General features: G+C 43.4%; 6 protein-coding genes and 1 long non-coding RNA gene across 11 annotated transcripts in view; 2 read left to right on the top strand and 5 right to left on the bottom strand.

Moving 5' to 3' along the window:
• The window catches only part of LOC115102816 (zinc finger protein 782-like), a 7502-nt gene extending 5911 nt beyond the window's left edge, over positions 1 to 1591 (bottom strand). Inside the window, exon 1 of the mRNA XM_029623130.2 lies at positions 1150 to 1591. Within this exon, the coding sequence (XP_029478990.1) occupies positions 1150 to 1363 (214 nt within the window). The 5' untranslated portion in view covers positions 1364 to 1591. The remainder of the gene's footprint in view (positions 1 to 1149) is intronic.
• A 33365-nt stretch (positions 1592 to 34956) lies between these two features.
• LOC115102803 (zinc finger protein 24-like) lies at positions 34957 to 37929 on the top strand. The gene is made up of 2 exons (XM_029623110.2): positions 34957 to 35710; positions 36569 to 37929. The coding sequence occupies exons 1-2, from the start codon at positions 35434 to 35436 to the stop codon at positions 37591 to 37593; spliced, it is 1302 nt and encodes a 433-aa protein (XP_029478970.1). The 5' UTR covers positions 34957 to 35433; the 3' UTR covers positions 37594 to 37929.
• Positions 37930 to 44149: 6220 nt separating this feature from the next.
• On the top strand, positions 44150 to 47207 carry LOC115102804 (zinc finger protein 473 homolog). The gene is made up of 2 exons (XM_029623111.2): positions 44150 to 44429; positions 45517 to 47207. Exons 1-2 carry the CDS (start codon positions 44150 to 44152, stop codon positions 46455 to 46457), a joined length of 1221 nt encoding a protein of 406 aa, XP_029478971.1. The 3' UTR covers positions 46458 to 47207.
• Positions 47208 to 47333: 126 nt separating this feature from the next.
• Positions 47334 to 59243, bottom strand: LOC115102801 (nectin-4-like). Of its 4 annotated transcripts, none has more exons than XM_029623105.2 (11): positions 58949 to 59243; positions 58128 to 58325; positions 57833 to 58000; positions 57344 to 57622; positions 57137 to 57254; positions 49551 to 49702; positions 49133 to 49298; positions 48964 to 49039; positions 48777 to 48839; positions 48478 to 48690; positions 47334 to 48395 (listed from the first exon to the last, which is right to left on the bottom strand). In XM_029623105.2, the coding sequence occupies exons 1-11, from the start codon at positions 59010 to 59012 to the stop codon at positions 48045 to 48047; spliced, it is 1848 nt and encodes a 615-aa protein (XP_029478965.2). In that variant the 5' UTR covers positions 59013 to 59243; the 3' UTR covers positions 47334 to 48044. The 4 variants fall into 4 exon arrangements, with proteins under 4 accessions (XP_029478965.2, XP_029478967.2, XP_029478966.2 ...); XM_029623107.2 differs by having other exon boundaries at positions 47334 to 48344; XM_029623106.2 differs by having other exon boundaries at positions 58128 to 58322.
• A 93-nt stretch (positions 59244 to 59336) lies between these two features.
• LOC115102802 (vang-like protein 2) lies at positions 59337 to 73321 on the bottom strand. Of its 2 annotated transcripts, none has more exons than XM_029623109.2 (8): positions 73233 to 73321; positions 64091 to 64497; positions 63713 to 63836; positions 62846 to 63453; positions 62616 to 62749; positions 62318 to 62453; positions 61789 to 62035; positions 59337 to 61305 (listed from the first exon to the last, which is right to left on the bottom strand). In XM_029623109.2, exons 2-8 carry the CDS (start codon positions 64159 to 64161, stop codon positions 61045 to 61047), a joined length of 1581 nt encoding a protein of 526 aa, XP_029478969.1. In that variant the 5' UTR covers positions 64162 to 64497; positions 73233 to 73321; the 3' UTR covers positions 59337 to 61044. The 2 variants fall into 2 exon arrangements, with proteins under 2 accessions (XP_029478969.1, XP_064861677.1); XM_065005605.1 differs by having other exon boundaries at positions 64091 to 64428; positions 73233 to 73317.
• Positions 73322 to 78621: 5300 nt separating this feature from the next.
• Positions 78622 to 80942, bottom strand: LOC115101734 (uncharacterized). The gene is made up of 4 exons (XR_003859348.2): positions 80638 to 80942; positions 79648 to 79751; positions 79444 to 79537; positions 78622 to 79306 (listed from the first exon to the last, which is right to left on the bottom strand). It is a non-coding gene; the product is annotated as an uncharacterized LOC115101734 (long non-coding RNA).
• Positions 80943 to 98002: 17060 nt separating this feature from the next.
• Positions 98003 to 114583, bottom strand: ncstn (nicastrin). The gene is made up of 17 exons (XM_029623103.2): positions 114454 to 114583; positions 113683 to 113784; positions 110340 to 110463; positions 110092 to 110210; positions 108347 to 108492; positions 108052 to 108196; positions 102158 to 102270; positions 101370 to 101522; positions 101119 to 101223; positions 100921 to 100998; positions 100630 to 100799; positions 100408 to 100510; positions 100194 to 100292; positions 99922 to 100009; positions 99599 to 99753; positions 99192 to 99404; positions 98003 to 98994 (listed from the first exon to the last, which is right to left on the bottom strand). The coding sequence occupies exons 1-17, from the start codon at positions 114509 to 114511 to the stop codon at positions 98872 to 98874; spliced, it is 2094 nt and encodes a 697-aa protein (XP_029478963.1). The 5' UTR covers positions 114512 to 114583; the 3' UTR covers positions 98003 to 98871.
• Between the last annotated feature and the right edge of the window lie 24663 nt (positions 114584 to 139246).

Raw genomic sequence — 139246 nt, 5'->3', positions numbered from 1 at the left:
TAGGTTGAAAGCCGGGTATAGAATAATGATTTGTATAAACCCTGGATTACTGACAAAGGGCGCTGTATTGAAGCCCCCATCAGTCATTTTGGCAACTTGGCACAGCCATCTTGGCATTCCTCCTCATTTGTAAAAAATATATATATTTTGGAAGCTATAGAAATGCATTTATTAATGTCTACATTCGTTTTTGGCACATTTATTCTATTACAGATACCTTCATGCACACTTTTAAAATATATTGTGAGCTAAACATACAAATAAAATAAAAAATTGAAATAAAATCCTTAACGTTTTTGGGGGGAGAGTACTAATGTTACTGCCCCACCACAGGAAAAAAAGACATTCCATTCATTCCTATGGAGGACTGCTCCTACTAGGGAGTTCCAATATAACCGACCGGTGGCTTCAAAGCCTCTCAATGTCCAATAAATAACATCAGCAATCCAGGGTTTATATAAATCATCATCACTGGAAACTAGTGATGACCGGACTGTCACTAGTTAACACAGTCACAAAGTCATATTTATGGCTAAACCCCGGCCATTTCTACAATTTATTATGTTACGGTCAGTTAACCCTAGCCACACTGCTATCATTATGCCTAATCTTAAATTATGACCAGAATGCTACATTTTGAAGCCAATTTTGACTTTGTGGATGTGTTATCTATGGAAACCTGGGGAATGTCAATATTACGGCCGGTGGCTTCAAAGCCTTTCATTGGCCACTACATAGCATCCGCAATTCAGGATTTAAACACATCTGAGAATATTCAGAAATATATATTAAATCCACGTTTTGTATCGAGTGAGAAATACCTTTTGCATGTGTGTTTTGGTCGCACTGAGACAGTGCAAAACAGAGAACTACACACATGCAAAATGAATTTCTCACTCGATACAAAACTTGCATTTAATATTTTTCTGAATATTCTGTTTTTTGGAGAACCACCTGCAACTGGATACGGACATTTATATGATACCATTTTCTCCCCGAATCGAGAACAGAGAAACTATCGCCAAAAACAGGTTAGTTGAAAAAATTGCCTACTATGATTTACACTAGCTAATGTGTAACGGATGTAACTTAACGTTATAGAATCATTCACATATCACCGTAGTAAAAGTATATACAAAAATCTACTACCTTTTCTCCTGACTCGTCCTCGCGTCTTCTTCAGCTCGCCCTCCATCATTTGACACTTCCTTTTCAGTCCATCAATATCTCGCTGGCTTTGGGTCACTTCCAAACGTATAACTGCACAGCTATCATCAACTCGTTTGTTTATTTCTGCTACAGCTGCTTTAGCCAATATCTCCATAATAGATACTAACTGCGACTGAAAATTGCAGCTGGCCATCTTGTCCAATCCAAATTACAGATTTGTATTCTCTGCGTGAAGTATATAGTCGAGTATTTCAATGCTAATGTTCAATAAAGAATCCGTAGATGTTAATAAACTGCAACAATTTTGTGGGAGATGCGTGCGCAAATGCACACGTGACGTAAGTAAATATTACCGTAAATAAGAGTGCAACAGCCCTTCAAAATTAGTACATTCAGGGTAATCATATATATTGAATAAATAATTCAGGTCGTAAAACGTATTCTCTATTTAGTGAAAATATATGGCTACGCGTAGGGGAGAGTGCAGAGCAATGCAGGTTGGTGTGGTTATTAACGCATAAAAAGCCTACATTTAGGGCTCCCGAGTGGCGCAGCGGTCTAAGGCACTGCATCTCACTGCAAAAAAAAAATCTAATTTGCCTTCCCTAGTATGCCATGGGCCCAAATACTGACCTGCCGCAATCATGTGGTGACATTGAGCTAGAAATTGAGGAGTCTAGTGGGGGCAAAGGTGGCTGAATAACTGCAGTGACTGTGGAGGGAGTCAGCTGCACTGCAGTAAAATGACACTCACATACTCATCCACATTTTGATACATCTTGTGAATCATCTGTAAACAAGTTGTTATATGAATGATTTATTAACTGCACTCTTATTATGTGTCCTGTTGGTGGTGTGTGGTGATTCCAAGGTGAATATGTGGTTCATGGGTTAACTATTGATTACATTTGTGTTTAATGAGGGTTTTAGTTGTTGATCTTCAACTAGTCTGACCTGAGGCGGAGGCCAGATAAGAATAGTTTTTTGCCAGTGCCAGGATGGGGCCTTGTTGCACCCTAAAATGTCCCAGCAGCACCATGCTTGCCTCTCCCTCCTGTTTCCTCCACACCCTTAGCCGTTGATCCCTGCCCCGAGATACCAGTAGCTTGGGCTCCTCTGCAGCCAGCCAAATCAGGTGGAGGATGGACACCCGCAGATCCTCGCTAGCCCACGTCCTCTAACCTGCACAATAGGGTTGGGGTGGTTTCATTAGTTCTTAATCACTGATGTTGTGTTCAGTGATGTATTTAATTAATTTAGTTCATTGGCTTACAGAGTTCTTGGCAAACTTGTAAAACCATATACCTGATTTAAGACTCAAGGGTTTCAACCCATCACCATGGTAACCCACTGCTGCATAACCCCCAGTGACAGCCACACAGAGAAGTGGGCTCCGAGGTTGACATCTTCTTTCCCTTCTGAACAACGGACTCCTGTCAAAGCAAACAACTACAATAACAAAGTGATTTTTGAACATCCAAGTGACAGAAATGGACATTGACGAACTTCTGAAAGATGAGTGTAACGGCATATCTTGGGATCTCCAAACACATTCACAGAGCGGCTCAGACCACTTGACCATAATTGGACCTGTGGAGGAGGGAGAAGTAAAAAGTGTACATTTCAAAATATATGTGTGTGTGTGTGTGTGTGTGTGTGTGTAAAGCATCTCTCACCGTGTGGTCCGAGCCAGCACTCAGGAGTTTGGTCCCTTCCAGCAGGAAAGTGAGTACCTCTGTAGATCTGCTGTAAGCCTGGTAGCGGCCCATGCAGATAGAGGCTGGAACTGACCACAGCCTCACCTCTCCAGACAGCCAGGAGGAGTGAGAGAAGGACAGATTGAGTACTGACCTCTGATAACCAGAAAGAGTCTGGGAGGGAGGAAGGAAGGAGGAATTAGAATTAGGAAAGGAAGGTTGCGTTAAAAAGACGAGGGCAAAAGAAGTTAACAGTGTGACACACATCTCTGCTTCCAATATGTACTTCATTCGACTCACCGCAACTTCACCCTTCAGCCAGTACTCCACAGATGCACAGCTCCATCCCAACACCCCACAAGGTCACCTTCGGGGTCAAAGGTCACACAGTTCAGAGGTCTAGGGCTCGACAGGGCTGTGACCAGACTGGCCTTGGAAGATGCATCCAGAGATGCCGTCACAGCTGATCACCTGTGACCTCACTTCCTGTTAATGGCCAAGCGATTGTGCAATTTGAAACTCACATATAGTCCTTTCCTAGTTTGTCAGGTCAGTGACATATTGTTTTTATTGACAGAGGGCAGAAATATACCTGTCTAGTCTTTTTGGATGAGGTGGAGGGTCCCCTGTCCAGTCCCAACTGCCATATCCCCACCCCCTGGACTCAGAGGGGAAGATGGAAATCAGCTCACTGTGATTAGAGGCCACCATAATCTCTAATATCGTCACAACTAGGGTAATAAGCAATATAACAACCTCTGAGGTAGCTAAGACATATCACAGGTCAATATGGCCTGTAATAACATTGCTGTAAAAATCACTTACACAAACAGCATAAGATAAGCTACTGTACCTGTTCTCCGGTTGAGTATCTTGTTCATATTTTAGCCACCTCATCACATGCACCCCTTTTCCTCCAATTCCCATCATGCCTTGTGCCCGGGCATAAGCGGGAGTGTGGTGGGGCTTGTTGAGAGCTTGCTGCAGAAACAGGGCTGGTCATGAGGGGAGCACGGTGCTGCAGGAACCTCACACAACCCTTCAGACCACTCTGGGCATCCTCTTTACAGGAAAAGGAGAGGAAGACTTAACTCAGGGTTTTCTGTCTGAGGAATATCTAGAGAAACTTTGCTATACAGATAGAAACAGGTAGAAAATTATAAATTCTATTACCTGAAGAGTCCGATGAGCCAATACCTTCAGACTCAAACCTCTTGCCTGCAGAGGAGAGAATGATAAAAGAGGAGATGAAAAGTTGTTAGAGAAAACCGATCATAGTTGCCTGGACAGGCTGGTTGAGGCTGTTCACCATTTCTCCATATGTCCAGAGAGGTGACTTACTAAACAAGCTGTAGGTTTCCAGGAGATGGAGCAGGAGGCCATGGCGCACCTTGGCAAACAGGAAATGTTATCTGGAGAGCAGGGAACATAGTGCGTCCCACTGGCCTTTCATCTGACCAAAGACAGACAACCAAGAGTTAAAAGTCGTGTTTCCCTGCTCAGACATTGACATAGTATCTATGTCTCTGTGTTTTGTAATATATACATGTGTAAGTGGTGAGTTTGTGTATGTGTGTGTGATCTTTATCCTAGTACCTACCTACCATCAGAAGATGAGCTTTGGTCCAGTCAGCCTGTCCTGGGAGGAGGAGCTCTTTTTTAAAGGCCAGCCTGACTTTAGGATTGGTCAGAGCCAGGAGGTCATTTGGGCCGTGACAGAGGGATGGATCAATCCGGCTGCAGAAGAACAAGAAAGAGATGGACTGTGTTTATGTTCAATTTCCTACCATTCTCCATTCAACAGGGTATAATCACTAATTTCCTCCCTTAATGACACAAACAGGGCAGCAAACTTACCAAATAAGTTGCAGAAAAACTCCTGTAAACAACAAGCTAATACTTTTCAATTCAATGAGTAGCAAGATAAAGTATTATTCCCACATGTGCCTGTGCTATATCTGGCTACATAAAAAACAGGTGCGCTCACAGTCTGTTTATTTCCTCTATGGACACCGTAGGACTTATTAATGATCATATGATCACATGCGCTTCCCGGGAGAGGATATGGGGGTCTTTATGTTGTTTCTGTCAGTAAGCATGTTGAGAAGGGCCTATAAGTAAGCATTTCACCATTTGTCTACACCTGTTGTTTACAAAACATGTGGCAAATCAAATGTGATTTGATTTGAAATAACAAAATTTGATTCAATCACATAAAGGACAAAACACTCACCATACAGAAAAGGATTAGACTATACATATGCATCATTCAGTTTACCTAAGTTACTGGGTAAACAATATGAAAAGGATTAGACTATACATATGCATCATTCAGTTTACCTAAGTTACTGGGTAAACAATATGAAAAGGATTAGACTATACATATGCATCATTCAGTTTACCTAAGTTACTGGGTAAACAATATGAAAAGGATTAGACTATACATATGCATCATTCAGTTTACCTAAGTTACTGGGTAAACAATATGAAAAGGATTAGACTATACATATGCATCATTCAGTTTACCTAAGTTACTGGGTAAACAATATGAAAAGGATTAGACTACATGAACATAAATTACTGGGTAAACAATATGCCAAGCAATATGCCAAACGGTCAAATGCATTTGGTATTGAACCGACGATTGGTGTCTGGGGTACTTGCTCAGATTAAGCCTCTCAAATGGCCAGTTTAGAAATCCCCTCCAATAACCCATGTGTAGCCTACAATATGTATTACATTTTATTCACACTTAGACAGTCAACAAAGTTGAATTTGTTTGGTGACAAAAATATAACAGACAAGACTAATTGTGGGCTATAACATGGGGAAACAACATTACAGTACCATCTAGATAAGCTAAATTGTCGCAAGTAGGATATTATATATTTATTTGCATTCGAAATTTGGATCACATGTATGCAATTGGATTGTAAGGATAAAGATGTATTTACAGTGCCTTCAGAAAGTATTCATACCCCATGAATTGATCCACATTTCATTGTGTTACAGCCTAAATTCAAAATGGATTAACTAGATTTTGTAAACCCATCTACACACAATAACAAACAATGACAAAGTGAACATGTTTAGAAATGTTTGCAAATTTTTTTTTTTTTAAATTTAAAAAAATGAAAAACAGAAAATGCTTTGGTTCTGACTTCAAGTGTAGTTGGTTAGGCAAAGCGAGAGGGATAACCAAGGGGAAACTGCTCCCACAGTTTTGCTTCGGTACTGCAGTTTATTATACGCCCGGGCCAGAAAGATAATTTCCATAGATGGCCACGTAGAGAAGTTTGTATGATTTTGTATGGAGATCAATGAGTGTCGAATTTGGTTAACTAAAAATGTAATGGGTTATTTGCTACAGGGCCTTAAAAAAGTATCCACACACCTTGACTTCTTCCACATTTTGTTGTGATACAGCCTGATTTTTAAAATATATATTTTTGTCAATAGCCTATACACAATAACCCACAACGTCAAAGTAGAATTATATTTTTCGATTTTTAAAAATGTATTAATTAAAAATGTAAAGCTGAAATGTCTTGAGTCAATAAGTATTCAACCCCTTTGTTATGGTAAGCCTAAATAAGTTCAGGAGTAAAACATTTGCTTAACAAGTCATATAAGTTACATGGACTCACTCTTGTGTGCAACAATAGTGTTTAATAACATGATTTTTTGAATGACAACCTCATCTCTGTACCCTACACATACAATTATCTGTAAGGTCCCTCAGTCTAGGAGTGAATTTCAAACACAGATTCAACCACAAAGACCAGGGAGGTTTTCCCATGCCTCACAAAGAAAGTCACCTATTGGTAGATGGGTAAAACATAAAAAAGCAGACATTGAATATCCCTTTGAATATGGTGAAGTTATTAATTACACGTTGGATGGTGCATCAATACACCCAGTCACTATAAAGATTCATGTGTCCTTCCTAACTTAATTGCCGGAGAGGAAGGAAACTGCTCAGGATTTCACCATGAGGCCAGTGACAGAGTTTAATGGCTGTGATCAACAACATTGTAGTTACTCCACAATACGAACCTAATTGGCAGAGTGAAAGGAAGAAAGCTTGTATAGAATAGCAATTCACTTTTTGTCTTGAATACAAAGTTTTATGGTTGGGGCAAGTCCAATACAACACATTACTGAGTACCACTCTCCATATTTTCAAGCATAGGGGTGGCTGCATCATGTTATGGGTGTGCATGTTATAGTTAAGGACTGGGGAGTTTTTCAGGATAAAAAAAGAAGCGGAATGGAGCTAAGCACAGGCAAAATCCTAAAGGAAAACCTAGTTTAGTTCAGTCTGCTTTCCACCAGACATTGGGAGATGATTTCACCTTTCAGCATGACAATAACCAAAAACACAAGGCCAAATCTACACTGGAGTTGCTTACCAAGAAGACAGGGAATGTTCCTGAGCGGCCAAGTTACAGTTTTGACTTAAATCTGCTTGAAAATCTATGGCAAGACCTGAAAATGGTTGTCTAGCAATGATCAACAACCAAATTGACAAAGCTTGAATTTGAAGAAAAAAGTGAAAGCTCTTAGAGACCTACCCGGAAAGACTCACAGTTGTAATCACTGCCAAAGGTGATTCTAACATGTATTGACTTAGGGGGTTGAATACTTATCTAATCAAGATATACAGTATTAGTGTTTTATTTTTCATATTTCTTTAACAAATGTTAGAATTTTTCTTCAACTTTGACATTACAGTATTTTGTGTAGACCGTTAACTTTGGGAAAGGTGGGGTGCTAGTGTCCCATCTCGAAATTCAAAATACAAACATCGTAATATTAAACATTCATGAAAATACAAGTGTCATACATCATTTAAAACCTTAACTTCTTGATAATCCAGCTGCTTTGTCAGATTTAAAAAATGCTTTACAGCGAAAGCATACCATGCAATTATCTGAGGACAGCGCCCAGCATACAAAAGCATTAAAAACATTTTCCAAACCAGCAGAGTCAAAAAGTCAAAAACAGTGATAAAATAAATCACTTACCTTTTAAGATCTTCCTCTGTTTGCAATCCCAAGGGTCCCAGCTACACAACAAATGGTCATTTTGTTCGATGAAGTCCTTCTTTATATCCCCCAAAAAGTCTGTTTAGTTGGCACGCTTGATTCAGTAATCCACCTGATCCACTCGTTCTAAATGCATACAAAGGAATCCCAAAAGTTACCAATAAACTTTATCCAAACAAGTCACACAACGTTTCTAATCAATCCTCAGGTACCCTAATATGTAAATAAACGATCAAATTTAAGACAGAGAATAGTGTGTTCAATACAGGAGATAAATAATGAAATGCGCGCCCTCATCCCAGTGTTGCCATCTCCTCAGTAAGGAAAGTAGCTATTGGCTGTCCTAAAAGTCACTAGAAGTCGCTAAATGAAGTCATCACCTAATTTGCATAATTGGCCATGTGCATGTAATTGTGATGGACGCTGTAGGAGAGAGGAATAACGTCGTGGGAGAGACAAAAAGTGAGTAAAAAACACCCTAAATATGTTTAGAACTACAAATGAACTTTCTTCTGTCGATTCTTGTTTTTTTTTATGTCACAATTCCAACCCTCCTCCTTTATCCGGGCTTGGGACCAGCAAAAGTGACCCAAAAGAGACACTCTGGCGGAGTTACTTTAAAATATATATATATATATATATATATTTTTTTTTTTTTTGTCTAGTTTTCTTCATTTGGTTTGCTTTTTAACCTTATGGTCCACTTAGGAGCCTATAGCAAGTCACAGTAAAACAACATTTTTAACCATAACATTTTTTACATTTTTTGTATACAATCTACATTAACAATCTAAATGGACCAAAAATAGACAATAGAAAAAAAATGTCAATGGCAATGTGAGAAAATTATGGTAATTATTCTGGCCCTAATTCAGGTTAATTGTTTTTTTCCAGACCCCCCTCCACACACACACAGGCTGTGCTGGCTGACAGAAAGAGTGGGTCATCGTCATTTTGGTCAAGGCTCTCTATGGCAGGTTCAGCAACTGAGGGAGCTGACTTAAATGAGTAAGCAGCTGATGTGCCAAATAGCTGCAAAACATTATGAGGCAGCTGGTTCTCATAGCAAGCCTCATCAGACAGCTTCAGTCCATATCGAATATACAGGATGGAGTTAAGGGTCTTCAGCATTCAAGTGTGGCAAGGACAATACGGACACAGCAGCCATGGCAAGTTCTTGAAACGGGTTGATATCAGCTGCATCCCTGAACTTCCAAATCTCACTCCAGAAGCCCAGTGTGTTTTTGTCTCATTCCATTTACTAAGATGGATGGCCATTGCTGGACAATCTTGTCAATCTCTGCAGAGGAGTAGCCAAGGAGATTGACTATTTTTTCTATTTCTCCAGGGCTCTTATTGTGCTTTAGAGTTTCCTCCACATTGAAAACTGACATGTACTGCAATGCTTCGATGTTGTCCGGCAGTGTCACCCTCAACTCATTAGTGAGGGAGATGGTGAAGGCGACACACCGCTTTCAGACATTGTTTTCATCCGCAGGCGCAAGGTGGAGCTCAGCTGCCTTTGACTCAAAAAGGTAACCAAGGTACGGTTTGGGACTGATGTATCCATCTATTGGCCCTTTGAGTACATCAACATTTGCCAGTGGATTCAGCACCCAGCTGCTCACAGACTTGATCAGGCTAACTAAGCTGTCAAGTAGCTTAAGAGGATCTACTTGCTCTCCCTCAAAAGCATTGATGGCCAAATGTACCTCACCCAGCGCTGACTTCACAAAAGTCAGATACAATATGTTTTGAGGATCACTGTACATGGCGTATAAAACCTCAGCCATGTAGCAGTGTTCACTGGACTTGGTGACTGCGAAATGCAGCCTAAGCTCCTCTCACTGTTCCAAAATGCATGAAACCACGGGTTCAATGGAGAACCAACGTGTGGCACACACCTTGGTTATCTGTAAAGGTTTCTCCCCACAGTTGATGTTCTCAAACATGGCCATGTAGGCATCCCTGCGCTTTGGAGACACTGAAAACCAGTTATAAATCTCTTGTACCAAGTACTCCACACTACGGGGGATGGTGTAATTGGAAGCATGACTTACAGCAAGCTGCAGAGAGTGGCACACACAGCGAATAAGAACCAGATATTTGAGGCCATACTCCTCATTCAGCACTTTATGGACCCCATTGTTAATCCCCGTCATAACAAAGGCATTGTCAGTCCCTATCCCCAGGAGTTTTTCTTTTTTAAGACAACACTTCTCGAGGAAAGCCACAACAGCACGGGCTATAGATTTGGCATCTCCTCCCTCTAACTCAACAAGCCCCAGAAATGTTGATACAATTGTCTGCTTGGTGTCAGTAAAGTACCTTATCACAACCCCCAGGTACTTAGAAACACTTATATCCGTGGACTCATCGAAGAGGAGGCTGAAACGCTGGTCACCCACATCCGTGGACTCATCGAGAAGGAGGCTGAAACGCTGGTCACCCACATCCGTGGACTCATCGAGGAGGAGGCTGAAACGCTGGTCACCCACATCCGTAGACTCATCGAGGAGGAGGCTGAAACGCTGGTCACCCACATCTGTGGACTCATCGAGGAGGAGGCTGAAACGCTGGTCACCCACATCTGTGGACTCATCGAGGAGGATGCTGAAACGCTGGTCACCCACATCCGTGGACTCATCGAGAAGGAGGCTGAAACGCTGGTCACCCACGTCTGCGACAAACTTTTTCAGAAAGTATGGTGCTAGAACACCATTCATTATTTCTGTGCACTTTATCCTGTGCATTTTGAAGTGGGTAGCAGCAGTGGAGTCTGAGAAAGCAGCTCTACATGCTTCTCCAATGTGATCACATGCCAGCATGGAACAGTGTTCAGCGATAGCTAATGCCATGGTGCCTCAGCCTTTTTTGCAGAGTAATTTTTTTTAACCATAAATGGCAGCTTGTTTTGGGTGGAACTGTTATAAGGCTTTGCCTTTTAAGTATGTTTTTGAGTTGTCATGTATTTTTTTACATTTTACATCACTAAGTTTGGCGTAGAAATCAGCCTTACAATACAGGCAGTATGCCCATGTATCATCTCCAATAAACGGCTTCAACCAGCCTTTGAATTCAGGGTTTGATTCCCACTCCTTTCTGTATTTTTGAGTGTACAGTTTAGACTGAGACATGATGAGCTAGCCAGCTAGATGTTTAGCTTATACATTTACATTTAAGTCATTTAGCAGACGCTCTTATCCAGAGTGACTTACAAATTGGTGCGTTCACCTTAAGACATCCAGTGGAACAGCCACTTTACAATAGTGCATCTAAATCTTTTAAGGGGGGGTGAAAAGGATTACTTTATCCTATCCTAGGTATTCCTGAAAGAGGTGGGGTTTCAGGTGTCTCCGGAAGGTGGTGATTGACTCCACTGTCCTGGCGTCGTGAGGGAGTTTGTTCCACCATTGGGGGGCCAGAGCAGCGAACAGTTTTGACTGGGCTGCACGGGAACTGTACTTCCTCAGTGGTAGGGAGGCGAGCAGGCCAGAGGTGGATGAACGCAGTGCCCTTGTTTGGGTGTAGGGCCTGATCAGAGCCTGGAGGTACTGAGGTGCCGTTCCCCTCACAGCTCCGTAGGCAAGCACCATGGTCTTGTAGCGGATGCGAGCTTCAACTGGAAGCCAGTGGAGAGAGCGGAGGAGCGGGGTGACGTGAGAGAACTTGGGAAGGTTGAACACCAGACGGGCTGCGGCGTTCTGGATGAGTTGTAGGGTTTAATGGCACAGGCAGGGAGCCCAGCCAACAGCGAGTTGCAGTAATCCAGACGGGAGATGACAAGTGCCTGGCTTAGGACCTGCGCCGCTTCCTGTGTGAGGCAGGGTCGTACTCTGCGGATGTTGTAGAGCATGAACCTACAGGAACGGGCCACCGCCTTGATGTTAGTTGAGAACGACAGGGTGTTGTCCAGGATCACGCCAAGGTTCTTAGCGCTCTGGGAGGAGGACACAATGGAGTTGTCAACCGTGATGGCGAGATCATGGAACGGGCAGTCCTTCCCCGGGAGGAAGAGCAGCTCCGTCTTGCCGAGGTTCAGCTTGAGGTGGTGATCCGTCATCCACGCTGATATGTCTGCCAGACATGCAGAGATGCGATTCGCCACCTGGTCATCAGAAGGGGAAAGGAGAAGATTAATTGTGTGTCGTCTGCATAGCAATGATAGGAGAGACCATGTGAGGTTATGACAGAGCCAAGTGACTTGGTGTATAGCGAGAATAGGAGAGGGCCTAGAACAGAGCCCTGGGGGACGCCAGTGGTGAGAGCGCGTGGTGAGGAGACAGATTCTCGCCACGCCACCTGGTAGGAGCGACCTGTCAGGTAGGACGCAATCCAAGCGTGGGCCGCGCCGGAGATGCCCAACTCGGAGAGGGTGGAGAGGAGGATCTGATGGTTCACAGTATCGAAGGCAGCCGATAGGTCTAGAAGGATGAGAGCAGAGGAGAGAGAGTTAGCTTTAGCAGTGCGGAGCACCTCCGTGATACAGAGAAGAGCAGTCTCAGTTGAATGACTAGTCTTGAAACCTGACTGATTTGGATCAAGAAGGTTATTCTGAGAGAGATAGCGGGAGAGCTGGCCAAGGACGGCACGTTCAAGAGTTTTGGAGAGAAAAGAAAGAAGGGATACTGGTCTGTAGTTGTTGACATCGGAGGGATCGAGTGTAGGTTTTTCAGAAGGGGTGCAACTCTCGCTCTCTTGAAGACGGAAGGGACGTAGCCAGCGGTCAGGGATGAGTTGATGAGCGAGGTGAGGTAAGGAGAAGGTCTCCAGAAATGGTCTGGAGAAGAGAGGAGGGGATAGGGTCAAGCGGGCAGGTTGTTGGGCGGCCGGCCGTCACAAGACGCGAGATTTCATCTGGAGAGAGAGGGGAGAAAGAGGTCAGAGCACAGGGTAGGGCAGTGTGAGCAGAACCAGCGGTGTCGTTTGACTTAGCAAACGAGGATCGGATGTCGTCGACCTTCTTTTCAAAATGGTTGACGAAGTCATCTGCAGAGAGGGAGGAGGGGGAGGGGAGGAGGATTCAGGAGGGAGGAGAAGGTGGCAAAGAGCTTCCTATGGTTAGAGGCAGATGCTTGGAATTTAGAGTGGTAGAAAGTGGCTTTAGCAGCAGAGAGAGAAGAGGAAAATGTAGAGAGGAGGGAGTGAAAGGATGCCAGGTCCGCAGGGAGGCGAGTTTTCCTCCATTTCCGCTCGGCTGCCCGGAGCCCTGTTCTGTGAGCTCGCAATGAGTCGTCAAGCCACGGAGCGGGAGGGGAGGACCGAGCCGGCCTGGAGGATAGGGGACATAGAGAGTCAAAGGATGCAGAAAGGGAGGAGAGGAGGGTTGAGGAGGCAGAATCAGGAGATAGGTTGGAGAAGGTTTGAGCAGAGGGAAGAGATGATAGGATGGAAGAGGAGAGAGTAGCGGGGGAGAGAGAGCGAAGGTTGGGACGGCGCGATACCATCCGAGTAGGGGCAGTGTGGGAAGTGTTGGATGAGAGCGAGAGGGAAAAGGATACAAGGTAGTGGTCGGAGACTTGGAGGGGAGTTGCAGTGAGGTTAGTGGAAGAACAGCATCTAGTAAAGATGAGGTCGAGCGTATTGCCTGCCTTGTGAGTAGGGGGGAAGGTGAGAGGGTGAGGTCAAAAGAGGAGAGGAGTGGAAAGAAGGAGGCAGAGAGGAATGAGTCAAAGGTAGACGTGGGGAGGTTAAAGTCGCCCAGAACTGTGAGAGGTGAGCCGTCCTCAGGAAAGGAGCTTATCAAGGCATCAAGCTCATTGATGAACTCTCCGAGGGAACCTGGAGGGCGATAAATGATAAGGATGTTAAGCTTGAAAGGGCTGGTAACTGTGACAGCATGGAATTCAAAGGAGGCGATAGACAGATGGGTAAGGGAGAAAGAGAGAATGACCACTTGGGAGAGATGAGGATCCCGGTGCCACCACCCCGCTGACCAGAAGCTCTCGGGGTGTGCGAGAGCACGTGGGCGGACGAAGAGAGAGCAGTAGGAGTAGCAGTGTTATCTGTGGTGATCCATGTTTCCGTCAGTGCCAAGAAGTCGAGGGACTGGAGGGAGGCATAGGCTGAGATGAACTCTGCCTTGTTGGCCGCAGATCGGCAGTTCCAGAGGCTACCGGAGACCTGGAACTCCACGTGGGTCGTGCGCGCTGGGACCACCAGATTAGGGTGGCCGCGGCCACGCGGTGTGGAGCGTTTGTATGGTCTGTGCAGAGAGGAGAGAACAGGGATAGACAGACACATAGTTGACAGGCTACAGAAGAGGCTACGCTAATGCAAAGGAGATTGGAATAACAAGTGGACTACACGTCTCGAATGTTCAGAAAGTTAAGCTTACGTAGCAAGAATCTTATTGACTAAAATGATTAAAATGATACAGTACTGCTGAAGTAGGCTAGCTGGCAGTGGCTGCGTTGTTGACTTTGTAGGCTAGCTGGCAGTGGCTGCGTTGTTGGCACTACACTAGTCAAGTCGTTCCGTTGAGTGTGATAGTTTCAACAGTGCTGCTATTCGGGGGCTAGCTGGCTAGCTAGCAGTGTTGATTACGTTACGTTGCGTTAAAAGAACGACAATAGCTGGCTAGCTAACCTAGAAAATAGCTCTAGACTACACGATTATCTTTGATACAAAGACGGCTATGTAGCTAGCTATGTAGCTAGCTACGATCAAACAAATCAAACCGTTGTACTGTAATGAAATGAAATGAAAATGTGATACTACCTGTGGAGCGAATGCGACCGGGTTGTTGAGTGAGGAAGTTCTATTCGGTAGACGTTGGCTAGCTGTTGGCTAGCTAGCAGTGTCTCCTACGTTAAGGACGACAAATAGCTGGCTAGCTAACCTCGGTAAATTAAGATAATCACTCTAAGACTACACACTCTAAACTACACAATTATCTTGGATACGAAGACAGCAAAGACAACTATGTAGCTAGCTAACAATACCCTAATCAAGTCGTTCAGTTGAGTGTAATAGTTTTTACAGTGCTGCTATTCGGAAGACGGTGGACGTTTGCTAGCTGGCTAGCTGGCTAGCTGCTGGGCAGATAGCAGTGTAGACTACGTTAGGACGACGAAATACGATAATTACGCAATTATCTTTGATACAAAGACGGCTATGTAGCTAGCTAAGAAGAAATTGCTAAGATTAGACAAATCAAACCGTTGTACTATAATGAATTGTAATGAAATGTAATGAAAAGTTATACTACCTGCAGACCGAAGAGCTCGGATGCGACCTCTCGCTCCAACCCGGAAGCATGTCACAGAGACGCACACACACAGTGTACAAGGCGAGTAAGTGACTGAGGCTGTGTGAGTCAAATGCAGTTATTTATTTAAGACAAAGAACATTTTACATGTACTTTTGTTGGTGTTTCATACTGGAGAGGGAATGCAAAACAACGACGCTGGACAGAGTGGAATCAGGTGTATCAAAAAGGCTGTTTATTGGTCAAAGATATTTTGTCCTGCCGTTTATCGTGCACTGACCTAAGGAATGTGACTCCTGTGAGGAGTCAGAATAGTTAGGCTGCTCAGCCAGAGTTTACAGCAGAATGTATACACAGAATAATGTAGGTGGAGTCTCGTCGTTTTGGTCTTCTGACTGGTCCTGAAGAGTTGGAGGCGGGCCTTGCTCTAGCCAGAGCGGGCCCCCTTGGTGCACAGCAAAGTCCATTGCTCTTGGCACCCGACCAGTAGGGGGGGGTAGAGTGTGTGTGTACAGTGCTTCATGAAATGTGTGTGTGTGTCAAGGAAACGTGGATATTGGTAATGTCTGCTTTAGGCTCAGGTGTTTCCTGTCTTTGCAGGAGTGCATGCAGGGTTCAATGCCAGCGAGATAGCTTGGCACTTCTAAGCTTGTTAGTGTTGCAGGATGGTCTTTGTAGTTTTACAGGGGAGTAATATTTGCGTGATGGCAGCTGTGTGTCCTTCGGATAATCATGTTATTGCACAGAGGCTCTAGACTTGGCTGAAGACACTGGGCCCAGAGTTATCTGAGGGCATCCGGTTTAACCAGAGCTTTGGTCTGCTAGTAACACTTTATATTAGATTATTTATATAACAAATCCCCCTCTTCACATCTTATTAGACGTGAACAATAGTATTAAAATATGAAGCAACCAAACAATTTGGTAGGAACCAAATTTTGAGTCCCCCTCTAGTATGCAGCGAAGCTAGGCAAATAAGCAAGGACATACATAAAGTGATGCTTCTAACCTTGTCTGGTGTGCGTGGTGGGTCTGTAGGTGTAGTGCTATGTTTGGTGCGTGTGAGATTGAAGGGAGTGGTGCTAGGAATGTATCAGGGATAGGGGTTTGATGCCCCATTACCTGAGTCAGGAATATCTTCATTTGGAATCAAATTTAGGCTGTTCAAATCAGCTCTGACCTCTGTCAGTGTTCTGGAAGGAGTTGGGACTGGGGTGCAATGTGTAAGGTGGTGCCAAGGTGCGCCTGATTTACCTTTGACCTGGACTGAGTGTGAAGTAACCTCCTTCACTTCGTACGGTCCAGTCCACCTGGGTTCCAGCCACTTTCTCTTGTGAACTTTTAACCCTCACCCAGTCACCCAACCTTTACCTTCAGTGGTTGCGTGTCCCCCGGCAGACTCCCCCTCCTGGACCTTGTGAACCTGGGTAGAGAGTGCTGCAGAGAGAACCGTCAGTTTTTTCACATAATTAGACATTACAATTTGTTGTACATCAAGGGCGGGCATATGACCTCCCTCCCTTGGTGGACCAGGCATGACTCTACCAGTCATTATCTCATGAGGAGAGAGATGGGTGCCTGCTCCTGGTGAGGCTCTCCTGGCCATCAACACCAGAGGCAGGACTTCAACCCATGTCAACTTCGTACCTGCACATACTTTAGCTATCTTAGCTTTCAGTTTTTGGTTTAACGTTCCACCAGATTTTGGGACCGGGAGTAGTACACAGAACCAAATCTGTGTGTTATGCCAAATCTTTCTTCCACCTGTCTCAGGTGTTTGTTAAATGTGAGCCATTTGTCAAATTTGATTTGTCTTGGGATGCCATACCTGGGTATTAGTTTGGTTTGTAACCACTTAACAACTGATCTAGCATCCTCCTTCGCTGTTGGTATTGCTTCTACCCATTTGGAGAACCTATCTATCATAACTAGGAGATAGTGTTTGCCTTTAGATACATTGTCGGGGCCCATGTCGGTGTAATCTATACTAATATCCTGAAAACATGCATTAGGTAATGGGTATGAGCCCATTGGTGTTTGATATGGTTTCTTTAGGTTGTGGCTGCAACATATATTGCATTCGTTACAAAATAAATCATTGTCATAAAATAAGTCAGTCATATTTTTTATGTAAGGTTGCCACCAGATGTGCGAGACCTTTTGGAGGGTCTTTAGTTTGCCTTCGTGTGTGTGGCTATGTGCTTCACGTAAAAGTTCTGGGTCCATCAGTGTGGACTGCTCCATGGGCATAGGCTGAGTCTGTATAGATATTCACAGTCTTTCCTTTTCCTCTGATGAGGGCCTGCGTCAATCCGATGATTTCAGCTAATTGGGCAGGTGCTGGTTGAGGGATGATGGCTGATTGAAGGGTGTCATCACGAGGTGAGCTGTTTTTTTTTTCAATAGCTTTTGCTACTGCAGCAACGTATCTGGAGCATGTTGTCTGTCCTACCTCAATATGGTCAAGTTTGGAAGAGTAGTACATCAAGACCCTTCTCTCCCCCTCTTGTTTCTGGAATAGGACGGATGAGGTGAATCCTTCCTTTTCAGAAACATCCAAATGGAACTTGTTCTTGTAGTCAGGTGCAGTCAGAGCTGCTGCCGCTGATAGATCTGTTTTCAGGAGTGCTATGGCTGTTAATGCTTCAGCCGTCCAGGCCAGGGGTGCATGGAGGTTCCTTGATCGTAGGATGACCGGTGCTGCCACCCCCTCTGGGCCACACACAATGGTACAACACCTGATAGGTGGGGTCAGGTGCATCATGTCTTCGTCCCAGTCTTCAGTGTAGGGGCAGTCTTCAGTTTCTGTTGCATTGAGTGTGCAATGGATCTCAGCTTGGGGAGTCTTGTATGGGTGCAGAGTGTAGATTTGAGCTGTCCGTTGGTTGAACTTAAACTGGATGTGAGGGGTGGTAGGCCCTGTGGTTAGGCATTTTAGCCAGTATACTTCTTGGGTGTCAGACAGCGTGGGCGTCGGCTGGAGTGGCATCATCATAATTCTTGCTGGGCGATCAGGTGTTGAAAAGGGAGGGTTGGTGGATACTTCCACTCCACTTTCAGTAGTATTTGAGGGATCTTGATAGTAGAATAGGTGCATCCTGTGTCTACCAGGAACTGATGGGGGACACCCTCAACTTCACACATCATAATTGGTTCAGTGTGCTGTTGAAAATGTTGTCTCCCTTCTCCTGCCGTGGGTGGTGGGCATCTACATGGCCAGGGCATGGTGTTCCCTGCCATACTTTGGAACTGTGGTTGGTTGTAATCTTGCTGTTGCTGCTGCATGTGATTAGGAGAGGGTCCTCCTCTTCCTCTCCCTCTTCCTGGTGCTCCTCCACGTCCTCTTTCTCTCCATTGTTGTTGCTGCGGGGAGAGTGGTTTCATGCAATCTCTGGCAAAATGACCGGGAATTCCGCAGTTAAAACACTGGTAGTTTCCCCTTCTGGGTTGTCCAGTGTAGGGACCTCGTTGAGCCCATTGTGGCTGTTGTTGTTGCATGATATACTGCTGTGGGGGAGGGTATTGGGGTGTTTGGGCCCCCCTAGTGGCAGTGAGTGAGGCTGCCTGCTGTTGGATCATCTGAGAGACAGTCTGTGCTATTATCTGAGTGATATCTGGCTGTTCCCCTTGGTCTTGAGTTTCTTCTGCAATCATTTGTTTTTTAGGTTTCTCACCTTTCTGTGCCTCTTTTAGTTGAAGCTTCAAGAGTTGAATTTGGAGGGACTGGACCTGGCTCTCAGCTCCCCCTCTTTCCTTGTTGTGTTGGGATACATGGTGGTGCACATGCGTATTGAATTGGGTCAGAGGAAGTGCAATCAACCCCACTGTTCCTCTGAGTTTGGTTTTAACATCTCCAGGACACCCGTTGACCACCATTTCCTTCCACATGCTGAGTGTGGTATCAGTGTGATCGAATGGTTCTTCGTGGACCGATCTCCATGTGGTCTTAGCCCTGTCCAGGTATGCTGCAGGTTGCTCACCTGGGTTGATTGTAAAGGAGGATAAGGTGGCATGATTTCTTTCTGTAGGGTATGCTCTCCGTAGAACTTCCCATAATCTAGTACGGAAGTTGTCTATGGGGAGTGTTGGGGCCCGCCATTCAACGCCAGCTGCTGTCATGAGGGCCTCCATGGTTCCGTGATCAGTGGCTCTTGCTAGTAGTGCTTTCATGTCCCCTAGGCAGAGTTGCAGGCCTGATGTAAGAGTCTGCAGTTGGAGTAGCCATGCGGAGGCCCCTCCATGTAGGCTGGGCATCTGTTCCATCATTGTGGTCAGGTCAGTCATTTTCCAGGGTTGGTACTCTACGTAGCGTGGATCAGCTGCTGTCAATAGAGGATACATGCTGGCTCCACCCCGTTCCAGGTCCCAGTCTTCTCTGGTGGTCACTCCTTGAGATCTTAGTCCAGCCACCCTGGCAGACTTCCGGGTTGCGGTCGCCCCCTGGGTGTTGGTTACGTCAGTCACCTTTCCCTTCATCATGCCTTCGATGTGGTACTCACCCATCCCTCTGCATTTATTATTCCTCAGGCCCTTGGCTTGGGCTATTGATTCACTTAATTCTCTCCTTAAGTGTTGTAATACACAGTCTATTTCTAAACTGGTGGGTGTCTTTCTGTTTCTTTCCTCATCATCTTCCGTTGCCTGGCTCACGTGGCTGATATAGGACCCTTCTTCAACTTGGAGGCTACGCGGGGAACACTTTAGATGGAAATAGTTGGGGTTTAACCGTTGTGCCTCCAGGGGGAAACGCCCATCTGCAGCTCTATTTCCTGGGCTTGTGAGGGAGCCCACAGCACCTCCGAGATCTATCAGGAGGGGCGCGGCGGAGTTACCAGGGAAAGCTCCTTCCTTGCATTGGTGCTCTCGCTTCTGGGGGGTGTGACCTGTATGTGGAGTGCTGGTGGTGGGGAGTGGCTCACACTCTATCTGTCCTCCTGTTATTCCGAAGCTCATAGCCCCATTCAGCTGGCCCGCCTGTACGCTTAGCACTGGGGCCTGTATTGCGGGCTGGGTCCCGGTGAGGAAAGGGTTACCTTTGAACGGGTTGTGAGAATGCCCACGTTGGTTATGCCCCATTGAGTATGGTGGAGGTTGGGCCACCTCTAATGGTATTTCTGGGTATAGTGAGGGAGGAGCAGACGCCGTGCTGGCGTTGGCCACTTGGGGTACTGTGGGTAAACTCTCGAGTGGAGTTTTTTTCTCTGCTAAGGCCACACACAACATGTCCAGTTTGTTTTTTGGCAGCACTCTTCTACTTTCTTCTATTGCCCACGTCCCTATTTTTAACTCCGCTTCGGCTCGCTCTCTCTCTTTAGTGCCTTGGTTCTTGAACAAATGAGTCTTGTTCCCCTCTGTCTCACTTGCTTTTGCTCCCTTTACGGCTTCTTCCAGCCCTCTTTGCATAGATTGGAGTTCCTCTTCTACTGGAGGTCCCCCTCTAAGGTAACCCGTCTGTATCCATTTCAGTCTTACCCCCTCCCACACTGTTTTCATTTTTTTATACTGGTCTTTCCCTCCCGCTCCATTAGTCATGCGCTGTTCTAAGTATTCATTGAACTTAAGTTTGGGTGTATTTGAGCCAGACATGTTATCACAAAATAATTACGTGAACTGCTAAGGTAATTATTAACGCGGTTAGGCAAGATATAACTGAGGCAGTGATTATCTGAAAAAGATCTTATATGGCTTCCTAATTCCTGTTCTAGCTCATCTGGTAATGTCTGAAATGTGTCCTTGAGGTTTCAATCATTCCTGTACTATGTCCTGTGTAATATGTGTTTATTTCTATCTTTGTATACTTAGCCTGTATTGTGGTGTTAGCTCAGACTCCTCGCATGCGCCCCGCCCCCACCCTCCCACACAAAAGATTTATCAGTGTGTGGTGACAGCTACGTGTGTTTCTCCGGTAGTAATTTGAAAATGTTCAGCGATTTAGTTAAGTATTTTCTAGAAATGATTCGGCGATTTCCTTTTGGAACAATATATCAGTGAATATATGCGGTTCTATAACAATCGTCAGAGTAATTCTAGCTCGTTAGGAAATAGAAAAATCGAAGAATTAAAATAAAAAAAATTGCGAATCATTTAAATACTTTCTGTAAATAATTCAGTAACTTCCTTTATGAACTTATATCAGTAAATTTGAGCGATTCTATAGCAATTGTCAGAATAATTATATCTCTTTAGGAAATATGGATAGAATAGAAAAACCCCAAAATCAGTGTGTAGCTTTTAGCATCTGTCAAACAAAGTCTGTACTAAGCTCGGCGGCTTATTTAAATACTTTCTAGAAACAATTAGTAAATTCCAGCGATTCTATAGCAATTGTCAGAATAATTTTAAACTTTAGGCAATATCAACAGGAATGAAAAAAGCGAAAATCAGTGTTTTAGCCCGGCGGCTGTCAATCAAAGTTGCACGGCCATTCGACTACTAAGGTAGCTTTGTCTATCAGCACGTGTGCATAATAGCCCAGTTACGTATCCCAACCTAGCGGTTTACTCCGCGACAAACGTTTCTCTCAATTTAATTTCCCCGGTCTCAAAATCATGGAACGTCAACTCTGGTTAATATGTTTTCTCAATACTACTGTCATTCATACGAAATTCACATAGAATTTCCAACATTCATAATCGTGTCCTTTACATGTTAAAACACAGCCACTGCTTTCCTTCACCTCTATACACAACCCAATATATATATAATTAGGACAGTTTTCTATGCAGATTTCAGAACAAACAGCGTCCCGAAAGAATTTAACACATTGGTCAATCACAATTCACACATTCCTATTAAAATAACTCAGTATAGGCCAATTAATAAAAATAAAAAAATATAAAAAAATAAAAAATTGTTTTGTCTTTATACAAAACAAGATATCCTTAATCAATGCCTTAGGTTCTTATGTAAAAAATAATTTGGCAACGATTCATACTCACGCTCAGTACTTTCTGATCAAAATTTGGTTTAGACTATAATACAATATGCAGATTTCGATTTAACAGGCTCTTGCTCACCTTTCAAGTAGAGCGCTCCGATCAGATTTCCTGAGGCAAGACGAATGGCTGATTGTCTCTTGGACAGGTCACACTTCCGTCTGATTTTGAGCCGTCATCAGTTTCGTCCTCTCACACCAATTATCATAGATCGAATCCAGGAATAACCATCCTCATGCTACCATTTTGTTGGTGTTTCATACTGGAGAGGGAATGCAAAACAACGACGCTGGACAGAGTGGAATCAGGTGTATCAGAAAGGCTGTTTATTGGTCAAAGATATCTTGTCCTGCCGTTTATCGTGCACGGACCTAAGGAATGTGACTCCTGTAAGGAGTCAGAATAGTTAGGCTGCTCAGCCAGAGTTTACAGCAGAATGTATACACAGAATAATGTAGGTGGAGTCTCATCGTTTTGGTCTTCTGACTGGTCCTGAGGAGTTGGAGGCGGGCCTTGCTCTAGCCAGAGCGGGCCCCCTTGGTGCACAGCAAAGTCCATTGCTCTTGGCACCCGACCAGTAGGGGGGGGTAGAGTGTGTGTGTACAGTGCTTCATGAAATGTGTGTGTGTGTCAAGGAAACGTGGATATTGGTAATGTCTGCTTTAGGCTCAGGTGTTTCCTGTCTTTGCAGGAGTGCATGCAGGGTTCAATGCCAGCGAGATAGCTTGGCACTTCTAAGCTCGTTAGTGTTGCAGGATGCTCTTTGTAGTTTTACAGGGGAGTAATATTTGCGTGATGGCAGCTGTGTGTCCTTCGGATAATCATGTTATTGCACACAGGCTCTAGACTTGGCTGAAGACACTGGGCCCAGAGTTATCTGAGGGCATCCGGTTTAACCAGAGCTTTGGTCTGCTAGTAACGCTTTATATTAGATTATTTATATAACACATCCCACCCTGAATGTAAGCAAGGGCGGGATCAGCCAGTGGCAGCTTCCCGCATGCGCAATTCATTTTGCAGTCTGGACATGGAGGTGTGAACATCTCCTGCTCTGACTGTAGCTGGGAGGGACTGCTGCTCGAGGACTGGGCCACCTGTGAGTGCTTTGGGACGGGGGTGGGGCCCACGGCAGCACCCGCTGCTCATTGAGAAGAGTAAGAACAGTCTCCAAAAGTCTCCAATAACAGCAGAAAAAGTCGCTAGTCGATTTTTTGGAAAATGTGTCGCTAGAGGGGTCTGAATACTCGCTAAATATAGCAACAAAGTCGCTAAGTTGGCAACACTGCCTCATTCACTCGCTCCACAAGACTACAGTCAAAATGAGAACCACCTTGAAAAACGACAAATTCTATATCATTTTTCAAAAAACAAGCCTGAAACCCTTTCTAAAGACTGGTGACATCTAGTGGAAGCCATAGGAACTGCAATCTGGGAGAATTTCCTTTGAATTTCCCATAGACAATCAGTTCAATGGGTGGTCAACTCAACAACAAAAAAAATCCGGATGGATTCTCCTCGGGTTTTCGCCTGACATATCAGTTCTGTTATACTCACAGACATTATTTTAACAGTTTTAGAAACTTCAGGGTGTTTTCTTTCCAATACTACCAATTATATGCATATCCTAGCTTCTGGGTCTTCCAAACTTCCTAATACTGCCCCCTATCCCTAAGAATTTAACACAAAATTACAATTAAATACATTTTTATCCCACTTCGTAACACAAAAAAATTTGGAAAAAGTCAAAGGGTGTGAATACTTTGTGAAGGCACTGTACATGTGGCTTATTTGATCGAATAGAAGTTTCGTAATAATTAGTTTGCAACAAGTGTACTGCTATAATTAGGGTACGTGATGTTTATTTCCATCGGTGAGAGAGAAATTACTTGTAGGGTGTCCACCCAGATCTTCCCAGAATAGGTGAAAACATGCTTTGGTGATGAAATTTCACTTCCTTATAAAATACATTTTACCAAGACAAATATGATTATTCATGTAATGAATCAACATTATATCCAAAAACTTGGATTTCATAAGCCATGAGCTCTGTTGACATAGCGGTGCAGGTTTCTCGTAACAACTTGAGGATTTTACATTTTGTGGTCATTATATTCAAAGTTGTTTCTGTGGTTCGCAAAAAGCACAATTAGCAGTGCTCCGTTGACATTTCACAGAGATACGCTCCCCTGAATGAGACGTTAGCTCCCCTAAATGCAACAGAAGTCAAATTTAGGGGGGGGTCTCTAAATAATGCTAATTTAACCGTTCTCCTATTTTTTTTAAAAATGCAGTGGTAAATATGTTTTACAGTAAATATTCAAATCAAATCTTCAAATGAAACGAAGTAGGCTCGTGCTGAATTTCAGCCTAAACTGAGCTCCTTTACTCATAGATTTTCCTTCCCTTGTACTTCCATATTTTCGTCATTTGTTTGTGTCATGGCTGATTTCCTCCTCTTCGTCTGAAGAGGAGGTGTAGCAGGGTTCGGACCAAAATGCAGCGTGGTAAGTGTCCATAGTTGTTTTTAATGAATAAACCAAAACACTACAAAACAATAAACGAACCGTGAATAACCGACACAGTACCGTGTGGTGAAACAGACACTGACACAATCACCCACAAAGTACACACAGAATATGGCTGCCTAAATATGGTTCCCAATCAGAGACAACGATAGACAGCTGCCTCTAATTGAGAACCAATCTAGGCAACCATAGACATACAATATACCTAGAAAGCCAACAGCCCCGTAAACATACAAAACCCCTAGACAAGACTAAAAACACATACATCACCCATGTCACACCCTGACCTAACCAAAATAACAAGGAAAACAAAAAATACTAAGGTCAGGGTGTGACAGTTTGCCATGTGTCCTTGATAAAAAATAGCTTATGCCTTTATTCCAATGCATTAGATGTATCTGTTGATTTATCATGGTTTGCTTTTGCCAGTCAGATTTTAGAGTGCCCATTGCTTTGTTTTTCAGGTGCGAGTGGGTACTGCTGTTCTCCGTGCCATCCGTTGCCAGAAGTAGTAGACCATTTATTTATTCTATTAATATTTGCTTTCTTTACCGGATCACCCAATGATTGTCAGCAATATCACTAGACAACTGGCCTACAGCCAGACACCAATGCGCATCCAATCCATCCAAGCACATAGAAAAGTTAAATTTCTAAGACAGCTGTTGGGATGGTGTAAATAAACCTGGGCTGATTACACGCTGCAATGGATATTCCAACCCTGAGCTCCAGCCTGCTCTGCTCCTTCAGATCAAAAACATGTTTGTGTGCTGCTTAACAAATGGCTGTGCTGTGTAAGGCTACGATGGCAGTTCAGGAGGAGAGTCAAAGGTTTCTTCCTAAAATAATTTTAGATTAGGCCTAGTCCAAAACAAATGTGCTATCTTGCGCATTGGCTAGCCTATAGCCTATGTTCTGTTTGACAACTTTAATAGCTATAATTGATTTAATTGTTTAAAAACAATGTTTGTTGCCCATGATGTATTTATCAGTTATCAAAATCAGATCAAATTGTATTTGTGACATGCACTGAATTACAACAGGTCTAGGTAGACCTTACAGTGAAACGCTTACAAGCTCTTAACCAACAATGCAGTTTTAATAAAAAATAAGTTAAATAGAAAATAACAGTAACAAATAATTAAAGAGCAGCAGTAGCGAGGCTAAATACAGGGGGTACCGGTACAGAGTCAATGTGCGGGGGTTAGTTGAGTTCATTGACGTAATATGTACATGTAGGTAGAGTTAAAGTGACTATGCATAGTTAATAAACAGAGAGTAGCAGCAGTGTAAGGGGGTGGGAGGGGCGACGACAATGCAAATAGTCTGGGTAGCCATTTGATTAGCTGTTCAGGAGTGTTATGGCTTGGGGGTAGAAGCTGTTAAGAAGCCTTTTGGACCTAGACTTGGCACTCTGGTACCGTGCGGTAGCAGACAGAACAGTCTATGACTAGGGTGGCTGGAGTCTTTGATGATTTTTAGGGCCTTCCTCTGACACTGCCTGGTATAGAGGTCCTGGATGGCAGGAAGCTTGGCCCCAGTGATGTACTGGGCCGTACACACTACCCTCTGTGGTGACTTGCGGTCGGAGGCCGAGCAGTTGCCATACCAGGCAGTGATGCAACCAGTCAGGATGCTCTCGATGGTGCAGCTGTAGAACCTTTTGAGGATCTGAGGACCCATGCCAAATCTTTTCAGTCTCCTGAGGGGGACTAGGCTTTGTTGGAGTTGTGCCTGGCAATGCAGTCATGAGTGAACAGGGATTACAGGAGGGAACTGAGCATGCACCCCTGTTGCCCTTGTGTTGAGGATCAGTGTGGCGGATGTGTTGTTACCTACCCTTACCACCTGGGGCGGCCCATCAGGAAATCCAGGATCCAGTTGCAGAGGGAGGTGTTTAGTCCCAAGGTCCTTAGCTTAGTAATGAGCTTTGAGGGCACTATGGTGTTGAATGCTGAGCTGTGCTCTCTCCTCTGCTCTCATCCTTCTAGACCTATCGGCTGCCTTCGATACTGTGAACCATCAGATCCTCCTCTCCACCCTCTCCGAGTTGGGCATCTCCGGCGCGGCCCACGCTTGAATTGCGTCCTACCTGACAGGTCGCTCCTACCAGGTGGCGTGGCGAGAATCCGTCTCCTCACCACGTGCTCTCACCACTGGTGTCCCCCAGGGCTCTGTTCTAGGCCCTCTCCTATTCTCGCTATACACCAAGTCACTTGGCTCTGTCATAACCTCACATGGTCTCTCCTATCATTGCTATGCAGACGACACACAATTAATCTTCTCCTTTCCCCCTTCTGATGACCAGGTGGCGAATCGCATCTCTGCATGTCTGGCAGACATATCAGCGTGGATGACGGATCACCACCTCAAGCTGAACCTCGGCAAGACGGAGCTGCTCTTCCTCCCGGGAAGGACTGCCCATTCCATGATCTCGCCATCACGGTTGACAACTCCACTGTGTCCTCCTCCCAGAGCGCTAAGAACCTTGGCGTGATCCTGGACAACACCCTGTCGTTCTCAACTAACATCAAGGCGGTGGCCCGTTCCTGTAGGTTCATGCTCTACAACATCCGCAGAGTACGACCCTGCCTCACACAGGAAGCGGCGCAGGTCCTAATCCAGGCACTTGTCATCTCCCGTCTGGATTACTGCAACTCGCTGTTGGCTGGGCTCCCTGCCTGTGCCATTAAACCCCTACAACTCATCCAGAACGCCGCAGCCCGTCTGGTGTTCAACCTTCCCAAGTTCTCTCACGTCACCCCGCTCCTCCGCTCTCTCCACTGGCTTCCAGTTGAAGCTCGCATCCGCTACAAGACCATGGTGCTTGCCTACGGAGCTGTGAGGGGAACGGCACCTCAGTACCTCCAGGCTCTGATCAGGCCCTACACCCAAACAAGGGCACTGCGTTCATCCACCTCTGGCCTGCTCGCCTCCCTACCACTGAGGAAGTACAGTTCCCGCTCAGCCCAGTCAAAACTGTTCGCTGCTCTGGCCCCCCAATGGTGGAACAAACTCCCTCACGACGCCAGGACAGCGGAGTCAATCACCACCTTCCGGAGACACCTGAAACCACACCTCTTTAAGGAATACCTAGGATAGGATAAAGTAATCCTTCTCACCCCCCTTAAAAGATTTAGATGCACTATTGTAAAGTGGCTGCTCCACTGGATGTCATAAGGTGAATGCACCAATTTGTAAGTCACTCTGGATAAGAGCGTCTGCTAAATGACTTAAATGTAAATGTAAATGTCTGTAGTCAATGAATAGCATTCTCACATAGGTGTTCCTTTTGTCCAGGTGGGAAAGGGCAGTCTGGAGTGCAATAGAGATTGCATCATCTGTGGATCTGTTGGGGTGGTATGCAAACTGATATTTAGAAGCTCTTTTCGGTCATAAGTGACAGTGGCAGAAACATTATGTACAAAATAAGTTACAAATAACGCAAAAAAACACACACAACAGCACAATTGGTTAGGGGACCGTAAAACAGCAATCATCTCCTCCGGCGCCATTATTCCAGTTATTGCTCATGATGTAGGCCTATTTATCAGAGTTATTGACCTCACAATAAGCCAGATTCGAGTTAGATTCGAGTTACATTCTGGTGCTGAAACTTTAAGCAGCAGCCACGCACAATCAATCGGAAATGTACAGCTCATGGTGCTGAAAGTAGGTATCATTCATTTCAACCGTCTCAATTTCAATTAGATGTTACTAACAACAAGAGGGTTTTGTGTTGGAGTCCATTTCTTCCTATTTAATAAATAAGAGGTAGGCCTACCTGTTTGACAAATGAATTTAGGCTACAGGCTGCTATATGCATAGATATGTCAGTCACTTCCTCCACCCACCTGTCACGTTCTGACCATAGTTATTTTGTGTTTTCCTTGTTTTAGTGTTGGTCAGGACGTGAGCTGGGTGGGCATTCTATGTTGTGTGCCTGGTTTGTCTATTTCTATGTTTGGCCTGATATGGTTCTCAATCAGAGGCAGGTGTTAGTCATTGTCTCTGATTGGGAACCATATTAGGTAGCCTGTTTTGTGTTGGGTTTTGTGGGTGGTTGTTTCCTGTCTTTGTGTTTTATTCACCAGTTAGGACTGTCTCGGTTTTCACGTTTATTGTTTTGTATCCTGTTCATGTTTGAGTTACCTTATTAAATTTAACATGAACTCTAATCACGCTGCGTTTTGGTCCGCCTCTCCTTCCCAGGAAGAAAGCCGTTACACCACCACTCTTTATATGAGGTTAAATCCAGTCAATAGTCCTGCACCCAAAAAGACACAGAAAGAATTGCCTTTGCGCGAACTACAGGTCAACATAATCGATGCTGTCTCTGCAAAGATAAACGAAAGAGCCGATCGTCTGGAGAAAACTATACGCGAAAACACATAAAAAAATTGTTGACCTCGAGACCTCTCTGAATCATGCATACAAGAGTATCGAGCACAGAAGAAGACCATTGCAGACATGCAAGAGCGCTTATCGGAAGCAGAGCGATACCGGAGAAGATGGGTGCTACGGCTTTATGGTGTCCGGAAGGACCAGGATGAGAATGTGAAGTGCTTAGTAAGAGACATCTGTAACCGTGTGGCACCGGACTTCCCCGATGGTTATATGGATATGGCTGTGGATGTCGCTCATCGTATTGGGAAGAAGCACGATGCCTTCGTCAGCCGCTCGCTCATCATCCAGTTTGCTTTTCGCACAGCGAGAGATGCAGTTTGGAAGAAAGCAAAGGAAGGCGCCTTTCTGAAAGAGATACAATTTTGATTCGGTGAAGACTTGACTGCAGCAGATAAGGCAGCAAAGGAAAAATTGTGGCCTCTTGTACAACAGGCCCGAAATCAAGGAAAGGGTGGATACTTGCAGGGGAATCAGAGCCTTTTTCACCACGGAAAAGAAATTAGACCGGGGTGATTTATTCTGTCGGTAGGTTTACAAGGTAGCTCCTTCCTCACTGCAAACTGAGAATTCTAGTTTTGAATTAAGGTGTAACTGTTTACAAGTTAAGACTTCTGTTAATACATACAGTGTGGCAAAAAAGTATTTAGTCAGCCAGCAATTGTGCAAGTTCTCCCACTTAAAAAGATGAGAGAGGACTGTAATTTTCATCATAGGTACACTTCAACAAAATGAGAAAAAAAAATCCAGAAAATCACATTGTAGGATTTTTAATGAATTAATTTGCAAATTATGGTGGAAAATAAGTATTTGGGTCACCTACAAACAAGCAAGATTTCTGGCTCTCACAGACCTGTAACTTCTTCTTTAAGAGGCTCATCTGTCCTCCACTCGTTACCTGTATTAATGGCACCTGTTTGAACTTGTTATTAGTATAAAAGACACCTGTCCACAACCTCAGTCACACTCCAAACTCCACTATGGCCAAGACCAAAGAGCTGTCAAAGGACACCAGAAACAAAATTGTAGACCTGCACCAGGCTGGGAAGACTGAATCTGCAATAGGTAAGCAGCTTGGTTTGAAGAAATCAACTGTGGGAGCAATTATTAGGAAAGGGAAGACATTCAAGACCACTGATAATCTCCCTCGATCTGGGGCTCACGCAAGATCTCACCCCGTGGGGTCAAAATGATCACAAGAACGGTGAGCAAAAATCCCAGAACCACACGGGGGGACCTAGTGAATGACCTGCAGAGAGCAGAGAAGTTTGCTAGAGAGCATTTGGATGATAAGGAAGAAGATTGGGAGAAGGCCATATGGTCAGATGAAACCAAAATATAACTTTTTGGTAAAAACTCAACTCGTCGTGTTTGGAGGACAAAGAATGCTGAGTTGCATCCAAAGAACACCATACCTACTGTGAAGCATGGGGGTGGAAACATCATGCTTTGGGGCTGTTTTTCTGCAAAGGGACCAGGACGACTGATCCGTGTAAAGGAAAGAATGAATGGGGCCATGTATCGTGAGATTTTGAGTGAAAACCTCCTTCCATCAGCATGACAATGATCCCAAACACACCGCCCGGGCAACGAAGGAGTGGCTTCGTAAGAAGCATTTCAAGGTCCTGGAGTGGGCTAGCCAGTCTCCAGATCTCAACCCCATAGAAAATCTTTGGAGGGAGTTGAAAGTCTGTGTTGCCCAGCAACAGCCCCAAAACATCACTGCTCTAGAGGAGATCTGCATGGAGGAATGGGCCAAAATACCAGCAACAGTGTGTGAAAACCTTGTGAAGACTTACAGAAAACATTTGACCTCTGTCATTGCCAACAAAGGGTATATAAAAAAGTATTGAGATAAACTTTTGTTATTGACCAAATACTTATTTTCCACCATCATTTGCAAATAAATTCATTTAAAAAAGTGGGAGAACTTGCACACTTGGTGGCTGACTAAATACTCTTTTGCCCCACTGTATGAAGCAACTTTTTATAGAGAGGGTAGAGTTGAGTTTGCATATGATTTTTCTTTCTATTCTGTAGATAAGGACTTGAAGTTTATGTCAATCAATGCCAGGGGGATACAAAACCTGTTGAAGAGAAAAGCTTCTTTTTTTTTGTAAGGACTGCAATGCAGATCTTGTATTCATTCAAAAAACACATTCATGCAAAGAGGACTATAATTATTGGAAAAATCAGTGGGGCAATATAATTTTTGGGGCCCAAGGGACTAATCATTCAGCTGGGGTTGCAATTTTAGCACACAATTTCAAAGGGACATTTTTGTTTACTCAAATGGACACCAATGGACATTGGCTAGTAGCGGTCATCAACCACATGGACAGATTATTTGTGTTGTGTAATGCATATGGATACTGTTCTATTCCTCCAAATAACTTACTTCTAGAGGAAATTGAAGAAATTCTTAAAAGTCTTCTGAGAAAATATCCACCCAGTCAGATTATAGTTTGTCGAGATTTTAATATGGTTTATTCTTTATTGCCCCATAGGCCTAACATTGGTGTGAACAAGTTGGTGAATTTTTGCCAAAGCCTGAACTTAATTGAGTTAAAAACCCTGGAGAGAAACAATGCACATGGAGTAATAGAGATCGTTCTTTACAATCAAGAATTGATTTGTGGGTGATAACCTCTAGTCTTGAGCCCAACACGGCAGAGGTAAAAATACTGCCTGCAGTCCTGACGGATCATAAAGTCATATGGTTGACTGTAATAATGTGCAGTTATGATGGTAAAAAATACTCTGGTGGTTATTGTAAATTAAATAACTCATTGTTATTGCATGCTGATTTAAAAAATGTGATTAAGAATCTAATTTCTGTTTCCTGGAGTTTAGCTACATCTATGCAGAGTATGGGATATATTGGGAACTGCTGAAATTTAAAATCCGCTCAGCCTGTATTACTTCTGGAAAAAGGCTTGCTTTAAGAAGGAGATGTGAGGTAACTGAACTCTCTAAGACAATTGCGGATATCACAGAGATTGAGCATCTTGATCTTAATGAGACAGCTAAATTGAATGATTTACAGAATCAACTAGATACATTGTATGAGGAAAAGGCTAGAGGAGCTTTCATAAGATCCAGAAAACAATGGCTTGAAAAAGGCGAAAAGAACAGTAGATACTTTTTTAATTTGGAAAAGAGGAGAGGGAAACGCAACACACTTCGGAAATGTAAGATTAATGATGTTTCCACTGAGGATAGAGAGTTGTTATCAGACTTTACCACTAACTTTTATGAGAATCTTGACTCCTTAGATAACAATTTGAGTGACTCTAAGGATCTCCTTGATTCTATAGAGAATGTTAATTCGATGAGTGAAGAATTCAATCGGTCTTGTTGTCAAGATTTATCCATTATGGACATCCAGTCCGGGGTTGCTCAGTTAAAAAATAACAAATCTCCAGGTTGTGATGGATTAACCTCTGAATTTTACAAAACCTTCTCTGAAGAAATAGCACCATCATTTTTACTTGAAACCTTTAAGGAGGCGAAAAGAAGGGAGAACTACCTGCCTCTCTGAAGCAATGGGTTATTACTCTTATACCTAAACCACACAAGGATCTCTTAAATATTGATAATTGGCGTCCAATAACACTCCTAAATAACAACAAAAAAATGATAGCCTTAATTTTTGCAAAAAGGATAGTCTTGCTTGAATGATCTGATTGATGAATGTCAACCAGGGTTTATGAACGGGTGCCATATATCTAATAATCTGAGGCTGGTGTTAGACTTGGTTGACTATTGTGATCTATTGGATGACTTCCCTGTTATCCTATTTTTGGATTTTCAGAAAGCATTTTATACAGTAAGTCAGAATTTTATCTTTGATTGTCTTAAGCATTTGAAATTTGGTCATTTTTTTGTTGATGCTATTCGAACTCTGTATAATGGTGGCAATAGCTGTATGAAACACTGTCATGGAACATCTTCAAGGATTAACATTTACAAAGGAATATGACAAGGTTGTCCACTTTCACCTTTTTTATTTTTGTTAGTATCTCAAATGTTATGCTCATTAGTTCATAAAAGTCCATTTGAAGGCATTCCATTCCATTCCAGAGAGATCAGATATCCCAACTGGTGGATGACACCTCACTTAAAAAAAAAATGTGTCACAAAATAGATTAGCATTGGATATCGTGAAGCAGTTCTCCAAAATCTCAGGTCTGGCATTAAGTCTTTCCAAATGTGAGATGTTTGTTTTGAAATGAGCAGATTGTAACATCTCAATCCAGCAGATTGTAACATCTCTGAAAAAGATACTGTAACATACCTCGGTGTAAAGATCACCCAAAATCTTAAGGCTGTGAATGATCTTAATTTGAACCCTGTAATTGAATCTGTCAAAAAAAAATATCCTCATGGTTAGGGAGGGATTTAAATCTTCAAGGAAGGGTGCTTTTATCCAAAGCTGAGGGTTTATCTCGTGCATCCTATCTTTATTCATCTATTGACATTCCCAAATCCACTTGTGGTACTTTAGATAGGCTTTTGTACAACTTCATATGGAAAAACAAGCCACATAAGATAAAAAGAGATGCTATCACCAACAGGGTTTGTGATGGCGGTCTAAATGTCTTAGACTTCACTCTCTTCAATCAGATATCAAAGGTCAACTGGATTAAAAGGTACATAAAAAATCCTCATAGTTTCTGGAATATTGTACCTCATTTTGTTTTTCAGAAGTTTGGAGGGCTTAATTTTTTACTACAATGTCCATATATTGTGGGTAAACTTCCTGTGAAACTGGCGGCTTTTCACAAGCAGGCTTTAATGTTCTGGGCTTTGTTGTATAAACACAACTTCTCACCTCATAAATGTTTTATATGGAACAATGGGTCGATATTACATAGAAACAAGATGTTATTTAACCATAAATGGTCCTCGAAAAACATTGTCCTTGTCAGCCAATTAGTTAATATTGGAGGGAATCTATTTACACTGAAAGAATTTATGGAAAGATACAACTTTGAGGTTTCAAGCAAGGAATATGACACTGTTATTAAAACTATACCTAGTGGGATAAAAACTTTACTTCAGAATAATGCATATTTTGGAATATCTCCGATTGTAAGTGATATCCAGGTGGTCTACTAGATGTGAAATTCAACAATCGTTTATTAAGGGATATTTTCTACGTGAAGTCTATTCCCTCTGCGATATTTTGCTGGGCTTCATCGTTTGATGTAAACTGGCACCGTGCTTGGCTCACTCCACACAAATTTATGGTGACCAATAAAGTAAAGGAGATCTCCTTTAAGATTATCCATAGATTCTATCCGTGTAATAGCTTGATTTCTAAATATATACCTGATGTTACCAGTGAATGCAGTTTTTGTGAACTAGAAACTGAATCTATTGAACATTATTCTGTCATTGTCTATATAGTGAAGTGTTCTGGACTGATGTAAAACTATATCTTGCCCTCAAATTGCATACAACCATAGAAATTTTTAAGTTTGACATTTTATTTTACTACACTGATTCCACAATTGAACATGAGTATGTCATAAATCTCTTTATTTTATTAGGAAAACATTTCGTACACAAATCAAAATGTATGAAGAAAAAGCCCCTTTTCTTAATTTTTAAAATCTGATTTGGAAAACTATTTAGTCTTTAAAACGTATACAAAACAAAATGTCAAAAAAATGTATTCGCTATATGTCTGTATTTGAATTGATATAATGTGGATTAGTTTTATTTTATTTTTTTGGATTAGTTTTATTTTAGTTTATGTTTTGCATGTTACTGTTAATAAAAAATAAAAAATAAAATAAAAAGGAGCTATTTCCTTGTCGGAGTTTACCCAGAATACGCCGAGCGGCCCATTGCCAACCTACATCGTGTGTTAACAGATATACTTTTTGAGGAGATGAGAAACTCATTTGTAATCAATTAACGGCCGCGCTGTGCATTCTGGGACAAGACGAGCTCTCCTACAAAGAGTGAATGGGAGTCAATTGGGCGCTAGCTCAAAAACCCAACATTAGCATGAATTTCGTAAACAAGAAGTACAATATCAATAACAAATCCGAGACGTGAGATAATTAACTTATTATCTGTAATATCGTATAGCTTTGGAATCGGGACACTGTGTACTTTCAAGGAAAATAGGCAAGTTTATCGACTCATACCCTGACTTTGAGAATGGAACGTGACGATGAGTTTAGCAACCACATGACGCAGAATGACAATTTATACGCGATTGGGCGACAGTCTGTCTCCATTCATTTCCAAATGAGATTCCCATCTCCTCCTTTCTCTATTATCGCTGGTATTATTACGATTCCTTAAAAGTATATCCGCTCCTCCCCTCAGTTTGTTTTCGCGGAAGTAAAATCCAACAGCGATAGCTATCCGACTATTGTCTTTTCCTACTGAACATTATCTTTAGAAACATAACACTGGTCCGATAAAATGTTGTTCCAGGAGAATATGACCAACTGTGTTACTTTTCAGACCAGATTATCATCCGTTATGGATGTGTTGGCCAAAGCTGCAGTGACCGAAATAAGTAAATTGTTCGATGATGGATTTGCTGTGTTACGCTTGGAAATGTGCCACAGAGAAAATGAAATTGAAGCCTTGAAAAGAAAATTATTCATGGAGAACGAACGGCAAGCGACGAGTTCCAAACTGCGAGAAGCAGGCAATTCTTTCACATGCTCTTCGTCTTCCAGAAGGACAGAGCAGGGTAAGCGTGCTTGCTTACTGTACTAGCTAACTAGATAGACTTATCTAAAATGTGTTGTTGTCCAGTGTCCATCTCAACTCGGGTCAATTCTTCAAGAACATATACAGTATTAACAACATAACTGACAATAATTTAGCTCAATGCCTATCTAGTGTACATATTGCCAGAAAACCCAACGTTGAATTGCATTGAATTCTGTTTGGCAGAAATGAGCGTTTGAGTCAGGGCAGTTTCCTCTCACGACCACTGTTGAATACAATTATATTTTAACCTACTTTATCGGTTGTCCGTGCAGTTGGTCTTTTTGGCGTTAGGAATGTGACAATATATCCACAGAAAATTATGATTACATCAACTTTACAAAGCTCTGGTAGTGGGTTCAGATTTCTATCACCTGAAGCATGCACATAACCATGTAAGCACAAGCTCGGCAAGTATGCATGCATCTCATTAATGTATTTTATTATCTTGTGCACATGCTTCAGGTGATAGAAATCCGAAAGCACTGACAGTGCTTTAGAAAAGTTGATGTAATTATAAATTCCTGTGGATATATTGCCTCACATAACTACCTCCAAAAGGAGCAACCGCACAGACAAATATCAACAAGTTCAAAAATAATTTTATTCAACATTCTGACTTGGAGTGGTTGTGAAGGGAAACTTTCCAGATTCAAACACTAATTTCTTCCCTACGTAGAATTCAATGCAATTCGAGGTCAGGTTCCCAGGCAAGTGTAGATAATGGGTTTCAGTTCTATTGTTGACCTTTGTTAAGTTGTCCAGTACACTCTCAACTTTGTTTTACAGTGCTTATGACATATAGCTACTGACAGTTCAGTTAAACCTTCCCTTTCAGGGTCCAAGGGGTCTGATGAGGATGCTGGTGAAAGGACTTCATTTGAGCAGACCGCCAGGGACAAAGCGATCACACCTAAAGACAAACAACTGGATCAAAATAGACCACAGCCACCTGCAGAATCAGTAGAGGGGCTCAATGAACAGTACAGGTCTGGCCAGCGAGAGAAGGGTAGTGTACTAGAGTTTGTGAAGACAGAGCACGAGGAGGAGTATGACGTTATTTCACTACATACATCAGGAAGTGAACATGTCACAGAGAGATCAGATCATCAGGAAACTGAGTTTGCCATGGATGACCGAGAGAGTCAGCTGTGGGCGTCTGTATCAGAGATCAACTGTGACTCTGAGGGTCCAGATTGCTCATATGGTACAGAACAATATACACAGGATCTAAATACAGACATACAGCTTATTCAAAGTGCAGTGCAGGGTCTGGATAGCGATCCATCATCAGAGATGGGGTACATAAACAGACTCATGAAAGAAGAGATGCGAGCACAGTCTGGTTGGCATGACCAAAGAAGGACCCCTATAGATTTGCTTCAGGCACAACCAGGTCAGCACAGAGAGCAAACTATGCACCCAGAGAGAAGGGAGGATGGGACAGCTACCAGAGTGCCGTCAGACAAACAAACACGAACCAATGAGGGTGCAGCATATTCCAACGTTTGGCTAAACAATGTATTCTCGCTTACCCCAAATGGTTTCAACTCAGCAAAGGTAGCCTCAAAGAGTACCCCAGCAAGAGAGAAGTGGTTTGTTTGCACCTTTTGCGGAAAGAGCTTTGACAGGGTCAGTCACTTGGAGATGCATCAACGGATTCATACAGGAGAGAAACCGTACAACTGTGTGACATGTGGGAGGTGTTTTGCTCAGCAGAGTAATCTCCGCACACATCAGCGAGTACACCGGGGCCTCAGAACAAAGCAAACGAAAAGTAATCACAATGACGAGACGACTAACAACATTCTAGAGAAACCAGCTGGGGTCCGTCCCACACATTATGAAACACAACCTCATTAATATAAACTTTTTCTAATGACTGAGAACAGAGAGTTCCTGAGAAGACAGTCAAGACACTCGTGCAAAAAGCCGCAGTATGCTAGTTTTGTCTTCCTATTCTGTAAAGTGAGAGCAGTGCGACCCTACCACAACTGTTACACTAGTGGTGCTAATATACTGTAGGGAGTTAAAGTTACAGGTTTACATCCTCCTGCTTGTATATTTTAAAAGGAACAGTTATCAAGAGGTGGATGTCCATCGTCTTTTAAGTTTTTGTATGACTATGCCAGAGACAACACATCTGGAGAGAAAATACAATGCATACATTTTTATGAATAAACATGAAAATTCTCTGAACCTTGTTGTTGTTGAAATGCACTGAGAATACAAAAGCTGCTCTTTCCATAATAATAATAATTATTTATACCATTTCTTTAGCGCTTTTCATAGAATCTCAGTGCTTCAAGAGCAACAAAAAAAACATGCAATATGTCATGATAGGTGAACCAATAGAGGCCAAGTCTTTGAAAGCTGCATCCTCTGAAGATGGAGAGGGTCAGTTCATGGCTTGAGCGGAGAGAGCTGTTCAGAGGATGGTGATGGAGTCTGTTGGTGATCTTGTAGAGGGCACGTCTGGGGACCAGCCTGACTCTTATAGCCATGGGTCTTCTTCTCTTCGTCTGTGGAGCACCCACTTGGGTGATGCCTCAGCAGCTCTGGACACCAGAAAGTACACCACACAAAGTTCAGAATAGTAGCCAGTCGTCCTCACTACGAGCGCTCTGTCTTAGCACTAATATATTCCTGCATCTCCCATTCCTCTCACGCTTCAGGCGACTCCTAAAAATAGTTCTCAGAAGATCGGGAATTGGCAGCCAGGAGAAACAAAAAAGCTGGTAATGTGTCCAGATGCATTTTTCAAACAAAAATATTAGCCAGCTAGCTAGAAAGCCAAACAAAAAATTGTTAACCTGTCAGTAAATCTGCAAATTTGTGGCCCTAAAACACTAGATATACAGGACCAGTCACAAGTATGGACACGCCTACTCATTCCAGGGTTCACTATTTTCTACATTGTAAAATAACAGTGAGACATCAAAACTATGAAATAACACATATGGAATCATGTAGTAACCAAAAAAGTGTAAAATCAAAATGTTTTATATTTGAGATTCTTCAAAGTAGCCAGCCTTTGCCTTGACAGCTTTGCACACTCTTGGCATTCTCTCAACCAGCTTCACCTGGAATGGTGAGGCTAGGGCACCATGGCAACTATAGAACATGACAGACTGACCAGGTGAATACAGATGAAAGCTACGATCCCTTATTGATGTTACTTGTTAAAGAGACCGGTTAAAGAAGGATTTTTAAGCCTTGAGACGTGTATTTAGAGGGTGAATGAACAAGACATTTTATATTTATGCCCTTCTTTGAGAGGCATTTCAAAAACTCCCTGGTATTTGTGGTTGAATCTGTGTTTGAAATTCACTGCTAGACTGAGGAACCTTACATATAATAGTGTGGGGTACTGGCATGAGGTAGTCATTCAAAAACCACAGTGTTACACACAGAGTCCATGCAACGTATGTGACTTGTTAAGCAGATTTTTTGTCCTGAACTTATTTAGGCTCGCTATAACAAGGGGTTGAAACCTTTTTCACTCAAGACATTTAAGCTTTTCATTAAACCTTTTTTTAATCAAAAAACATAATTCTACTTTGACATGGGATATTGTCTGTAGGCCAGTGACAAAATAAAATCTAAATTGAATCCATTTGTAATAACCCTGTAACACAACAAATCAAGGGGTGTGAATACTTTCTGAAGGCACTGTATACAAGAAGCCCATGCTGATGTAAAAAAAAAAAGGACCAAGTAAACCTAAAAATGGCAATTAATGTGAACATGAGGTTGCCAAACACTCACTTCAGTCCAACTGTATCCAAGTTCAGTTCACAGGAGTGAGTAGCAGGCCTCCATGACCATTGGGTTAGGGTAGAGCTGACGGAAAAAGTTCCCTTTTCAACCAACTCCTTTCACCCCTGTCTAGATGTTCTGTCCTCCGGAGTGTAGGAGGATGGTGTTGGAGTGTGGTTTTGGCCGCAGAAACCCATTGTTGTGGTTGGGGAGTGCCTTTGAGATCTGGTAAGAACTGGTGTCACAGTCAGCCTCATCAACCTCCAGCACGTCCTGTCTGTGGCCCCAGTCGTCCCCTTCGGTCACACCCTCCCTCTGGCCACCCAGGTCACTGAGCATTGGGGGGGATGTCTGTGGGCCACACACTGCCATCCTGGTCCTGGGGACGAGGAAGGAAGGCCAGAGTCCTGAAAAATAGAGAGACACATATTGCGAGGCATTAAGATAAACAGATGTCAGTTATGACAGAGTAAATTTAGTGTGCATTTTCAAACAGCCCCCCTCATACTCTCTCTGCACTCACGCCAGCTAGATTGGTACAGGACAGGGCGGCCTAGGTAGTCCAAATCACCCTCACAAACCGTCCCCCACTTCCCACCAAGGGTGGATTGACTGCCTTTGTAGATGGGATGGTCCTAACGAGAGGGATCACAATAATCCACAGATTAAACATCAATGAATAAATCAGTATGATACTGTACATAATGTTGTAAATGCACAATATTGTTGACGCTTTTATGAACTCTCACCTCAAGGGACATTTTTTTTTCATTCTACTGTCTAGTCTGAGAAGTGTGGGTGGGGTGACCCATTCTGTGGGTGGGATGACAAGTAAAGAAAGACAAAAATGATTGCTGGCAGACACTCATTCAAGTAGATGATAACTATTAACTGAAAATGACCCCTCTAAGAAAATAAGAGATGACTGAAAATACGAGTAACAAGTGTTTGAATTGAAAGTACTCTACCTGTCGTCTGGGATCTGTGCTGAAAGAGTTGAGTCTTGTGGAGGAGGCCTGTCTGGAGAGTGTTGATTTCTAACCTATGAAAGAGCTAAGGAGGGTTTAAGGATAGGGAAAGGGGGTTCCAAGTATTGTGGAAATCAACTCAAGAAGCTCCATCTCTAATGTCCTGTTATTGCGTCTATGGTATTAGTTAACGAAGATAATAATGACGATGACCAATACCCCAGCAGCCACACCTATAATGATCATCACTAGAGTGTCAAAGATCACTTCCTGCACACTCCGAGATGTCTCTGAGTGAGGGAGTGGAAAGGAAAGAGGGAATGCACACAAAATTGTAAACACATACAACCAAAGGTAGCGATTGCAGTGCCATGTACAGTGGGGCAAAAAAAGTATTTAGTCAGCCACCAATTGTGCAAGTTCTCCCACTTAAAAAGATGAGAGAGGCCTGTAATTTTCATCATAGGTACACTTCAACTTTGACAGACCAAATGAGAAACAAAAAATATCCAGAAAATCACAATGTAGGATTTTGAATGAATTTATTTGCAAATTATGGTGGAAAATAAGTATTTGGTCACCTACAAACAAGCAAGATTTCTGGCTCTCACAGACCTGTAACTTCTTCTTTAAGAGGCTCCTCTGTCCTCCACTCGTTACCTGTATTAATGGCACCTGTTTGAACTTGTTATCAGTATAAAAGACACCTGTCCACAACCTCAAACAGTCACACTCTAAACTCCACTGTCAAAGGACAACAAAGGGCCCCACTGTATATAGGATGCAGTTTTGTTGCAACTTTAGTGAGCTCTGTATTTCAGATTATTATCACAAGTGGGCAGCAATATTACAAATATTACTAATCAGGCATCAAATAAAAAAATTATGATCACATGCGCCAATACAACAGGTTTCACCTTACAGTGAAACGCTTACTTACAAGCCCTTAACCAACAATGCAGTTAAGAAAAATAAGAGAAATAAATAAAAGTAACAAATAATTAAAGAGCAGCAGTAAAATAAATAAGGCACGTGACCAGTGTTTTGTTTTTCTGTTCAGATCTTAGCAAAATACAGGAGTAACTTTGCCCATTGCCCCTTACCTGTAACTGTGATGTTATGTTCTACTTTCCTTGTCCCAACGCCGTTGTTCGCCACATATTCATAAACTCCAGTGTCATTCTGTCTCAGGGCTCGGCCAAACAGAAGCCTTGCTCCATCCACAGTCAGGCCATCTGGCAGAGCCTTTACCATGTACTGATGATGGAAGGGAAAGGGTGAGGAAAAGGAATAGAGGGGTAGAAAGCGAGAGCAGTAAAGGGGAGAAAGGTTTTGAGGTTCAACTTGATGTTTTTTGTGAGAGATTAAATGCAGAATCTCCTCACTCACCTTTTTGTCTTTCAGTTAATCTTTTCCCCCTCTCTATCTCACCAACTCCTGTTCCCCAATTGACATGTTTTGGTCGAGCTCCTCTTCATCCAATACCTTGTCCAGAACATGCATCTCTGTGGACACCTCAATCTCCTCAGCCATGAGGCTGTCCTGGTCAGAATCCTGACATGTCATGAGGAAGAAGGAGAACACATTCTGTATACTGCCATTAACTTACATTGTCAGAGAAACATATGGACTCAGAATCACTTAACCAATACATTGAAAATCACAAATGTATTTTATTTCAAAGATTGACTTTATTGGAATGGACCTTGGATTAACTACACCACAAAAAAAACAGACGGAAAGAAAGGGATGGGCTTATGGGGCCACATACCACACAACTCTCTTCAGAGTAAGACAGCACGTCCTTACAGGCAGACCGCCTTCCTCATCCTCCCATTATTCATCCAGAACAGGAGGAGGAGGAAGGCCAGTAGGAGGCAGGACACCACTAGAGGGTGGTAGGGATGAAGAGGACAAAGGACCAAGAGAGAAGAGAGGAGGAATGAGTGAAGAGGAGTGAACCTCTCTTTAAGAATTGGTTCTCTGTGCTTAGGAGTGGAGAGGGGAGGGAGGAGGAGGATGTGGTTGATGTTAGCCTGCAGGGCTGGTGGAGATAACCTTAAGGTTAGCAGTTCGGTTAAGGTTAGGTTTAAAATCTGATTTTATGACATTGTGGCTGTGCCAGCTAGTGACTACCCTGCAGAGCTGCCTCCAGTACATAAGTCATCCCAAAAAATGCCAACCTGTGTATTCACACAGCACAGAGAGGATCTGGGCCTTTTACGGTACATCTAGGACAAACATAAAACACAGTACCTGACTGGCAAGACATTCCAGGTTCATTATTTAAACAGTCCGTGTAAAACATACAAGCGGCAGGTAGCCCAGTGGTTAGAGTGTTTAGTCAGTAACTGAAAGGTTGCTGGATCAAATCCCTGAACTGTCAAGTTAAACAATCTGTTGTTCTGCCACTGAACAAGGCAGTTAACCCACTGTTCCTAGGATGTCATTGTTAATAAGAATTTGTTCTTAACTGACTTGCCTAGTTAAATAAAACACAAAAAGCTATCCCTGTGTTTGAGCCTTTCTCTGAAAAAGTGAGCAGTAAACAGTGAAAAAGGTTCACTCAACTCAGATAAAGATTGTTGTCTGTATAGTTTGGTTGAGTAGCAGGTGTGTGCTTTAGATAACTTGCTCAATAAATGAATGACATCAGTCCAGAATCATAGTATAATGCACCAATGTTGTTCTGGACAGAAAACCAGTCTGAATTGGTGATGATGTTAGATTGGTTCAGGAGACAATAGTACTGTAGTCTGTTCCCTGTGCATTACTACAGTACAGCCCATCAATGTAATTACATAGATAAACCACTGCCAGACTGGAATATATTGTGCCAATCGAATAATATATTGTAAAAACAGCACAGGGATGAAATCAGAGTTGAACGGAATCAAAAGGCTACCCAGAATAATTGGCATGTACATTGAATGGTAAGTCTTGGGCTCCCGAGTGGCACAGAAATCTAAGACACTGCATCTCAGTGCAAGAGGTGTCACTGCAGTACCTGGTTCGAATCCATGCTGCATCACATCTGCCGTGATTGGGAGTACCATAGTGCGACGCAGCCCAGCGTCGTCCGGGTTTGGTCGTCATTGTAATTAAGAATTTGTTCTTAACTGACTTGCCTAGCTAAATATATATATTTTTAATCCCCCAGAGACATTAACAGGGACGCAAATTTACCCAATAAATCGTGGGACAACTAGCTAATACTTTTCTCTCTCTCTCTCTCATATATATGTATATATGTGTGTGTGTGTGTGTTTGTTTGCGTGTTCGGTGTCCAGAGCAGCAAGACACTGTATTACGTGCCTGTGCCATGTATCTGGCTTCCGAAAAGACAGGTGAGCAGGCGGTCTGTTTATGTCCTCTACGGACACCGTAGGACTCTTTAATGATCATATGACCACGCGCTTCTCCCATCCTTTGTTGTCGCGGAAGTAAAGACCCATTCAGTGGCAGCTAGCAAAAGTGGTTAACAGTTAACTCAGGCAGTTTACCTTCCCAAAAAGTATACTTAACTGGGTGTGTCTCCCATAGACACCAATGCACTAGCAGCTGGGTCTGACTTCCATGGAAACAGGGGAAAAAACAGCGAGTCGCTTCCTCTTCCGTCTCTGGTAGTTTGCTATTGTATTGTCTTTTCCGACTGAACATTATCTTTAGAAACATAACACTAGTCAGATAAAATGCTGTTCCAGGAGAATATAACCAATTGTGTTACCTTTCAGACCAAAATAACCTCGGTTATGGATGTGTTAGGCAAAGCTGCGGTGGCAGAAATAAGTAAAATGTTCGATGATGGTTTTACTGTTTTACGCTTGGAAATGTGTCGAAGAGAAAATGAAATCGAAGCGTTAAAAAGAAAATTATTGTTTGTGGAGAACGAACGGCAAAGGACGACGTCCAAAGCGCGAGAAGCAGGCTGTTCTTCAACATACTCTTTGTCTTCCAGCAGAACAGAGCAGGGTGAGCCAGCTCGTGTTTACTATACTCATAGCAATATAACACATGGATTTTATTTCTAAGACTGTACTAGATAGCTGTGTTTAGAATGAACCAGTACATGGGCTTGAGGAGACGATACATATGACGAGCACTCTGACGCCCAGGATCCTTCAATTTAAAGACCCATTAACCAGCTATATAAACGTTATAATGTAAAAAAAAACACGTTTGGTAGTCAGCAAATTATGGAGTTATGCAGAGCAACTACAGCCATTACTGCCCTTACGCACGGTATGTACTCCCAAAAAAGGTAAATAAAACCATTTATTTTATTTTTTTACCGCATGCGCCAAAACCACCTCCAATAAAACCACTCATTACTACTGTCTCGCATGCTGATCCACCAGCATTACAATATTCCATAGATTTTATTGGAAATACTTACCGTGCGTAACGGCAGTAATAATGAGTTGCTCTGCGAAATTCCATATTTTGGTGAGTACAGAACCTATTTTGACGTAACGTTCACAGAGCTGGTTAATGGGACTTTTGCCTCGTTCTATTACAAGTCGGAAAAAGAAAACTCTGAAATTTCCGACATGTTAACTGTTGTAGCGATACAAGTGCCGCGTTCAACGAATTAGCAATTCGGAAATGTTCGCGTTTCCTACTTCCGATTAGAATGTGAACGCGGCATTTGAATTGAAGGATCCTGGGCGTCAGAGGAAAGGTCGTTATATTTAAGCTTATCCCCAAGCCAAGGTACTGGTTCAGGTATGCCGTGTTCACATGCTAGCCGGAACTAGGAAACTCGGAAATTTCCAACTTGATGCGTTACTACTACCAGTTAGCAAGGTGGACATTTCCGACTTTCCTAGCCCAGACTAGCACTTGAAAGGTGCATTTGACCTATCTGAAATGTGTTGCTGTCCATCTCAACTAAAGGGTCAATTCTTCAAAAAGATAGTATTAACAATATGACTGACATTTATGCCTAGTTAGTGTAGATAATTGATTTCAGTTGTTGACCTTGTTCAATTGCTCAGTGCTCTCTGAACTTTTACATTGTTTTTGACATTTACTGACAGTTCATTTAAACCTTTCCTAGGGTCTGATAAGGATGCTGGTGAAAGGACTTCATATGAGCAGACCACGAGAAACAAAGTGTTCACACCTAAAGATGACCAACGGGATCAAAATAGACCACAGCCACCTAAAGAATCAGTAGTGGGGCTTAATGAACAGTACAGGTCTGGCCAGCGAGAGGAGAAGGGTAGTGGACTAGAATTAGTGGTGAAGACCGAGCAAGAGGAGGAGTATGACGTTATTTCACTACATACATCAGGAAGTGAACATGGCACAGAGAGATCAGATCATCAGGAAACTGAGTTTGCCATGGATGACCGAGAGAGTCAGCTGTGGGCGTCTGTATCAGAGATCAACTGTGACTCTGAGGGTCCAGATTGCTCATATGGTACAGAACAATATACACAGGATCTAAATACAGACATACAGCTTATTCAAAGTGCAGTGCAGGGTCTGGATAGCGATCCATCATCAGAGATGGGGTACATAAACAGACTAATGAAAGAAGAGATGCGAGCACAGTCGGTTTGGAATGACCGAAGTAGGACCTCTACAGATTTGGTTCAGGCACAACCAGGTCAGCACAGAGAGCAAACTATGCACCCAGAGAGAAGGGAGGATGGAACTACTACCAGAGTGCCATCAGACAAACAAACGCGAGCCAATGAGAGTGGAGCATATTCCAACGTTTGGCTAAACAATGTATTCTCGTTTGCCCCAAATGGTTTCAACTCCTCAAAAGTTGCCCCACAGGGAACCCCAGCAGGAGAGAAGCGGTTTGTTTGTACCTACTGTGGAAAGAGCTTTGACTGGGTCAGCCACTTGGAGATGCATCAACGGATTCATACAGGAGAGAAACCGTACAACTGTGTGACATGTGGGAGGTGTTTTGCTCAGCAGAGTAATCTCCGCACACACCAGCGAGTACACCGGGGCCTCCGAGCAAAGCCAACAGTCTACTGATGGTTATCACCATGACTAGACAATTAAGAACATTCTAGAGAAACCAGCTGGGGCCCGCCCCACACATTATGAAACAACCTCATTAACCACGTTTCCATCCCGTTTTTATGCGAGGAAAGTCATACCATATTAAAACAAAATCACGGCTGTGATGTTTCAGTGCAATTTCATAAATTCTGACAGATAATTTGTTTGTTCTACCTTTTTGTGTCTGTAAAATGTATTATGTGAGAAATGACAGTGGAAACACCTTTATGCGCAAATATTAATATGATAACCATATCAAAGTAAACTTGGAGTCACAATTATATTGTGGGTGGTCCTCCCATACGACTTGGGAAACCATGGTTTATTAGGCTACAGATTAAGTTATGAACTTCACAGCCCAATAGGCAAAAACTAGTTGCATCATTGTTTCCATGTTATTTCAACAACAAAAATATAATCTGATGACGTTGAATCAACCTGGAAAACTGATTGGATTTGCCAAAAGTCATAACTGTAAGGAAATTGTCTTTTTCATCCAACTTTTAACCTAAATCTAATGACATGGTGACATTTCACAGTAGTTGACATCAACCAAATGTAAATATAAGCTAGACGTTGAAATTGTCTATGCCCAGTGGGAAGGTGATGAAAGTGCACAGTGATCTTGATGCTCCATTCCAATAAGTATCGAGGGGTCTTATTCTGGTGACATGATCAACGCTTGACTGCCGTGCTTGACAAATAAAAATATTCATAATCTCATCATGTAGACTACCCTACCCGTACTGTATGTGAGCTGTTGGCTATAGTGCACATGCCACGACCAGAGTAGGCATATTTGCTATATAACGCAACTGTTTTTGTGACCAAACTATCGGTAGTTGAAAATGTGATGGAAAAGCATTGAACTTTATTCAGTACATGAAAACAAGTCAGTTTGGGGTAAACACTGGTTGGAAATACAAATATTTTATGGGGATTCTAGAATATTCACATGAAACTCTGTCGCCAATTGGATGGAAACCTAGCTATTGACAAATGTTTTCTAATGACTGAGAACAGAGTTTATGACAAGACAGTCAAGACACTTGCAGAAAGCAGCAGTGTTACTTTTGTCTTTCTATTCTGTAAAGTGAGAGCAGTGCGACCCTACCACAACTGTTACACTAGTGGTGCTAATATACTGTAGGGAGGGATCACAGCCTCCTGCTTGTAACCTTTTAAAAGGAACAATGCTATCAAGAGCCGGATCGCCATCGTCTTTTTAAAACTATGCCAGAGACTAACAATTCTGGAGAAAAAAACAACAGTGGACATGCTTTTACGAATAAACATGAGAATTCTCTCAAACAGCCCTTTTGATTTTTTAAAAATAGAAAGAAACATGAAAATAACATTAATGCACAAGGGTATGGTATATTTAGTATATCAGAACTATAAGGTTAGCTAAAATGACAGCACAAGCACAACTGATAAGTGCTTAGACAATACTAGGTTTACAGTTGACAAAGTGATGCTGCAATTTAACAGGCCTCCGTGACCATTGAGTTAGGGTGGGGCAGAGGGCAGTTCCTTTTTCAACAAACTCCTTTCACCCGTCTAGATCTTCTGTCCTCTGGGTTGTAGGAGGATGGCGTTGGAGTGTGGTTTGGGCCGCAGGAACCCGTTGCTGTAGTGGAAGTGGTTGGAGAGTGCCTCTGAGATCTGGTATGAACTGGTGTCAAAGTCAGCCTCGTCAACCTCCAGCACATCCTGTCTGTCGCTCCAGTCTTCCCCTTCCGTCATGACTTCCCTCTGGCCACCCAGGTTGCTGAGCATTGAGGGGATGTCTGTGGGCCCCACACTGCCATCATGATCCTGGGGCTTCATGGGGACAAGGGAGGAAGGAAGGCCAGAGTCCTGAGAAATAGAGAGCCACATATTGTGTGGCATTGAGAGAAACAGATAGGCCTTTCAGTTATTACAGAGTAAACTTAGTCTGCATTTTCAAACTTTCACGTATCCTCTTCCTCTCTCGGACACAAATACACACCAGGGACATATTGCTGCTCTTTAGGTACGATTCCACCCTTCGTCTGCGCTCTTCCCTTTCTCCCTCCATCTCAGCCCCCCTCATACTCTCTCTGCACTCGCGCCAGCTAGATTGGTGCAGGATGGGGCGGCCTAGGTAGTCCAAATCACCCTCTCGAACCGTCCCCCACTTCCCACCGAGGGTGGATTGACTGCCTTTGTAGATGGGATGGTCCTAACAAGAGGGATCACAATAATCCACAGATTAAACACCAATGAATAAATCAGTATGATATTGTTGAAGCTTTTGTGAACTCTCACCTCAAGGGACATTAGGCTTTTTTTCATTCCACTGTCTAGTCTGAGTAGTGTACAGTCTTCATTCTGTGGGTGGGGTGAAAAGTAGAGAAAGACAAAAATGATTGCTGGCAGACTCATTCACAAGATGACGATAACTAATAACTGAAAATAAGAGCAAACAAGTGTTCGAATTTCAAGTACTCTTCACCTGTCCTCTGGGGTCTGTGCTGACAGAGTTGAGTCTCCTGGAGGAGGCCTGTCTGGAGAGAGTGTTGATTTCTAACCTGTGAAAGAGAGCATTTCAGAAACAGGGGGATTTGAGTATTTAAGGATAGGGAAGGGGGGGGGGATTCAAAGTATTATGGAAATCAACTCACATCCTTTTGCTAAGCGCCATCTCTAATTTGCTGTTTTTGCGTCTGTGGTACTGGTTGACTAAAATGATGACGATGATCATGACGATGACCAACACCCCAGCAGCCACACCTATAATGATCATCACTAGAGTGTCAAAGATCACTTCCTGCACACTCCGAGATGTCTCTGAGTGAGGGAGTGGAAAGGAAAGAGGGAATGCACACAAAATTGTAAACACAAAAAACCAAAGGTAACGATTGCAGTGCCATGTATATAGGATGCAGTTTTTTCCCCAATTTTTGTGAGATCTGTATTATTATTATCACAAGGGGGCAGCAATGTTACAAATATTAACAATCCGGTGGTGTGACCAGTGTCATGTTTTTCTGTTCAGATCTCCCCAAAATACGGGAATAACTTGTGTCTATTTCCCCTTACCTGTAACTGTGATGTTACATTCTACTTTCCTTGTCCCAACGCCGTTGTTCACCACACATTCATAAACTCCAGTGTCATTCTGTCTCAGGGCTCGGCCAAACAGAAGCCTTGCTCCATCCACAGTCAGGCCATCTGGCAGAGCCTTACCATCCCTGCAGATGGAGACAAATGTACACACACACAGGGGATTAAAGAATAGCAGAAAACAGGAATGCCCACATTAATACTAATCCTCTCAACAATGTACTCATGTAACCTGGGGCAGAGGGTAGCATAGTGGTTAGGTCATTGGGCTAGTAGCCGAAAGGTTGCTAGATCAAATCCCTGAGCTGACAAGGTAAAAATTTGTCGCTCTGCCCCTGAACAAGGCAGTTAACCCACTGTTCCTATACTGTCATTGTAAATAAGAATGTCCTTAACTCACATGCCTATTTAAATAAAAAATAAAAACATACTCATCATGACTCATGGAATAGCAGACTCACTGCATGAAACAATGGCTATGTCCATGAAGGCAGACACCGTGGGTACCCTTAACAAAAAAAGATTGCAGCTATTCTGCAATTACTGTCTACAATATTCAACTGCAGTTTCAAAACTCCAATTCTTTGTAAGGGCAGGGTTTCTCAATTTAACAGTTTTAACACAAATCATGAAAAAACAAACATTAAAAGCCTTTTGTTCAACTAGACACTACCAGATGTAATGCTCTGACAAGAATGTCAGGTAAGCCACAGTAGTAGCCTGTAATTAAATCAAAACAATAGGTCAGTGTGTGTTGGTTAGGTGTTTTAGTCAGTGTTGTACTCGAGACCACATATTGAGTGTCTCAGTCCACACACCACATATTGAGTCTCAGTGTCGGATACATTTGTACTCGATCTTGACTAGGTCTCGGACAGTGAGGACTCTCATTTCTTCCGGAGACCTGGTTTTGGCTTGGAGTAGCTCACAGAAGAATGACATCAGTAGCGTAGGGAAAGACGTTTCAACTTATGATATTGACCAGTAAATGCCAACTAAGGCAAGAATGGGTATGCAAACAAGGAATTGAACAGGTTTAGTCCAAAGCGTTGGTTAGTAGGCTATTTGTGATGCGCAATTGTCATCATGAACTGTTTGCATCAGGGGTGTATGCATGGATGGGCCTGGTTGGACACAGGCCTGGTTGGACACAGGCCCACCCACTGGGGAGCCAGGCCCTGACAGGCCCACCCAATCAAACTGATGTGGTTTAAGCATTTTTGTGGACTTAGATCATCACATTTTTGTCCTTCTTTTAAAAAAGTGTGATTTTGAGAGTGTAAATTTGAAAAATCTATAGGAAAACTAATGTTTTTTAAACATAGGAAAACAGAATGTTTCACACAGGGGTGTCTTTACTTTGCTGGGCGGGCCATTTGGGAACTTTTTTGACAAAATTAGACTACACCACCTCCTTCAGTCACCACTACACCACTGCATAGGACCGATGGAAAGACAGCAGTCACACACAGCATGATGTTTGGGATAAGCAGTCCATAAACTCAGACATAATAAGCCAGTAGGTCCCAATCAGAATACAAAATCACAACCATTAAGCATTTCCCAATGGAAACGTACAACTATTACTTCCCATTGCAAAGAAATTCACGTTTAGCACACAAAGTAACCGGTGACCTTAAGTTTACAGTGGAACTGACAGCGTTTTAACTACTTTAACTACAGACAATCATAATCAGTAAAACATACAACGTTCCCAGGTGTTGCTACAAAATCAACTTTATAAGAGGTTTTAAAAATAGGTTATATTTGACTCAACGTTCCATGATGTACACTAAGGCATTGTTGGCAGAATAGATGGACGCAGTTCAATGCATGATGAATATAATTCACCAATACTTCTTTGTCATCTAAAAAATATTGCTATCAGGTTGTAAATTACAGCTGGCCTGGTACATTGTTTGCTGCCACCATTCGGGATGCACCATTTCAGTTTCAATGACTCAATATTCTGGACAAAAACTGAGAAATGTAACTAAGGATGGGAATGTCAAGACAATCAAACTAGGAGGAGCAATGATCACAAGTCAGTCATAATGTGGCTAATAGGCTAGTGTATCTATTTATGTATCAAGCTAAAAGCCCGGAGCCTAACGTTAGCTAGATAGCGGGTGAGTGACTTTTCCCCCTCATATTGTTGTTCGGTGGCTATACACAGCTAAAGGTGTCATTTGGTTAGCTAGCAAGAACTTGAATGACTATTATACAGTTAGCATATCTCTTTCGTTCACAAATTTACTCTGGCTATCTACTCCGATGTCAGAGCACTCTCGTCTAAGTGTGCCAGAGCACAAAACAAAGGATGAATTTACGAACTTTCAACACCTCCTGAATTTGACCGGTGTCAGTAAATGTAGGCAAAAAAAAGTTATAATTAGTCAAGAACGCTCTAGATAACATGTAACCAGCCTAACCAACTCTTCTTTAGCGAGTAAAATGGTCATTTGTTCTCTCATTTGTGTCTGGAAGTAGCAAGCTAGCCAACTTTACCCATTTAGCTTGGGTGCTTTGTTGGGACAAGCACGTATTGGCAGGCAAGCTGCAGAAGGACGACGAGGCTACAATTTCCAATCGTTTATCAGTGCAATTTTGACGGTCAACTAGCTGAAAAAGTTTGACAGGGTTTTTAATGTTCCTTCATTAGATTCTAGCTCATCTTGCTCTTGTTAGCATTAGTTGTTGATGTGCATAACAGAGAGAGAGCCTACCATTTCATGGTTGTTTGATCAATAGGACTATAAAGTTCCCACATGTAAGAGGACTCGTGGAGTTCACATTTTTGCAGAAATCCTTTCAGGTGTATTTTGTGGCGAATGCAATCTAATGATCTAAAGTCGCGCTGTTGCGACTGCCTGTAAACACACAGTCCAGTTTACATTTACATTTACATTTAAGTCATTTAGCAGACGCTCTTATCCAGAGCGACTTACAAATTGGTGCGTTCACCTTAAGACATCCAGTGGAACAGCCACTTTACAATAGTGCATCTAAATATTTTAAGGGGGGGGTGAGAAGGATGACTTTATCCTATCCTAGGTATTCCTGAAAGAGGTGGGGTTTCAGGTGTCTCCGGAAGGTGGTGATTGACTCCGCTGTCCTGGCGTCGTGAGGGAGTTTGTTCCACCATTGGGGGGCCAGAGCAGCGAACAGTTTTGACTGGGCTGCGCAGGAACTGTACTTCCTCAGTGGTAGGGAGGCGAGCAGGCCAGAGGTGGATGAACGCAGTGCCCTTGTTTGGGTGTAGGGCCTGATCAGAGCCTGGAGGTACTGAGGTGCCGTTCCCCTCACAGCTCCGTAGGCAAGCACCATGGTCTTGTAGCGGATGCGAGCTTCAACTGGAAGCCAGTGGAGAGAGCGGAGGAGCGGGGTGACGTGAGAGAACTTGGGAAGGTTGAACACCAGACGGGCTGCGGCGTTCTGGATGAGTTGTAGGGGTTTAATGGCACAGGCAGGGAGCCCAGCCAACAGCGAGTTGCAGTAATCCAGACGGGAGATGACAAGTGCCTGGATTAGGACCTGCGCTGCTTCCTGTGTGAGGCAGGGTCGTACTCTGCGGATGTTGTAGAGCATGAACCTACAAGAACGGGCCACCGCCTTGATGTTAGTTGAGAACGACAGGGTGTTGTCCAGGATCACGCCAAGGTTCTTAGCGCTCTGGGAGGAGGACACAATGGAGTTGTCAACCGTGATGGCGAGATCATGGAATGGGCAGTCCTTCCCGGGAGGAAGAGCAGCTCCGTCTTGCCGAGGTTCAGCTTGAGGTGGTGATCTGTCATCCACACTGATATGTCTGCCAGACATGCAGAGATGCGATTCGCCACCTGGTCATCAGAAGGGGAAAGGAGAAGATTAATTGTGTGTCGTCTGCATAGCAATGATAGGAGAGACCATGTGAGGTTATGACAGAGCCAAGTGACTTGGTGTATAGCGAGAATAGGAGAGGGCCTAGAACAGAGCCCTGGGGGACGCCAGTGGTGAGAGCGCGTGGTGAGGAGACAGATTCTCGCCACGCCACCTGGTAGGAGCGACCTGTCAGGTAGGACGCAATCCAAGCGTGGGCCGCGCCGGAGATGCCCAACTCGGAGAGGGTGGAGAGGAGGATCTGATGGTTCACAGTATCGAAGGCAGCCGATAGGTCTAGAAGGATGAGAGCAGAGGAGAGAGAGTTAGCTTTAGCAGTGCGGAGGGCCTCCGTGATACAGAGAAGAGCAGTCTCAGTTGAATGACTAGTCTTGAAACCTGACTGATTTGGATCAAGAAGGTCATTCTGAGAGAGATAGCGGGAGAGCTGGCCAAGGACGGCACGTTCAAGAGTTTTGGAGAGAAAAGAAAGAAGGGATACTGGTCTGTAGTTGTTGACATCGGAGGGATCGAGTGTAGGTTTTTTCAGAAGGGGTGCAACTCTCGCTCTCTTGAAGACAGAAGGGACGTAGCCAGCGGTCAGGGATGAGTTGATGAGCGAGGTGAGGTAAGGAGAAGGTCTCCGGAAATGGTCTGGAGAAGAGAGGAGGGAATAGGGTCAAGCGGGCAGGTTGTTGGGCGGCCGGCCGTCACAAGACGCGAGATTTCATCTGGAGAGAGAGGGAGAAAGAGGTCAGAGCACAGGGTAGGGCAGTGTGAGCAGAACCAGCGGTGTCGTTTGACTTAGCAAACGAGGATCGGATGTCGTCGACCTTCTTTTCAAAATGGTTGACGAAGTCATCTGCAGAGAGGGAGGAGGAGGGGGAGGATTCAGGAGGGAGGAGAAGGTGGCAAAGAGCTTCCTAGGGTTAGAGGCAGATGCTTGGAATTTAGAGTGGTAGAAAGTGGCTTTAGCAGCAGAGACAGAAGAGGAAAATGTAGAGAGGAGGGAGTGAAAGGATGCCAGGTCCGCAGGGAGGCGAGTTTTCCTCCATTTCCGCTCGGCTGCCCGGAGCCCTGTTCTGTGAGCTCGCAATGAGTCGTCGAGCCACGGAGCAGGAGGGGAGGACCGAGCCGGCCTGGAGGATAGGGGACATAGAGAATCAAGGGATGCAGAAAGGGAGGAGAGGAGGGTTGAGGAGGCAGAATCAGGAGATAGGTTGGAGAAGGTTTGAGCAGAGGGAAGAGATGATAGGATGGAAGAGGAGAGAGTAGCGGGGGAGAGAGAGCGAAGATTGGGACGGCGCAATACCATCCGAGTAGGGGCAGTGTGGGAAGTGTTGGATGAGAGCAAGAGGGAAAAGGATACAAGGTAGTGGTCGGAGACTTGGAGGGGAGTTGCAGTGAGGTTAGTGGAAGAACAGCATCTAGTAAAGATGAGGTCGAGCGTATTGCCTGCCTTGTGAGTAGAGGGGGAAGGTGAGAGGGTGAGGTCAAAAGAGGAGAGGAGTGGAAAGAAGGAGGCAGAGAGGAATGAGTCAAAGGTAGACGTGGGGAGGTTAAAGTCGCCCATTTTCAGTTTCATTTCATTTGAACGCCAGTTCAAAGTGAATGATGGCAGGCCCGTGTGGTAAATGGTTTGTATAAAAGCCTACTGTAGCTCTGATTGGCTATAGAGCACCGGTCCTGGACAAGAGGCGTTTTTATTCAGTGTTATTTACTGCAGTGTCTTATTAATTGTCCAAACGCGTGGCCGCCTTCCCTCTCTATATTGCTATAGAATTTTCACAGATGCCTTAGTATACATAATTCCCAAACATTCTAAGAATGTATGAAAACGTGAAAATTACCATATCTAAGTGTCAGAAAATGTTTAAAAGTGTGATATTCTTCCTGGGTGTGTATATGAACAGATTTTAATAAAATGTCATGATGCTAAAATGCTGTCAGTTCCACTTTAAATGTAACAATGTTTCACACACAAGCTATTTTCAAAGAGATGACTAACATCAAAGTGCGCTGCAATAAACCCAGTTCCACTCACCAGATGATGAACATTTGAAACTTTACTTCTTGTTTAAAGTTATTCTTGAAAAGGGAGAAGCTAACAAATTAGCAACAACATCCTCTTTGATAACACCTGCTGCAGCCGCTACAAACTAGTTAGAGAAGGCATACGTTTTTTGTAAAAACGGTCCCTTCCATTAAGTCAAAATGTGATTGATTGGTTCCACTGTCACTCCACAAAATGTTGCCCTAATACAGTTGAATGGCAGATGTCTTTATCTACTGTTTATTCTTATGGCCTAGTCAATGGCTGATTTAGCTAGCTAGATTTATCTCCCAAGAGACCTGCAAAGAAAAATCCTGATTGGATCTTTTTTTTCTCTTCAGTGTTAACCCTTTCCAACACAAACTGAAGGGATTAGATCAGAACAATATTGAAAATAATAATATAATTATAATTATTTTATAAATCCTTAGCCCTTCTATGAAGGCGTAGAAGGCCAATTGTTCCCCACTGTTTGGGTTAGTAATAATTTGTAGTTTGGCTATATTTTCCCTCAGAATACATTTTTTTCACTATTCTGAATGTCTAAAGAATCTATATGTTGTTCTGAAATATGAACGCAGACATACTAGATATTTTTTACTCTTATTATGGTGGTGATTTGACAAATTACAATCATGGTCTTGAATTGGACTCGCATTTTTTCTTGTCCCCCTCCCAGTGTCAGTCTTGACTTGGACACGATTTGCTCCAGTCTTGGTCTTGAATCGGTCTCGCTTTAGGTGGTCTCGAACACACCACTGGTTTTAGATAAATGCATTTTAGTTGTATCATGTTGAACACAAAGGGAAACCAACCATTTGCATTCACTTGTAAAATCAGTTTAATTGCTGCTCCTATTGATCTGAATAGGAAATGCCGCTTGGCTTGGGATTTGAGCCTACTATGAAGTAGGAGGCCCCTGAATAAACTCAGATGTCCTAGGGACTATAATAGAGACAAGTATCTGACCCCCACCAGGAACTAGGTCCACTGAGAGGGCTCATGTTGCCCTAGTTTCACTGTACCTAGCCGGGTTACCATTTTACTGCTCACCCCAACAAGAAGCTTCTCACATTTCTGTTCTAACTCAGCCCAACCTTCTAACCAATCCTTCATAATGGAATCAACGCCAGAGATTACATCTGACATTGAATACACTTTTTTTGGAAAAGTATATCTCCTTCAATTATATCTAACTACTGCAGAAACAGATTCATGGATTTTTATCATACTGCAATAGTGAGTATTTAATTGGGTGTTCTGTCATTATTGTAATGCTTGCAGAAGAATCTTTAATTATGTGCAGACCCTGTGTTTTACTGTGTATTAGAGTGATATTTGATAAAGTGCTTAAGATGCGCCTCCAACTCTTCCCCCTCCCTCCTTGGCTCCCTTACTCATGCGAAAATGTCTCTCCCAATCGGTTTTCTTATTCTGTAACTGGACACAATGTCTTTTATTTATTCTTGAATGGAACAAGGAGAGAAAGGCACCCTCCTAATTGACATACTCTTCTTTGTGTGTGTGTGTATATTTTTCACGCCAGTATTTGTATAGTATATTTTATAATGCAGATTGTGTTACATTAGGCAAATAATACATAGACAGAAACAAAGACAGTCAGTCAGACATCCAGACAGACGGGTAATACCTGGTCCAGGTGAAGTTTTTTGGTTTGGGGTTTCCTCCAGACTCACAACGGAGTTCAGCTCCCTTCAGTCCCATGTACCAGTTGCCATCAAAGCCGGTGACAGATGCATCTGGGGGAACTATCAACACAAACAATGTCACTTTAATCCATCCTAGCGTGGCCATCTAGTTACCACCTGCCCATGGTGACAACTGAGGGTAAACTCACATTGCACCACCAGGCGGTTGCTGATCCTGCGGGGTTGTTCCAGAGCAGGGTGCCAGACCAGGCAGTCCAACCGCATGCCATTCATGCTCCTCAGGGGGTGCAGGGAGAAGTGAGTGGACATGACCCCGCCCTCGGAGCTGCGGTTCTGGGCCTGGCCAGGAAGGTCCGTGTCCCAGGTCAGGCGGGGTGCAGGGCGGGCCACGGAGCGGCAGGAGGCAGCCACGTGGAAGGACTGGCCCTCCTCCAGAACCACCGGGTCCAGAGAGGAGATTGGGAAGGCTGGGGGGAAGGGAGGTAGAGGGGCACGGTCAATCTGATGTATATTAGATTGCATTTTATACAGTTAAATAGAGTTTTTAAGTAAGGCTTTGGTTAGTCAGAACTGAGAGAGTTCCTTCGGTGGAAATGGCTATGATGATTATAACAATGAAAATAGCAACTTGGTTTACATTTAGGATGAAAAGGAAGATGGTTAAAGAAATGTCTTACTCCACACAGTGAGTGACAGCTTCCTCTCAAAGTTCCCATAGGGGAATGTGCTGATGTGACAGGTGTATTTCCCCTCATCAGACTCCTCCGTGGTCAGGATGAGCAGAGCAGAGTTCACCATGGAGCGACGGCTCTCAAACCTCACTCTCCCAGAGTACCGCCCAAACTCTGATACAAAAATGAGACACAGACAGATTTGTTTCTGGTAAACATCAGTCATTGTAGACAAATGCAAGAAAACAACATGATAGTGATTACGTGATGTGTGAGTTGGTGAGGGCATGGTGATACCAACCTGTGTGTCCCTCTGTGCGGTGGGCGGTGATGATATGTTCCTTGGTGCCATCAGGTAGCTCCTTGATCCAGCTGACCTGAACTATCTGCTCGTCCTCCTGAACCTGGTACTGACAGGGCAGCCGCGTCTCACCCTCCGTCAAGGACCGCAATGCAAAGGATGGAGGAGGCTCCACAAACCCACCCCTCACACACACTGCTTTATGAGAGAGAGAGAGGAGTGTGTGTGTTTGTGTGTGTTGGAGAAACAGGGTGAGATAATGGGTGTGAGAAAGAGTAATGCATAATCATAATAAACAAAAGCAAAAATGTTCCTTTAAAATGTCTGGGGGGGATAGACAGCCTGTAGTTAATGATTACACCTATTTTACAGACAGGGGAGAGTGGGAAACAGACAGATACACACAGGGACTCAGAGGTAGAGTATGTGCCACAAAGCTGTTTAACTTGCTTCTCCTGTTCATGACATTTTCCTTTACCACATCTCAGTTTGGCAGTCATGCTAAGGCCATTAATACACAAACACACTGAAAATAAGTGCACTTACCACAAAGCAAGCCTACATTAAACACAGGTATGGGCCTATACATGCTACAAAAATGTACTCATTACTAATCAATCAAAACAAAAGATGAAGGAAAATAGCCTGTGTTTTTTGTTTTCCAAAGAAGAATGTTACTCTACCAGATTTCTATGGTGAGTGTTGTTCACCACCACTCCCTTTCCGAATAGTGTCATGGTATGCAACAAAAATACACACTCAGATATAAAAGCTATATAAATACATATATTTGTTGTTGAAAACCCATTCCCAAATCTTACCAAATCCCCATAACACCAACCAGGCTGCCTCCCACTGGCCCTGGTCCCAGACAGGTAACTTCATCCCTCGATTCACCAGTTCCTCACAATATCAACGTTGAACTACAAGCTTCTTAATGTTATGAAATAATTCCTTTTCGTAATCTCATGACTGGAAATATGAGAGTAAACTGGTGCCACTTAAAAGTGCAATTGAAGTGTATTGAAGCAAAAAGATTCAGGTCCTAGCGCTGTTTACGGCAGAGGCAGGTAGACGGGCTGTGCGCCAAGTTGGCAGTGTGTCAGGTGTTCACCTCTTCGTTTATGCTTCACTAACCAGACTGTTCCCATGGTTACTCTATGGATTTGCAGTGTGACCAAAGTCGCCCTAAAAAAATACAATAGTCTCTACAAGCCAGAATGTTTAATAAAAATTACATTTACTTTCCCTGTTGTACATGCTGGTTGAGAGAATGCCAAGAGTGTGCAAAGCTGTCATCAAGGCAAAAAGGGTGGCTACTTTGAAGAATCTCAAATATAAAATATTTGTGTTATTTCATCGTTTTGATGTCTTCACTATTTTTCTACAATGTAGAAAATAGTACAAATAAAGAAAAACTGAGTAGATGTGACTGGTACTGCATATACACAACAAACATGGCCAAGAAAGAAATGACTTCCTAGCGAGGGTGGTAGCATGTTGTCACTAGAGGGTCATGTTGAATAATGGGGTGCTGTGGATAAGAAAAAGCCAGAAAAGAACTCCGAAGGCAATGAGTAGAAAGAGTGTTTTAGGTAAGAAAGAGAAGTTTAAACTCCATCGGAATGACTTTTCAATTCGACAGCTTTCTCTGAATTAAAACTCAAGAGCCCATTACGTCTTTAAATCGTCTTCTCGTCAGTAGGCTTACAGTATTGTTTTTCCTAACAGGACCAGAGAATGAAAGACAGGGCTTCATACGATCACAACTTTGTGTATGTGAGAAAAGCAGAGACGGGGAGAACAGGAGTAAAAACATCGAGCACACTATACAAGCTACTTATCAATAAAGAAACATTCAAATCTTTGTACACACACACACACCACTTTTCCAAAAGTAAAAACATTTTTTTGAATTGAATTATAACTTAATAAAAAACATGTATAGAAAACAAAAACAACCGTATAGAAAATGTATTTAAACCCAGAATTCTAGCATGCATAAAAAAACAAACTGGAATGACAATGTTTAGCATTGATGTTATCATCAATTATGTCAAATCAGCTGTGAACTTTCATTGGTTGTTCTCACAGAAATGTACGGTATTAGAGTTCTAACTGCTTGAATAGAAATGATAGGCAGTCATATTGTGGCTCAGAAGATGAACTGCACCAAACTGTTGTCTAAGTAGCAACATTAAGCTGCCAGTTACAGTACATCTGGGTTCGAACCGAGAGGTTTAGTGGTCAGAGAAGTGGTTCTTTGCCAGAGATCACCGGCCAGCATTTCGTAGTTCACACATGGGTAAGGCTGTTACTGTGCTTGTTTTAATGTTTTACAAATGTGGCACAATCTGGTGATTTGCTATGACAGCAGACGACTTGCAGTGAGGATACAATCACATGTCCCTGGTCAGAGTGAGATGGGTGGAGGACAGTGGACACAGGATAGAGACAAGGCAAGTCCATTCAAAACAGCTTCATAGAACAACAGGTTATTCAGGAAAGTCAGTCTGAGAAACATTGTAAGAATGCTGTCCCAAGGCAGGAATGATTTACTCATTCAATGTTACCAAAGCATGATAACTTTTGTGTAAAAAAAGGCCAGTGTAAAATTAAATGAGAGCCACATATACATGGAATAAGACTCTACAACACACAGAGTCTCAGTTACAACAAGCTCAGGAATGTAGTTCCTTTGCAAACTGATGGAGACAGTTGGCCTACAGACAAGAAACACCGTAAGGGAATTTTACAGTGTCATAAAACATGGCCACGGCATCCATTTTCTGTCTTTGGAAGATCGTAGCTTCATCCCATTCTGTTAACATCCATGACAATGGTTCAATAGGAGAGTACATGATGATCTAGAACCCTGCGTATCCCAGTAGGATCAGGGGCCTTCACTGACCCCCCTTCACACAGAGGTCTCCGACTGCAGCCTCATCACAAACTTGTGGCTCTTGGGGTCGATAAACTCCTCGCCGATACGCAGGAAGGGGAGGGGCTGCACCGTGACGACAAGGGAGAAGTCGAGGCGGCGCAGAGAGAAGACCAGACCCTGACGCAGGGCAGAGGTTACCGGCTCCTCGCTCACTAGAGTCCACTGGCGCCCCCTGCCATTCTCACGCTGGTACTGCATGGTAGGGCCTGGGTTCACGTAACGCTCCAGGAATGCCTGGACAGACAAAATAAAATACAGCCTTTCAAAATCAACCTGAATGAGGAAGATATGTGAATAGGTACAGAGAAGATGAGTAGTTGTGTACAAGTTAGAATTTGAATTCTAGATCTGATCAAATGCATGCTATTTATTAGGGCTGGGAGGATACCAGTATAATGATGCACTTGAGTATTGTGGCAAGGAAAGCGGATTTGACTTCTTTAGGACAGTCCTAATGTTTGAAAACAAATATAATTATGCTGTCATACAGTCACATGTATTTATTTTCCAAGCTGTGGCAGACAATATTTTACATATAGCAGGTTTTTAAAACCAAACTGTTTCGCGTTTTAAATTTTGTCACGGGAAAAGAATAAATTGCAACACTATTTATCCCAAAAGCTGTTCTAATATTTTACCCAGATTCACACAATGTAACTCTTCTATTTTAGCATGATATATTATAGACTCCAAGAGAACATGATCAATTCTGCTCACCTTGGGGGTCATGTTGTGGGTGATACAGAACTGCAGGTGTGTGAGGATGCTCTCCATGCTGTGATAGGGCTGCTGGCGCGTGGTCCTCAGGTACTTCTGCATGGCCCGCGCCATGGGGGCGAAGATGGCCTGAGCCGCCTCCCGGGGGTCCATCACCTCACGGGGGTGTTTGTGGGACGAGACTGCGGGGTCATCATCCTGGAGACGCTTGATGTGGGTGAAGGCCTCTTCCACCGCCACTACCAACCTGGACAACGCCACAATAAATCATTATGATCAGTGTTAGTGTTATTATTACCATCAGCAACAGCACTATGATACAGGAGAACTCAATGGGCAGTGGCATCAGTCATCATAACTGTGCCTGAAATACACTATGAAAGGGACTGGTTATCCCCCAGCAACGTACATAGCAACAAGACTCACTGGAGACAAACAGAACAGGGACATTAACAGGGTTCTTCTTTCCCTAATCACTTTAAAAAGCATATTAGACATGTATAGGGGCACAGGATGTTGTCGGTCTTACCTGGCCTTGCGCTTGCGGCACCTGCGGTCCATCTCGGCCTCCTCGTAGTAGTACTCGTTGTGGGAGTTGTCTCTCCTGCGGGCCGCAGCAGCGATCATGGCCCGGGACTGACTGGTGGAGTTATTGGTGCTGTTCTCTGTAGATCAATACATCAGCCAGTGGATGGATTAATAGGAGGGAGGGAGGATAGATGGATGAGTGGGTGGACAAATGACTAGATGGGTGGATTGATGGACAGCTGAATGGAAAGATACTGTAAGGTAGAGAGATAGATGGGGGGGTGTAGAATGCTGTTTACCGTCCAGTGAGTAGACTTTGAATCCAGACATCTTCTTGGAGAGGATGGACTTGGGCAGGTTGAGCAGGGCAGGGTTGTAGACTGGGAAGTCCCTGTAGTACTGATCCAGCACCCACACTGCTGCCCTCTGGATACTGGAACACACAAGCATCTTCAATACTATCAACATCGCAATGAGGCTACGTGAACAGCACAATGCACACACACAGACGAACACGTAACACACTGACCTGAGGTGGCCGGCGTTGTAGAAGCGACTAGCCCCGTCGGTGGTGCGCACCACCTTGAGGCAGAAGGCAGGCTGCAGGTGTCTGACCTCCAGCAGCACCAGGGCCAGGTACTGGATGAAGAGCAGCGCGTCCACCAGTGATGCAGCATACTCCACGATGCCTCTGTAGTCCCTCTCCCGGGGCTCCAGCACGCGCACTCCGTAGAACAGCCAATAGGACGCCACGAACAGGAACACCAGCACCATGAGCAGGCAGCGGAAGACGAAGAAGCGGGGCAGGGTGGCGCGCGGCGGGTGCAGGAACAGCGCCCAGGAGGAGATGAGGAGCACCAGGAGCTTGAAGGCCAGGGAGACGTAGAGACCCTCGCAGGGCGTGCCGCAGGGCTCCAGGGCCTCACGCCACAGCAGCTGGGGGAGGACAAGGAAGGCCAGGGGGGTGAACAGAGCGAACAGACCCAGGCAGCCGCCCAGCACGGGCCCCAGGAAGCGCTTGCATTCCAGGGGGGACGATTCCTCCAGCTCCTTGGAGACGCGCGTCAGGTCCTCGTTGGACACGCTGTGTTCTGATGTGCCTGTGACCACGGTGGTGGTCTCGCCCCAGTTGTCATCCTGCAGACAGGGACAGAGACAGGACATCAGGTAAACGCGGAGGAGAGATTGGAGGGGGGGGCTTTATAGCGATATAAAAGGATAGAGATGTTGTGATTTGGACGGGTAGGGAAGATTATTAACGGGACCTGATGTTTTTCTGACCGCATAACCTGATCCTGGTTCAGTCACAAGGTCAGGAAAAACCAATGTCCCTATTATGAGAGAAATAAATACGGAGATGTAGAGGGGTTGAAGAGGAGACGGTTGTGATTCTAACCCGGTCATCGCCCCGGGTCGACTCTGCGTCTAATAGCGACTCCCCGGGGGCCTGGATGGTGACAGACTTGTCCCCACGGCTGCTGCCGTCTCTGCTCTTGGAGCGATGTCTGTCCCGCCGATCCCTGGATAAAAGAAACGGGACAGCCACAGTTATGTCCAGCGTGTTAAGCCTCTGTCATTGCGTAACCGAAGCCTGGGGTTACATGTGTTTTGTGTGTGCTTGCGCATCAATGTGCCCATCGACTAATGGATCGATGTGTGTGCGTATTACAAATGCGTTTGAGCCTAGTGTTTCACTAAAACATTTGTGGAACGACAGTTTCAAATGTACTTGCTCGCTTGTGCGTTTTTTGTTAACTGACTGACCCTCTGGTACCTGTGCTTGCGGGAACTGCGAGAGTGGGACGACTTGTAGGAGTAGCCCGAGTACTGTGACTCGTTGTCCATGTCTCGGGTCAGTGGACAGGGTTGACAGGCCCCTCTCCCACCGCCCCCGTGCCTCGTTCCTTGACTCTGCCCAGCTGGCTCTTGAGCTCAGAGATGGACTTGGTGGACAGCGCCAGTGGCAGCTTCAGCAGCTCAACCTTACTCCTGAGAGAATCTATCTTGGAGGCCAGAGGACAGGGAGAAGAGCCCACCAGACAGATGGAATCAGGGAAACAATGGACTAGAAAAAGGAGGGTAGGAAGAAGAAAGAAGAGAAGAAGAGACAGACTAGACAGGGGGTGTGAAAAGATAAGATTATGAATAGGATGGGGGGGGGCAGGTTGAAGTGGACAGGCCCTGAAATAAAGAGAAGGGAATTAGTGAGAAAAACAAACTCCTATCCCGAATCTGGTGTTTAAATCCAACCCAATTTCATTTTACATTTCATTTTTTGTCATTTAGCTGATGCTCTTATTCAGAGCAACTTACAGTTAGTGCATTCATCTTAAAATAGCTAGGTGGGACAACCACATGTCTCGGTCATAGTAAGTACATTTTTCCTCAAAGTAGCTATCAGCACAGTCAATGCTAGTGGGGAGAGGGTGGGGGCTTGTTCTGTGGGATTTTGTTATGCCCTTTATTTAATCAGGTAAGACCAATTGAGGTTAATAACCTATTTTAGGGGAGCGACCTGACAATGAGGCAAAACAGGGAAATAGCAGCATGTGCATAAAATATTAGCAAAAAAGACATAAATACACACAAAAGACAAAGTGTCATAAGTTCAGAGGGAAGCTGGTTCCACCATTGGGGTGCCAGGACAGAGAGGAGCTTTGACTGGGCTGAGTGGAAGCTGCCCTCCCTTAGGGGTGGGTGGGTCAAGAGACCAGAGGTGGCAGAATAGGGTACTGGGGGTTTGGGGTGTAGGGTTTAAGCATAGCCTGAAAGTGTTTGTGGGTATTTGACCCTGGCCGTCTGCGCAACTGAAGACATGTTAGCTCTCAGGGTTAAATACAAGCTTTTAGATCTCAGGCAGGGTTGGCCCTCAAGTAGTTCTACAGACAACAAGTCTGCAGTGATGCCGAGGTCCAGGAAAGCTTACAGATCTGATACAATGGAGTCATATTGGGTTACTGTGTTTTCACAAACTTGTTTGCCCTCGCCCTCTCTATCCCTATCTCACATTCCCTCTTGGTCTCCCTTGGCCCCCTGGGTAACAGGGCCTCTCCGCTGCTGGTGATGATGAAAATAGGGTGCTCAGATGGAGGGAATTGGAGGTTGACAGTTTCCATGGAAACGGTCCTTACACCACCCTCTCCTACCCCGAGAACTGTATTGGCTCAACATGTTAATTGGACAGTTTGATTTGTCACATATGGGGCAATAGTCAGTCATGGCTATGCATGCAGGGCATTACGTTTAACAACTAACTCCATTAAACTGCCAGTCCATTCTCAACTGTGTGTATCTGTTTGCATGCACAAGTTGACTTGAGCCTCTTCTTGGGAAATGCCCCACTGTTTATGCTATAAAAACTCATAGCCTTTGTACCCTCCAATGGAAACCTAAGGGCCCCAGAGCATTTGCTGAACTTCAGCTCCCATCACATGCTGTGCCGCCCTGGGAGGGTGTGGTGCATATGGAGCAAGCAGGGGCAAAAATGTATAGTCTACTCCGCCTGCATTTCAAAACCATTGTCTTGATACATAATGCAAAACAGAGGGAACCCACATGCTCATTGTGGCTTGTTTGTATTCCCATGCTCTGGGCTTGAGCTCCCAAAAAACAAATCCCCCACAGGCTGTCTGTGATACTGGTGATATGATGAACACCTGATCCATCAACGTTTGGTCTGCTGGAGAGACAGAGTTCCCTTTTCTTATTTCAACCCTATATGTCATGTGATCCGATCAATGAACTCGGCGACCGTGGTGATTCCGCACTCACGCCGTCCTCACTTAGCCACATCATGACATCATAAAGACTTAACCAGCAGGAAGGTCTGATTTCACTATTATTAAAACAAGATCCCAGATGTCAAATACAAAGAACCAGCCCATCGAAAAAAAAAAAAAAAAAACTGGAGACCTCTTCAATGTTGTGATGCTAAACACTAGCGTAATGCATAGCACTCAGAATTAAAAAAAGGTTTTACCAGGCAATGTTCATCCTGATCAGAGTTTTTTTCTACATGGACGATACATTGGAGATAATATATGACAACTACAAGAAATAACAGAACAACATGAAACTTCTAAAGAGGCCAGGCCTGGTATTTATAGCAATTTTGAAAAGGCCTTTGATAAAGTAAGACTGGATTTTATATATATAAATGCCTGGATTTTTTTCCATTTCAGTGAGTCTCTTATTCAATGGGTACAAGTAATGTATAGTAATCCCAGATGTAAAATAGTAAATAGTGGCTACTTCTGAGAGTTTTGAACCGTCACGAGGAGTTAAACATAGGGTTCCCACTGTCACCATATCAATTCGCTATAGCCATCGAAATGCTAGCTATTAAAAGCAGATCAAATAACAGAGGATTAGAAATCCAAGGCTTAAAAAGGTGTCCATGTATGCCAAGGAATATGAACTGGATGAGCTGAGATTAAATATAAAAGCACTAAACCTCGAAAAGCTTCACTTACACAAAAGTTTTACTTTAATTCAAAATGGTTCTCAAGTAGATTATCCCTTGTTTAAAAATTGCCTCTGGGCTTTCTCTCAACCAGATTCATGAGGTAGTCACCTGGAATGCTTTTCCACAATCTTGAAGGAGTTCCCACATATGCTGAGCACTTGTTGGCTGCTTTTCCTTCCCTCCGCGGTCCAACTCATCCCAAACCATCTCAATTGGGTTGAGGTCGGGTGATTGTGGGGGACAGGTTATCTGATGCAGCACTCCATCGCTCTCCCGCTTGATCAAATAGCACTTACACAGCCTGGAGGTGTGTTGGGTCATTGTCCTGTTGAAAAACAAATGATAGTCCCACTAAGCGCAAACCAGATGGGATGGCGCATCGCTGCACAATGCTGTGGTAAGCATGCTGGTTAAGTGTGCCTTGAATTCTAAATCAAATCACCAGCAAAGCACGCCCATACATCACACCTCCATGTTCCACGGTGGGAACCACACATGCGGATATCATCCGTTCACCTACATCTCACAAAGACACGGCGGTTGGAACCAAAAATCTCAAATTTGGACTAATCAGACCAAAGGACAGATTTCCACCAGTCTAATGTCCATTGCTCGTGTTTCTTGGCCCAAGCAAGACTTCTTCTTATTGGTGTCCTTGAGTAGTGGTTTCATTGCAGCGAGTCGACCATGAAGGCCTGACTTACGCAGTCTCCTCTGAACAGCTGATGTTAAGATGTGTCTGTTACTTGAACTCTGTGTAGCACTTATTTGGGCTGCAATTTCTTAGCCTGGTAACTCTAATGAACTTTGGGTCTTCCTTTCTTGTGGAGGTCCTCATGAGAGCCAGTTATCATAGTGCTTGATGGTTTTTGCGACTGCACAACGTTCAAAGTTCTTGACATTTTCTGGATTGACTGACCATGTTTTAAAGTAATGATGGACTGTCATTTCTCTTTGCTTATTTGTGCTGTTCTTGTCATAATATGGATTTGGTCTGTTACCTAATAGGGCTATCTTCTGTATACCACCCCTACCTTGTCACAACATAACTAATTGTCTCAAAACTCATTAAGAAGGAATGAAATTCCACAAATTAACTTTAAACAAGGCACACCTCTTAATTGAAATGCATTCCAGGTGACTACCTCATGAAGCTGGTTGAGAGAATGCCAAGAGTGTGCAAAACTGTCATCAAGGCCAAGGGTGGCTACTTTGAAGGATCTCAAAAATGAAAAATGTTGATTTGTTAAACACTTTTTTGGTTACTACATGATTCCATACGTGTTATTTCAGAGTTCTGATGTTTTCACTATTATTTTTCAAGGTGTGTCCCAATGGCACGTTGTGTTAGATAATCCAAGTTTATCATTTTAAAAGGCTAATTAAAAATTAGAAAACCCTTTTGCAATTATGTTAGCACAGCTGAAAACTGTTGTTCTGATTAAAGAAGCAATACAACTGGCCTTCTTTAGACTAGTTGAGTTTCTGGAGCATCAGCATTTGTGGGTTCGATTACAGGTTAAAAATTGCCAGAAACAAAGCACTTTCTTCTGAAACTCGTCAGTCTATTCTTGTTCTGAGAGTCCTCAACTGGCAGCTTCATTAAATGGTACTCGCAAAACACCAGTCTCAACGTCAACAATGAAGAGGCTACTCTGGGATGCTGGCCTTCTAGGCAGAGTTGCAAAGAAAAAGCCATATCTCATACGGGCCAACAAAAAGAAAAGACTAAGATGGGCAAAAGAACATAAACATTGGACAGAGGAAGATTGGAAAAAAAGTGATATGGACAAATCTAAGTTTGAGGTGTTCTGATCAAAAAGAAGAACATTCGTGAGACGCAGAAAAAATGAAAAGATGCTGGAGAAGTGCTCGACGCCATCTGTCAAGCATGGTGGAGGAAATGTGATGGTCTGGGGGTGCTTTGGTAGTGGTAAAGTGGGAGATTTGTACAGGGTACAAGGGATCTTGAAGAAGGAAGGCTATCACTCCCTTTTGCAAGCCCTGCTGTACCCCGTGGATGGCACATAATTGGAGTCAATTTCCTCCTACAACAGGACAATGACCCAAAGCACAGCTCCAAACTATGCAAGAACTATTTAGGGAAGAAGCAAATTGTGAGAGGTTCTTCAGGAAGCATGGAATGACTAGAATGCCAAAGGTCTGCAAGGCTGTAATTGCTGTAAATGGAGGATTCTTTGACAAAAGCAAAGTTTGAAGGACACAATTGTTATTTCAATTAAAAATCATTATTTATAACTTTGTCAACGTCTTGACTATATTTCCTATTCATTTTGCAACTCATTTCATGTATGGTTTCATGGACATTTCTAAGTGACCCCGAACTTTTGAACGGTAGTGTGTGTACTAGAGGTCCACCGATTATGATTTTTCAACGCCGATTTTTTAAAATGTATTTGTACTAATGACAATTACAGCAATACTGAATGAACACTTATTTTAACTTAATATAATACATCAATAAAATAAATTTAGCCTCAAATAAATAATGAAACATGTTCAATTTGGTTTAAATAATGCAAAAACAAAGTGTTGGAGAAGAAAGTAAAAGTGCAATATGTGCCATGTAAGAAAGCTTCCTTGCTCAGAACATGAGAACATATGAAAGCTGGTGGTTCCTTTTAACATGAGTCCTCAATATTCCCAGGTAAGAAGTTTTAGGTTGTAGTTATTATAGGAATTATAGGACTATTTCTCTCTATACCATTTGTATTTCACTAACCTTTGACTATTGGATGTTCTTATAGGCACTTTAGTATTGCCAGTGTAACAGTATAGCTCCCGTCCCTCTCCTCACTTGATAGACTTGAAGTCATAAACAGCGCAATGCTTGACGCACAACGAAGAACTGCTGGCAAAAGGCATGAAAGTGCTGTTTGAATGAATGCTTACGAGCCTGCTGCTGCCTACCACCGCTCAGTCAGACTGCTCTATCAAATCATAGACTTAGTTATAACATAATAACACACAGAAATACAAGCCTTCGGTCATTAATATGGTATCAAATCCAGAAACTATAATCTCGAAAACAAGACGTTTATTCTTTCAGTGAAATACGGAACCGTTCCGTATTTTATCTAAGGGGTGGCATCCATTAGTCTAAATATTCCTGTTACATTGCACAACCTTCAATGTTATGTCATAATTACGTAAAATTCTGGCAAATTAGGCGGCCCAAACTGTTGCATATACACTGACTCTGCGTGCAATGAATGCAAGAGAAGTGACAATTTCACCTGGTTAATATTGCCTGCTAACCTGGATTTCTTTTAGCTAAATATGCAGGTTTAAAAATACATACTTCTGTGTATTGATTTTAAGAAAGGCATTGATGTTCATGGTTAGGTACACATTGGAGCAACGATACGCACCACATCGATTATATGCAACGCAGGACACGCTAGATAAACTAGTAATATCATCAACCATGTGTAGTTAACTACTGATTATGATTGATTGATATTTCTAAGATAAGTTTAATGCTAGCTAGCAACTTACCTTGGCTTCTTACTGCATTTGCGTAACAGGCAGTCTCCTCATGGAGTGCAATGAGAGGCAGGTGGTTAGAGCGTTGGACTAGTTAACTGTAAGGTTGCAAGATTGAATCCCCTGAGCTGCAAAGGTGAAAATCTGCCGTTCTGCCCCCGAACGAGGCAGTTCCTAGGCCGTCATTGAAAATAAGAATGTGTCCTTAACTGACTTGCCTAGTTAAATAAAGATTAAATAAAGGTCTAAAAAAAAAATTGGGCCAAATCAGTGTCCAAAAATACCGATTTCCAATTGTTATGAAAACTTGAAATCGGGCCCTACTTATTCGGCCATTCCGATTAATCGTTTGACCTCTAGTGTGTACAGTTGTGGCCAAATTAATTTCCACAAAAGTTTGCTGCTTCAGTGTCTTTAGATATTTTTGTCAGATGTTACTATGGAATATCGAAGTATAATTACAAGCATTTCATAAGTGTCAAAGGCTTTTATTGACAATTACATGCAGTTGATGCAAATAGTCAATATTTGCACATCCTGACTGATGGCAGCCCATTCTTGCATAATCAATGCTTGGAGTTTGTCAGAATTTGTGGGGTTTTGTTTGACCACAAGTTCTCAACGGGATTACGGTCTGGGGAGTTTCCCGGCCATGGACCCAAAATATTGATATTTTGTTCCCCGAGCCACTTAGTTATCACTTTTGCCTTATGGTAAGGTGCTCCATCTTGCTGGAAAAGACATTGTTCATCACCAAACTGTTCCTGGATGGTTGGGAGAAGTTGCTCTCGGAGGATGTGTTGGTACCATTCTTTATTCATGGCTGTGTTCTTAGACAAAATTGTGAGTGAGCCCACTCCCTTGGCTAGCAAGCCCATTACCCACTCGGACCCCTTGAGTAGCTACCTCAAATGAAAGTCAAATGATGTATCCAAATCAACCTCAGTCACTTTTAGAAGTCTAATCAGGCCCTGTTGTCAGGGATTTGAGATAATGACCCAGTCAGATAAGCCAATGCCAAAGGCAGGGCTTGCCTGACAGTGCATAAACTATCATGCACGCCTCGTTGCCCCACAGTGAGCATCACAGATGCCTTTACCTTTTCTGAATACACATCTCTCTCTCTCTTCACATGGCTCTACAATTACTAGCCTAATATAATGACAACATCTCCTTCCTCTCTTCCAAATCTGAATGTGTTAATGGAGCTTGGTAAATATAAACAGATGAGGTGATACACCTCTAACTACATGCCCACACAGAAATACCATTTAAAGCCATTGGACAAATCAACGTTGTCTACATTTCATGAAATCCAAACTTTCACCAGCTGTTTGAGGGAGTGGAAAAGTCCAAACAACTGATTGTGGCAACGCGGTATGTAACTTCATGTATGAGTAATATGAAGCCAAAAGACTGCAACTGTGAAAATAAACATGCACAGCCCAGTACAGTGGTAGAGAGTTAGTGAGTATGAGGGGGCCACACACCCCACCCCCACCCACCTACTGCTAACTGCAGTGGCAACAGAAAATCCAGCGAAAAACAGACAACTGCACTCTCAACCTTTGTGCCCAGTGCTCCTATGAAGTGGAGCAGGTGTGTGTACAATGTAAAAGATGGGGTGTGGCCAAATCAACATACAGTCTATGGACTGGACAAAGCAGGCTTGTTACAACATTGTTACCAGAGGGGCAAGACAGTTTACCGTTCACTTGCCAATACATTTTTCTGTGACCATATCCAAGCATGGATTTGAGGTTACCACTGTCCAAAGTCTTGCCTCAATAACCACTTGTCTCTTTTGTCGTGATGTGCCCAACAATGTTTGTACCCTGTTTTGTGCTGCTGCCGTGTTGCTACCATGCTGTGTTGTCATGTGTTGATGCCACTCTATGTTGTCATCTTTAGGTCTCTCTTCATGTAGTGTTGTGTTTGGTCGTGATGTGCATTTTGTCCTATATTTTTATTTTATTTATTTTTAATCTCAGCCCTCATCCCCGCAAGGAGGCCTTTTGGTAGGCCATCATTGTAAATAATAATTTGTTCTTAACTGACTTGCCTAGTTAAATAAAAAATCTAATAAATACAACTATTCCTCTAATCTAATGGGCCTGTTTATTTTGAGAGCCACAGGCAGCTGGGACAATAGCATTTGCACTGGTAACTCTACATTAGCCCTAGCAAAAGCTAATTACATGGGAAATATGGGCATAAAATAAGCAAATAAAGATTAATATTGTAGGCATATTGCTGTGGCAAAGTTGGTCGTTTAGGACCATTTTGATTTCAGAGGCCTAACTTAACGTTTAACCTAAAACATTCAAAACTCAGTAATTGTGTAGTTTACGAAGTGAAAGCTTAACATTCGCAATAATTGGGGCTACTGTAGTAGCCTACTGTAGACATACTGTTTCACTTTAGTCTCTAGACTAGATTACAAATGTGTAACATGCCTATCTGCAGTCCTTGTTAATGTATTGCTACGTTGTTACAGTGTTGCAAGTGCAACAAGGTTACAAACACGTCATTTAGCCACCAGCTGAATCAGATCCACTGTAGCTAACTATATTCGTAACAAATAGTGGCATGCCTCATTTCATTACCGGTCGGTTTGGAACAGGGATTTAAATTAAGTGTATCCACAAAAGCCTGAATGAAACAATAACCTGTTACTAAATGAGCAATAACCTAGCAAACACAAAACACGTGTATCGAAGATTCAACTACGATATATACAAGTTATAAATGCCCATTTTATCCGACCTAAGCATAAATGTATCCTCCATTATATGAGGGTTAGCAAACAATAGGGCGAGACTCTCCGGTCACTCTCGAGCACAAATGGATGATTCGTTTTCCGTCTGCGAATCTTTTCCCCCATTTATTTTCGAAAGGGGAAGCCCTGGACGAATGGATCATACACATTGAATTGAACACCAACCTTCGGCGAAATTTCTCACAGAGCTTGAAGCCACACGTGTCCTTCTCAGCGTCTCGTTCCCATGTCGTCGGGATGAGGGTTGGCTAATTTCTCCCAAATTGTTGGGACTCAGGATTCAACTCTTCGAACCACGTAGCTACGTGGCCTGGGTGAAAATAACAATAGGCCCGATCACGCCAGGGGTCCTCTCTAAACTTCCCTGCAGTTTCGGTCTGGAATTAAAACCGAGTGCGAATATAGTCTCTTCCCGACTTTTGTTTCGGAACCATGAAACCTCACCCTAACAATATATATTGTATTCCCCCTTTACTTCAATGGTGAATTATTTCCAAACATGTTCACTATATATATCCACACTGAAAAAGACGCTTTCGAACCCCCGCCCAAAAAAACAGCGTATTATCCCCAAATATACATTCAGGTATTTTCACTTTCCTTTTTTCCCCACGACTGACTGGTGGACAGGGTTGCCAGGTCAAGCTACAATTTTACTAAAATGTCTTCTGAAAACCCGCCCAGAATGCCTGGAAACTCTCCCCAAAACATCGCAGCAAGAGATGAGTTGCCACATTTAAACCCCTTTTCCATAACGTTATTCAGCGAATTAAGAAGTAATAATAATTCTGCGAGTTTAAGAATTTGTCACAAGAGAAAAGACAAATCGCCCTTATTAAACTCTCCAGATAATTTCCCATCAATGGAAGTCAATGTAACTTGTTTTGCCTGCTATGATTAAGCAATAAGGCCCGAGGAGGTGTGGTATAAGGCCAATATACCACAGCTAAGGGCTGTTCATAGCCCTTAACACCTGAGGTGCCTTATTGTTATTATAAACTGGTTACCAATGTAATTAGAATTGTAAAAAGTTGGTTTTTGTCATTCCCGTGGTATATGTCTGATATACCATGGCTTTCAACCAATCAGCATCCAGGGCTCAAACCTCCCAGATTATAATTGTAACCTCAGGGGGTGTGGTATATGGCCAATATACCACGGCTAAGGGCTGTATCCAGGCAGCCTGCGTTGCGTCGTGCATAAGAACATCCCTTAGCCATGGTATATTGGCCATATACCACACCCCCTCATGCGTTATTACTTAAATAAATAATGTTTGCTCATATGCATATCTATAGATTAATCTGACAGGAGAGTTTGAGTGATGAAAATTGGACAGGGGATCCCAAAATCTCTGTGTAAGAAACACTTGGACGAACTTCAAAAAATGTTGGGCTATTTGCTGGCAATTGTGCTGTTATTATGTGCCAGATGTTTAAGACTACTTGTTATTAATTGACTATTTGTGAGATTGACTTGTTATTTCAATAGGCATAGGCTACTGACAAAAATCTGAGTTTATAATTGCAATTCAACTTTGCCATGGTTTGCTGAGCTAGATGCCGGTAGCCTTATAGGCCCTGATAGGCCAACATGCCGAAGTCCACAATGAAACTGACATTAAATGTGGAGAATGATACATTTGAGATAGAGCGGTGACCATGATCACAATTGATAACTCCCAATTTAATTAACAAAAAATTGCCATTAATAATTGCATAATAACACAAGGCTACAACAACAAACTGAGTTATAGGCTATTTACTAAATCCATTTGCCAGCTCCAAGTAGGCTACACAAGTTGCACAAATTGATTTGCAATGACTCCAGTGATCTCATCATTTCATTATATTTATTGTATCAAATGGTAGGCTACAGTAGCCTGTAATGGCATAGAAATTAAAAGCCTACTTGATGGCCAACAGATGCAATGTAGCCTATCATTCTCCACATTTAATGTACTTTTCATTGTGGACTTTTCCCTCATAAAACACGCACGTGAGGGAGTTCCATAACTTCCATAACTTCCACTCATTATCGATAAGAAATGTCAACATTAGAATGCAGTTTACTTTAAACCACCTCTGAGCGAATTTATCTAAAGAGCCCTATTGCACCTAAAGTCGTTTCCATTGCTTTGTTACCATTATATCAGTTCTAGTGTGTTAATATGTTTTGTGGAAAAAGGGTGTCTACATAATGACCAATCTAAATAGCTTACCTACAACTTGTAAAAAGTTGTCAAGACATGCTCGTGTGCTGCTCTGTCTCCATGACTCAGCTGCCTCTGCTGCAGCACTCTCTCAACAAGTACTCTCAATGCACACACACCTATGGGGAGTGATTCAGGTCAAATTCAGCCAATCATGGACTACAAAAAGAAAACCAGACACTTTTTTTGTTGAATTTTTACCCCTTTTTCTCCCCAATTTCGTGGTATCCAATTGTTGTAGTAGCTACTATCTTGTCTCATCTCTTACAACTCCCGTACGGGCTCGGGAGAGACGAAGGTTGAAAGTTATGCGTCCTCCGATACACAACCCAACCAAGCCGCACTGCTTCTTAACACAGTGCGCATCCAACCTGGAAGCCAGCCGCACCAATGCGCCGGAGGAAACACTGTGCAGTGTGGCTAGCGCACACTGCGCCCAGCCCGCCACAGGAGTCGCTGGTGCGCGATGAGACAAGGACACCCCTACCGACCAAGCCCTCCCTAACCCGGGCGACGCTAGGCCAATTGTGCGTCGCCCCACGGACCTCCCGGTCGCGGCCGGTTACGACAGAGCCTGGGCGCGAACCCAGGGACTCTGATGGCACAGCTGGCGCTGCAGTACAGCGCCCTTAACCACTGCGCCACCCGGGAGGCTAAAAAAAACAGACACTTTACGGACACTGACCTCTTGCTTCCAGACAAATTAATCACCTTCTTTGCCTGCTTTGAGGACAATACAGTGCCACCAACGAGGCCCGCTACCAAGGACTGTGGGCTCTCCATCTCTGTGGCCGACGTGAGTAAGACATTCAAACCTGTTAACCATCACAAGGCTGCCGGCCCAGACGGCATCCCTAGCCGCGTCCTCAAAGCATGCACAGACCAGCTGGTTGGTGTGTTTACGGACATATTCAATCTCTCCCTATCCCAGTTTGCTGTCCCCACATGCTTCAAGATAGCCACTATTGTTCCTGTACCCAAGAAAACAAAGATAACTGAACTAAATGACTATCGCCCCGTAGCACGAACTTCTGTCATCATGAAGTGCTTTGAGAGGCTAGTCAAGGATCATACACCTCCACGTTACCTGTCACCCTAGACCCACTTCAATTTGCTTACTGTCCAAATAGGTCCACAGATGCAATCGCCATCACACTGCACACTGACCTATCCTATCTGGACAAGAGGAATACCTATGCAAGAATGTTGTTCATTGACTATAGCTCAGCATTTAACTCCATAGTACCGCCCAAGCTCATCATTAAGCTTGAGGCCCTGGTACAGCCCCCTCCTGTACTCCCTGTTCACCCATGACTGCGTGGTCATGCACGACTCCAACTCAATCATCAAGTTTGCAGACGATACAACAGTAGTAGGCTTGATTACCATCAATGACGAGACAGCCTACAGGGAGGAGGTGAGGGTACTCGGAGTGTGGTGTCAGGAAAACAACCTCTCACTCAACGTCAACAAAAGAGATGATCGTGGATTTCAGGTAACAGCAGAGGGAGCACCCCACTATCCACATCGACGAGACAGCAGTGGAGAAGGTGGAAAGTTGTATGTTCCTCGGTGTACACATCACGGTCAAACTGAAATGGTCCACCCACACAGACAGTGTGGTGAAGAAGGCGCAACAGCACCTCTTCAACCACTGGAGGTTGAAGAAATTTGGCTTGTCACCTAAAATCCTCACAAACTTTTACAGATGCACAATTGAGAGCATCCTGTCGATCTGTTTAACTGCCTGGTACTGCACCGCCCACAACCGCAAGGCTCTCCAGAAGATAGTGAGGTCTGCACAATGCATCACCAGGGGAAAACTACCTGCCCTCCAGGACACCTACAGCACCCTATGTCACAGGAAGACCAAAAAGGTCTTCAAAGACAACAACCACCCGAGCCACTGCCTGTTCACCCCGCTACCATCCAGAAGGCGACGTCAGTACAGGTGCATCAAAGCTTGGACCGAGAGACAGAAAACAGCTTCTATCTCATGGCCATCAGACTGTTTAACAGCCATCACTAACAGAGAGGCTGCTGCCTACATACAGACTTGAAATCATTGGCCACTTTAATAAATGGATCACTAGTCACTTTAATAATGCCACTTTAACAATGTTTACAGATCTTGCATTTGTAATCTCATATGTATATATTGTATTTTATACCATCTATTGCATCTTAGCCTATGCCGCTCTGTTATTGCCCATCCTAATATTCATATGTATATATTCTTATTCCATTCATTTACTTAGATTTGTGTGTATTAGGCAGTAGTTGTGGACTTGTTAGATTACGTTAGATATCGGAACTAGAAGCACAAGCATTTCGCTACACTCGCAATAACATCTGTTAACCATGTGTATGTGACCAATAAAATTTGATTTGATTTAATTGACATCTACGTGTACATCATGCTTTGACATTGTGTACACGCGACACTTACGTGTAAGTTTAAGTGTCTGTTTAGTTTATTATTAAGTATCTCACCATGAAGGCCTTACAAACGTCTACATAATGTCTACATGTATATGCTTTTGCACAATTTTTTTTATTGCCAATCTCTGCCTTCCGACTTCAGTACGTTCAAGATAACTGGGAACTCGGGGAAAAAAAAGAGCTCAGATTGGGAAAAATAGTTTTGAACTATAATCCAACTCGGCATTCCAATTCAGAAACTTTGGCATCTTTCACTGACTTTCTGACCTGAAAATCACTGATGTCATGATTTGACTACGTTTTTTCCCAAAAGTTTCAAGTTTACCACAAATTTACCGGTGTAACAGACACAATCACTCACCATGCAATCCTTAAGCTATACATTGTGGAGATGTCTTATGGTTAAAAGCATGTTTGGATGTTTTATTAAATGCTCTGCAATTTAGAATATTAGTGATGGTCTTTGGCTGTAGACATAGCCTAACAAGATAGAAGCGGTGTGGGTCTATTCATAGACCAAACAGCTTAACAGATACATTTATTCAGAATTGCATTGAATCAGGCTATTAATTTCAGTGCAGTTGAGTTCTTACGCTTAACCTTAGCCTAAACGGAACCGAAAACACCCCAGCCTGTTTTGATCACAGATCATGATCAAGCCTGAACATGTCAGCTATATCTGTCATTGATTTAGCCCACTTTCACCTACAGATTTGATACACATGAAGGCCTATATTTAATCTGGATTTGACAAACAATAGCCTGACTAGAATCATTTGACTTTTCCCCACGCAATATGTGTTCCCATATTTATTTACAATAACCCGGCGCAAACCAGCATGGAGTACACTGTAACGAGTGTCGTCGGGAGAAGGAAAAGAGGACCAAGGTGCAGCGTGGTAAGTATTCATAATGTGTTTAATAAATAAGAACACTTGAACAAAAACAACAACTGAACAGTTCTGCAAGTTGCAATACACAAAACAGAAAACAACTACCCATAAAACCCATGTGGGCAAGAGCTACCTAAGTATGGTTCTCAATCAGAGACAACGACAGACAGCTGTCCCTGATTGAGAACCATACCCGGCCAAAAACAACGACATACAAAAACAGAAAAAAGGACATAGAATGCCCACCCTAGTCACACCCTGGCCTAACCAAAATAGAGAATTAAAAGCCTATCTATGGCCAGGGCGTAACATACACATACATTTACATATAACAATTAACAAACAGATTACGAGTATTTAGGGAATGCAAACCAGGTGTGCGGGAAAACAAGACAAAACAAATGGAAAATGAAAGGTGGATCGGCGATGGCTAGAAGACCGGTGACGTCGACTGCCGAACTCTGCCTGAACAAGGAGAGGGACCGACCTCGGTGGAAGTCGCGACAACCTCAGTAAACAGCTGCAGCTCCCGTCCATACAGCAGTCGATAGGGTGAGTACTCTGGGAGGCCTGGATGCTGCTGTTGTGTGCAAAGACAATTACCTTCAGGTTGTCCTCCCACCATTCCTGGTAACCGTCAAGGGACTTGCCCATGGCAGTCTTGAGTGTCTGGTTGGTCCGTTCATCCAAACCTGGAGGAGGGGGTAGGAAAGGGCAATCTATTGACAATGGAAGATGTTGAAATGTCTGATTGTGTACCATGGAAAATGCATTAATTTAATACACATTTTAACTATTGGTGACAGAATATAACCTATAATATCCGTACCTGGTTCTAGAGTTCATGACCTCAAGATGACCTCAGGAGAATCGTGGGTGTTGAAGATGTCCATCGCCTTGAAGGTGGCCTCGCCAGTCTTGTCCTTGATGGGCATCATGCAAAAGGAAAATCAATAGTTTGTTCCAAGCACACTTTTTAAATGGGTTACAAAAGGGAATTTAGAGTTAAAGCATGTTCTCTTCTTTTACTGACCTTAATGAGTATTGCCTCCACTCACTTCATAAAGTAATCGGTCCTCGTCAGACACCAGCTGTTGCCATTCCTGGATTTCATGAAGGGTCCGATGAGGTCCACCCCTAACATTTAAAGTGTTATAGAGAAGATTACTTCATTCTTACCCGGATCTGTGTCAGTCAGTATGCCGATTTTCATATTTGTAAGGATAATGACACACATTCTATAATATTGAACTCTGCTGTGGTCAAATAAAGCAACCATTACAAAACAACTTATCAGGGCAAAACTCCTGGCAGTCTTCACCCTCTTAAACTTCTGTCAGGCTGGACAGGTAATGACTTTTAAGCTCAAGGTGACACATTTAAAAATGTTGTATTCTCTCTGATATGACATTAATTAAAATCATCATAATTTCAGATATAATAGAATGAGATTGATAAACAAAAGGTTATTTCACTTGCTCAGCTGTCCACATCCTTGACAATCCCACACCAATAGAAGTGTAGGTTGATTTTGGCAATCATTCCCCCCCAAAATGGCCAACATGCATCTCAGTCAGCATGGCCTATAACTAAATGTATAGCTAGCAACTTGTAGATGACCTAGCTAGATGTAAAATGGTTGTTCATAGCTAAATCCTTGCAGTTATGTAATAGAAGTTAACTGCTTAGCGTTACCCTGAATAGTGCATTTCTGCCCCCTACAAATGTTGCACCTCTTGTCGAGACCAGTGCTACCTTCATAGTACTTCTCTTGGTTGGAAAGATGAAATAAAATCTCCTCTAGGGATATCATTGAAGTGCAAACTACACACAAACAGAAAGCTACAATAACAGTTAGCTAGCGAACATTAGCTAAATAAAACTGTCTGGCTAGCTAGCTGACTAGGCAGGCTGATGTAAGTAAATAAGTAACGTTACAGTAGCGCTAGCAATTTCAATCTAAAAAAGCTTAAATTATTTATTCCTATTTAACAATATTTTGTTATGTAAAGAAATAGTATACTCTTTCCAGTCTTCTGAAGCATTAGGCACTGTCAAAAACATCCTTCTTCTTCTTTCATTTTTGGACAGTATTCTTTGCAATCTCTCGGCAGTGAAGTCCGGAAACCCAAAAACCTTTCAGAATCTGGCTGTTTTCTTGTCTTTTGTTTTAACTAGCAAAGTGCAAAGAAATGTTAATTCAGGTTGAGTGAATCGGTTCATAATTTGAAAACATGTTACCATGTTGTTTTAGCCTATTGATGATAGTCATATACTCTGTGTAATTCTGTAATGTATCTGTCACATCCTGATCTGTTTCACCTGTCTTTGTGATTGTCTCCACCCCCCTCCAGGTGTCGCCCATCTTCCCCATTAACCCTGTGTATTAATACCTGTGTTCTCTGTTTGTCTGTTGCCAGTTAGTTTTGTTTGTGAAACCTACCAGCATTTGTTCACCTGCGCCTTCCTGTTTCTTGCTCCTGTTTTCCAGTTCTTCCCGGTTTTGAACTTTCTGCCTGCCCTGACCCCGAGACTGCCTAAAGTCCTGTACCTTACCCCACCTTACTGGATTATTGACCCCTGCCTGCCCTGACCCTGAGACTGCCTAAAGTCCTGTACCTTACTGGATTATTGACCCCTGCCTGCCCTGACCCTGAGACTGCTTAAAGTCCTGAACCTTACTGGATTATTGACCCCTGCCTGCCCTGAGACTGCCTAAAGTCCTGTACCTTACCCCACCTTACTGGATTATTGACCCCTGCCTGCCCTGACCCTGAGACTGCCTAAAGTCCTGTACCTTACCCCACTTTACTGGATTATTGACCCCTGCCTGCCCTGACCCTGAGACTGCCTAAAGTCCTGTACCTTACTGGATTATTGACCCCTGTCTGCCCTGACCCTGGGACTGCCTAAAGTCCTGTACCTTACTGGATTATTGACCCCTGTCTACCCTGACCCTGAGACTGCCTAAAGTCCTGTACCTTACCCCACCTTACTGGATTATTGACGCCTGTCTGCCCTGACCCTGAGACTGCCTGCCCTTCTGAACCCCTTGCACCCTCTCTGGATTATTGACCCCCGCCTGCCTTTGACCTGTTGTTTGCCTACCCCTGTTTAAGGAATACACTTTTGTTTCTTCTACACTGTCTGCATCTGGGTCATACCTTAAACGTGATGGTACGAACTGGCCATGACTGACCCAGCAGTGGAAGGCACGAGGAGTAGCTTCGCAGTCTGATTGATGGATGACTACGGGAATGTAGGAAGGAGAGGAGAGTCAATTCCACTTCGCCACTGAGGTATCCCGGAAGTCCCCGACGGCTCTGTTGCCGAGAGAACCAGAGGCTCCCCGAGTTCCCACGAGAGCCTCCAAAGACTGACAATTCACCTCTTCCCGAGCCCATGCAACTAGGCAGAGCTAGGCTGTCTACAGCTGTACGGCTATACAGGCCTCACACTAAGAGCTGCCTGTATTGCGAGACTACTGGTTATTTAGTCTCCACCTGTCCACTAAAAGACCAGGCTCACCAGAGGAGCAAGTACTCTTTTGGGCCATACGGAGAACTTTTCCTCTCCCCTTACTTGTATTTCTTTTCATACTGTCGTGTCTTTGGCTATGCTGGATTAATTGCTAAAACATGCTATTCTATAAAATAATTTCTCTGTAATTAATATCACCTGATTGAGCTAATCATGTAAATGTAATTAACTAGAGAGTCGGGCACCACAAAATAATATTTATAGAGCTGTTATCTTCCGAATAAACTTAAAGATCTAGTAATATTTTACATCAACAGCAGTCAATATCAATCGTCATCTTACTTCAGTCTCATAATCTGAAAATTGCAAATTCTTGGTTATCTGCAAGAACCCTGGCTAACAAGTTGAATCAGCAATACAAAATTGGGTTTAATTATTTATTTACTAAATACCTAACTAGTCACACAGAATTCACATACACATAATTAAATCATAACTTGATTACAAATGACGTCATAAAGGAAAACGTCCCTAGTGGGCGGAACAGATATGACAGCTTGTTACACAAGGGAAAAGGGCCTGGGTTGAGTAAAGAGCGGGAGACTGGAACAAAGGTGAAGCTGTGCTTCGTAAATACAGTGTCTTATGCATTCTAAATTACCGCCCATGTGGAAAAGGAAAATGCAATAAATATTTACTCTGCGCTTCAGTAGGTTGGTGGTAGATGGTCGTGTTGCCAAACCGAGTCCTCTGTCCTTTGAAGAATGTCTCTGGTTGTCAATTGGATACGTTGTAGTAAGGTCGTTGTGTGATAGACGGGATACTCTGTCTGTTCCTTCCTAACCTGCGTTTGCAGCTGCGTTCGCTAACTCAACAGCTAGGAGGTATCACTTCTGTAGTGAATAAGAGTTCAAAGTTCATACCATTCGCAACCAAAGCTCATGCTGATGTTGGCTTCGTTCTGAACCATTCTGACATAAGACCGTCGCCCTCATATCCTCGGAACAGGAAGTTCTATTGTCGTCAAGGCTTTATATAAGAAGGGAGAAGAGGGCGTGTTTGAAAAGTTTTATAGCCCATGTCCCTTCACAGAGGCAGGCCACTGAGTGAGCAGCACTAACTTATGAAAACTAAAATCACATTTCATCCCATCACAAATAATTTCATATTCAAACATTTAAATTGAACAACAATTCCATGTGAATCCGATAACTCTGATGTGTAGACTTTCCACTGTAGAGTTTGTCATCTTATCATTGATGAGATTGTCTCAGATGACAACCGAACTGACATCATTTTCATTAAGTACCACCGCATATGTTCAATTGTTCGGATTACCAGAATATAGTTCATTTACCCCCACATTCTGATGTTCCCAGAATCTCTATGTTAACCAAGGGTTTTTAAAATGTAACCTCAGTAGGTTAGAGAGAGGAAAAAGGGGGGGGAGAGGTATTTATGACCGTCATTAACCTATCCCCCAGGCCAACGTCATGACAATACCATGTTGCTGCGGGGGAACCAGTCAAAATCTCTTCGGATACTCATCGACTCTGGGGCTGATGAGAGATTTATGGACGCTACACTGGCTTCCGAGCTGGATATCCCCACTCAGCCCCTCTCCATTCCCATGGACGTTAGAGCGCTGGATGGGCGCTTTATTGGCTGGGTCACCCACAATACCACCCCCATCATCCTACGTATGTCAGGGAACCACAGCGAGACGATCCAGTTCCTGCTCATTAAGTATCCTCAGGTTCCCGTGGTATTGGGATTCTCCTGGCTCCAGCGACACAATCACCTCATTGACTGGTCTGCCGGTGCCATCATAGGCTAGAGCCCGTTCTGTTACGCCCATTGCCTGAAATCAGCGCAGCCTGCCCCTGGGCGTCTTCTTGAGAGCTCGGAAGCTGCCCCGTACCTCACCACCATTTCCACAAAGTACCTGGACCTCTGGGATGTGTTCAGTAAGGCCCGGGCCACTTCGCTGCCGCAGCACTGACCGTATGCCTGTGGAATTGATCTTCTCACAGGCACCACTCCGTCCAGGGGATGACTGTACTCTCTTTCGGGTCCGGAGACCAAGGCTATGGAGACCTAGATTGAGGACTACCTAGCTGCTAGGTTCATCCATCCTTCCACCTCCCCCGCCCGGTGCAGGGTTCTTTGTGGGGGAGGACAAAACCCGTGCACCCATGCATCGTCTCAATGACATCACGGTGAAGAACCGCTACCCCTATCTCCTCAGCCTTCGAGCCGCCCCAGGGGGCCACCGTGTTCTCCAAGCTGGACCTACGGAACGCCTACCACCTGGTGCGGATGTGACAGGTTAAAGGACATATTCATAGCCTGTTATACGAAGGGGACGAGTGGAAAACTGCCTTCAACACAGCCAGCGACCACTACGAGTATCTGGTCATGCCTTTTGGCCTCACCAACGCACCTGCTGTGTACCAGGCTCTGGTTAATGATGTTCTCCGCGACATGTTGAACCGGTCCGTCTTTATCTACCTCGATGACATCCTCGTTTTCTCCCGCTCCACCCAAGAACACGTGCTCCATGTCTGACAAGTTCTCCAACGTCTCCTGGAGAACCACATTTTAAAAAAGCAGAAAAGTACGAATTCCATCACTCCACCATCCCCTTTCTGGGTTACGTCATCGCTGCAGGGAGCATACAGATGGATCCCGGGAAGGTGAGAGCGGTGGTGGTGGATTGTCCCCAGCCTATGTCCAGATTACAGCTGCAGCGTTTCCTGGGATTTTCCAACTTTTATTGTCACTTTATATGGGGCAACAGCACCCTGGCTTCCCCCTGTCTGCACTTACCTCTCCCAAGGTTCCGTTCACGTGGTCCCCAGCTGCTGACCGGGCGTTCCTGGATCTCAAACACCACTTCACCACAGCTCCCATCTTGGTTCATCCTGACCCCTTCATGGAACCCAAAAGGGTTCTTAATGAAACCAAAAAGGGTTCTCCTTTGGTGACAGCCAAAAAGCTCTGTTGGAACCCCTTTTTCGAAGAGTGTACTCAACAAGTTCAACCTGTTCAGTTTACACCATTTCATTCTGTACTCAAACATATGCCTGATATTCAAGATAACACGCAACATAGCACCAACCTCTGCTCAGACTTAAATAGAAGTTCCAAGAACCTCTACCAGTTGTGACGGTAGTATTCTCAAAAATACAAAAAGGAGACACAAGAGGGCACCCCACACTCATTTTAGATCCCGAAGGGTCTTTTATTTTCATACTGTATGCTCTCACGCTCAGCACTATCTCCGTTGCCATCTTCCATTTATGGCATTTCAACAATGACACAGACGGTCACATCACACGTCTTTTCTTGGAACTCCATCCGCGCACACGCACATACACACACACACACACACACATACACTACTGTAGCATCCTGTTTACATTTCTCACATTTTAGGCATCCAGCTGAGGCCTTGAATAGATTATGTTGCGCTAGGATATGTATGTACAGTCATTTTCAGAGACAAACGAGTTGAACAGGAGAAGAGGATGTGGTTGCTTGTGGAGGGAGAGTAGTAGGGGTGGTGAGTTGAACAGCTGCAGTGATGCTGATCGGTTGCTCTGGCTCATCACTTCTTCTGACTAAAATAAATTAGTTTGACATTACCATAGTTCAACAGCTCATTAGACTTCATTAACATACTCCCAGAGATAGACATTCAGTATTCACTGAGTAAAGTAGCCTACCCATCCTCAATGACAATTTAATGAATCAATGAAATAAGTTATACAATAGCACATTCAATGACATTATTTTAGACTAAAGGCTACTCCTGCGTCTACCTTGAACAATATCGTAATCATTGAATAAAGTAGCTTACCCATCCACATTTACAATTTCATTCACCAATTAGATAAATAATACTAGCACATACAGTTTAGTTACATTATTGTAGAATAGTCTACTCCTGTATCCACACTATATTAGGATACCGTTAGGATTTCATTGGTCTTGTCAGTCATGATTTTAAGTCTTCAATCGAAGTTGTATGTTGGACCTCGTTTCCCTTCTTCAGTGAAAAGTAGTTAAGCATCCCCCATTCAATTCAGTTCGAGTGTGAATGTGTAGGCCTAGTGGCAGTGGAAAAATAAACTCATAGCTCCAGCACACAATGGCATGTAGGGGTAGTCTATTACAATGTAAAATATGAATATATCCTATAGTACAATGGCATGTAGGGGTAGTCTATTACAATTTAAAATATGTATATATCCTATAGTACAATGGCATGTAGGGGTAGACTATTACAATTTAAAATATGTATATATCCTGTAGTACAATGGCATGTAGGGGTAGTCTATTACAATTTAAAATATGTATATATCCTATAGTACAATGGCATGTAGGGGTAGACTATTACAATTTAAAATATGTATATATCCTATAGTACAATGGCATGTAGGGGTAGACTATTACAATTTAAAATATGTATATATCCTATAGTACAATGGCATGTAGGGGTAGACTATTACAATTTAAAATATGTATATATCCTATAGACAATGGCATGTAGGGGTAGTCTATTACAATGGAAAATATGAATATATCCTATAGTACAATGGCATGTAGGGGTAGTCTATTACAATGGAAAATATGAATATATCCTATAGTACAATGGCATGTAGGGGTAGTCTATTACAATTTAAAATATGTATATATCCTATAGTACAATGGCATGTAGGGGTAGACTATTACAATTTAAAATATGTATATATCCTATAGTACAATGGCATGTAGGGGTAGACTATTACAATTTAAAATATGTATATATCCTATAGTCCAATGGCATGTAGGGGTAGACTATTACAATTTAAAATATGTATATATCCTATAGACAATGGCATGTAGGGGTAGTCTATTACAATGGAAAATATGAATATATCCTATAGTACAATGGCATGTAGGGGTAGTCTATTACAATGGAAAATATGAATATATCCTATAGTACAATGGCATGTAGGGGTAGACTATTACAATGGAAAATATGAATATATCCTGCAGTACAATGGCATGTAGGGGTAGACTATTACAATGGAAAATATGAATATATCCTGCAGTACAATGGCATGTAGGGGTAGTCTATTACAATGGAAAATATGAATATATCCTGCAGTACAATGGCATGTAGGGGTAGTCTTGTTTTCTAGACCATGAGTGATAACTGGATATACACAAGCCATAGGCTACACTATAGCCCAAGGTGGTTACATCAGAATGTTGGCTTGCATGGAAAAAGCTGTAAATTTCTAACATTTACGGTTGAGATTTGATTAACAAATATAATCTATGCACTTTATGAGCAGGTGTCACACAGACATTAGTAAGGCGTTTGTATCGTCATGTCAGTCAGATGTTCAATGGTAGGCAACAGTCACACGGTGGAACTGTTGCCTAGGCTGAATTTAGGCCTTTATCATCCCCCATACTGAACATTCAAGCATTCTAATGCCCTTTTCGCATGAACAGGTGAATAAAGCGCCTGTATTCTTAATTTCACATGTTGTGAGCACATGTTAAGCATGTTTTGCATTTACAAGTGTAGAAAACGCGTGATTTATTTGAAGTTCATTTTCTAATTACGAATTTCCCTGTTTAAATCTTAATAGACTTTACAGTGCATTCAGAAACTATTCGGACCCCTTGATTATTTCCACATTTTGTTATTTTACAACTTTATTCTAAAATGGATGAAATTGTTTTTTACCCTCATCAATCTACACACAATACCCCATAATGACAAAGCAAACGTTTTTTAGCAAATTTATTAAAAATATAAAACTGAAATAATAACATTTACATATGGTCGGTCGTGGACAAAAATATTGTCACACTTGCACTTTCTTTAAATAATGCATATTTTTTTCCAGAAAACTTGAAATTAACACATATTTTGGTATCCACATATATTGTAACGGCTGTCGTGGGTTGAAGAAGGTGAGGACCAAGATACAGAGTGGTACGTGTTCATCTTTTATTATGAATTGAACCAAAATAGAGACATGAAAAAGGAACTAAGGTCAGGACGTGAAGTTAGAAAGCTGCCTCAACCTGGGAAACAAATGAGCTGTTCACAAAAGCCAACACATTTAGAGTGAACTTGCACAGAACTGCTCAATTTCACTAGATTATACAGTCACTCCAATCAAGAAACATAAACTTCTGATCATTTGTGTTTTTCTTTGTCCTGCATTATGTAGTACCCATGTCTCTGAAGTGTGTTTTTATGTGCAATTTCTCTAACTAAAGTTTTGAATTGACTCAGTTTCTGTTAATTGTGTGCATCAATCAATAAACTTTAAGTGCTGTCGATGATATTAGAAAAGTGTTATTCGGATATTTGCTGAGGCTCTAAAATGGTTATGCTGACTAAACCCAGCATTGCTGTCAGAATATATGTTGCGTTTACAGTATGTTTCAAGTCATACACTAGCTTGTCTCAGCCTATGGTATTTGACATTTCAGCAACGCCATTTCCTGTTCGGTGTAATGTCAAATCACAGGAGTTCTAAATAGGTGTGTGATTAGTGAAAGTACAGAAAGGAATGATAAATAATATAATATCTGTTACATGGGAATAACAGGTGTTATACCTACCTCTGAGGTTATAGAGCTTGAGGTAGTCACCTCATACAAGTACTTGGGAGTATGGCTAGACGGTGCACTGTCCTTCTCTCAGCATATATCAAAGCTGCAGGCTAAAGTTAAATCTAGACTTGGTTTCCTCTATCGTAATCGCTCCTCTTTCACCCCAGCTGCCAAACTAACCCTGATTCAGATGACCATCCTACCCATGCTAGATTACGGAGTGTTAGGGTTGCGTCAATTCGAATCTGGTATCAGAACAAGTTATGACACTGAGTCACCGATTGTATACTATGTACTTTTATTAGCTAAGCAATAAATGGTAAATGCAATTTTCGTATATACATACGGGTTCGCTGTAATATCACGCAGGGCAGAACAGAGAACTAGCCAACACCCTAATAGTTTCTTCTTAAATACTGCTTCTGAGCTGGCCTGTCACAGAGTAGAGACTGAGCGTGGTTTAAACACACTCAGCCTATCGTTGGCGCACAGGCTGGTCCCAACCCCCCAGGCGCTCCAGTTGATAGATGTAACTGTTGCTGTGTAGAATATCTATGCGCTCATACCCTAGATACCGTTATCACACATCTGGTTCTTGTTCATGTCTAACAAAAGACAGTTTGTTTTCACAACACTAAGCTCTGTATGTGTCCCCCATAACTCATGCTAACTGCCTACACCCAAGGTTAGCCATAGCCTTTCCGCTAGTCACACTATATGTTGCAAAATGTTACTTCTAACACACACAGACACCCTCCTGATAGGCCAAGCATATTTTCAACCCTCACAGGAGACATAATTTATAGATCGGCAGGTAAGGGTGCTCTCGAGTGGCAAGACGTTCTTTACCATTCGGCCATCAGATTTGCCACCAATGCTCCTTATAGGACACATCACTGCACTCTATACTCCTCTGTAAACTGGTCATCTCTGTATACCCGTCGCAAGACACACTGGTTGAGGAATATTTATAAAACCCTCTTAGGCCTCACTCCCCCCTATCTGAGATATCTACTGCAGCCCTCATCCTCCACATACAACACCCGTTCTACCAGTCACATTCTGTTAAAGGTCCCCAAAGCACACACATCCCTGGGTTGCTCCTCTTTTCAGTTCGCTGCAGCTAGCGACTGGAACGAGCTGCAACAAACACTCAAACTGGACAATTTTATCTCTATCCCTTTATTTAAAGACTCAATCATGGACACTCTTACTGACAGTTGTGGCTGCTTTGTGTGATGTCAAGAAGGTAGAGACAACAATACATTTGTGCTGTTGACTGTGCCCAATAATGTTTGTACCATGTTTTGTGCTGCTACCATGTTGTGCTGTTACCATGTTGTGTTGCTACCATGTTGTGTTGTTGTTATGTTGTGTTGCTACCATGCTGTGTTGTTATGTGCTGCTGCCTTGCTACGTTGTTGTCTTAGGTCTCTCTTTATGTAGTGTTGTGTGTTTTGTCCTATATTTATAATGTTTTTATTTTTTTATAATCCCAAGCCCCCTTCCCCGCAGGAGGGCTTCTATCTTTTGGTAGGTCCTCATTGTCCGCTCAGCCCAGTCAAAACTGTTCGCTGCTCTGGCCCCCCAATGGTGGAACAAACTCCCTCACGACGCCAGGACAGCGGAGTCAATCACCACCTTCCGGAGACACCTGAAACCCCACCTCTTTAAGGAATACCTAGGATAGGATAAAGTAATCCCTCTCACCCCCCCCCCCTTAAAAGATTTAGATGCACTACTGTTCCACTGGATGTCATAAGGTGAATGCACCAATTTGTAAGTCGCTCTGGATAAGAGCGTCTGCTAAATGACTTAAATGTAAATGTAAATTGTAAATAAGAATGTGTTCTTAACTGACTTGCCTAGTTAAATAAAGGTTAAATAAAAAATAACAACAAAACGTTAAGATATAAGCAGTAACACTATATTACAATTAATAAATGTCAATTACCACTATATAAGTAGTGCTTGATGTTATGCAAATTAATCAAATTAAGTACCATCATGAATTGTCAGTTTCCCACTTGTAGGTTAATTTCGATTTGGATGGTCGTTTAAGTGAAACTTCCTTGTCGGAGTCAATTCTCCACCAATGTTAACACAACTTTCAGTTCAGCTGCAAGCTTTATGCCGCGTTCTCGTGCTATCGTAGTTTTCAGAAATTCCTAGTTCCGAATTGGAAGTTTAACCAGAACGACCCTCCAAATTGGAATTATCCTAGAAGTGGGAAACTCAAGAGAAAAATTATTTGCCTAATTCTGATGTTTCATAACTGACCTTTTACCTTTTCAACCGAAATATAAAATAAAGAAATTCTGACAACTACTTTGACCATTTTGTCAATGGTCAACAAAGGTTATCAATCTAGCAAAAATGCTATTGGTTGAAGAAATGTTCCAACCAGAAGCACATGAATGAAACAATAACTAGGAAATAGGAAGTTCCGACGATCACGTGAACGAGGCATGAGTTGTGAATCAGTTCACTTACCATTGTCCTGTGATTCCCTTACATTAGCCCAGGGATGGGCAACTTTCATGGGGGTGGGGGCCACCCAAAAATCTGAACTCATCATAAAGGGCAGCAGAGACATTAGGTCTCCCATATTCTCCAGTAGTAAATTGGCAGACGCTTCAGTATTGGTTCAAATACAAAGTATCAGGTGCCGTGACCAATTAAAAGGCACAAATACCATAACTACTCTCCGGGTAAGTCACTACCTTGGAATTGAAAATTGGCATATATCAGAGGCGTGAGTGAGGAAATCTAAACACTCTGGACACCGTGGAGAGAGCGGCATAGAAACAGAGCCATTGAAATGTCATCCGTTGTTTCTGACACTCCCGTAAAAGTAGGAATATAAGAGGTAAACTATAGCAAAGCCATAGAGGCACTAAAATAAGCGCAAGTGCATTCTATCAAGGATTATTTATAGAAAATAAATGGGACGAACTGAAAGCATGTATATCCTACCACCGGGACATTAAAAACGGTAATATTTTATGCTTCACCGAGTCGTGGATGAACGATGACATTAAGAACATAGAGCTGGCGGGTTATACTCTATAGGCAAGACAGAACAGCAGCCTCTGGTAAGACACGGGGCAGGGGCCTACTGTATGCATTTATTTAAACAACAGTTGGTGCACAATATCAAAGGAAGTCTCAAAGTTTTGCTCGCCTGACGTGGAGTATCTTATGATAAGCTGCAGACCTCACTATTTACCAAGTTAGTTTTCATCTGGTTTTTTCGTAGCCATCTATATACCACCACAGAGCGGGGTTGGAACTAATACCGCACTAAATGAGCTGTATTCCGCCATAAGCAAACAGGAAAACGCTCATCCAGAGGCAGCATTCCAACCGGTGACTTTAATGCAGAGAAACTTAAATCAGTTTTACTGAATTTCTATCAACATGTTAAATGTGGAACCAGAGGTAAAAAAATTCTAGATCACCTCGACTCCACACACAGGACGCGTACAAAGGTTTACAAAGCCTTGCCCTCCATTTGGCAAATCTGACCATAACTCTATCCTCCTGATTTCTGCTTACAAGCAAAAATTAAAGCAGGAAGCACCAGTGACTCGGTCTGTAAAAAAAGTGGTCAGAAGAAGCAGATGCTAAACTACAGGACTGTTTTGCTAGCACAGACTGGTATATATTCCGGGATTCTTCCAATGGCATTGAGGAGCACACTACATCAGTCATTGGCTTTATCAATAAGTGCATCGAGGACGTCGTCCCAACAGTGACCGTACGTACATACCCCAACCAGCAGCCATGGATTACAGGCAACATTCGCACTGAGCTAAAGGGTAGAGCTGCCACTTTCAAGGAGCGGCACTCTAACCTGGAAGCCTATTAGAAATCCCGCTATGCCCTCTGACGAACCATCAAACAGACATAGCGTCAATACAGGACTAAGATCGAATATTACTACACTGGCTCTGACGCTCGTCGGATGTGGCAGGGCTTGCAAACTATTACAGACTACAAAGGCAAGCACAGCCGAGAGCTGCCCAGTGACATGAGCCAACCAGATTAACTAAATCACTTCTATGCTCGCTTCGAGGCAAGTAACACTGAAACATGCATGAGAGCATCAACTGTTCTGGACGACTGTGTGATCACGCTCTCCGCAGCCGATGTGAGTAAGACATTTAAACAGGTCAACATTCACAAGGCCGCTGGGCCAGACAGATTACCAGGACGTGTACTTTGAGCGTGCGCTGACCAACTGGCAAGTGTCTTCACTGGCATTTTCAAACTCTCCCTGTCTGAGTTTGTAATACCAATATATTTCAAGCAGACCACCATAGTCCTTGTGCCCAAGAACACTAAGGTAATCTGCCTAAATGATTACCGACCCGTAGCACTCACATCTGTAGCCATGAAATGCTTTAAAAGGCTGGTCATGGCTCACATCAACACCATTATCCCAGAAACCCTAGACGCACTCCAATTTGCATACCGCACCAACAGATCCACAGAGGATGTAATCTCTATTGCACTCCACACTGCCCTTTCCCACCTGGACAAAAGGAACATCTTTTGTTTGCTGATGACACAACAGTGTCTGATGACTGACAACGATGAGACAGCCTATAGGGAGGAGGTCAGCGACCTGACCATGTGGTGCAAGGACAACAACCTTTCCCTCAACATGACAAGACAAAGGAGATGATTGTGGACTACAGGAAAAAGAGGACTGAGCACGCCCCATTCTCATCGACAGGGCTGTAGTGGAGCAGGTTGAGAGCTTCAAGTTCTTTGGCGTTCACATCAACAACAAACTAACATGGTCCAAGCACACCAATACAGTCGTGAAGAGGGCACGACAAAACCTATTCCCCCAGACTGAAAAGATTTGGTATGGGTCCTCAGATCCTCAAAAGATTTTACAGCTGCACCATCGAGAGCATCCTGACGGGTTGCATCACTGCCTGGTATGGAAACTATTCGGCCTCCAATCGCAAGGCACTACAGAGGGTAGTGCGTACGGCCCAGTATATCACCGGGGCCAAGCTTCCTTCCATCCAGGACCTCTATACCAGGCGGTGTCAGAGGAAGGCCCTAAAAATCGTCAAAGACTCCAGCCACCCTGGTCATAGACTGTTCTCTCTGCTACAGCACGGCAAGCGGTATCGGAGTGCCAAGTCTAGGTCCAAGAGGCTTCTAAACAGCTTCTACCCCCAAGCCATGAGACTTCTGAACAGCTAATCAACTGGCTACCCAGACTATTTTCACCCCCCCACTACTACTCGCTGTTATTATCTGTGTTACTATCCACTTTAACAACCCTACCTGTATGTACATAATTATCTCAATTACCTCGACACCGGTGCCCCCACACATTGACTCTGGTCCGGTGCCCCCTGTATATAGCCCCGCTACTGTTATTCACTGCTGCTCTTTAATTATTCGTTTTTCTTATCTCTTACTGTTTTCTTATTTTTTTTTTTTAGGGATTTTCTTAAAATTGTGTCGTTGGTTAAGGGCTTGTAAGTAAGCATTTCACTCTAAGGGAATACCTGTTGTATTCAGCGCTTGTGACAAATAAAATGTTATACTGTGGCTGTAGATACTTTTGTACCTGTTTCCTCCAGCATCTTCACAATGTCCTTTGCTTTTGTTCTGGGATTTATTTGCACTTTTCGCACCAAAATACATGAATCTCTAGGAGACAGAACACGTCTCCTTCCTGAGCGGTATGACGACTGTGTGGTCCCATGTGTTTATACTTGCGTACTATTGTTTGTCCAGATGAACGTGGTACCTTCAGGTGTTTGGAAATTGCTCCCAAGGATGAACCAGACTTGTGGAGGTCTACAAATTATTTCTGAGGTCTTGGCTGATTTCTTTTGATTTTCCCATGATGTCAAGCAAAGAAGCACTGAGTTTGAAGGTAGGCCTTGAAATACATCCACAGGTCCACCTCCAATTGACTCAAATGATGTCAATTAGCCTATCAGAAGCTTCTAAAGCCATGACATCATTTTTTGGAATTATCCAAGCTGTTTAAAGTCACAGTCAACTCAGTGTATGTAAACTTCTGACCCACTGGAATTGTGATACAGTGAATTATAAGTGAAATAATCTGTCTGTAAACAATTCTAGGAAAAATTACTTGTGTCATGCACAAAGTCGATGTCGTAATCGACTTGCCAAAACTATAGTTTGTTAACAAGAAATTTGTGGAGTGGTTGAAAAAGGAGTATTAATTAATGACTCCAACTGATAATTTATTCTGGTGTTGCTCCTATGCAGCTTGTTTCTGGTCACAGGTTCAGAAATGGTTTTTAAAAAATCACGTCATTCACTTAAAATCAAGCAAAAGTCAATCAATCAAAAATATAATAATGCGCTTTGGAAAGGTTTTCATCTTTACCTCACAATCTGTGGATACTATGCAATTAGAAAAGTTCAAAATGTATGTAAAACATCACAGCACATTCGAAAAATATATGGCACATGGAAACCAAACGAGGGTGGTCTATGGTGATAGGTGGGATGGGCTGAGAGTGACTGAGGGGTGGGATTAAAGAGCTGAGGTCTATGGTGATAGGTGGGATGGGCTGAGAGTGACTGAGGGGTGGGATTAAATACTTTATGTTCGGTATTGTATTGTTGTTATGGGATTGCTTTATATAAAAGTACCATGTATGTGAAATTTGTATTAAAAAGTATGTATATGTAGCTGAAAAGCTGTAAAAACAAATCAAACACAAAAATATGTGTCCTCCGAAGAGGGGGATTAGTGGATGGGGAAATAAAAAAATATTTATAAAAAACTAGAATACACCAGATGCAATTTCAAAATTGGTTGTGAATTTGTCTCTTGTTACATTGCCTTCAGAAAGTATTCACACTCCTCGTTTTGTTGTCTTACAGCCTGAATTTAAAATGGATTAAATTTAGCGTTTTTGTCAATGGCCTACACACAATACCCCATTTTTTAAATTTATTTTTACAAATTCATTCAAACTAAAAAGCTTAAATGTCTTGGGTCAATAAGTATTCAACCCTTTGTTATGGCAAGCTTAAATAAGTTAATGAGTAAAAGTATACTTAACTTCTTGTTGACAACTTCAAATCACCAGCCCAGCTGTTTGATGAGCCGTGGACTTCGCTCAAACCTTCCCAGCATCAACCAGCAGCTGCAACCTGAGATCGTCAAGCTACAAGGAAATGCATGAAAAATGTGCACAAAGACAACAACAAAAGCGATACTACGACAGGTCAGCTGCCAGCCACCACTGATCGACGGAGAGTCAGTTAGAATCCAGGAGCATGGCCTCTGGAAGCCAGCAGTCGTCATCCAGCCAGCTGACACTGAACGTTCATATCACGTCCGCACCGCAGAAGGAGCGGTGTACCGCCGCAATCGTCGTCATCTACTGAACACAAAAGAACAACACACTGATGAGATGAACTGTTCCCCTGAAAGAGAGCGTGATGGACTAAACACACACACAGCACAACATACACCAACCATACTTACCTACAACACCACAAGAGCTGTTGACTGACACAGAAGCATGCTCAGCATCATATAGCACAAGGTCAGGAAGAGAGGTCAAGCCCAGAGCTATCCTAGCTAGGCCTGTGAAATGTCAAAGGGTGTAGGCGGACCGCTGCCCTAAAAGAGTTCCAGACTGTAAACGTGTTATTGAAAGTTCACTTGAAATACTTTGGTAATTGTATTTGTTTGAAATGTTAAGATGCAATTTCTACTGTGAAAGCTGAGTTGCTGAGAATCCCTTGTTCGAAAAGTAACAGTATGTTGGATCATTGTTTCAGAGTTTATGTTGATACAGTTGGTGTAGTATGCAATATAAATGGTTCCTTACCTTGAGTTCAAACTGCAGAGCATGTTTTCAAAAGAAACGCTTAGAATATGTAAACATTTTATTTGTTTTAAAAGAAGGGGATGTAATTTTCATATGTGGAAACATACTGAATTATAATTGGATGCATTTTACCGCCGTATCATACCGTGCTATGATTGGTTAAGACCACCCAGATGGTTAGGTCATGGCAGTTGATCATGGTTGGAGATAAGTGAACATGCAAGTAATAATAAAGACCTACGTTAAGAAATATCCTGTAGTACTGCATTTTATTATTTTGTACAAAGTGCAAAACAAGACAGTAACCACTCAGGGATTTCACCATGAGGACAATACTGACCGTAAAACAGTTGAGTTTAATGGCTGTGATAGGAGAAAACTGGATGGATCAACAACATATCATTAACATGGCATAAGTCATTACAAAATGTGTCGAATGACAGGAAATCAGCTTTAAATTGGCAAAATGGGTGGAATAAAAAGGAAATTAGCTGTAAAACAAATTAGCTGTAAAACTGCACAGCTGGCCTCTACTTTCTATCTACAGCCCAAAATGTTTTTGGTGTTTCAAATACAGAGTATTGCATTGTGGCACATGGAATGGGTGGAGTGGAAAGTGCTGCTGGGTATTTAGACCACGGTCCCCTATGAAATAACACCATAAATCGATTCTACAGACCATACAGAGTATTCCCAACCCCTCTAACTTTGGCACATAGAATAGTTTTTTCTCTATAAGCCAATATGTAATTCATATAGTATACTGCATTGCAGTAAATTAAACCAGTTGGTCAGCACAAGAGACAATTAAGTTTTGCAGACTCTTGAGTAATTCCAATTACATATGTATTTTATTGAAAATGTATTTCTTTCGATTAAGCCTAGACCATAACTTACAGATACTGCTATACAATAAAATTAAAATCATGTCAAATGATCTATTCACTTTTTTTTTAAGGTGGTTGCAATGCTGTGAAAAACAGTTGTACTGCAGTAGACCTAAAAATAATGAGTTATTCCTGAAGTTGTATTTTCAGGGGACTCCTATTTTGAAAAATTTTAAAAGTTTTAAAAGTTTTAAAAATCCATGCTCGTGCTGCATAATACCCTGCTGCAAGGAGAACAGTAATCCTCAACTGTAGCTAGGGTTCCAGAATTCCTGGTTGGTGGATTCTTGCAACTAGAAGGGAATAAACAGGAAATCCAGAAAACTCCAACCAGGATTTCTGTAAAACCAAGGAATTTATTGAAAGTTCTCAGGATTTTGCAATAACTGTAACCCCCCCTCTATTATTATGGAACCTCAAGGCTGATGTAGTAGCCTATTGTAGGCCCCTTATGTAGAACTACTACTCAGAAGAAGAAAACATACCAAGCCATGTACTACACCACGTGCCTGGAAATAGTAGAGAAGCAACACGAGAGGATTGGAAAAGCCATGTTTATTTAGTTAAAGGCAATAATCACATTTATTCCCCAATTGGTCAGAGATCACCTTCTTACAAACACACCCCGTATCATTTGACATTTCCATCAATACATAAAAACCTCTGGGCATAATCCTGCAAATTATTAATAGATTTAAAATAACAAAGTAGATTTTTATAGACTGCAAACAAAATAAAATACCATTTTGATATACACATTTTAATGCATATCAGGATGTGTTCAGACACTCAATTCTGATATTTTCTTCACTAATTGGTCTTTTGACCAATGAGATCAGCTCTGAAAAAGATCTGACGTGAAAAGATATGTAAATATAAGAATTGGGCTGCCTGTGTGAACACAGCTGTAGTGGAAATTACAGATCAGTATACTACAGACAGAGAAAAGAAAGGTACTGCACATACTACAACCGCATCCTCAACATATACACTTGCACACGCTTGCAAGCACTCACTCACCTCCCACTTACACACACTGCACGCAAGCAAGCACACACATTCAAACAAAGCTTAACGCCTACTTCCATGATACAGTAAACAAAACATTATTTGACTGAACAAAAAAATGAATATGAACATCTTTTACACTGGCATAGACCAGTGCAATCTGACCCTGATGAGTCCGGATGCATCCGGGCCAGTCAATTCCAGTTGTGTTAAACCTCATCTGTGTAAGTCCATCAGGCTCACACACATAAAACAATCTATTCCGCTTAACTTTTTTGCCTGTCTGCCTATCGTGTGTAAAAAATAAAATAAAAAAAACTTTAAAGAAAAATGCTGTTTGTTCCTGCTTGGTTGGGAGAGTAGTGGTCACTGGTCACAGGTTAAAACGCCTGGAGGTAATCAATAGGCGGCGCTAGCGGGTTCCCTCGTGGAGCTGAAGAGGACGTCTGCCTTAGTGCTGATGAAGTATGTCACCAGTAGGGATGTGAACAACACAGCCACTCCCACACCTAAGGTCAGCATCTATGCGAGACAAATTAAGAGGAAGAGGTGAATACTGTAGGAGAAAAAACATGATTGTACTCGTCAATGAATTTGACACGATTTCCCTACCTAAACATGATAATTGGTTCAAACAGAAATCACTTGAACCTAAGCAACACAACTGTAATTGATTAAACAGATGTGGATCCTGGAAGGTAAGAAGACTGCAGTTTTACCTCCAAGTCCCGGCTCGCTACTAGGAAAATTCGAGCTTTGATGAACTTCCACCGTGATTCTGTCCACGTGGAATAGTCTTTGGAAGCATACTCTCCGAGCTCGAAGGCAGGGGACACTGCTTTGGTCAGGCGTACCGATGCACGTACGCAGAAAGAATCCCTCTCGGTACTGTTGGGTGGGACAATGCCCTGAACCCAGAGATAGGAGTACATCTGCGAGAGAAACAGTGAATGAGAGTGTGGTGGGATTCCAGCACCATAGTGTACAAATAAACACTATTTTTTTTCTTTTTCCGATGTAAACAGTGATACGCTATACATCTGCACACAGACAGACACTATCCATCTGCACACAGACAGACACTATCCATCTGCACACAGACAGACAGATCCAGCGGCACACCTACCTGTCTGCTCTCGTTCGGCAGCTCATCTGGCTTCTGGCACTGACTCTGGGTGAGGTTGGTGGCTGCTCCAGTTAAATTGGCCAGGAGGTACTGGACCAGACGAGTTGGAGTGGAAGACATGGCAACACCAACATAGTACTCTGGTGGGCTGGGCTCTAGGAGACAGAAAAATACAAAGCAATGAAGACCCAAGTACCCCAATACCTTCTTTATGGATGCAAGTGTGTCTGACTAGTAAACATGTACACATGCTCCATATCTGCCTGTGTGTTTATGTTAAAGGGTGTGTTAAAGGGTGTTTCCTAGTGTGAACTAAAACTCACTGAGAATGTTCTTTAGTTCTGGGGCCATCACTGCCTGAAACCAACTGTTGTTGGAACTAACCAGAAACCCATACAGCATCTGTGTAACCTGAGAGAGAGATTGAGTGTTAGGCCAAATAATTCTGCTTACTGTTCCAAAAAACATGCTGAGAATGAACAAGTGACTTATGTTAACAGAAATATTGACAGTCATAGAAAATAATAGACTATAACAGTATGACTGATCAGTTTGACATGTACAACAGCTGAACAGGTAATTCGTCGGGTCTCACTATTCTGGGGTCTGCTTTGATGTTGTTGCCTCGGGACTCGTCTCCCCCGGCCTGCTTGTAGAGAGCACGTGCAACCACCGTAGCCACATCAGTAAGGGACTGAAAGAGTAGAGGGAGGGAGGGAGAATACATTATTGTAACAATGGATCACAATGTAAAGGCAACTGTACCTACTGCAACGGATGGATCAATGGGATTGCTCTGGTAAGAATACCTTTGCAGTATCAGTCACAAACTCCAGCTGTTCCTCTGGACTCAAGTCAGATGGATAAGTCAGGTTCAGGTTAGCAGCGTTGTCGTAAAAACTCTCATAGTACCTGTGCATGGGCAAACAGGACAGAACACTCCTCACTACTAATGAAGAAATCAGGCAAGCTTAATATTGCCGTAATAAAAATGAACAGCAACGACAGACCACAGTCAAACGCTGACTCACCTGTTGTTGAAAGCGGATTCGTGGTCTGCAAGCACAATCCCTGGGATTGGCTGAGCTCGCAGGAAACGCTGGAGGGAGGAGGGCGGGAGTGGCTGAGAGACATTAGGCTCAACCAATAAGAAGCTGAGCCCAGCCGTGGAGGACTGTAAATTGTTCACAAGATTCTTAACCTGAAACAGAGTAAGAGGTTGGGAAAAGTGGGTTGAGAGAAAGGATAATAAAGAGTATAGAAAAAAAACAGCCGGCCCAGGTAAGAGGCACAAAGAAAGAAGAAAATAATTCCTCCCTCACCTCGTCATTGACAGTGTTGTTCCTCCTGGACACAGGGTCTGAGTGAAGAAAGAGGTTGGTGCCACTATGCACGGCCACCTTACAAATAACATAAAAGATCCATCACTCAGTATCGGTTGATTGTATACCCATGTGTTTTGTAAAAAGATGCCTGCGTGTGTTTGAGTATTCAATGAGACTGTATACGCATGTCCTTACCTGACCAATCTCTAGTACTGAGTGAATATTGTCCAAGTCTATCACAAACTTGCCGTTCTCCATGTCGTAAACCATCCGAGAGCTGCCAATGTAGTCAAAGGTTTCCTGAAAGAGAGGAATAAGCGATCAACATCCTCGCTCATATAGTACAACACTAAACAATACTGCTATTTGGTAGTGACCACATGGGACTCATGTACCTAATCGACACATACTAGACTAACTTGCTTAGGGAGACAGAAGGAACTCACCCCTTGGAAGAAGGCAAAGAGGATATTCCGTGTGGGAGGGGCCTCTTGAGTGACTTCACGCAGTGCCTGGGCAGCAGCAAGCAGAGTGACAAACCCTGAGATACTTCCCTCTGCTCCAGTTGAAACCTCCCAGAAAAATGCCCTGCTGTCCAGCTACAAAAACGGAGAGTGCAAGGTGTCCAGTCAATCACTCATGAACTCCAAACAAGAATTTTTTTTTTTTTACCAAAGCAGTTAACCTCCTTAAATCAAATAAATTTGTATACCACACACAGGAATGTGGCTCATCTTGTATACCGTTTTGCATAAATTCCAAACGGCTTATGCTGCGTTCATAACCAAGAGGGAAGGTGGTATTTATCACATATGACTGGGAAAAATCCACTTGAACACCCCTACAACTCGTAATTACTAGTGGGAAACTCGTCTGTCATCTCTGAGCTCCGACTTCTTCCACATGCTGACCTCACCTACTAAGGAAATGGCCACAATAACAGAATTTTCAGCAGTTAAACATAACAAAACAATATTTCTAATAAGCAATCTAATAACATGGGGTTTGAACACATTTTCTTTTTTTTACAAGCATGATAGCTGTACTTTTAGTTTATTGTTGATGTAGCTTGTTGGCCATTAGACAATTGGGTTTCTCAACGAGCTCAAAGCATCCAACTGGTATTTCCAACTGGTAATTACCACCTTTCCACTTGGTTATGAACACAGCATTAAAACATCTGTGAACATGTGACAAGATGTGTAAGAGTGAGGCAGGCCTTTGTGTCACTCACCCTGGCTGCTGCTATAACAACGCTCTCGTTCTCCTTGTGGCCGAAGACGGTGTCGTTATAGGGCCGGATGGAACCCCAAACATTATAATCACCCAGAGGGTCACACACCATCTCTGTGAGAGGTAGATATGTGGGTGAGATATACACTGAGTGTACAGCACATTAGGAACACCTTCCTAATATTAAGATATACCCGTTTTGCCCTCAGAAGAGACTCAATTCTTTGGGGCATGGATTACAAGGTGTCGAAAGCGTTCCACAGGGATGCTGGCCCATGTTGACTCCAGTGCTTCCCACAGTTGTGTCAAGTTGATTGGATGTCCTTTGGGTGGTGGACCATTCTTGATACACACGGGAAACTGTGAAAAACCAGCAGTGTTGCAGTTCTTGACACACCCCGTTCAAAGGCACTTAAATCTTTTGTCTTGCCCATTCACCCTCATACACAATCCATGTCTCAATGCTTAAAAATCCTTCTTTAACATGTCTCCTCCCCTTCATCTACACTGATTGGAGTGGATTTAACTGGTGACATCAATAAGGGATCATAGCTTTTACCTGGTGAATCATAGCTTTTCACTCAGTGTACATGACAGAATGTGTATACTAACTATTCACATATACACAATAATTTTATACCTGCCTTTTACCATTATTTCCAGCATTATCTACTAGGTTTGCAGCAGGCTTTGTGTGATTAAGAGCTGCAGATATACGCCTTCCACATTTACACACATTCATTGAATTGAGACAAGCAATCAACAAATGTCTGGTTGTACGTGTGTGTTTGGGGGGGCTACGCCTTCCATGGCTTAAGACGTCTGCATGCTTCCCAGCCGATACAGTTCGGAAGAGGTATATGTTGTGACGATTTTGTTAGCTTTGAACTTTGGTAAGGCTTTTTTTCAGCAGTTTGGGCACACATTTCTTTGTTGTTGAGGCAATCAGAAATTGGTATCCAAAGCCCCTTTGTCTGATTACTGAAGAATCCCCACTCATGATCAAAGTCTGTTGTCATTCAACGAGAGACGACTCGTTTCCAAGCAAATTTTTTAATTGAAAATTCTGCACCAAACAATGCTGACCACACCGCTCACACACAATAGATTTACACACATGCTATTCAATCATTTTAGCCAAACAGCTCCCGTGCGTTAACGAGAGTCTGCGTAGCCAGCCGCTAAAATAGAACTTGGTTCTATTTTTGATGTGGTGCAAGTCCCGCCTCTCCCATCTCATTAGGAGCATATATGACAAACTGAGGTCCACACTCCAGTCCAGTTTGTGGTGGTAATGCACCTTAAAGTTGCCAACCGCCATATAAAGTCCAAAGAAGAAGACTAAAGGAGGAGAGATTACTATGAACTAACTAGATTACCCTTTAATCTGTGGATTAATTGTGCATTTCAGGTAAAATAACAACCCAATGATTATATCCCAGGAACAATTAGCTAGCAACAGCAAGCTAGCTAGCTATCCATGAATGTTTCATGCGTTTTGACCTACCACCAAATTAATATAGTTGGTTCAGAGTTCGTTTTGATATTTCAACCTTCGTGTCCTGATCGCTTTTGGACAAAATCAACATGCGTACGATGGTGCACGTGGACGCACCCGCACGACCAGTTGAACTAGAACATGCTGACACCTTTAGGCAATTTAATTTTTAATTAACTAGGCAAGTCAGTTACAAACAAATTCTTATTTTACAATGACGGCCTACCCCGGCCAAACCCTCCTCTAACCCGGACGACGCTGGGCTAATTATGCGCCACCCACCAATCCGATCCCTCCTCCCATTAGGCAAGATTAGGCCGCTGCCTCTGGCGGCACTTGAATTTGGGGTGGCATCTTGACAATTGGCTGCCGGCCTCCGGTGCCCCCGATCGGCTACCACACTGCCCGCGGCACCCCAGCCACCAGCCCAGCTGCAGTTCCCGCCCCCGCTCCATTTCCGCTTCTCCTGAAGTTCGCTCCCACTATCCCTGGTAGCTATTGGGATGTGTGTGTTTATATGGGATTATCCAATTGTGAAACATCTATAAAAATATAAAAAATATATCTGCCAATTAAACGACTCTTTTATGTTTGTATGTGATGAAGACGATTAGTGATTAAGGCAGTAGCCTAACCTAGCCTGTCCACTACTAGTGGATATAATTTTAGCTATAGAGATTTAAACAATTTACTACCATGTCTAAGAGACAAAAACTATCAGGAAGCAAATATTTTTTTAAAACTGAGAAAATAGGCACAAAATAAATTTGCTGGTGAAATGTATCAGTGTGCAGCAATGTCCATCAGCCGGTGTGGAGAATGACAAGCCTACAAGGACAGGCCACTCATTCGCCGAGAACGACGAGCCCCCGTTCGCTGATTCTAGCAGCGAATAGGACAACCCGGGGGAGTCTGAGCCATGCACTTCCACCGATGATGAAAGCTCGCTGGCTGAACAAGAACAGGTGGTCGCACCAGGCCTAGCCACACCTCCAAACAACGCCAGTGAAGACCCTACTATCTTGGACCCAGACTTAGATTAGTCGCTCCCCATCCCTGATGACAGTGGTGGTGCTGCTGCTAAATCTGACTCCCAGACAAAAAACATAAAAGATCCCGGTGAGTGACCAAAATATATGAATGGACCTTTACGGGATATGTTAGAGCAGGCTGGGCCACATCAGGATAAGGAGGGGAATTTCACAAGAGATGAGGGGCAACGAAGGTTTTCGGTGGCCCACTAAAATAGGAGAATGGCAAACAGGGAGAGAGTGGAGAGACCAAGGCTTGTCTATTCTAAGCAAAACGATGGAGCCTCCGGTTTTTGCTAGAAACTTTTCACACAAGTGCAAATCTGCGCTGGTAAGGGATGGAACCGGGGACTGGAAGAATCTGTGCCACTTCAGCTGACATCAGAAGTCGCATGACCACCTAGATAGTTTCCAGAGGTGGAAGGAGCTGGAGATCAGGCTGGTGTCTAAGCAAACTCAGATGATTTGATTTCAGGACCATGGACAGCTACCGAGAGAAAACATCGCTGACTGCTATGCAGCACCACCGCAGAGGAAAGAGGCCACTCTAGGTGGAGACTAAATAAATAAAATGATTGAAACTGGACAATCAAATTCCATACGTAAATAAACAAAATTCATTAAGGCTGGGCCATAAGCATAAAGCTTATTTTACACTGCTCCAGTGAAACGAGGCCCGCCATGCATTTATGAAAGCACTCCTTTCCAAAGCTCAAATTATCTGACTCTGTTTTACAGTTCTACAGAAATATTAAAATGTTAAATATAAGTGTTATTTTTATTTGAACAATTATGGGGTCGTGCCATGTGTGATAACAGTTGGGATATCATTCATAAGAAACGTGTTTTCCTACTATAGGTAGTAGGTTACACAGTGATCCCAACATTGTAACTCTGACGCAAGGGGTTAAATATAACTGGAGCTTATTTCTTCATCTTCCAAAAAATATGTGGTAAGCCTACCTGTTTGACAGACAATTATCCTATCCATAGATGTCGGTACAGCCAAGTAGGTATTTAATCGGTGCATGGCTCAGTGTCTGGAAGGGGCTTGGTGTTTGACTAAAACCAGGGCTTGAATTAAGTGAGGGTATCACATATCCTTTTTGCCCTTTCCTTTAACAAAGGGTATCTGTTGTTTCCTTTATATTTTGAAATGAATACATAAACGAATCCAGGTTATATCAAGCATTCTTAACTCAGCAAAAAAAGAAACGTCCCTTTTTCAGGACCCTGTCTTTCAAAGATCACTCATAAAAATCCAAATAACTTCACAGATCTTCATTGTAAAGGGTTTAAACACAGTTTCCCATGCTCGTTCAATGAACCATAAACATTTTTATGAACATGCGCCTGTGGAACGGTCATTAAGACACTAACAGCTTACAGAGGGTAGGCAATTAAGGCCACAGTTAGGACATTAGAGAGGCCTTTCTACTGACTCTGAAAAACACAAAAAAGAAAGATGCCCAGGGTCCCTGCTCATCTGCGTGAATGTGCCATTGGCATGCTGCAAGGAGGCATGAGGACTGCAGATATTACCAGGGCAATAAATTGCAATGTCTGTACTGTGAGACGCCTAAGACAGCGCTTCAGGGAGACAGGACGAACAGCTGATCGTCCTCGCAGTAGCAGACCACGTGTAACACCTGCACAGAATCACACCTGCGGAACAGGTACAGGATGGTAACAACAACTGCCTGAGTTACACCAGGAACGCAGAATCCCACCATCACCGGGAACAACGTCGCGATGGTGGGCACAAACCCACCGTCGCTGGATCAGACAGGACTGGCAAAAAGTGCTCTTCACTGACGAGTCGCGGTTTTGTCTCACCAGGGGAGATGGTCGGATTTGCGTTTATCGTCGAAGGAATGAGCGTTACACCGAGGCCTATACTCTGGAGCGGGATCGATTTGGAGGTGGAGGGTCCGTTATGATCTGGGGCGGTGTGTCACAGCATCATGGGACTGAGCTTCTTGTCATTGCAGGCAATCTCAATGCTGTGCGTTACAGGGAAGACATCCTCCTCCCTCATGTGGAACCCTTCCTGCAGGCTCACCCGGACATGACCCTCCAGCATGACAATGCCACCAGCCATACTGCTCGTTCTGTGCGTGATTTCCTGCAAGACAGGAATGTCAGTGTTCTGCCATGGCCAGCAAAGAGCCCGGATCTCAATCCCATTGAGCACGTCTGGGACCTGTTGGATCGGAGGGTGAGGGCTAGGGCCATTCCTCCCAGAAATGTCCGGGACCTTGCAGGTGCCTTGGTGGAAGAGTGCAGTAACATCTCACAGCAAGAACTGGCAAATATGGTGCAGCCCACGAGGAAGAGATGAACTGCAGTACTTAATGCAGCTGGTGGCCACACCAGATACTGACTGTTACTTTTGATTTTGACCCCTCCCCTTTGTTCAGGGACAAATTATTCAATTTCTGTTAATCATGTTTGTGGAACTTGTTCAGTTTATGTCTCAGTTGTCGAATCTTGTTATGTTCATACAAATATCTACACATGTTAAGTTTGCTGAAAATAAACAGTTGACAGTGAGAGGACGTTTCTTTTTTTGCTGAGTTTATAACAATGCTTAACTCGGTGATGCCTTATGGTAGAAACACGCTCTAAAATGCCTGCGAAAGACATGACTCCGATGCATATGGGGATATATTGATTCCTCTCGATGACAATCTGAAGCTAAACTGCGCCTATAATATTCGAGGAGATTTTTTAAAATGGACTTTGCTATTCTGTCCCTATTAATTGAGCTTTTCTCTTCTGAAAAGAGATGTTTGTTTAAACCCAAGCAGCTTTTAGGGAAGCACTTCTGTTGTTGGGTTATACAACGAACGAGTAGCCAGCAGTTAAGGCTTACAGTTTTCTGCATCAGTAGAGGCTCTGTCTGGGTGCAAAGGTAACTTTTGAAAGTGCCATGCTTCATAAGGATGTCTAATTATTTTTGTCTCGCCTAGGGCGGCAGAAGGTCCAGGGCATTGGTGATTTTATCAATGTAATCAGATTGAAAATATTAGGCTGTTATTGACATTGAACAGATTATATAGCCTACTAACCAGATGTGTTAAAAATTGTGTTTAATTTGTAGCATAGGCCTATGAGGGGGGAGCGTCAGATTTTGTCTCGGCTAGGGCGGCAGAAAGTCCAGGACCGGCACTGCCCCCACCAAAAACAGAAGCACAACCAGAGATTCCTTGATTGATTGGAGACAATTAAAGAACGTTTGCTAGGATTTTCTACCTGCAGCAAACCTCGCGGATAAAACTGGAAATACTGGTAAAAGCAAAGTGCCTAAAAAGCATGGCTCTAACAATAATGTATCTCTGCTAACGACAATGGCTGTTTGTGTACCTGGGTTGATGCTAAAGTTGATGTCGTTGCGTCTCATGCAGGTTGGAGTATTGGTGACTGCGTGCATGTGGGAGAAGAGCTGCATGGCACACAGAGGGTACTGCGGGGCACTGCCGTTCACTGCACGATTATGGTCCAAGTAGCACTGCAAGTAGAGTGGACACATTTATCAGAATGAAGGGTACAGTTTCAATACACAGAACTACTGTAGAAAGTTCTTCGGATAGACAGTTAATGGTCATTAAGTGACATATTAATCCTGACTGGGTTGTGACAGCTTGAAGTGATCCCTCACCTGTTTGATGAACTCTGTTTCGTTGTCTTCTTTCAAGGAGAAGACAGGGAAGTCAAATTCCTCATAGGATAGACCGTTCCCCCGAGGGTTCCATACAGTAGTGTTACAGTGTGCCAAATTAGGACCATAGTTGTCGGAGTATACACCTGAGGAAAAAGTAAACCAAGTAAAACAAATTACGTTTAAAAAGCACCCCAGTTAGAAAAGAACACATACAGTACCAGTCAAAAGTTGACACATCTCTCATTCAACAGTTTGTCTTTATTTGGACTGTTTTCTACATTGTACACTAATAGTGAAGACATGTGAAGGCAACCAAAAAAAAGTGTAAAATCCAATCATATTTTAGATTCTTCAAAGTAGCCACCCTTTGCCTTGATGACAGCTTTGCACTCTTGACATTCTCTCAACCAGCTTCACCTGGAATGCTTTTCCAACAGTCTTGAAGGAGTTCCCACATATGCTGAGCACTTGTTGGATGCTTTTCCTTCACTCTGCGGTCCAACTCATCCCAAACCATCTCAAATTGGGTTGAGGTCGGCTGATTGTGGAGGCCGGGTCATCTAATGCAGCACTCCCTCACTCTCCCTCTTGGTCAAATAGCCCACACACAGCCTGGAGGTTTGTTGGGTCATTGTCCTGCTGAAAAACAAATGATAGTGGGACTATGCACAAACCAGATGGGATGGGGAAATGGCTGAAGAATGATGTGGTAGCCATGCTGGTTAGGTGTCCCTTGAATTCGAAATCAATCACAGTGTCACCAGCAAAGCACGACACAATCACACCTCCATGCTTCACGGTGGGAATTACACATGCGGAGATAATCCGCTCACCTACTCTGCATCTCACAAAGACACAGTGGTTGGAACCAAAAATCTCAAATTTGGACTCATCAGACCAAAGGACAGATTTCCACCAGTCTAATGTCCATTGCTCAGGTTTTTTGTCCAAGCAAGTCTCTTCTTCTTATTGGTGTCCTTGAGTAGTGGTTTCTTTGCAGCAATTCGACCATGAAGGCCTGATTCACGCAGTCTCCTCTGAACCGTTGATGTTGAGACGCGTCTGTTACTTAAACTCTGTGAAGCATTTATTTGGGCTGCAATTTCTGAGGCTGGTAACTCTAATGAACGTATCATTTGCAGTAGTCCTCATGAGAGCCAGTTTCACCATAGCGCTTGATGGTTCTTGTGACTGCACTTGAAGAAATGTTCAAAGTCCTTCAAATTTTTCAGATTGACTGACCTTCACATCTTAAAGTAATGGACTGTTGTTTCTCTTTGCATATTTGAGCTGTTCTTGCCATGATATGGACTTGGTATTTTACCAAATAGGGTTATCTTCTGTATATCACCCCTACCTTGTCACAACAACTGATTGGCTCAAACTCATTAAGGAAAGAAATTCCACAAATTAAATTTTAACAAGGCACACCTGTTAAATTAAATTAATTCCAGGTGACTACATCATTAAGCTTGTTGAGAGAATGCCAAGAGTGTGCAAAGCTGTCATCAAGGCAAAGAGTGGCTACTTTGAGGAAACACAAATATAACACTTTTTTGGTTACTACATGATTCCATGTGTTATTTCATAGTTTTGATGTCTTCACTATTATTCTACAATGTCGAAAATATTTAATAATATATATATATTTTTAAACCCTTGAATGAGTAGGTGTGTCTAAACTTTTGACTGGTACTGTAGTCATTTTGACAGACTGGAGTCCTAACGTCTGATCCACCTACCTGTGTTCTCATTGGGACATGTCGTGTGTGGCGAGAACTCTGGTGGGCTAGTATTTGGGACCACCACTGCAACCCCAGCTACCCTGTTGGATTCATTCTTCATCTTCATCATGATGGACCTGTCGAGAGAAGACAATCCTTGAGCGTGACGCGGCTACTAGGACATGGATCATATCATTGTGCGGCTGTGATGAACGATACTCACTCACTGACTGTGTTAAATGTTTTTGGCTGTGTGTATAGCCTACCTGGTGAAGAGGGATGATTCCAACAGAACCATATAAGGAGGATTGGGTCCTTTGCTCAAAGGCCATTCCAGATCTGCCTCAGAATCCAAGACATGGATCACACCTGTATCACCTGATATCGAGGCTGACACACAGGATAGAAAAAACGCTTGTCTTAGTATGCAAATCTTTAATCTGTATTCCAGCATAACAACAAGTACAGCTTGGATAGAAATCAGTCAGTGTTTCCCCTGTATTAATTTAGCAGTGGCACACCGCTGCTGCTAAATTGTTGTCGCCACACACATTAAAAAAAAAATGTAAAAAAATTTCAGGAGGGGAAAATGCATTCAGTGCAAACTTAAGACTAAAACTTGTCAGAAAGCTTGTAGAAAAGATAATTGACCTTTATATATTTTTTATAATCTAAACTTTTAAGAGCTAGAAATCACCAAAATAAAAGCTAAAACAATGAAACCAATAAAATAGACTATGAATTTAGGAGTACTATTGGCATGGACTGATAACCAACCGGGCACGCAGGCCACAGGCCCAAATTGGAGTCCTTGTTGATTTTGTTGTTTGAACATAAAAACACAAAATTAGTCATGGCAAAATGTGTAGAATTGCAGAAAAAAAGTTATTGAAAAACTGCAACATTTTCTCTCAGCTGTCTTCAACCAGGATCTCAGCGATCACTGCCTCATTGCCTGCGTCCGTAATGGGTCCACGGTCAAACATCCACCCCTCATTACAGTCAAAAGCACCCTAAAACACTTCAGCGAACAGGCCTTTCTAATAGACCTGGCCTGGGTATCCTGGAAAGATATTGACCTCATTCCGTCAGTAGAGGATGCCTGGTTATTCTTTAAAAGTGCTTTCCTCACCATCTTAAATAAGCATGCCCCATTCAAAAAAATGTAGAACCAGGAACAGATATAGCCCTTGATTCACTCCAGACCTGACTGCCCTTGACCAGCACAAAAACATTCTGTGGCGTACTGCATTAGCATCGAATAGCCCCCGCGATATGCAACCTTTCAGGGAAGTTAGGAACCAATACTCCTTCCAGCTGCCCACTGCACTGAGGCTAGGAAACACTGTCACCACCGATAAATCTATGATAATCGAGAATTTCAGTAAGCATTTTTCAACAGCTGGCCATGCTTTCCACCTGGCTACCCCTACCCCGGTCAACAGCTCTGCACCCCCCACAGTAACTTGTCCAAGCCTCCCCCATTTCTCCTTCACCCAAATCCAGATAGCTGATGTTCTGAAAGAGCTGCAAAATCTAGACCCCTACAAATCAGCTGGGCAAGACAATCTGGACCCTCTCTTTCTAAAATTATCCACCTCAATTGTTGCAACCCCTATTACAAGCCTGTTCAACCTCTCTCTTTCTAAAGGTCTTCGAAAGCCAAGTTAACAAACAGATCACGGACCATTTCGAATCCCACCGTACCTTCGCCGCTATGCAATCTGGTTTCCGAGCTGGTCAAGGGTGCACCTCAGCCGCGCTCAATGTCCTATCGACAAAATACAATACTGTGCAGCCGTATTCATCGACCTGGCCAAGGCTTTCGACTCTGTCAATCACCACATTCTTATCGGCACACTCAATAGCCTCGGTTTCTCAAATGACTGCCTGGTTCACCAAATACTTCTCAGACAGTGTTCAGTGTGTCAAATCGGAGGGCCTGTTGTCCGGGAACTCTGGCAGTCTATGGGGGTGCCACAGGGTTCAAGTCTTGGGCCGACTCTTTTCTCTGTACACATCAATGATGTCGCTCTTGCGGCTGGCGATTCTCTGATCCACCTCTACACAGACGACACCATGGCCCTTCTTGGGACACTGTTAATTATCCGCCAGACGAGTTTCAATGCCATACAACTCTCCTTCAGCGGCCTCCAACTTCAATTAAATGCAAGTACAACTAAATGCATGATCTTTAACCGATCGCTGGCCGCACCTGCCCGCCTGCCTAGCATCACTACTCTGGATGACTCTGACTTAGAATATGTGGACAACTACAAATACCTAGGTGTCTGGATAGACTGTAAACTCTCCTTCCAGACTCCTATTAAGCATCTCCAATCCAAAAATTAAATCTAGAATCAGCTTCCTATTTCGCAAGAAAGCATCCTTCACACATGCTGCCAAACATACCCTCGTAAAACTGACTAACCTACTGATCCTTGACTTCGGCGATGTCATTTACAAAATAGCCTCCAACACTCTGCTCAGCAGATTGGATGCAGTCTATCACAGTGCCATCCGTTTCGTCACCAAAGCCCCATACAGTGGGGCAAAAAAGTATTTAGCCAGCCACCAATTGTGCAAGTTCTCCCACTTAAAAAGATAAAAGGCCTATAATTTTCATCATAGGTACACTTCAACTATGACAGACAAAATGAGGGAAAAAATCCAGAAAATCACATTGTAGGATTTTTAATGAATTTATTTGCAAATTATGGTGGAAAATAAGTATTTATTGCCTTACCTCGCTAATTTGACTTAATTTTCACACACTGTATATAGATGTTTCTATTGTGTTATTGACTGTACGTTTGTTTATTCCATGTGTAACTCTGTTGTTGTTGTTTGTGTTGCACTGCTTTGCTTTATCTTGGCCAGGTCGCAGTTGTAAATGAGAACTGGCTTACCTGGTTAAATAAAATGGGAAAAAAAAAATGGAAAAAAAAAAAAAAAAAATATGGAATTACGGGAAAGTAGCCCCTTTTGGATACAGAAAAGGCCTTGCTTATGTTTACAGGGGGCAAATCTGTCATCAAGGCAAAGGGTGGCTACTTTGAAGAATCTCACATATAAAATATATTTGGATTTGTTTAACACTTTTCTGGTTACTACATGATTCCATGTGTGTTATTTCATAGTGTTGATGTCTACACTATTATTCTACAACATAGAATAGTTTTGTATTTAAAAAACCTGGAATGAGTAGGTGTGTACAAACTTGACTTGACTGTATATAAACTTATCAGAATTGGTCAGGAGCCCGTAAAACAGCTGCTATGCACTGCAGCGTCATCTTACACGCACACACACAGTCTCACAGGTTGAGCTCTCTAGCATCTTGAAAGTGCCCCACGGTAGGAGTATTAGGCATGTTTAATGTTTTTTAAAATTTTAAATGCTATTGTAAAAGAGTCAACCGTAAAAAAATGTTTTTACCAATATGTACTTGGGTTCATTTCTGGGAGGGGGTTAGAGAGATGGTTTTGGCAACCATTAGATTTGAATACATTTTGGATTAGAATGTCTATTTAAAAAGTCACTGGAAATGACACCCACATTCCTTCTACAAAGAAATCCAGTGTGTGTCATGCATGCTATGTCACTCACACTGGCAGCCAATCTGATGTGTAGCATTGAGCAGTCGAACGCATGGTACAGTGTTATTCAGCTCCACATAAATCTTCTGCTCAACAGAGTTACAGCTCACATCTGAAAGACAAAAGAAAAATACAATTGAAGTGGCCAGTTTCTGTAGTGATGTATTCCCATCCCCAAGACACCTAACCATATTGCTACACATCCAATGAGATTTCATCCTGAAGCCTGTATAGCCGCCCACTCACTGCTTGACTTAAGATCACGAGCTATCAGTAGATATCAGTTTCACAATCGTGTTAACTAGCCAGTTGGCTAAGCTAGCTAAGTGCACCTCATACGTGACTTCAACAAACTAGCAACATAATTGTGTTTGCCGAAGAGTGCAATGGGGTAAAAAATATGACCTCACTGTCAGCAACATCGTTGTAACTGGCTAGAATCTAGATATAGCCTTGGTCTATAAGCTAACTACTATACCGTTTACAGTAACGTTAGCTGTGAGTTACAATGGAAATAGTCAATGCAATAACCTAACAAATTATAACTTGCTAAGCCAAACTAAAACGGTAATTATACTCGTTGTAACTGGCTAGAATCTAGATATAGCCTTGGGCTATAAGCTAACTATTATACCGTTTACAGTAACGTTAGCTGCGAGTTACAATGGAAATAGCCAATGCAATACCCCAACAAAGAGGAAACTTGCTAAGCCAAACTAAAACGGTAATTATAGGTAACTGAACGCATGTAGCTAGTATTATAAACAAAGGGTCAACTTACTTTTGTAAAGCCAACAAACTAAGAATATTATAGCCCATTTCGACGATTCCAAACCCATCTTCCTGATTTCAGAAACAACGCTGTGAAGCCATAGATATTAAAACCAAGAGATGGGATACATGGATGACGTCAGCGCTATGGGGAAACTCCCCATGGCGCATGAATCCGGAAGTATTTTAATTTGAAGCGCTCCGTATAGTCTACCACCTTGTGGCATGAATGAGAATTGCAAGGGTGAGCAGAGAGTTTCTGTCTTTGCGTGTAGTCCTAAAACCCAGAAATCTGTGACCTGGTTCGCTCAGCCATATGGGAAAAATGAATGGCGAAAGAATATGTTTTTTAAAAATAAACTCCTAAAATAAGGTCTGAGGTTAACACAAGATTATCTCATAGAAGAAAACGAATAACATATACTAAAATTGTGTTAACCACACACCTTATTTTCTGCTCCACCATGTTGGTCGGAGTTAGTGCCTATGTAACCGATGTGAAATGGCTAGCTAGTTAGCGGTGGTGCGCTCTAATAGTGTTTCAATCGGTGACGTCACTTGCTCTGAGACCTTGAAGTAGTGGTTCCCTTCGAATTTTGTAGGGCAATTTAGCTGACAATTAGAAACGTTTCAAGCAGAGATTCAATATCTACCTAGCAGCCAGTGGAGCAGGGGGAGATGATGACAAATTGAAAGCTTCCACTTTTCTGCATGTTATTGGAGAGGATGCATTGGACATTTACAATAGCTTTCAGCAAGAGGAGGCAAACTTGACATTGACTGTGCTAATGGCAAAATTTGAGGAGTACTTTGTACCAAGCCGGAACGTCACGTTTGAGAGATACAAGTTTTTCTCTCATAATCAGAAACAAGGAGTCAGTTTTGACCAGTATTTGACTGAGCTGAACAAAGCAAAACGTGTGAATTTGAAAATCTGAAAGACTCACTAGTGAAGGACAGGATAGTCTGTGGCATACTTGATAATGGACTCAAGGAGAGATTGCTGCGTGAGCAAGAATGTGCCATTGACTGTGAATGAAACTGTAATACCATTCAAGCTTGATACTGGAGCACAGTTAAACCTGTTATTGCTGGATGACTACAAAACACTGAAGGTGAAGAGCAAAATACACCCTGTGAAAATTAAGGTTACTGGTTATACTGGGGAGAACATACCAGTCAAAGGTAGCTGCATAGTAACTTTATAGAATAAAGAAAAACAGTTCAGAGCACAGCTGCTGATTATGGAAAAGAGTGTACAGACTATTCTAGGAATCATTGCATGTGAAAAGCTCAATTTGTTGAAAAGAGTGTATGTAGTGACATCACAGACTGAAAATGACCAAGAATCAATACTGGCTGAGTATGAGGATGTGTTTGAGGGTCTTGGATGTTTACCAGGAGAACACAAAATATGTACTGATGACACAATTACTCCAGTTGTGCATGCATGCAGAAAAGTTCCATTTGCACTAAGGAAAAAGCTCAAAGAGGAACTCGGACGCATGGTAAAGATGGATGTCATCACAAAAATGGATGAACCTACAGAATGGGTAAGCTCACTGGTTATTGTGGTGAAAAAGAACGGCGATCTCAGGATATGTCTAGACCCGAGAGATCTCAACAAAGCAATCAAGAGAGAGCATTTCAAGTTGCCAACCAGAGAAGAGAATGTCGCAGTTTGCTGGAGCAAAGTAGTTCAGTAAGCTTGATGCCTCATCAGGATTCTGGCAAATGAAGCTAGACGGTGCAAGCTCAAGGCTATGCACATTCAACACACCTGTGGGCAGGTACAGATTTCTTCGTCTACCACATGGGATTCTCTCAGCGCCAGACGTCTACCACAAGACAATCCATATGATCTTCGAGCACATTCCAGGAGTGGAGACTGTGATGGATGACATCATTGTCTGGGGGTCCACAAAAGAAGAACACAATGCGAGAGGGAGACAAGTGCTGGACCTGACATGGAAAGTTTTAAAAAACTAAACAAGGACAAATGCGAGTTTGGTGTGAAAACACTTACCTTCGTGGGAGATGTACTTTCAGAGGACGGAGTCAAACCAGACCCGAGGAAAACATCAGCCATCAACAACATGGAGCACCCAAAGAACAAGGACGATGTGAGACGCTTCATGGACATGATCACCTACCTTACAAAGTTCATACCTCAACTGTCAGCACAGTCCGCTCCACTCAGATGTCTTCTGGAACAGAAAAATGAATGGGAATGGTCGCATGAACAGGAAAACTGCTTCAAAAACCTAAAGAAGACAATCACAGAAGAGCCAGTGCTCAGATTCTATGATCCAGAGAAAAGCACAAGGATTTCTGCAGACGCGTCACAGTTTGGCCTGGGAGCAGTTCTTCTGCAACAGCATGACGACACATGGCAACCCGTCGCTTATGCGTCCAGAGCCTTGACAGGCGCAGAGACAAGGTATGCACAAATAGAGAAAGAACTACTGGCGAGCACATACGCTTGCGAAAGGTTACACCAATACGTCTACGGATGAGACTTCGAAGAAGAAACCGACCACAAACCATTGGTGTCAATCATGTCTAAGCCACTGAATGATTGTCCAATGAGAATCCAGAGAATGTTGATCAGACTGCAAAAGTATGATGTGAAGATGATCTATATCCCAGGAAAGTTCATGTTCGCCGCCGACACTCTTTCTCAAGCAGTTGACAAGAAGGAGAGCTTCGACACACAGAAAAACACTGAGATTCAGACCTACGTCGACATGATCGTAGCATCACTTCCTGTGTCTTCTGAGAGAATGGAGCAGATCAAAAGAGACCGCAGCTGACCAAACAATGACAGAGTTGAAAGAAACAACACTGATAGGATGGCCTGCACAGAAAAACAACTGTCCAAGGAGAATACAGGATTACTGGATATGCAGAGCAGAGCTCACCGTTGTGGATGACATAGTGTTCAAAGGCAACAAGATTGGCATTCCCATGACACTACGCAAAGAAATGGGCCACTTGGGTGAGGAAAAATGCAAACGACGAGCACAAGAAGTAATGTACTGGCCAAGAATGAACCAGGAAATCAGCCAGACCACTGCTTCATGTGAACTGTGTTTGACCTATAGGCCAAAGCAGCAAGCAGAGCCGCTAATGCCTCATTCAGTACCCAACAGACCCTACTACAAAGTTGGAGTTGACCTTTTTGACTGCAATGGCAAAAGTCACATTGTTGTTACCGACTACTACTCAAACTACCCTGAAGTAGGAACACTGCCAACTACCTCCAGCAAATCTGTAATCACCTACCTGAAATCAGTCTTTGCAAGACATGGGGTTGCGTCTGAACTGTACTCGGACAATGGCCCACAGTTTTCAAGTTCTGAATTCCGATCGTTTGCTGACGACTGGGGATTCCGACACAACACCTCCAGCCCCAACTACCCAAGGTCCAACGGCTTAGCAGAGAGTTCAGTCAAAATTGTCAAAGGTCTGATGAAAAAGGCACACGATGGAAAGGAAGATTTCCTAAAAAATCTGATGATCTACCGCAGCACACCACTGCAGAACGGACTTTCACCTGCACAAATGTTGATGGGACGTCGCATCAGAACCAACCTACCCATCCATGAGGACTTGCTTACACCCAGAGGTGCTCACAAAGTCAAACTCGCAAAGGAAAAACAGAAAGAAAAACAAAAACAGCGACACGACAAAAGTGCAAGACACTTACCTGAACTGAAACCTGGAGATAGTGTACGACTCCGAGACATCACTACAGGAACCTGGATGCAGCAAGGGTGTGTGCAGAGAGAAGTTGCACCGCGATCCTATGAGATCCAAACGGAGCATGGATCACAACGGAGACGAAACAGAGGGAATCTAAGGCTGCAGCCATTCACTCAAGGGACTGAGGATCATCAGGAGGATACTGCTGAAGCGTCAAATGCCTTTAGAAATGGACAATTCAGTCAGAACACCCTGACTGACAATGAACGCTGTCCAACTGTTTCAGGAAGCACTTCAGCAGAACGACCAAAAAGGACTGTCATTGCCCCTGAAAGGCGTATTGAGAATTGCTAAAAAAATATATATATATTTTTGTTTAAAGGGCACCTGGACTGAAAGTTTTGTTAATGTGAATAGAAATAGAGCCACAATAGAGTATTGTTGGACAGACTATATTTAGTTGAAAAACTATTTTATTTTTAAGGGAAAAAAAAATGGCATGTTATGCAGGTTGAGTAAACAATGTAAACAAATGTGATGTGACATGTGTAGTTTACATAGAAAAGTAGTTTTCTTTTAAAGGAAAGAAGATTTAGACTACGTTACCCAGCAGGCTATGCGGGCGCGGGAGTTGGTTAAAGAATGCCTTGCATGGCTAAACATGGAGTTTTCTTGCTGAAGTATATGTTCAATAAAAGTAGTTAAACCTACGCCCCCGGTTTGTCATTATATAAGGAACAAACATAACAGTGCTGTGACCCAGATCACTGGTTGCTGCGGAAAAAGGAGGAGGTCAAAAGGGGGGTGAGTGTAACCAATGTGAAATGGCTAGCTAGTTAGCGGTGGTGCGCGCTAATAGCGTTTCAATCGGTGACATCACTTGCTCTGAGACCTTGAAGTAGTGGTTCCCCTTGCTCTGCAAGGGCTGCTGCTTTTGTGGAGCGATGGGTAACGATGCTTTGAGGGTGACTGTTGATGTGTGCAGAGGGTCCCTGGTTCGAGCCCAGGTTGGGGCGAGGAGAGGGACGGAAGCTATACTGTTACACCTACAAAAAAACGCCATTACTATTTATTTCTATAGAGCTCTCCAGCTTGTAGTCCTAAAAATAGGAAATTATTTGGTTATATTATCTGGTTTGTTCAGCCATTCCTATGGGAAAAATGTATGGGGAAAGAATAGAGTTTTGGAATAAACACCGAAAATAAGGTCTGAGGTTAACACAGACATATGAGATCTTATAAGTTTTGTTCTATGAGATAATGTCGTTCAGTTAACATGACCTCTATGACTTATGAAGCCTTTTTGTGCTTTCTAAATGACATAAATGGTTAAAAAAAATCACAGAAAGTGACGTTAGCTGATTAAGATAATCTGATAGGCGGCAGCGTAGCCTAGTGGTTAGAGCGTTGGACTAGTAACTGGAAGGTTGCGAGTTCAAACCCCCGAGCTGACAAGGTACAAATCTGTCGTTCTGCCCCTGAACAGGCAGTTAACCCACTGTTCCCAGGCCGTCATTGAAAATAAGAATGTGTTCTTAACTGACTTGCCTGGTTAAATAAATAAAATAAAAATAAAAAACATGTAAGATCTCCTAAGCCTGTGTTTACCACATTACCTTATTTTCAGCGTTTATCAAAAAATCCTACAAAAACTCCATGAATTTTCACATAGGCTTTGTTCATGGCGGAGTTAGTGCCTTCCAAATGACGCCATTACTATTGCTCTCTATGACACTTTTTTTTCAAAGGATCATGGTGAAATAGTTGGAACTAGCAAAGGATGTCGTAATTCTCATCCTGCCTGAGAGAGTTAACCTTAATGTCTATGGGCGCGTTTGAGTGGTCAGCCGAAAGTAGCCGGCGGAAGTCGACAAGTAAAGTCAGAGGAGGTACATATGCACCAACAACTATTTCTGCTTTTTCTAGGAAACGCGACAATTGCAGACATGGCATTCACCTTTTTTATTACCCATGAAGTGGATGCTATTGAAATTTCACCTCTACACAAATCAGAACATGATTAACATGGTCCAAGGAATTAATATCTCGATGATAATAAAAGTAGATACCAGCCCAAGCTCTTTTTAACATTCACAAAACTTGTTTTGCATTTTTGTGATGGTTTTCTCAAAATATAACCAGGTAGTGAGTGCATTGGCTACTAGAATGACAGAGGTGTTTTTGCAGCATATGGGATATGCTCAGTTGTTTGCCATTGAGCGGAAAGGAAGAAAGGACTCTCTAGGAGAAATAAATGCGGAGATGTATGTTTCCTGATTAACTGGTCATGTTGTGATTGTGGTAATGTACAGAAACGGAAGTCCTTTTGTTCTCCCGATGTGGAATAACTCATCCTCAAATCCCGTCCCGATTACCACCCGAGAGAATTCTCTTCGGTCATAGCCACTGCCATGGATATTCACCCCCAAGCCGACACCGCGATGGCTCTCAAAGAACTACACTGGACTTTGTGCAAACTGGAAACCGCATATCCTGAGGCAGCATTTATTGTACTTGGGGTCATTAATAAAGGAAATCTGAGGAAAACGCTACCGAAGTTTTATCAACCCTTCTCCTGTTCTACTTGTTCATAGGGTACTTTTGACCATTGCTACTCCCCCTTCCCGGAACGGCTATAAGGCCCTCCCCTTCCCTCCCTTCAGAAAATCAGATCACACCTCCATTCTGCTCCTCCCCACCTATAAGCATAAACTTATATAGGAAGTAACCGTGTTAAGGACTGTTCAACGTTGGTCTGGCCAATCAGAATCTATACCTAAAGTTTGTTTTGATCAGGCAGACTGGGATACGTTCCCGGTTGCCTCTGAGAGTAGTATTGACGTATACACTGACTCTGTGACTGAGTTCATCAGGAAGTGGGTAGAGGATGTTGTTCCCACTGTGACGATTAGAACTTATCCAAACCAAAAAACATGGATAGATGGCAGCATTCGCACAAAACTGAAAGTGTGAACCACCACAGTTAACCACGGCAAGGTGACTGGGAACATGGATGAGTACATATAGTAAGGCAATCCAACAGGCAAAACGACAGTACAGGAATAAAGTGGAGTTGAAATTCAACAACTCAGACACGAGACGTATGTGGCAGAGACAACAGACAATCACAGATTATAAAGGGAAAGCAAGCCACGTTGCTGACACCGACGCCTTGCTCACAGAAAGGCTAAACACCTTCTTCTCCTCCTTCAAGAAAAACACAGTGCTGCCGACTAACGGTTTTCTTGAGTTGAAGGAGAGGCGGACCAAAATGCAGCGTGGTTGAAGTTCATGTTTTTTTAATAAGACAACTAAACATGAACATAATACAAAACAACAACCGTGGAAAACCGAAACAGCCCTATCTGGTGCAACAAACACAGAGACAGGAACAATCACCCACAAAAACCCAACAGCAAACAGGCTACCTAAATATGGTTCCCTATCAGAGACAATGACTAACACCTGCCTCTGATTGAGAACCATAGCAGGCCAAACATAGAAATAGACAAACTAGACAAGTAACATAGAATGCCCACTCAGATCACACCCTGACCAAACAAAACATAGAAACATACAAAGCAAACTATGGTCAGGGTGTGACACCGACGCAGGCCACCGCCGCTCACGAGGACTGTAAAGCTCTCATTCTCCGTACATGTGCAAACCATCTGGCTGGAGTGTTTACGGACATATTCAATCTCTCCCTAGTCTGTTGTCCATACTTTCTTCAAGATATCCAACATTGTTCCTGTACCCAAGAAAGCGAAGGTAACTGCACTAAATTTCTATTGCCCCGTAGCACTCACTTCTGTCATAATGAAGTGCTTTGAGAGTCTAGTTAAGGATCATATCACCTCCACCCTACCCAACACCCTAGACCAGGCCTGGGCAACTCCAGTCCTCGGGGGCCTGATTGGTGTCACACTTTTGCCACACAGCCCCAGCTAATACTCCAATAATCAACTAATCATGATCTTCAGTTAAAAATGCAATTAGATTAAATCAGGTGTGTTTGCTATGGATGGGGGAAAAGTGTGACACCAATCAGGCCCCCGAGGACTGGAATTGCCCAGGTCTCAACAATTGGGGACTACAAATGGAGACATGATGGCGCCAATGGAGATGGCAGCATTGCGACTAGCTCTTAAGCAACTCTGCAGTATTTTGTTTGTTTATTTACCTGCCACCCTAGACCTCAATTTGCTTACCGCCCCAATAGATCCACCAACGATGCAATCGTCACCACACGGCACACTGCCCTGTACCATCTGAACAAGAGGAAAACCTATGTAAGAATGCTTAATATTGACTATAGCTCAGCATTCAACACCATAGTACCCTCTAAGCTCATCATCAACTGAGTCCTGGACTTCCCGACGGGTCACCCCCAGGTGGTAAAGGTAGGAAACAGCACCCCCCCTTCACTGATCCACAAGAGTACGTGCTCAGCCCCCTCCTGTACTCCCTGTTCACCCATGACTGCGTGGCCAAGCACGCCTCCAGCAACTCAATCATCAAGTTTGCAGACGACACAACAGTAGTATGCTTGATTATCAACAACGATGAGACAGCCTACAGGGAGGAGGTGAGGGCTCTGGGAGTGTGGTGCCAGGAATATTACCTCTCACTCAAAGTCAACAAATCTAAGGAGATGATTGTGGACTTCAGGAAACAGCAGAGGGAGCACCCCCCCATCCACATCGATGGGACCGCAGTGGAGAAGGTGGAAAGCTTCAAGTTCCTTGGCATATACATCACTGACAAACTGAAATGGTCGAGCCACTGCCTGTTCACCCTGCTATCATCCAGAAGGCAAGGTCAGTACAAGTGCATCAAAGCTGGGACCCGAGATACTGAAAAACAGCTTCTATCTCAAGTCCATCAGACTGCTAAACAGCCATCACTAGCACATCTGCAGCGGCTGCCTACAGACATAGACTAGGAATCACCTGCCACTTTTAGAAATGGATCACTAGCCACTTTAATAATGTTCCGTATCTAGCATTAATCATCTCATATGTATAAACCACACTCCACACTATTCTACGGTATCTTAGTCACTTTTAAATTGTTTTTACATTTTTGTATCCCCCATTTCATACAATTGAGGTTGAAAGTTTACATACACCTTAGCCAAATACATTTAAACTCAGTTTTTCACAATTCCTGACATTTACTCCTAGAAAAAATGTCCTGTCTTAGGTCAGTTAGGATCACCACTATTTTAAGAATAAGAAATGTCAGAATAATAGTAGAAAGAATAATTTATTTCAGCTTTTATTTATTTTATCACATTCCCAGTGGGTCAGAAGTTTACATACACTCAATTAGTATTTGGTAGCTTTGCCTTTAAATTGTTTAACTTAGGTCAAACGTTTTCAGGTAGCCTTCCACAAGTTTCCCACAATAAGTTGGGTGAATCTTGGCCCCTTCCTCCTGATAGAGCTAGTGTAACTGAGTCAGGTTTGTCGGGCCTCCTTGCTTGCCCAAGCTTTTTCAGTTCTGCCCACAAATTTTCTATAGGATTGAGGTCAGGGCTTTGTGATTGCCACTCCAATACCTTGACTTTGTTGTCCTTAAGCCATTTTGCCACAACTTTCGAAGTATGCTTGGGGTCATTGTCCATTTGGAAGAGCCATTTGCGACCAAGCTTTAACTTCCTGACTGATGTCTTGAGATGTCGCTTCAACCACTGTACTGTCCGTACTGTCTATACACACACCATCATGTACATACAGTGCATTCGGCACCCCTTCACTTTTTACACATTTTGTTACGTTACAGCCGTATTCTAAAATTGATTAAATAAATTGTTTTCCTCATCAATCTACACACAATGCCCCATATTAACAAAGCGACAACAGGTTTATAGATTGTTTTGCAAATTTATTTAAAAAAATAAAAAACAGAAATACCTTATTTACATATTTATTCAGACCCTTTGCTATGAGACTCGAAATTGAGCTCAGGTGCATCCTTTTTCCATTGATCATCGTTGAGAAGTTTCTACAACCTGATTGGAGTCCATCTGTTGTAAATTTAATTGATTGGACATGATTTGGAAAGGTACACACCTGTCTATACGGTGAGGGAGAAAAGTATTTGATCCCCTGCTAATTTTGTACGTTTGCCCACTGACAAAGAAATTATCAGTCTATAATTTTAATGGTAGGTTTATTTGAACAGTGAGAGACAGAATAACAACAAAAAAAATCCAGAAAAAGGCATGTAAAAAATGTTATAAATTGATTTGCATTTTAAGGAGGGAAATAAGTATTTGACCCCCTGTCAAGCAGAAAGATTTCTGGCTCCCAGGTGTCTTTTATACAGGTAATGAGCTGAGATTAGGAGCACACTCTTAAAGGGAGTGCTCCTAATCTCAGTTTGTTACCTGTTTACAAGACACCTGTCCACAGAAGCAATCAATCAATCAATCCGATTCCAAACTCTCCACCATGGCCAAGACCAAAGAGCTCTCCAAGGATGTCAGGGACAAGGCTGGAATGGGCTACAAGACCTTCGCCAAGCAGCTTGGTGAGAAGGTGACAACAGTTGGTGCGATTATTCGCAAATGGAAGAAACACAAAATAACTGTCAATCTCCCTCGGCCTGAGGCTCCATGACAGATGTCACCTCGTGGAGTTGCAATGATCATGAGAACGGTGAGGAATCAGCCCAGAACTACACGGGAGGATCTTGTCAATGATCTCAAGGCAGCTGGGACCATAGTCACCAAGAAAACAATTGGTAACACACTACGCTGTGAAGGACTGAAATCCTGTACTGTTGGAGTTGTTGGAGCTAGAAACATAAGCATTTCGCTAAACTTGCGATAACATCTGTAAAATATGTGTACTCGACCAATAAAATGTTATTTGATGCCATGCCCTTGTACCTCCCTAATTATTAGTTGTAATTGTGCAACATGGAATTGTTACAGATGTGATTGCATGTATGGTAATTGATTGCATGTCAGCATTACTACAGCCTGCAGTTTATTTCTTTAATTCTCAATATTTAAATTGCTTTTGTCAGTAAGCATGTAAAGAACAGAATTTGATTCAATCACATGAAGGACAAAACACTCAGTACAGAAAAGGATTCGACAATACACGGACATCAGTTCACATAAGGTAAACAATATGCCAAGCAGTCAAATGCACTTGGTATTGACCTCACGACTGGTGTCTTCGGTACTTGCTCATTAAGGGACGGTTTCCCGGACACAGATTAAGCCTCTAAAATTACCAGTGTAGAAACCCGCCACAATAACCCTTGTGTAGCCTACAACATGTATTCACACTTAATAGACAATCAACACATTTGAATTTGTTTTGTAACAACAGTATTACTGGCAAGACAAACTTTAGGCTATAACATGGGACACAGCATTGAAGTAACATCTAGATAAATACATTTAGCTATATTGTCACAAGTAGGATATTTCATTTATTTATGTTAGACATTTGGATCACATGTAGGCCTATGTAAATACATTGTAAGGATAAAGATGTATATAAGCTCTCAATAGTCATTCACCCAAAACAGTAAACATGCATTGACATTAACCAATGATAGAAATTTCCAGTCACAACAGTCAAACGTTTATGACCTTTGATCACATGGTTGTTGTAAAGGTCATGCCACAGAATTTCTAAACAGAGGTGCAACATCACGAGACTTCCGGGCACGCTTCTGAAACAGACCAAGCCGACCACACCGGAATTTGGGGGTTTAGGAAGTAAAGGAGAGAAGTAAAAAAATGATTCCTTAGTTGTTAATTTTCTCGAAATCTAATGCCACGACCTAGATTCGAGCCAATGTCTTAGGTAGTTAAACATGTTATTACTCCAATCTCGAGAAAATGACAAACTGCCATGTTTCCATTTCCGTCAAAAACAGCTTTATATTGAAGGAGTGCCTTTTATTTGACGACTTGACATGCGCAGTTTGGCGGGAGAGACCGTTTCTACGTCTGTGCTTTGTTAGCCAACGTCGCCTAGAAGTGTGATTGGAGATGTCTGTTGGGGAAGAAGTTTCTGAACTGTATTTTATATAGACAGAATGGATCACTATTCAATGAATTTGTATCGAACTTTAAAATAATTCACTGTTGTGATCGAACTTGTTGATAATGGGATATGTAGAAGGGTGAGCCGGTCAAGGATCGATTCAGACAAAGTGGTAAATTGTACGACAAGCGACAGTTTATTCAGAGTAAAGATATCTGGCACAGCGTAATTTACGGCCCTTCCGTTAGCTCGCACAGAACCAGCAGGAAAGAGACCGTTAACAATTTACACAGTCCTTATATGTGGAACAGAAAGTAGGTTGATTCTAGAAGATCGGATCTTTGGATTGGTTCAGGCTGGGGTGTAGTCTGTAGTCTTCCGCCATTGGCTCAGTTGTCTGTCCGTCATCGTAGAATCCTCTTCGGGCCTGTCTGTTCTTGGTCACACAATGTTCGGCTAGAAAGGAGATTATGTGTGTGCGCTGGTTTGTCTGCAAGCCCAGGCTGTGTGTCCTAGGCAGTTAGTGTGTGTAATGTGTGTGTGTGTGTGAGCTATCCTGTATGGGACCCAACATGCTTTACTGTGAAAATACGTTGTCTCAGTTATAGCAATGTAATAGCAGTAGGCTGTTCACCTGCATAAGAAATAGCATTTCTTTACAAATCCCTCTCTTCACATCTCCCCAGAGACGTGACACAACCTAACTAGATCCAGACACAAAGAGAAACTTCTCCCAAAGGGACTATGAAATAAGGCACGGTATTAAACAGAAATAGATATATATGTATTACCATCATGTTCTCCATTCAATCCCACTATGTACTAAGTTGGCTACCAGCCACCTAGGAACTTACAACCCTCATTTAAGAGAGCGGAGAACAACAGCTCAAAAATAAAAATAAAATGATTGTCCACATAAGCCAACTTTTTCCAGCAGGAAAAAGTTGTGATTCCCTCTCTTCACATCTCCAAAGAGATGTGACTTAAACTAGGCAAGTCAGGCGGAATGATCCACTTGCATAACACATACATACATCCCCACAAGGCAACAGCAGATATAATGTAAACTTAATATGCACTCTCCTCCTCATCCTCGAATTCAAGTAGGTCTTTATTAAGCAGAGGAAACATCTGGGAAGGGGAGGAAGGGTCAATAGCTCTAGAGATAACCCTAGTGGTAAGGGAACGGATACATGGAATGCAACAGCATCCACAGAGAACTAAAATGGAAGCGAACACCGAAATGGATACCAAAATGGAGGAAACCAGGGTTTTATATTTACCAAACACACTCATCCAGGAGTCCCACATCGAGGTATCTATCCCAGAATGAGATTTCATTTTACCATTAAGCGTCCGCAGACCCTCCAAAGCGACCGTCAAACTACCATCCGAGGCTGTGTTATTAGGGATGAAAGTACAACACTGGTCACCAAACATAGAGCAAACTCCGCCCTTCTCAGAGAGTAACATATCAATGGCAATACGATTTTGGAAAGCCATCAGGCTGGTTGCAGCCAGTTGACCATGTACCGCTTCAAAACCCTGCTGAGTCCAGTTGCCTAGTCTTTGGACGTTGTAATGTATATAGTTAATACGATCAACATTCTTGTTAACTGTGCACCACCAACAGATGGATGATTCAAACCCTGCAGCTACCTGATCTATTAACTTATACTCATCAGGCACTCCCCTAGGGACTCCGATAGTGTCTATGTAGGTGGCTCTCCTGGAACGTCCCCTATATCCGGGATTCACTCCCTGGATCCGCAGAACAAGGTCCTCGGCTCCTATAGGGTAGATAGAAACAGGCAACAAGAGAGTAACAAGTGCACAGCGTCCAGTACTGTTGGAGGGTAACTTATCAAACAGGACCGTACTACCACACCACCACCACACATCTGCTCTGGATATTGGCCTGAAGCTCCCCTTAATATTAACTGTATCCAGACACCAATCCGCAGGAATCCATCCCACCTCGGTTCCTCCTCCCGTCATATTGACACAAGTAAAATTTGCCCTTGCAACCTGGTTGGAAAACACTGGGTTCCTAGTGGTGAATTTAGTAACCGGATAGACATCATCCCAGGCAGTACAATTATCCCTGGGGTTATCTGTAATCATAAGAGGGATTAGACATGCTAGAGTCACTACTGCTGGGACAATGCGGAGCAATGGACGAGCTCCCATGCACACCACACAACTCTGCCTGGTGGTATTTGCAGCTTCCTCGGTCAACAATAGCCAATTATTGGAAAAACCTGAGACTCCTGTGGTTGTTAAAATTACATCATCCGGACTTTTAAGCCTGGATATTGACTCCACCGGGCCAAACAGTGGGGATGACGGGGACCCTTTTACGGGTGCGGTCATGTCATTCCTTACTGTAACCGAAGTCGGTTTAGGATTATTAGTCACGCAAATTCGCCACAACCAATAACTGACCCCGGAATTCCCTGGGGCCAGTATGAAATCATAACACCCTAAGGGCTGGCCCCCTGGCCTAACAGTAAGTTTCAGTCCCGTATTTGTCTTAGTTAAAGTCAGTCGCTTCCGCCATTTCACTGCCTCCTCATTTGTTGTCCAGTCTTCCCACCCATTACCTGTCTCCCCCACCAAATTCCTCCAAGACCAATCGCCAACCTTCCCTAATGTCATATACCAGACATGTCCGGCAAACCAGAGTGCATTGGACCCCACCTGTTCCCTCCCCTTTTGCCTAGAGTGCCCTAAAGTCCCCCAAGGGATGTTAATGATATTAGTTGCGTTTGCGGGGACGCAAACGGTCGTGCTCCGTATGTCGTTGGCCTTACAATCAGTGTCAGGGGTGGTGGAATGCCTCTTGTGCAAATGATTGGTCAGTTCTATATGTGCCATGGATGTGGTCAGGTTGGATGACCCGTTAGAGGGTCCTATATCTGCTTGTAATGTAGGTGTATGATGCTCTAATACCCACAGGAGAATCCCCATGGAAACTCCTGTGACTACAATAAAAATAACAAACACGGGGCCCGATATCCCCAATCTCGTCCAGGGATAGCCCCTATCTCTGGACGACCGGTTAGTTGGTGTGCTGGGGAATCGCTCCCACATCCTCACCAACTAAGGGTTCTGTGGTTTGAATCAAATTTAGGTCGCTCAAATCGACCCTGACTTCAGTCAGAGTTCTGGAAGGAGTCGGTGCTGGTGTACAATGAGTCAAGTGGTGCCAAGGTGCGCCCGATTTACCTTTGACCTGGACTGAGTGTGAAGTAACCTCCTTCACTTCGTACGGTCCAGTCCACCTGGGATCCGCCCACTTTCTTTTGTGGACCTTGATCCTTACCCAATCGCCGACCTTTACCCTCAGTTGCTCCGGATCTCCCGTCAGCTCCCCCTCATGGACTTTGTGTATCTGTTTGGAAAGAGCTGCGGACAGTTCCGTCAATTTTCTTACATAAGTCAGTCATACCTATCTGGTGTACATCAAGAGGGGGCATATGACCTCCCTCTCTTGGTGGACCTGGCATTACTCTCCCTGTCATTATTTCGTGGGGTGAGAGATGAGTCCCTGCCCCAGGTGATGACCTCATGGCTATCAACGCCAGTGGCAGGGCCTCCACCCATGTCAGTTTTGTACCAGCACACACTTTGGCTATCTTACTCTTCAGAGATTGGTTGCAGCGCTCCACAAGGCCTTGGGCTTGCGGCTTATACACGGAACCAAACTTGTGTATAATTCCAAATCTCTCCTCCACCTGTCTCAGGTGTTTATTTGCGAAGTGGGACCCATTGTCAGAACGGATATGTCTAGGGACCCCATATCTAGGTATGAGTTCTGTCTGTAGCCACTTAATGACCGTTTTCCCATCCTCCTTAGCTGTTGGAATTGCTTCTACCCATCTAGAGAATCTATCTACCATTACTAGCAAATATCTCTTCCCGTTCTTTACATTGTCTTCTCCCATGTCTGTATAGTCTATACTGATGTCTTGGAAACATGCGTTTGGCACCGGGTAGGCCCCCATCGGGGTTTGGTAAGGCTTCTTTGGATTGTGGCTCCCACATATGTTGCATTCGGCACAGAATAAATCTGTCATGTCCTTCATGTGGGGTGCCACCATATGTACGAAACCTTCTGTAAAGTTCTGAGTTTCCCTTCATGAGTGGGTCCATGGGCTTCCCTTATCAGTTCTGGACAGAGATTAGCCGGAGCCACCAGTCGGCCATCATGGCATCTCCATATTCCATCTGGTCCTTTAGAGCCTCACTTCTGTGTCCAAACCGAATGTTCGTAAGGGCCTGCCTCTTCCTGTAGTTCTAGTATGTGTTGGCTTGTCAGTTCAGTCCTTGCCGGTTCTATCCCGAGCACCATCTGTCGGGGGCTGTATCCTCCTGCGGCCTTGGCTGCCAGGTCTGCGGCATCATTTCCTTGATTGATTCTGCTGGTCAGTCTTTGGTGGCCTCGGCATTTCATTATGGCCACTGTCTTTGGTAAGGACACGGCATGTATCAAACGTTCCATTTGGGCTCGGTGCTTGATGGGTAGGTTACCTGTGGTGGTAAAGTTGCGCCTAACCCATTGTGGTCCATCTATGTGCACAGCTCCGTGTGCGTATGCCGAGTCCGTGTAAATGTTTACAGTTTTTCCTTTGGCTTTCTCTAGATCTTGAGTCAAAGCCACAATTTCCGCAAGTTGTGCCGATGCTGGCTGGGGGATAATTCCTGATTCCAACGTGACATGTGTTTTGTCATGCAGCTGCTGTACGACCGCATAGGCAGCTACGTTTCCTGTGTCCCCCTTGTAGCAACATCCGTCTGTGTACAGCCATAGGTCTGGTGATGTCAGTGGTTCATTTTCTAGGTCTGGTCTCAATTTGAGCTCTTGTGCTGCCCTCTCTTGGCAGGAGTGTGCTAGGCCATCTTCTGCGGTGAGTGCATCTGCCATGTTCTTGTCGGTGTTCACAAAGGTGATGTGTGACTGGGTGCATTTGTTCTGGATTTTGTTTTTTCTGTCCGCACTGAAGGTAAATTCTTTGCTGATGAGGTATGCTGCCACCCCGTGGTGGGTGTGTATTTGCATCTTGTGGCACATTACCAGATGGGCTGTCTTCTCAATCGCCTTGGCTACCGCCGCAACGTATCTGGAACAGGCGGTCTGGCCGGTTTCAATGTGGTCAAGTTTTGAAGAGTGGTACAAGAGTACTCTTCTCCCCCATGTTTCTGAAAAAGGACGGATGCAAAGCCTTCCTTTTCAGAAACATCCAGGTGAAATGTTTTACCGTAGTCTGGTGCCGTGAGAGCAGCAGCCACAGACAGGTCAGTCTTCAGGAGCCCAAACGCCGTTGAAGCTTCAGGAGTCCATGTAAGTGGGGCCTGTAGGTTTCTTGGGCCAGCTTCTCGAACAATTTCTCTCAGAGGTTCAGTTCTTTCAGTATAGTCTGGGATGTGAGTACGGCTGTATCCCGTCAACCCCAGGAAAGAGAGCATTCCTGAAACAGTAATGGGCCTGGGATGGTGTAGGATTGAGTCTCGGTGTGATTTAGAGAGGCCGGCCCCCTCGCTTGAGATTTCCCTTCCCAGGAACAGAACGGTTCGTCTGCATGATTGGACTTTTGACATCTTGACTTTGTAGCCTTTGACTGCCAGAAAGTCTAACAGGGTTTTAGTCATTTCTAGACAGAGGTCTGAGGTGGGAGCCCCCAGCAACAGGTCGTCTACGTATTGTATGAGTATCACTCCTTCTGGGATTTTCAGTTCTGCCAGGTGAGTCTTCAGAATATGATTGAAGATTCCAGGGGAAGAAGTGTAACCTTGGGGAAGTACGGAATAGGTAAATTGCTGATTCTCGTAGGTAAAGGCAAAAAGTGGCTGGGAAGCCTCATCCAATGGGATGCTGAAAAAGGCATTGGCCATGTCCACTACGGTGAAATACCGATGTTTGGGTGACAGGTTGCTCAGTATGATGTGTGGGTCTGGAACAGGGAGATCGATGGGTGTGGTAACTTCATTTACAGCCCGGAAATCCTGCACCATCCGGTATGTTTCTCCTCCTGCCTTTCAGAACAGGAAGTATGGGGGTGTTCCAGTGTGACCGAGTCCTGTATATGCACCCAGCTCCAAGGAGGCCTTCGATAGTGGGTCTGATCCCCTCTGTCTGTTCATGCTTCAGTCGATATTGGGTTCGAAATATTGGTACCTGTGCCGGATTTGTTAGGGTAATGCACACTGGTTGGACCTGTAACTTTCCCACGTAAAATGGTGTGGTTGTCCATATTGCCTTGTCTATGGAGTCCAAGACAGCAGGGGAGGAAGGGTGATCAGAATATGGTTTCCCGTGATGCCTGGGGAGAGTGAGGCGCTCAGGCTGGCACTGTTCCTCAGTGTCCACCATAGTCAGACGCCACATCTCTTCGGTGGTTGCTTTCAACAGGCCAGGTGTATGAGTCGCTTCCCAAGTGAGTTTCGAGGCCCTTTTTATCATTGGACCCAGACTTCGGGCCTCATGTCCATTCCCTACTGCGAGGGTCACGTGTGGAGCAGAGTCGGGTCCCAGTTGATACCAAGGTTTAATATGGTGTGGGAGTATGACTGGGGCTGCCACCCCCTCAGGGCCGCACACGATGGTAAGGCAGCGTATGTTTGGGGTAAGATGCATCATGTTTTCATCCCAATCTTGTGTGTAAGGCGTGTCTTCGTCGTCAGTGACGTTGAGTGTGCAGTGCAACTCTGCCTGTGGTGTCTTATAGGGATGAAAAGTGTATATCAGCTTCCTCCATTGGTTAAATTGAAATTGGATGGCAGGAGTTCCCAGTCCGGATGGGAGGCATCTTAGCCAGTAGACCTCCTGTGTGGTGGATAGAGCAGGTGCGGGCAGAATTGGGAGCATCAGGATTCGGGCCCTTGGCGGTGGATCGAGCGTGACCTCCACACCTGACTCAGTTAGGTAGATTGCGCATCCTAACTTACAGAGTAGGTCTCGACCTAGTAAGTTGATAGGGCAATTTGGGCAATATAGGAATTGGTGTTTCAAACTGGAAGGGCCCCACTGGAACAATAGTGGAGTAGTTTTGTATTGATCTTCAGGATTTCCTGAAACCCCCACCACCTTTACCTTGTCTGAAGAGAGGGGTTGATGAGATTTGATGGCGGAATATGTGCATCCAGTGTCCACAAGGAACCTGTGGGTGACCCCTTGTACTACGCATGTGATAGTGGGTTCCGTGTGGACAGGGAATTGTTGGCCATCTAACCCGACTGGTGGTGGTGGGCAGCTTCATTCCCATGGGGGGTATCCCTCGGACATCCCCTGGAAGGTGGGGCGCTAGATGATTGTAGGCTGGTTGGTATCCCTGGGCAGGGGCTGGGTACCTTGGGGCCCCTCTTCCCCTTTGTCCACCTCTCTTCCCCCTGTAGGCCAAATATGACAGGCGCTGCTGTGAGAGGGGAGCGGAGCAGTTCCTTGCATAATGCCCTTCATGGTTACAGTTGTAGCAATGAGTGGGTCTTGCTTGCGGCGGTCCCCCCCATGTTTGTGGTGGTCCCCCCCATGCTGGTCCCGGGGGGTTGGAGAAACTCGGCTGGGCATAACCTCCATATCCGTAGTTGGCTCCTGGACTTGGAGGAGCGGCGTACACGACCGGTGCCTGTGCGGGGGTTGGTGGTGCTGGAGCGGCCACCAACATCTGGTTCATGGTCTGAGTCACAATCTTAGCTATATCCGTGGGGTCTTCCACCACCATTTGCTTCTTTGGTTTCGCGTTCTTTTGGGCTTCATTTAATTGTAGTTTGAGCAACTGGAGTTGCAGCGATTGGACTTGTGAATCAGCCGTGCCTTTATCTTTGTTGTATTGAGAGATGTGATGGTGGACATGGGAGTTGAATTGGGCAGTGGGCAAGGCCATCAGCCCCACTGTGGCCCTAAGCTTGGTTTTCACTTCTGTGGGCGTCCCATTCACCACCATCTCCTTCCACATGCTGAGAGTGGTACCGCTCTGGTCATGGGGTTCAATGTGTACTGATCTCCAGGTTGCCTTTGCCCTGTCCAGGTATTGAGCTGCCTGCTCCCCGTCTTCCATAGTGAACGAGGTGAGGGTGGCATAGTTTTTCTTGTGGGATATGCCCTTCTCAGCTCATCCCACAGTGCTCCCCTATATCTTTCAGGTTCTGTTGAAGCCCCATGGTTTCCCAGGCCTGCTGTGTTTATTATGGCCATCATGGTCGTGTAATCGGTTGACCTAGCCAGTAAGGCCTTCATGTCCCCCAGTGCAAGCCGGATCCCTGAAGTTAGGGACTGAAGCTGAAGCAGCCAGGCTGAGGCTCCCCCATGTAAGCTCGGGAGCTGCTCCATCAGGGCCGTCAAATCCTGCATTTTCCAGGCAACGTATTCCTCTCGGTTAGATGTTTCGTCCATCCTGAGTGGCATTTGGGGAATGAGCACCTCTGGTCTGTGCCTTTCTTCCTGTCTCTCTCTCTCTTGTTGTGCAATGATGCGCTTTGGCCGTCTTAATGCCTCTGTAACGGGGGTCGATTTTCCCTTAAAAACTCCCTCTAATAGGACTACTTCACCCGTTTCTTCTGCCACTTCTTCTAGGAGTTTAATTCGGTTGTTCGCCTCCCACACACCTGCGGACATGAGGGGAACGTCTTCCTCGGCTTCCTCCTCTAGTTCCATATCATCTTCTTCATTTTCTCCCGGTTCTTCACACCCTATTAAATTTTCTTCTGTTTGGCGGCTATTTGTGAAATAGTCATCTCGGATATCGCTCCTTGGTTCCCCTCTATGTTCTCTGTACATACTGGATGTGCCTGAGGTGGGGGTTCCCCTCCCCTCTGACTTCAGGCTGCTCCCGTTGCCCCATGCTCCATCTGTGGATGGATTCCTCACGTGGCCACTGGGGTGAAGCAGTTCTTGTGAAGATCGAGGGGCATGCGTGTCAAAGGGCCCTGGTGTGCACCTTTGTGCACCCCCTGTTGTGGAGTAACCCTGTGGGCCAGGTTTTAACACTTCATATTCCAGGTGGCCCCCTTTGACCAGCGTATCCGCTCGGAGTACTCCTCCCTTTAGTAGGAGCACAGGGGCCTGTGTTGACGCGGGCCTGGCCCTTTTCCCCTTTTCAGTATAAGGTGGAGGCAAATTTGATAGGACCGGGTAAAGGGGTCGGGTCGTTGAGGGCACAGGTGTTGGCGGGGCAGAGGGAAATGGATTTGGCGACATCTCCTGGTGGTGGCCCATCTGCTCATCTTCCCCTTCTGAGGGAGTGGCCACCCCCATCATTTCAGGTTTTTTATTCAGTTGTGCTCTCAGCGCCTCTTCGATGGCCCAAGTTCCTATCTTCAGTTCCACTTCTGCCCTTTCTCTCTGTTTAGTCCCTTCTTTCTTAAATACGTGATTTTTGTTATTTTCTGCCTCTTTATCTCTAGCTTCCTGCAGCGTCTCTCTTAACCCACATTCCATTGTTTTCAGCTGGACCCCGGTTGGCGTTCCCCCTCCTAGGTAACCTGCTTGCGTCCATCTTAGCTTTAATCCCTCCCAAATTTTCTTTATATGCTTCCATTGTTCCTTTCCCCCTGATCTATATTCCATTTTTTGGTCTAGGAACTCATTAAACTTCAGCTTTGGAGTATTGGGGGTCGCCATTGTGAATTTGCTTTAATCGTAATTCAATTTAATTCAATCGGAATTTAATCGTAGTTTTAATCGGAATTCTCTCAGGCTATCTGAATATAGTTAGCATATACTTCGCCCGACGTTGATTAATACCCACGATGTATTCGAGGAGACACTGCTACTCGTGCTCTGTCTTATCTCTGAGCTTCTCCTTAGTATGTTTTAGTTCGAGAAAAACGAATGGGTTGGTATAGCATTTGTGGAGCGCACAACCAAGGGATCTATTCGACTATTTAGTCTCAATATTAAATATTATTTTCAGATATTATTTCAATTATACATCAGTCATTTTGTTCCTGATTATACATTTAACACAGAAGTCATAGGTACATACAACATAGAAGTTTCGGATTTATCCAATAACCCTTATTATAATTCTATCTCTCTCTCTCTATCTAACCACCAACAATCTTAATGGAAACAATTACAACCACATTGCATTTTAATATAAACAGTTACAAATACACAAAACATACAAAACATACAAATACACGTTATATCTCTGACCCCTATCAGCCGACCCCTATCAGTGGACCTCTATCAGACTGGCCTAGACCGGGTCGCGGGACAAAATTACAATTTGTCCCCTCGGCGCCAGGTTTAATGAATAGTAATTAACTATCCCCTTACTGATCTCTATCTCACTGACCCCTATCGTGCTGACCCCTATCAGAATTATTACACATGTCCGACCCCTATCAGTGGACCTCTATCAGACTGGCCTCGACCGGGTCGCGGGACAAAATTACAATTTGTCCCCTCGTTGCCAGGTTTAATGAATAGTAATTAACTATCCCCTCACTGATCTCTATCCCTGACCCCTATCGGAACTATCCAGGCCTCAAGTGATCTCTCATCAATTGAAAGCTATCAGACTGGCCTATACCGGGTCGCGGGACAAAATTACAATTTATCCCCTCGGCGCCAGATTTAATGAATAAAATGTCATTTATTCCCTTACTGATATCTCATCAATGATTTATATCACCCCGGCCGTCGCCGGTTTGTTACCACATATGTTTACTTCACTGTTCTTTTGACTCGTCAGCAAATTATAAATTTACACAAGAATTCATACTTACTCGGTAATACTGATCAAAATTTAGACAGACTATACGACAATATGCAAAGTGATTTAACAGGTTTTGCTTACCTTATTTATGGTGCACCTTTAGATCAGTTTCCCGAGTTGAGCAGAATTGTTGTCCACCCCCGAAAAGTCTTCACTCGTCTGGTGAATCGTCCTTCCACCCACTCACCCTCTCTCTCACACCCAATCAGCTCACTTCGACTGGACCGTTAGTTAACCATCCTCCTGCTACCAAGTTTCTGTTGATAATGGGATATGTAGAAGGGTGAGCCGGTCAAGGATCGATTCAGACAAAGTGGTAAATTGTACGACAAGCGACAGTTTATTCAGAGTAAAGATATCTGGCACAGCGTAATTACGGCCCTTCCGTTAGCTCGCACAGAACCAGCAGGAAAGAGACCGTTAACAATTTACACAGTCCTTATATGTGGAACAGAAAGTAGGTTGATTCTAGAAGATCGGATCTTTGGATTGGTTCAGGCTGGGGTGTAGTCTGTAGTCTTCCGCCATTGGCTCAGTTGTCTGTCCGTCATCGTAGAATCCTCTTCGGGCCTGTCTGTTCTTGGTCACACAATGTTCGGCTAGAAAGGAGATTATGTGTGTGCGCTGGTTTGTCTACAAGCCCAGGCTGTGTGTCCTAGGCAGTTAGTGTGTGTAATGTGTGTGTGTGTGTGAGCTATCCTGTATGGGACCCAACATGCTTTACTGTGAAAATACGTTGTCTCAGTTATAGCAATGTAATAGCAGTAGGCTGGTCACCTGCATAAGAAATAGCATTTCTTTACAAACTTGATCATAAAAACTCATTTTAGATCCCAAACGGCCGTCAAATTATCGTAATTAACCTAAGCTTTCTACTGCACACCAGGGCTTTTGTCACTGCCAGGTTGCTTCGCAGTAGCGGACAAGTATAGCTCGTGACTTCAAGCTCCAAGACAATGGGGACCTGTGTGAAACAGGCAAGGATAACTAAGTTCCCTCTGGTCACTGGTTTTTGGAACGCTTCAGAATACGAGTTCTGCCCTTTACACTTTGTAAATGAATAATTAGAGCGAAAATGATCACAAATATCTATATATTTTATACAAGTAATCATACAAATAATTCTTAAAAGATTTCCAAATATATATGTGATATATACGCACTGGACCTGAAGCCATGCACTGGACCTGAAGCCACGCACGGGACCTGAAGCCACGCACTGGACCTGAAGCCACGCACTGGACCTGAAGCCATGCACTGGACCTGAAGCCACGCACTGGACTTGTATGATCACCCGGCTACGCATGCCTTTCCCTAACGTCACCATGCCTTTCCCTAACGTCACTATGCCATGTCGATTGCTGTTCTGGTTTGTAACTATTGTTTTATTTCACTGTAGAGCCTCTAGCACTGCTCAAAACGCCTCGGCTAACAATTTAGTTCCACCTCCCACACACGCAGTGACATCACCTGGTTTAAATGCTATTTCTAGAGACATTATCTCTTTCATTATCACTATATGCACAGGTTTACCCCCACTGTATTCACATCCTACTATACCTTTGTCTGTACATTATGCCTTGAATATATTCTACCGTGCCCAGAATACTGCTCCTTTTACTCTCTGTTCTGAACGTACTAGGCGTCCAGTTCTGTTAGCCTTTAGCCGTACCCTTATCCTACTCCTCTGTTCCTCTGGTGATTTGGAGGTTAATCCAGGCCCTGCAGTGTCTACCTCCACTCCCATCCCCCAGGCTCTCTCATTTGTTGACTTCTGCAACCATAAAAGCCTTGGTTTCATGCATGTTAACATTAGAAGCCTCCTCCCTAAGTTTGTTTTATTCACTGCCCTAGCACACTCCACCAATCCGGATGTCCTAGCCGTGTCTGAATCCTGGCTTAGGAAGACCACTAAAAACCTTGAAATTTCCATTCCTAACTATAACATTTTCCGACAAGATAGAACTGCGGAGTTGGGGGCGGAGTTGCAATTTACTGCAAAGATAACCTGCAGAGTTTTGTCTTACTATCCAGGTCTGTGCCGAAACAATTTGAATTTCTACTTTAAAAAATCCACCTTTCCAGAAACAAGTCAGTCACCGTTGCCACTTGCTATAGACCACCTTCTGCCCCCAGCTGTGCCCTGGACACCATATGTGAATTGATTGCCCCCATCTATCTTCAGAGCTCGTACTGTTAGGTGACCTAAACTGGGACATGCTTAACACCACAGCCATCCTACAATCGAAGCTTGATGCCCTCAATCTCACACAAATGATCAGTTAACCCACCAGGTACAACCCCCAAATCCGGAAACACAGAAACCCTCATAGACATCATCCTAACCAACCTGCCCTCCAAA

This window comes from Oncorhynchus nerka, linkage group LG20 (assembly GCF_034236695.1).
Source record: "Oncorhynchus nerka isolate Pitt River linkage group LG20, Oner_Uvic_2.0, whole genome shotgun sequence".
Lineage (NCBI taxonomy): Eukaryota > Metazoa > Chordata > Actinopteri > Salmoniformes > Salmonidae > Oncorhynchus > Oncorhynchus nerka.
This window is presented reverse-complemented; position numbering and strand designations above follow the sequence as displayed.

Coding starts and splice junctions, on each gene's coding strand:
- LOC115102803 (XM_029623110.2), top strand. CDS start 35,434: ATGTTGTTCCAGGAGAATATGACCAACTGTGTTACTTTTCAGACCAGA. Junction 35,711..36,568: donor TTCCAGAAGGACAGAGCAGG/GTAAGCGTGCTT, acceptor CTTCCCTTTCAG/GGTCCAAGGGGTCTGATGAG.
- ncstn (XM_029623103.2), bottom strand. CDS start 114,511: ATGGGTTTGGAATCGTCGAAATGGGCTATAATATTCTTAGTTTGTTGG. Junction 110,211..110,339: donor GAATCATCCCTCTTCACCAG/GTAGGCTATACA, acceptor TTCTCTCGACAG/GTCCATCATGATGAAGATGA. Junction 99,754..99,921: donor AGAACTAAAGAACATTCTCA/GTGAGTTTTAGT, acceptor TCTGTCTCCTAG/AGCCCAGCCCACCAGAGTAC.
- LOC115102802 (XM_029623109.2), bottom strand. CDS start 64,161: ATGGACAACGAGTCACAGTACTCGGGCTACTCCTACAAGTCGTCCCAC. Junction 63,454..63,712: donor CGACCCGGGGCGATGACCGG/GTTAGAATCACA, acceptor CCCTGTCTGCAG/GATGACAACTGGGGCGAGAC. Junction 62,454..62,615: donor CAAAGTCTACTCACTGGACG/GTAAACAGCATT, acceptor ATTGATCTACAG/AGAACAGCACCAATAACTCC.
- LOC115102801 (XM_029623105.2), bottom strand. CDS start 59,012: ATGAAGTTACCTGTCTGGGACCAGGGCCAGTGGGAGGCAGCCTGGTTG. Junction 57,255..57,343: donor CAACCGCCTGGTGGTGCAAT/GTGAGTTTACCC, acceptor TTGTGTTGATAG/TTCCCCCAGATGCATCTGTC. Junction 49,299..49,550: donor ATGTAACATCACAGTTACAG/GTAAGGGGAAAT, acceptor TCCCTCACTCAG/AGACATCTCGGAGTGTGCAG.
- LOC115102804 (XM_029623111.2), top strand. CDS start 44,150: ATGCTGTTCCAGGAGAATATAACCAATTGTGTTACCTTTCAGACCAAA. Junction 44,430..45,516: donor TTCCAGCAGAACAGAGCAGG/GTGAGCCAGCTC, acceptor AACCTTTCCTAG/GGTCTGATAAGGATGCTGGT.